General features: G+C 40.5%; 2 protein-coding genes across 2 annotated transcripts in view; one reads left to right on the top strand and one right to left on the bottom strand.

Moving 5' to 3' along the window:
* The first annotated feature begins 41,318 nt into the window (after nt 1-41,318).
* On the top strand, nt 41,319-122,459 carry RHOJ (ras homolog family member J). Its single transcript, XM_065872976.1, has 5 exons — nt 41,319-41,908; nt 102,342-102,400; nt 111,968-112,132; nt 114,063-114,158; nt 121,962-122,459. The coding sequence occupies exons 1-5, from the start codon at nt 41,665-41,667 to the stop codon at nt 122,106-122,108; spliced, it is 711 nt and encodes a 236-aa protein (XP_065729048.1). The 5' UTR covers nt 41,319-41,664; the 3' UTR covers nt 122,109-122,459.
* Nucleotides 122,460-143,835: 21,376 nt separating this feature from the next.
* GPHB5 (glycoprotein hormone subunit beta 5) overlaps nt 143,836-144,179 on the bottom strand; it is a 4,790-nt gene continuing 4,446 nt past the window's right edge. Inside the window, exon 2 of the mRNA XM_065872814.1 lies at nt 143,836-144,024. Within this exon, the coding sequence (XP_065728886.1) occupies nt 143,836-144,024 (189 nt within the window). The remainder of the gene's footprint in view (nt 144,025-144,179) is intronic.

Genomic DNA, 144,179 nt, shown 5'->3' with positions numbered 1-144,179 from the left:
CAATGGAAGCTATGTAAGCCAACCTAATTATTAATTCGCCCACAGGCTTTTCCAACATATGCTTAAATATCTTCTTCATTCTAGGATCTGATAGCCTAGTAGTGCAAAACAAGAAACCTTGCCTGTTTCATTGCCATGATAACCAATTGTCTTTTAACTTTGTGGTCGGGAGCCATTGGCCACTAGGTGGAGAAAGATACCCAGTGACCCCCTAGCCAAAGGCATGAACTGAATTTTTAGTTCCCCAGATTCACTGAGTGACTTCTCTAAATAGTAGGTTGGATTCAGTTATGAACAAAGGAAATCTCTATGAATGGTGACGCCAAGTATTCCATGCACTTGGGGGTCATTATTCTTTCCCCTGGAATCTATGCATTCACTTTCCAAGAATGAGTTCCCTGCCCTTCTCATCAAGATAACCCTCAGAATTTGAATTAATGAGTTATTGTTCTTCCTCTCAGCCTTTAGCCTTCCACACAGCACTGGTAATACAGTTCTTGCTACATGGGTGAAATAGAGGGGATTATGCCCCTGTGAGCCCTCTTCCAGGTCCTGTGCCATGCTCAGATACCACCCTTTCCCTCAAAACGCATAAAGGACCAACCACACCCTTCAGAAATATTTGAATTTTTACTGGGGACCTCAGAGGGACAAAAGATCTTCAGAATCTTAAGGAATAAAACTCTCAAGGGTGAAATTTGCGAACCATGACTGGCACACCCATAACTCACCCAAGATCTGTCTTGATCTGGAATCAGTAAATTTACCATTATGTTTGAATAACTTATGTGAATAATATTTTGTAGACAAATCTGTTGCTCTAGCCAAAAGATTTTTATTCAAGTAAATTTTAAAAATTAACTCTTATTAAATGCCTTTTTGCTATATTCTTTATCTTACAAACTTTTTAAATCACAGCATATTTTTTTTTACTTTTCTTTCTAATGTTTTCCTCTGAATACCCCTCTCCTATTTTTAATAAATTAATCACTTTCACAAAAGACCTTAAATACAGATTTTTAACTTCCTCTTCAATTAAAGTTATACATTTATTTTCTCATCCCTCATCTAAACATGTCCAAATATGTGAGTTATTTACTGGAAAATATTTCCCACTTTCCACCTAATCACTGTTTGCAGAGAGGAACAATAAAAAGTCAAAATTTTTTCATAGATAGGATTTTCTTCTTGTCCAAGAGTATTCTACCATCTGCCAATTTAAACCTTATACTATATAAATTTTAAAATGTACAAAGTAGATCCTAAGAGTTCTTATCACTCAACAAAAAAAATTTTTTGTATTTATATGAGATGATAGATCTTACCTCAATTTATTATGGTAATCATTTCAAAAGATATATGTCCAGTCATTATGCTTTACACTTTGAACTTATTAAAAAATGAGAAGACAAAAGTGGAATGGTGGATGGACAAAAGTAGTTAGAGAAGAAGATAATAAAGCTAAAAAGGAAACACAGTGAGAAAATGAAAGAAGTAAAGACTGAATGGAAAAACAACTAATGGGGTCCTGGGGTTGTATCTGAAGACCTTCTTATTGATTTTTATCCCAGACCCATCCCTTTCTAACCATAAGTCTTTTCAGATTTGATTCCTTACTCCTTCCATCTCCAGATTCACTGCTTTCCCTGATGTTTTAGATCTTGTAAAGATAGCGATTGACCTAAAGAAAAGCATTAATTGTATTTCAAGGAAAAACCTCTATAAGCAACTTAGTGATTAACTAACTACCCACTTATTACTTTTTATAATTAACTTAGTTGACCTGAAAATTGTGAGATCAAATCTTTTACTCTGCTAGATTATATCAGCCTTTAATAAAGCATGCCCCATGCATATGTGCAAACTCCACACACAAACAGGATCACAGAAGTCAGAGTGGAGACCTTGGGAAGAGCTAATCCCAGCCCTGTCATTCAAATGACAGGACATCGAATCCTGGGGAAGAAAAGCACCTTCCTCTGCATCTCCTAGTGCTGGTCGTTGGAATCAAACCTTAAGGCAGTGCTCCTCTTCCTATTCCAGTTCTCATTGTACATCACAATTTTCCTGAAATAAAGACGAGTTCAGCCTACACTTTGTCTGTTTGTTGCACTGATAAGAGAACAGCAGACACTCTCTAATTTCCACCAGCAGAAACAAACAGAATAGTGGTCTGTCTGTACAGCTCAGATTTCTCTAAATGCTGGAACTTATCACATGAGGGGCTAGGAGGGCCATGAGCCCAAGTCTCAAATTTAGACTTTTCACTTTATTTCACTTTATCTCCAATTAAGATTAAACATTCAGTTACAGAATGACACAAACAGAACTGAAAGACATTCCCCACACAACTTTAAACTTGGATCCCTTCCAGGCCACCCTGTAGGGCACCAGGATCACATGAATAATACAATCATGTTGCATGATACTATTTGGGTGTGCATGCATATGTTACCAACATTGATTTGTTAAATACAATTACGTAAACTGTGTATCTGCTTTTGTATTTCACTTCTTCATATACCAGAGGTTTCAAAAATGAAAGTGCTCTGACTTCTTTGGACATCTGAGAAGCTCTGCTGACAGGAATACCAGGTTGTATTGTAGGAAAATAGGGAATTCCTCCAAAACAGAGGCACCATTCACACTCACCCTCTGCTGGGCATTCTGTTTGAAGCCTTGTGATATCATACCATGTAACAACATATGCGATCCTCATAATACCCTCTGACGCAGCTACTATTTTAGCACCAGTTTACAGATGAGGAAAGTGAGGCTTAGGTTAAGCGCTCTGGCTCTGACAACCAGTAAGTATCAATAGTTGAGCCAGGACTAGAGAGAACCCAGTCCTGGCTGACACCAAAGCCATGTTCCTGCCCCTCTGGATCACTACCTCTCAAGGTTAATTTCCATGAAGCAACCTTAGTGATTCAGAAAAATCAGTGGAAGGTCTTCAGCCCCACTGAGTGACCTAGTAATCACATATTAAGCTCTTCCCCTCAGTCCATACTACCCTTATTAACATGGAGGAAGCGAGGCACTCCAACCTGTGCCAGAGACAGTCTGTGAGAGTCTGAGGGTGTACATCACATTCAAAGCTTAATGTTGGAGATGTGAGGACTAACTGCAGGGTGACTTACCTGTAATCCTGCATCCTTTCCCTGACCTCTGTTCCTAATGCATTTCTGACACTAGCCATTTTTTGATCCCTGTTTTACATGATAATCTATTGAATTGGTGAAGTTATGGTTCTTTCCTCAGTTTTTCTGCTCACTTCCAAATAATAACCAAATCCTGTTTCTGTTTCTTTCTCTATTAACCCCAAGAGACAATGTTTTTGTCCAGTCTGCTCTCAGCCTCCATGATATTCCAAACCACATCAAAGCGTAAAGTTATGTGAACTATTTGCCCAAGACTGGGACCACATAAAAGCAGAAAAATGGAAAATTTGTCCTCAGTGCCCCCCCCACTCCACTACTTGTTCCTTGTATAAGTCTCTTCTGCTCGGCTCTCCCCAGACCTCTTATGCCCACATACCACTCTAGATTCCTGTCATTAGGGAAGATCATGATATTACTAACTTTGGTGATGAGTGTTTGTGACTGACTGGTCACTGTTCCTTACCTTTGCAGAGGACCCCTGGAGGGAGCAATGCCCTTGGTAGAATTTCAGACACTGTGTACCTAGTAGGGAGATAGTTTTAGGAAGTATTCATTATAATATTTAAGTGGTTATTTGGTCACATAAAGCTGGGCCTTCTCGGAGCTAAGCGCCTCATCTCAAAGGATGGCCAAGTATGTGCCCCCTTCCCTGAGGTAGGTTGAGGCACCCTAGGGAAGAACAGACAGAGAACCAGACCCACCCAATGAAGACAGCTAGGCTTTAAGGACAAGCTCAGGCCAAGAAAGAGAACGCACTATCCAGGTGATTCATAGCAACAGAGAAAGGAGATGGTCAGGCAAGCTGTCAGCTTCAGGAACATAAGACAAATTGGCAGGAGCATGCAGACAGGCAAGTGGAACAATAAGGGGAGATTCACCCTGCAGCAGGTCACATTCTGAGATCCAAGCAAGAACGAGCCACGGGGAAAACTCGGAGCACCAGCCAGGTTGGGGAGCAGGGGCAGTGCTTGGCTCCTCGGCACACCGAATTGCCAGACCAAAACAGGTTCCTGGGTTTAAAGGGACCAAGACACCAGGCATGTATCTGAGACATCAATCTGGGTCAAAAAATAAGGCAAGAAAGTATATCTCTTAAGTATAAGTGGGAAGCCTGGGTCTCAGGGCAAAGCCACCCTAATCAGAATGGAGACACTGTTCAGAGCCAGACTTGGTGCTCTGACCCCTGGGCAGAGTCCTACAAGCTCCCTATTTGCAGTCAGAACGAAGACTTGGGTGCTGCTGGCCCAGCAGCCGAACGGATGGTGATCCCAGTTTGGAGGTCTAAGGGTTAGGTTGGCGTATAAGCCCACATAACACTTTATGCTAATGAGGAAAAGGCATCCTGTCCATGCAAAGGTAAACCTATCGACACACCTCTTGGCAAATGGACAGCATCTTTGTGTTCTTTATAAAAAGATGTCCCTCCCAGTTGGTTGCAGAGCTGTGTAGAGCACAGCCTAGCGTCTAGAACGCCAGCTAGATTCTAGCCTCCTCCATATTCCTCAATCAGCCACCCTTGGGCAGTAAACAACCTGTCCAACATACCCAGCTGACCTGGAAAGTACAATGGCTTAACAGTAGGATAAGATCTGTTCTGGAAAAGTCTAGAATCGAGGGCAAGGAAAGGGCTTTCCTTCTCTCCTCTAAGGAATGACCAAGCCTCGTCCACATACCCGACGGGAATAAAAACTGGAATCAAGAGGAGCATTCATCAGCAGCTGATAAAAAGACTTTTTTCCTCCCAGAAAGGATGTTTCAATATGAATTCAAGCTAAGAAATCTGAGAAACTCCAAAATAAATGCTTTGGCAAAAACATGTATTTCATGACTTTCTTTTCATAGACAAGTTATGTTCCTTCTTTGTTTTTTTCAGGCCTTCCTAGCAGAGTTTTTATTATCTATGACCAAGTGGAAGATAAGTTGGACAGATGCACCATTCAGGGGCCAAGATTTGCACAGCAATTTTTTTTCTAGAAGTAACATCTGGCCCTATGGCTCTCTTCCCCTTGGAGCTTCAGCGGCTGTGGACATGCCTGGCTGCTTGGTTTGCTTTGCAGCTGTAGAACTGCATCCCAAGTTGTTTCTGGCATAAGCTGCAGCTGGGCAACATCTGACTTCATCCTTCCACACTCTCCCCCTGTCCTTTTATGTAAAGCAGACCCAAAGGAGTTGGGGCAAGATTCCTGATGGTGTCAGAACTCTGGGCCTATGCCCTCGGTAGCCATTGGAAGTGAGACCCAGTGGTGCGGGCACGAGTATTCTGCACCGTGCTAAAGTTTAGGAAAGAGGTTAATCCCTTCAGTCAGGCAGGAGCTGGGGGAAAAAATGAGTTTCTGTTCACAGGGGAGATGAAATGAAAAATCTTCTTGGAGAGTGGGGACTTTCCTGTCAGTGAACCCAGAAGACAAAGAATAAAGAGGGGAGCCGATAAAGACACTTACGAAAGAAAGGAGGCCAACCGTCCCTAAGGGTTCTGGAAATACCTTTGAAGGATTCTGGTCTGATAATTCTTTGAAAACAATGTTTTCATTTTCCAAATGATAGTATTCACTAAAGAAACTATAGAAAAAGAAAGGAAAACATACATACCTAGAGAGAACCATATTTCTATCAACCAAACTCAACCCCTTTGGGGCATTTCCTTCCTACTTTATTTTCCCCTGTATGTAGCATCAGGTGGGAGAAGGGGATCTCCCTAGATTCACTCATACATGATGTATGTTTTTATATTCATGATATTAAATTATACGAATGTTGCCATGTTAAGATTCTTCTTAACAATTTTTAATGGCTACATAATCAAGCAGTTGTGTCAATTTTCTAAATTATTCTAACATAATTTAGGTTCAGAGGTCATTGAAAAGACATTTTCAAAGAGGAAACAAAATCAGTAAAAAAAAAAAAAAAGATTGGATTTAGGCAATGAGAAGGAAGAAAAAGTTGATGTAAACTGCAAGATTTAAATAGGCTGGGAAACTAGCAGGATGATGATACCAACAGCAGAAATATTGATGCTAGAACTTAGAGCTTGTCTAGTTCTTTGCCTCCCAAAGTGTGGTCCTTGAACCACCAGCATCACCTGGGAGTGTGTTAGCAGTGCAGAATCTCATCTTCTACCCCAGACCTACTGAATCGAACCTGCATTTTCCAAAGACCTTCAAGCAGTTCATTTGTGCATTAAAGATTGAGAATCATTGGTGTAGAACAATCCCTTCGCCTAACCAGAGAGGAAAAATCTGGCCACAGTCACACAGCTGTTAGCAGCAGACTTGGTTTCTGCTTCTTTCTATTAAAACAAAATTGATCCTATTCAATTAATAATAACAGATAATATTTATCAATGACTATGTGCCAGGAATTATTCTAATAGTTTTATATCTAATTCTTACAACAACACAACCCTATTAGTGTCCCTGTTTTATAAATAATTGAGTTTTAAGTAACTTACCCAAGGCCACATAGTAATTGGCAGAGCTGAGACAGAACCCTGACTCCATGACTTGTGCTCTCCTAACCACTGAACTGGATGGATGGATGGATGGATGGATGGATGGGTGGATGGACCCTTTTGCTATACTTTAGCCCAGCTTATCTGACATGTATCACGTTTGAGCATGTTAGAGACCTATACAAGGAACAGTATGCATAGCTATATGGATTTGAACCAAAGAAGTCTAGTTCCAAAACCCCCACCTGCTCTTAATCAATCACTATGCCAGCAGGACTGCAAAAGAGAATAGTACCTCCTGCTGGCTGAAAATCACTAGAGCCAATGTAAGGAGTTTTACATCTACAAGAAGTTGGCTATATGTTAGGTTCCCTCCTTATTAGATTTTCTATTATTTTCTATTTACCCATCATCAATTTCTTCCCCCAGTTTATTCGTTCACCTTAATCTTTATCATGCCCATTTGTTCTTAATTAGTTATTATTATTAATTATTATTATTATGCTCAGAAGAGCACGATCATCGGAACACTCTGCCGTCATAGATTTTGCAGTCTAGAATGCAAGACAGAGGTTAAATAATAATTACATAAATATATATTGATAACATATTATATATTATTTATATAAATATATATTTAACTTCAAGTAGTGCTATGAAGGAAAATTACAAGTACTGAGGGGGTGGTGGCCTCAGGAGTCAACCTTATCCAGGTCTTGGAGTCAACTTTATTCAAGAGTCAACCTTGGGCTTCCCTGACGGCGCAGTGGCTGAGAGTCCGCCTGCCGATGCAGGGGACGCGGGTTCGTGCTCCGGTCCGGGAAGATCCCACATGCCGCGGAGCGGCTGGGCCCGTAAGCCATGGCCGCTGAGCCTGCGCATCTGGAGCCCGTGCTCCGCAACGGGTGAGGCCACAACAGTGACAGGCCCGCGTACCACAAAAAAAAAAAGTCACCTTATTCAGATCTACCCACTCCCTGCAGTTTCACACATACGTTACCTACCTTCATCATTGTCTCTCCACCTAAACATCAAACTCATTCTGCAAATATTCATATTCTTTCAAATCACATAACTTCCCTAACTCCCCCTGTTAAATTCAGCCCCTGTATTACTTTCCTACTGCTGCTATAACTAATTATCACAAACTAAGTGGCTTAAAACAAAACAAATTTATTATCTTAAAATTCTGGAGGTAAGAAGTTCAAAATGGATCTCACTGGTGGCTTAATGGCTAAAATCAAGCTGTTGGCAGGACTGCATTCCTTTTAGAGGCTCTGGGGGGATTTCCTTGCCTTTCCCAGTTTTTAGATGCTACCTCCTTCTAGCCAGCAACTGCATAACCCTGACCTCTACTTCTGTTGTCACATCTCCTTCTCTGACTGTGATTCTTCTGCCTCCCTCTTTCACTTATAGGGACCCCTATACTTACATTGAGCCCACCTGGATAATCCTGGATGATCTCTCTAACTCAAGATGCATAGCTTAATCACGTCTGCAAAGTCCCCTTTGCCATGTGTAATAACTCAAGTTCAGGGGATTGGGAGGTGGACATGTGCTACCACAGCAGGTTCATGCTATCTCCCTCACCCTGTTTCTAGGCTCTGTCTGCACCTAATCTCTTCATCCTATTACCACTGTCTCCTTCTCATTCTTTCCCCTCGTAATACAACCACGTAATGATTCCAGTAACACACTAGCCAAACAGGAAGAAGGAAGCATAATGGGTCAACCCCTGAGCCACACTTTTCCACTGGAGCATAGCCTTTATTCTTTTTTTTTTCAGACAAAGCTTTTGTCTTGGACTTGACTTTCTAAAAACCAAAACAGCACATTTCCTGGTTCAGAATGTGCCTACAAAACAATAGAAAGACTGTCATTTTTTCCAGGTAACTTTTATAACGGAAAAAGTTACCCTGAAACAGTTCCATTATATTGGTACAGACACTGGGAAGGTCAATTAGTATATAACAAAAGGAACTTCAATTCCAAAACTCTATCCCAAAAGCAATTAGGGATGAGCGCAAAGATGCACAATCATTTATGATGATGCAGAGGAGAAAACCACCTAAATAGTCAAGATTACAGGATTTAATTATTGTACGTTTGCACAGTGGTTCACTATGTAGCCTTTTAAGTAATATTTTGATACATATTAAGTGACATGGAAATAGAGTAGTGATATCAATTTTCAGAACAGTACAACATGGTTAGTTAATATATATGATTATGTTCAGTTATATAACTAAGATAACTACAGGGCTTTTTAAAAAGTTCTTTTGTCTCTATCTATAGTTTTCTAATTGTTCCACTATAACTTTGATTACTAAGCAATAAAAAAGCAGAGTTTTTGCAAGTAGGGCTTACTGATGAAAACATACAAATATTTAGTCATTAAAAATAATAGCAATGGGGTTTCCCTCGTGGCACAGTGGTTAAGAATCTGCCTGCCAATGCAGGGGACCAGGGTGCAAGCCCTGGTCCAGGAAGATCCCATATGCCACAGAGCAACTAAGCCCGTGCACCACAACTACTGAGCCTGCGCTCTAGAGCCCACAAGCCACAACTACTGAAGCCCACACCCCTAGATCCCATGCTCCTCAACAAGAGAAGCCAAGACAATGAGAAGCCCGTGCACCCCAGCGAAGAGTAGCCCCCGCGCACCGCAACTAGAGAAAGCCCACGTGCAGCAACGAAGACCCAACGCAGCCAAAAGTAAATAAATAAAAATAAGTAAATTAATTTTAAAAAAATAATAGCAATAATAACCGAATACATTTAGTTATTTTCAGTTTGCAAAGCATATTCTCATGTAAATCCATAAAATGATTTGGACACTGGCCAGGGATATTTATATTCAAAACAATCAGTGAGAATCCACATAGCCATAAATAGCAGATACAAGATCACTTTTACTGTCTACCCCTCTCGCCATTGCCGACTATGCCCTGTCACACAGAGAACTTCTGCCTTTCTTTCAATGTGCCATACTTACTGTCACCACAGGACCTGTACACTGGCTGTCCCCTCTGCCTGAAATACTCTTCCCACAGATCTTCACACAGCTGGCTCTTTCTTATCATTTAAGACTCAGCTCAAATGTCACCTCCTCCACAAAGAAGTCTTCCCTCATTATGTCATCTAAAATATTTCCCCCCTACCTCTTCTCCCAGTCAGTTTTCTTCATGGCACATATCTGAAATTAGTTTATCCTTTAAGATGTTTGCTTGCTTATATTTTGCTTTTCCCTCCAACCCCATCCTTTACTTCCCCTAAAAGGTAAAGCACATGAAAACAAGGCTATTTTTTGCTCTGTTCACTAATTCCTATGAGAGAACATGCCTCATACACAGGAGGTACACAATATATTTTTGTTAAATAAGATAATTACCAGTCTAGGTTAATTTTGAAGAAATTGTACCTATTGGATTACAGAATGTGGGCTACAGGACAGTTTTCTTTTTCTTTGCAGCATTCAGTTCCTTACCATGATTTGGGGGGGGGGGGGGCTTCTTTTTCTTTCTTTTTTAAATAGAATTATCATTTACATACAGATCTTAAGTGTACAATTTGATGAATTTTGACAATTATATATAAGCTCACGTAACCCCAACCAAGATATAGAGCTTTTTAATCACCCGAGCAAGTTTATTTTGCCCCTTCTAGTCATCTCCACAGAGGCAATAATTATTCTGATTTCTATCACTATAGATTGGTTCTCCCTGTTCTTGAACTTCATATAAAAGAAATAATATAGTACTGTGCTCTTTTTTGGCTAGCTGCTTTCACTCATTATACCTCTAAGATTTGCCAATATTGTTGCATTTAGCAATAATTTATTCATTCTCAAAACTATGCAGTATTCCATTGTGTGAAAATTTTTTGATTTTATTTTCCTATTCTTCTATTTATGGACACGTGGCTTAGTCCCATTTTGAGGGTATTATAAATAAAGCTGGTATGAACATTCTTGTACAAGTCTTTTTAACATACATTTTCATTTTTCTTGGCTAAATACCCAGGAATAGGATTACTGGGTTATAAAGTAATTATATATTTAATGTTATAAAAAACTGTCAAACTGTTTCTCCAAAATAGTTGTGCTGTTTTACATTCCCGCTAGCAAAGCATGGAAGTTCCAGTTGCCCCACATCCTCACCAGCATTTGGTGTTGTCAGTCGTTTTAATTTGGGACATTCTGGTAGGTGTAACATGACATCACACTATGGTTCTAAATTGTATTCTCCTGATGACAAATGATGTTGAGTACTTTTCATGTGTTTCTCGTCCATTTTTATATCTTCTGAATAAAATGCTAATTTAACTATTTTGTCCCTTTTCTTTTTATTTATTTATTTATTTATTTTTGCAGCATGCGGGCCTCTCACGGCTGTGGCCTCTCCCACTGCGGAGGACAGGCTCCGGACGCGCAGGCCCAGCGGCCATGGCTCACGGGCCCAGCCGCTCAGCAGCATGCGGGATCCTCCCGGACCGGGACACAAACCCCTGTCCCCTGCATTGGCAGGCGGACCCCCAACCACTGAGCCACCAGGGAAGCCCTTGTCAATTTTCTTATGTGGATGGTGTGGGTTTTGATTTATTAGTTACAGCAGGTCTTGTTTATATTCTGGTTGTGAATTCTTTGTCAGATACATGGATTACAGACATTGTCTCCCAGTCTGTGACTTATCTGTTGATTTTCTTAATGATGCCTTTAGATGAACTGAGGTTTTTAATTGAAGTCCAATTTATCATATTTTTCTTCTATAACTAATGCTTTTCGTATCCTGCTAAGAAATCTGTGTGGGCTTCCGGGAAGATGGCGGAAGAGTAAGACGCGGAAAACACCTTCCTCCCCACAGATATACCAGAAATACATCTACACGTGGAACAACTCCTACAGAACACCTACTGAACACTGGCAGAAGACCTCAGACTTCCCAAACGGCAACAAACCCCCAACGTACCTGGGTAGGGCAAAAGAGAAAAGAAGAAAAAACAGAGACAAAAGGATAGGGACGGGACCTGCGCCAGTGGGAGGCAGCTGTGAAGAAGGAAAAGTTTCCACACACTAGGAAGCCCCTTCGCGGGCGGAGACTGCGGGTGGCAGAGGGGGAAAGCTTCGGAGCTGCGAAGAAGAGCACAGCAACAGGGGTGAGGAGGGCAAAGCGGAGAGATTCCCAGAGGATCAGGGCCTCCCGGCACTCACCAGCCCAAGAGGCTTGTCTGCTCACCCGCCGGGCCGGGTGGGGGCTGGGAGTTGAGGCTCGGGGTTCGGTCGGAGCGCCGGGAGACAACTGGGGTTGGTGGCGTGAACACAGCCTACAGGGGGTTTGTGCGCCACGGCTAGCCGGGAGGGAGTCCAGGGAAAAGTCTGGACCTGCCGAAGAGGCAGGAGACTTTTTCTTACCTCTTTGTTTCCTGGTGCGCGAGGGGAGGGGATTAAGAGCGCTGCTTAAAGGAGCTCCAGAGACGAGCGCGGACCCCAGAGAAGGGGATGAGATGCTAAGGCTGCTGCTGCCGCCACCAAGAAGCCTGTGAGCGAACACACGTCACTATCCACACCCGCCTTCCGGGGAGCCTGTGCAGCCCGCCACTGCCAGGATCCCGGGATCCAGGGTCAACTCCTCCGGTCGAACGCACGGCACGCCTCAGGCTGGAGCAACGTCACGCCGGCCTCAGCCACCGCAGGCCCGCCCCGCACTCCATGCCCCTCCCTCCCCCCCGGCCTGAGTGAGCCAGAGCCCCCGAATCAGCGGCTCCTTTAACCCCGTCCTGTCTGAACGAAGAACAGATGCCCTCCGGCAATCTACACGCAGAGGCGGGGCCAAATCCAAAGCTGAGCCCCTGGGAGCTGTGAGAACAAAGAAGAGAGAGGGAAATCTCTCCCAGTAGCCTCAGAAGCAGCAGATTAAAGCTCCACAATCAACTTGATGTACCCTGCATCTGTGGAATACCTGAACAGAAAACGAATCATCCCAAATTAAGGAAGTGGACTTTGAGAGCAAGATTTATGATTTTTTCCCCTTTTCCTCTTTTCGTGAGTGTGTATGTGTATGCTTCTGTGTGAGATTTTGTCTGTATAGCTTTGCTTCCACCATTTGTCCTAGGGTTCTATCCGTCCGTTTTTTTTAATATATATATAATTTTTTCTTTTTTCTCTTAATAATTATTTTTTTATTTTAATAACTTTATTATATTCTATCTTAATTTATTTTATTGTACTTTATCTCCTTTCTGTTTTCCTTACTTCCCTCCTTCCTTCCTCCCTCCCTTCCTCCCTCCTTTCTTTCTTTCTTTCTCTCTTTCTACTTCTACTAATTCGTTCTTTCTACCTACTTTTTCTCCCTTTTATTCTGAGCCATGTGGATGAAACGCTCTTCGTGCAGCAGCCAGGAGTCAGTGCTGTGCCTCTAAGGTGGGAGAGCCAAATTCAGGACACTGGTCCACAAGAGACCTCCCAGCTCCACATAATATCAAACGGCGAAAATCTCCCAGAGATCTCCATCTCAACACCAGCACCCAGCTTCGCTCAGCGTCCAGCAAGCTACAGTGCTGGACACCCTATGCCAAACAGCTAGCAAGACAGGAACACAACCCCACCCATTAGCAGAGAGGCTGCCTAAAATCATAATAAGTCCACAGACACCCCAAAACACACCACCAGACGTGGACCTGCCCACCAGAAAGACAAGATCCAGCCTCATCCACCAGAACACAGGCACTAGTCCCCTCCACCAGGAAGCCTAAACAACCCACTGAACCAACCTTAGCCACTGGGGACAGACACCAAAAACAACGGGAACTACGAACCTGCAGCCTGCAAAAAGGAGACCCCAAACACAGTAAGATAAGCAAAATGAGAAGACAGAAAAACGCACAGCAGATAAAGGAGCAAGATAAAAACCCACCAGACCTAACAAATGAAGAGGAAATAGGCAATCTACCTGAAAAAGAATTCAGAATAATGATAGTAAAGATGATCCAAAATCTTGGAAATAGACTAGACAAAATGCAAAAAACATTTAACAAGGACCTAGAAGAACTAAAGATGAAACAAACAATGATGAACAACACAATAAATGAAATTAAAAATACTCTAGATGGGATCAATAGCAGAATAACTGAGGCAGAAGAACGGATAAGTGACCTGGAAGATAAAATAGTGGAAATAACTACTGCAGAGCAGAATAAAGAAAAAAGAATGAAAAGAACTGAGGACAGTCTCAGAGACCTCTGGCACAACATCAAATGCACCAACATTCGAATTATAGGGGTTCCAGAAGAAGAAGAGAGAAAGAAAAGGACTGAGAAAATATTTGAAGAGCTTATAGTTGAAAACTTCCCTAATATAGGAAAGGAAATATATAATCAAGTTCAGGAAGCACAGAGAGTCCCGTACAGGATAAATCCAAGTAGAAATACGCCAAGACACATATTAATCAAACTGTCAAAAATTATATACAAAGAAAACATATTAAAAGCAGCAAGGGACAAATAACACACAAGGGAATCCCCATAAGGCTAACAGCTGATCTTTCAGCAGACACTCTGCAACCCAGAAGGGACTGGCAGGACATATTTAAAGTGATGAAGGAGAAAAACCTGCAACCAAGATTACTCTACCAAGCAAGGATCTCATTCAGATTTGATGGAGAAATTAAAACCTTTACAGACAAGCAAAAGCTGAGAGAGTTCAGCACCACCAAACCAGCTTTACAACAAATGCTAAAGGAACTTCTCTAGGCAAGAAACACAAGAGAAGGAAAAGACCTACAATAACGAACCCAAAACAATTAAGAAAATGGGAATAGGAACATACATATCAATAATTACCTAAAGGTAAATAGATTAAATGCTCCCACCAAAAGACACAGACTGGCTGAATGGATACAAAAACAAGACCCATATATATGCTGTTTACAAGAGACCCACTTCAGACCTAGGGACACATACAGACTGAAAGTGAGGGGATGGAAAAAGATATTCCATGCAAATGGAAACCAAAAGAAAGCTGGAGTAGCAATTCTCATATCAGACAAAACAGACTTTAAAATAAAGACTATTACAAGAGACAAAGAAGGACACTATATAATGATCAAGGGATCGATCCAAGAAGAAGATATAACAATTGTAAATATTTATGCACCCAACATAGGAGCACCTCAATACATAAGGCAAATACTAACAGCCATAAAAGGGGAAATCAACAGTAACACATTCATAGTAGCGGATTTTAACACCCCATTTTCACCAATGGACAGATCATCCAAAATGAAAATTAATAAGGAAACAAGCTTTAAATGATACATTAAACAAGATGGACTTAATTGATATTTATAGGACATTCCATCCATAAACAACAGAATATACATTTTTCTCAAGTGCTCATGGAACATTCTCCAGGATACATCATATCTTGGGTCACAAATGAAGCCTTGGTAAATTTAAGAAAACTGAAATTGTATCAAGTATCTTTTCCGACCACAACGCTATGAGACTAGATATCAATTACAGGAAAAGATCTGTAAAAAATACAAACACATGGAGGCTAAACAATACACTACTTAATAACGGAGTGATCACTGAAGAAATCAAAGAGGAAAAAAAAAAATACCTACAAAAAAAAAAATACCTAGAAACAAATGACAATGGAGACACTACGACCCAAAACCTATGGGATGCAGCAAAAGCAGTTCTAAGGGGGAAGTTTATAGCAATACAATCCTACCTTAAGAAACAGGAAACATCTCGAATAAACAACCTAACCTTGCACCTAAAGCAATTAGAGAAAGAAGAACAAAAAACCCCCAAAGTTAGCAGAAGGAAAGAAATCATAAAAATCAGATCAGAAATAAATGAAAAAGAAATGAAGGAAATGATAGCAAAGATCAATAAAACTAAAAGCTGGTTCTTTGAGAAGAAAAACAAAATTGATAAACCATTACCTGGACTCATCGAAAAAAAAGGGAGAAGACTCAAATCAATAGAATTAGAAATGAAAAAGGAGAGGTAACAACTGACACGGCAGAAATACAAAATATCATGAGAGATTACTACAAGCAACTATACGCCAATAAAATGGACAACCTGGAAGAAATGGACAAATTCTTAGAAATGCACAACCTGCCAAGACTGAATCAGGAAGAAATAGAAAATATGAATAGAACAATCACAAGCACTGAAATTGAAACTGTGATTAAAAATCTTCCAACAAACAAAAGCCCAGGACCAGATGGCTTCACAGGCGAATTCTATCAAACATTTAGAGAAGAGCTAACACCTATCCTCCTCAAACTCTTCCAAAATATAGCAGAGGGAGGAACACTCCCAAACTCATTCTATGAGGCCACCATCACCCTGATACCAAAACCAGAAGGATGTCACAAAGAAAGAAAACTACAGGCCAATATCACTGATGAACATAGATGCAAAAATCCTCAACAAAATACAAGCAAACAAAATCCAACAGCACATTAAACGGATCATACACCATGATCAAGTGGGGTTTATTCCAGGAATGCAAGGATTCTTCAATATACGCAAATCAATCAACGTGATACGCCATACTAATAAATTGTAGGAGAAAAACCATATGATCATCTCAATAGATGCAGAGAAAGCTTTCAACAAAATTCAACACCCATTTATGAAAAAAACCTTGCAGAAAGTAGGCATAGAGGGAACTTTCCTCAACATAATAAAGGCCATATATGACAAACCCACAGCCAACATCGCCCTCAATGGTGAAAAATTGAAACCATTTCCACTAAGATCAGGAACAAGACAAGGTTGCCCACTCTCACCACTCTTATTCAGCATAGTTTTGGAAGTTTTAGCCACAACAATCAGAGAAGAAAAGGAAATAAAAGGAATCCAAACCGGAAAAGAAGAAGTAAACCTGTCACTGTTTGCAGATGACATGATACTATACATAGAGAATCCTAAAGATGCTGCCAGAAAACTAGTAGAGCTAATCAATGAATTTGGTAAAGTAGCAGGATACAAAATTAATGCACAGAAATCTCTGGCATTCCTATACACTAATGCTGAAATATCTGAAAGTGAAATCAAGAAAACACTCCCATTTACCATTGCAACAAAAAGAATAAAATATCTAGGAATAAACCTACCTAAGGAGACCAAAGACCTGTATGCAGAAAATTATAAGACACTGATGAAAGAAATTAAAGATGATACAAATAGATGGACAGATATACCATGTTCTTGGATTGGAAGAATCAACATTGTGAAAATGACTCTACTACCCAAAGCAATCTACAGATTCAATGCAATCCGTATCAAACTACCACTGACATTTTTCACAGATCTAGAACAAAAACTTTCACAATTTGTATGGAAACACAAAAGACCCCGAATAGCCAAAGCAATCTTGAGAACGAAAAATGGAGCTGGAGGAATCAGGCTCCCTGACTTCAGACTATACTACAAAGCTACAGTAATCAAGACAGTATGGTACTGGCACAACAACAGAAACTTAGATCAATGGAACAGTATAGAAAGCCCAGATATAAACCCACGCACATATGGTCACCTTATCTTTAATAAAGGAGGCAGGAATGTACAGTGGAGAAAGGACAGCCTCTTCAATAAGTGGTGCTGGGAAAACTGGACAGGTACATGTAAAAGTATTAGATTAGATAACTCCCTAACACCATACACAAATATAAGCTCAAAATGGATTAACAACCTAAATGTAAGGCCAGAAACTATCAAACTCTTAGAGGAAAACATAGGCAGAACACTCTATGACATAAATCACAGCAAGATCCTTTTTGACCCACCTCCTAGAGAAATGGAAATAAAAACAAAAATAAACAAATGGCACCTAATGAAAGTTAAAAGCTTTTGCACAGCAAAGGAAACCATAAACAATACCAAAAGACAACCCTCAGAATGGGAGAAAATATTTGCAAATGAAGCAACTGACAAAGGATTAATCTCCAAAATTTACAAGCAGCTCATGCAGCTCAATATCAAAAAAACAAACAGCCCAATCCAAAAATGGGCAGGAAACCTAAATAGACATTTCTCCAAAGAAGATATGCAGACTGCCAACAAACACATGAAAGAATGCTCAACATCATTAATCATTAGAGAAATGCTCAAATCAAAACTACAATGAGATATGATCTCACACCTTTCAGAATGGCCATCATCAAAAAATCTAGAAACAATAAATGCTGGAGAGGGTGTGGAGAAAAGGGAACTCTCTTGCACTGCTAATGGGAATATAAATTGATACAGCCACTGTGGAGAACAGTATGGAGGTTCCTTAAAAAACTACAAATAAAACTACCATATGACCCAGCAATCCCACTACTGGGCATATACCCTGAGAAAACCATAATTCAAAAAGAGTCACGTACCAAAATGTTCATTGCAGCTCTATTTACAATAGCCTGGAGATGGAATCAACCCAAGTGTCCATCATCGGATGAATGGATTAAGAAGATGTGGCACATATATACAATGGAATATTACTCAGCCATAAAAAGAAACGAAATTGAGCTATTTGTAATGAGGTGGATAGACCTAGAGTCTGTCATACAGAGTGAAGTAAGTCAGAAAGAGAAAGACAAATACCGTATGCTAACACATATATATGGAATTTAAGGGAAAAAATGTCATGAAGAACCTAGGGGTAAGACAGGAATAAAGACACAGACCTACTAGAGAATGGACTTGAGGATATGGGGAGGGGGAAGGGTAAGCTGTGACAAAGCGAGAGAGAGGCATGGACATATATACACTACCAAACGTAAGGTAGATAGCTAGTGGGAAGCAGCCGCATAGCACAGGGAGATCAGCTCGGTGCTTTGTGACCACCTGGAGGGGTGGCATAGGGAGGGTGGGAGGGAGGGAGATGCAAGAGGGAAGAGATATGGGAACATATGTATATGTATAACTGATTCACTTTGTTATAAAGCAGAAACTAACACACCATTGTAAAGCAATTATACTCGAATAAAGATGTAAAATAAATAAATAAATAAAATAGTAATCTGTGTGTCCCAAAGTCAGAAGATATTCTCCAATTTTGAATCAATTTTGTGTATTATATACATATATATGTATATATATATATTTTTTTTTTTTTTTTTTTTTTTTTTTTTTTGCGGTACACAGGCCTCTCATTGTTGTGGCCTCTCCTGTTGCGGCGCACAGGCTCCGGACGCGCAGGCCCAGCGGCCATGGCTCACGGGCACAGCCGCTCTGCGGCATGTGGGATCGTCCCGAACCGGGGAACGAACCCATGTCCCCTGCATCGGCAGGCGGACTCTCAACCACTGCGCCACCAGGGAAGCCCTCGTGTATGGTATATTGTCGAGATTGGTACTCATCTTTCTCATACAGTTATCTTACTCTTCTAGCACCATTTGTTGAAAAACCATCATTTTATCTATCGAATTGCTATGGTGTCTTTGTTGAAAATCAGTTGACTGGAAAAAAGTGAATCTATTTCCAAACTACTGTGTTCCGTAGATCTATTTTTATATCCTTAGTTTAACATCATGCTATCCTGATTACTGTATCTGTATAGTTAATCTTGGAATCAGGTAATGTAATTTCTCTAATTTTGTTCTTTATTTTTTAAGGACTATTTATAATTTCTACCTCTTACACAAGTTTTACAAGTTGTATCTTTCAAGGAATTTGTCCTTTTCAGTTAGGTTATTGAATACCTTGACACAGAGTTGTTCATAATATTCTCCTAATACTTTCAATGTCTGAGATCTGTAGTTATGTCTAAATTTCACTCCCGCTAATAATAATTTGTAAGGTATTTTGTTTCTCGTTTTAACCTTCATCAGTTTTGCTAGGAGTACATCAATCTTATTAATCCTCTAAGATTCAGTTTGGACTTTGTTGTTTCTCTCTATTGTTTGGCTGTTTTTCCTGGTTACTTTAAAGATTTTCTCTTTGTCTTAACTGGTTTTTAGCAGTTTGACTCAGATTTTCTAGGTCTGGTTTTCTTTGGAGTTTGTTAATCCTCATGGATCCATGAACTAATGATTTTCATCATATGTGGAAAATTCTTGGCCCCGTTTTCTCTCTCCTCTCCTCTTGTATTCCAAATGCGTCATTACTGTGAACTGCTTCATATTATCCTACAGGTCACTCTTCTGAAACGGTTTTGAATCTTTCCACTTCATTTGGGTAATTTTTATTTGAATGGTATTAAGTGCACTGATCTTTTTTTTGGCAATGTCCAATCTAGTGTGAGCCCATTCAGTTTTTTTTTTTTTTAGTTCAGAAATTAACTGAAATTTGATAACTTGGTTTGATAACATTTGGTTTTTATTCAGAGTTTCTAGTTCTCTCTAAAATGCCCTATCTCTTCATACATTATACCCATTCTGTCCCATAAATTATTTTAATATATTTATAATGGTGTTTTAATGTCTTTGCCTGCTAACTTTAACAATTGGGTCATCTAGACTACAGCTTTAGTTTATATTCATCTGTAATTGTCCCCAACCCCTACTGCTGTTTTGGCTTCTGCGTTTTGGGGCATCAGTATTGGGGAACAATTTTCCATGGGTCTGTAATACTTCCTCACATCTTACAAGCAGATGCACTGACTGTCTTCCCAACTAATAGTACTCAGACCATCTTTTCAAGGATGTTTGTATAGCAAACAGCCTTGGAAGATAGAGATAGCTTCTCTACTTGGACCAAACAGAAGGTTTGGTTACAGCCCATTATAAAATATTTGGGTTCCCTCTAAGCTCAGTGTTATTTTCCTGGAACAGAACCCGTTGCATGTTCAGGCACCATCTGCCCTCTTTGTATCATCCTGTGGGAATTGGGGCCTGGGGAACCAATGCAAATATGTTGCTTCCTTGGCTACTGCTCTTGCTGCAAGTAAGAAACTACCCCCTTCATCTCTGATCCATGAGTTCTGTGTCTTCTACCAGCATCCATGGAACTGTGGCAGGCTAATTTGTTAGCTTGCAAGTACAGTAAAATTTCAGACCCTCACAGTCTTTGACAAACAGTACTTAAGCTAGGAAGGGTTTGGAGACTGCAATTACAGATACTTTTTTATTCATCTTTACATTTAACTCTGGTAGAACCCTGGAATCCACTCCCACAAGAATATGTGAAGCAGTAAGATTTCTCTCTTTTTCAGCTCCTCATCCACTGCAGCTTACTCAAAAGTAATCAAGGACACTGGGAAAGGGAGAATTTGGGGATCAAGCAATTTGCTTTTGTCTCTAGTGGTCTTCCAGTCCATCCCACCTGCCCATGTAGTCATCTAAGGCTTGATAGATTTCCCCTCATCCCTACAAGATTTCTCCATCTATGGCAGGTTTGCAACACGGTCTGCCCAAACCTAGATTGGTGACTTGATCCAAGGTATAGAAGCTGCCACACTTCTCTGTTCATCCATAAAGAGCCCCTTCCTTTCTTTTTTCTCTTTTTCTTTCTTCCTCTCTTTCTCTTTCTTTCTTTCCTCCCTTCCTTCCTTCCTTCCTTCCTTCCTTCCTTCCTTCCTTCCTTCTTTCTTTCTTTCTTTCTTTCTTTCTTTCTTTCTTTCTTTCTTTCTTTCTTTCTTTCTTTCTACTTTTTCTCCCTTTTATTCTGAGCCATGTGGATGAAAGGCTCTTGGTGCTACAGCCAGGAGTCAGTGCTGTGCCTCTAAGGTGGGAGAACCAACTTCAGGACACTGGTCCACAAGAGACCTCCCAGCTCCACATAATATCAAACGGCGAAAATCTCCCAGAGATCTCCATCTCAACACCAGCACCCAGCTTCGCTCAGCGTCCAGCAAGCTACAGTGCTGGACACCCTATGCCAAACAGCTAGCAAGACAGGAACATAACTCCACCCATTAGCAGAGAGGCTGCCTAAAATCATAATAAGTCCACAGACACCCCAAAATACACCACCAGACGTGGACCTGCCCACCAGAAAGACAAGATCCAGCCTCATCCACCAGAACACAGGCACTAGTCCCCTCCACCAGGAAGCCTAAACAACCCACTGAACCAACCTTAGCCACTGGGGACAGACACCAAAAACAACGGGAACTACGAACCTGCAGCCTGCAAAAAGGAGACCCCAAACACAGTAAGATAAGCAAAATGAGAAGACAGAAAAACGCACAGCAGATAAAGGAGCAAGATAAAAACCCACCAGACCTAACAAATGAAGAGGAAATAGGCAGTCTACCTGAAAAAGAATTCAGAATAATGATAGTAAAGATGATCCAAAATCTTGGAAATAGAATAGAGAAAATGCAAGAAAGATTTAACAAGGACCTAGAAGAACTAAAGAGGAAACAAGCAACGATGAACAACACAATAAATGAAATTAAAAATACTCTAGGTGGGATCAATAGCAGAATTACTGAGGCAGAAGCTACAGTATTATTCAGTTTCTTTGCTATAGGACCTTAGCCTTTACCCTAACTAATATACCCTCTGTGACTTAGTTTTAAATAATGTTTGAGGTCAGTTTGAGATTGGTTGATATTCTTTCCATGAAGGGAAAATAATGGAAACACTATAAAATGATTAGGGTCTTTCAATACCCCCCACAGGAAAAGTGTCTTGTTGCAGTCGAACACTGTAAGAGTCTAAAATCATGTCGGGCAAGAAAATTTCTTATTAATTTGTTATAAAGTTCAATGTACTCAAGGCCACAAAAAATTTTCTGTAGTTTTGATTTAGTTGAAAGGTATTCTAAGAGCACTCAAAGCATTCAACCTACTATTGGTCTAGGATTAGTCTTTCTTGTCAGCAATGTATATTTTTGAAGTGTCCAGTCTTAGTACTTGACCAAATGAGGTGAGGTTCCTGTTTCAATATGGATAGTAAATATTTTTTAATTTATTAATAGTGTATAAGACAATTGATTGTTACCAGATTTGTTACACTACTAAAGAGCATGAGATATACTTTTCTTTCTATTTTCTGATCCATTCCATTACCTTGGGGGTCAATCATGGAGACAATATGATTGAATGGAATACATTTTCTATAATTATGTTTAACTCAGTGGAGCTCATTTGAGGGCTAAGCAGCCAGAAATACAGGACAAAGAAGCCAATTTTTATGGGAGAGGATTAAGCACAAACGTCTTATTTGAATATTCATGCTTAAAGGGAATTCTCTCTGAAATCTCTGTCATTTAGAGCAGTCCTTATACAGCAGGAATTTTGGTAAACTTGTTGTAATCTCTGAGCAGATGTGGAACAAGAGAAAATGTGGCCTAATATTATGAGAGTATGAAAACTCACAGAACTGTTCTATTTTATGTTTGTCTGCCAACATTCATACTGGATGACTCATTAGAAATTTATAAAATAAAAATATGCATAAAGCCTTACACAAGTATGTTAGTTTTCATGTTTTTATGGCTGTTACAGAATTTGTGTTAAAACTGATGATAATAGGTCTAAGAGGATAACCATTTAACTCAAGAATAAAATAAAAACAAGCTTTGTTGCACATTTCTTCAAAAATATATGAATAGATTCTTGATGTTTTAAGACCTGTTTTGGCATTCGAAGACTGGTAAGTGTTGGGAGTAAGAGACAAGGAAAAAAGACAATACCCAATTCCAGGATACTAAGAATACTAAAATCTTTATGAAAGGGGAAGATAAGGCCATGGTAATTTATGTAAAATAATGTGGATGCATAATGAATAATAATCAGAGAGCCTCTCTTTAGACTTTTGTTGTGAGGGAAAGTAGGGTAGGGGTGGTACAAAGACCAGATGTTTTCTTCTGTCTTCTAGAATGGGCTGGAACCGCATCAGGAATGTGATCTGGTGCCGCCACCCTGCCAGCTTAACCCCATGGTGTGACTGAGAGATTTAGACAAATGCTTCTTAGAAGCTGAACAAATTAATACTGGTCCCGTGCCAGGTTCAGTTAACTTGCTTCTAGATTCCTAGTGCGTTTTCTTCCTAGGGATCTGGCAATTAACAAACCAGGTTTTGAGTTGTAGATGTAGCTTTTAGGGGAAAAGCTTTATGCTAAAATTTAACTCTTTCAGATTACTTAATATTATAAAGGGAAAATTACAACTTTATTCTGAAGAGTCTGGCAAGTACCACTTTAACCAAGTGACCAAACTTAGCATCACCAATAATCAAGTAAACTGGCATCATTTGCCTCCTGATGTGGTGCACTGGGCATAATACACCCCTAACTGCAAAAATGAACTTATCTACAGAACAGAAATAGAGTTACAGATGTAGAAAGCAAACTTATGGTTAGCAGGGGGATATATATCAGATATACACATATATATATATATATATATATACACACACACACACATATACGTATTTATGTGTGTGTGTGTATATATATGATACACACACATATACATATATGTATATATATATGTGTGTGTGCATATATATATATATATATATATATCTGATTCACTTTGCTGTACACCTGAAACTAACATATTGTAAATCAACGACACTCCAATAAAATATTTTTTTAAATATAACTGTAACTTATATAGCATTCCTACCAAAAGTGCATAACCTGAATCTGATCCTGAGAAAACATCAGCTAAACCTAAAGTGAGGAGCATTTTATAAAACATCGATCTATTTTCTTCAAAAATTACATCTTGAAATACAAATAAAGGCTGAGGAACTGTCCAAACTAAAGGAGATTTAAAGAGACATGATGACTAAATGAAATGTATGATCTTAGGTTGGATCCTCTACTGGAGGGGGTGTGGGAATGGGGGACAGATTACTATGAAGAAACTTGCATATAGATTGCAAATTATAAAATGGTATTATAAAGATGCTATTATTTCCTGAATTTAAGCACTGTACTATAGCTATACATGAGAATGAGCTTATTTTTAGGAAATACATATTTAAGTATTTAGGAGTAAAGGAATATGACGTCTGCAACATATTCTCAAAAAGGTCTGGGAAATACTACGTGTATAATATAGAGGAAGAAGGCATGACAAAGCAAACGTGGCAAAATGCTAATAATTGGTGAATCTGAATTTCGAATGCATGGGAGTGCTTTATAATATTCTTTCAATTCTTCTTTAAAGTTATTCTAAATTTTAAAATGTCCAAACTATCTTAAAACATGAGGTTATTAAGATGTGAAAGATAAGAAAAGTTATTGTTTTCAATACCCACTATCTTGGTTAATAATACTGGGGAGTTCTAGAACTAAAAAAAAAAAAAAATGTTTATCTCTTAGCAAACTAAGAATACAGATCATTAGGGCTACTCATTAAACGGACAGTTTTAACTGTTCATGGACATGTTCAAAATGGATATTTTTCAGAGTGTTTATCTTTTTTTTAAGATTTTTTTGATGTGGACCATTTTTAAAGCCTTTATTGAATTTGTTACAATATTACTTCTCTTTTATGTTTTGGTTTTTTAGCTGCAAGGCATGTGGGATCTTAGCTCCCGGACCAGGGATCAAACCCACACCCTTTGCATAGGAAGGCGAAGTTTTAACCACTGGACCACCAGGGGAGTTCTCAGAGTGTTTTTCTTTCACAGTAGTTTCATTGGAAACATCTGAGGAGTGAGATTGTTTCGAGTGGATATTATTAACCACCTAACATCCAGAAAGATAAACTTTGAATAGCAGGAGTCTGTACTATATATGGCGCACAGCAAATCCAAAGATCCATGGCTCTTCTACAAATTCACTCAGCAACACTGGGCCCCCATTTCGTGTCAGGTACTGCATTGTTTGTGGGCTGACTCAAAGCACAACCATGGTTTCCAATAAGCTGCCAGTTTCCAGATAGATCTCTTCAAGCCCAGAACTCTCTCCTGAGCTGTAATTCAACATGGGTCACAGCCTACTGGATATCTTCACTTGGATGTCTGACAGGCATCTTAGCCTCTGCCTGCCAAGCTGCATTCCAAATCTGTGTATCCTTCAGTCTTTCTCTGTTTCAATAAATGTGGAATCCTTCTCGTTGATTCAGGGAGAAACATGGGAGTCACCTCTGCGTCTTCCATTTCATCACCACCCATAGCCCATTCGTTATCAAGTCCTCTTGATTCTATCTCTAAATATATCTTCATCTACTTTTTTCATCTCCATCTAAGAAAGGCAAATAGTTCAGTGATTAAGATCATGAACTATGGAGTCAGATTATTTGGATTGAGATCCAAGTTCCAATCTCTTAGCTGTGTGTCCTTAGACAAATTACTTTGCTTCATTGTGCCTCAGTTCCTTCATCTGTAAAACTGGGACCAATAACAGTATCTATTTCATAGGATCATTATAGTAAGTACTCAATAGATGCTAAATATTATTGTCTACCTTGCCACCACTCTAGTCCAAGTAACCATCAACTCTCAGTTTCTTATTGATCTCTGTAATTCCACATTTGTACCTCTCTAACCAATATAACTAGAGGATCTTTATTTAAAACACTGATAAAACTATATCATTCCCCTGCTTAATGTGTTTCAGTGGCTTCCCACTGCCCTTGAATACAATCCAAACGTTTTTCCAAAGGCTACATGTCCCTGCATGACCTAGACTAGTGTTTCTCCAACTTTTGACAACTGAAGACCACATCATGGGCAGTCAGTTGACACAATGCTATGAATTTTAGGTTAAAAAAAAAGAGACAGAACTCATCCCAATATTAAATAATAAAAATATAATTTGAAAATAAGAATGATAATGATTACATGTAAGTGAGAAGTAGAATATTGTTTGCAATTTTTCATCAAGGCATCCAGCTCCACGCCAACTTACATCAGTTTCCATCCACATATGGGTGATTTATTTTCTTACACTTTATCTTTAATAAGCTGTAAAATCCTAAATCACAATTGTAGATATCGGGAATGGCAATTGAGGATGGGTCTGTCAGAGAGCTTATAACTGAATTAAGCAAAGAATCCAAAACTTATATGATGATTTTTCACCGAAGATCACTCTCAAAGCTCTGTCAGATGCTAAGTCAAGAAGCACATCACACAAGAGAGCAGAAAGTTTAGCGATTTGAACCAATTCCAGATCCACTCGGACAGCATCCAATTCTGACAGCATTTTTTCAGGTTCTACTATAACATTTAGATATGGTTTTCAAATATACCCTAATCATACATAATCTTTTTTTTTTTCTGGGGCCGGTGAAGAACACCATCGTGTCCTGGAGGAAAGAAATCGGACTCTCAGGAGTGGAGCCCTTTTCACTCTAGGTCAATCTTTGTAACAAATCCTGCCATTTTAGCTCCAACATTTAAAATCCTGATATGCCAGCTTTCAAATAATGGATCAGGCCGTTTGAGATTCTGATATCACTAAGATATACCACTTGAAACCATATTTCAGTGACAAAGCTGTCATTATCAGATCACCAAGAAGAAATATTTTTATCTCCTTCTTCATTGCAAAAATTTGTGAACACCTTTCCTCTCATCAACAATTCTCCCTCTATCCTCTATATCAGTTTTTTCCCTTTTATTAGGTCTTTCCCATCAGCATGAAAAACTATGCTGTTAATTCTTTCTTTAAAAGAAAAAGAACCTCCAATTTCTCTGATCCTTCTCTTAAACCTCTCCAGTCAGTTTTTTGTTCCCATCAACTCCACCAAAACCACTCTTGTCAAGATCACCAGTGACACTGACATTGCAAAATCCCACAGTCAGTAGTCAGTCCCCTTCTTACTTAAAAGTCAGCAGCCTCTATGAAATTTTCTTCTTTATATCTACCCAGCTGTGGTAAAACTTTTAAGTACATCATATATCTCTGTATTTTAGCCTGCAGATTAATGAAATCTGTGGCATCATTAAAAAAAAAAAAGAGTCAAGTATATACATTGTCATTGCTACATAAACTGAGTACCCCTGGGTACCCACCAAGTGGATGATAGAAATCATCTTATTGTAAAATATTCCAAGTAATAAATGAAGAAGAAATTATAGAATAAGAATGCCATTCTTTTGCAAGCTCTAAAGAATTAATAGATTTAGGTAATGAGCATGAATGACTGCTAAAATCACCACAAAAGAGAGAAGCAGACACCGTGTGCTTTATGAGGGAAAGACCTCACCACCATCTTAGTGGTGCCAAAGGGTAGCCCAGTAGCAGAGCAGATTCTGAGCATGCAGAGCTAGTCTTGCCAAAGGGGCAGTACTGAGTCTGAACAACTTCTGCATCCAGGTGTCAATCAACAAAAATATAGAAAACGGAGGAACACATTGAGCTACCATAGGACGCAATCAATAAATCAGGACTGTGGGAAACTCTACAGATCAAATGCCCTGGGGTTTTCCAACAGACAAATTATAGGGAAAAGAAAAAGAAGTAGGGGAAACCCATAAACTAAAAGAGACTTAAACGACTTCTTTTACGGCTGAGCTGTAGTATCCTTAGCATGCCCCCAATCAGGGATGAGCGATAAACTATTAGAAATATACACACAAGGAGGTGACGGCTATAGAAGCCAGGAGCCTGGTTACTCTCAGAGAAAAGGATAAGTTGGGATTGGAGCACATGAAAGGATTTCTGGGATGGCTGGCAAACTTCTATTTCTTGACCTGGAGAGTTTATAAGGAAGTCCATCTTATAAAAATAAATAACAACAATAGTAATATAATAAAGATACATTTATTTTATGCGGCTTTTTAAATCTGTTTTACTTTACAATAAAGCTTTTTCAGATTCTTTTGCAAAATGCAGAATAAATGTATAAAGCGAATCTAAAAAAAAAAGTCAGCAGCATTCAGCACTGTTGATTACTGCCTCCTCTGGGAAATACCTTCCTCACTTGTCTCCTGGATGCCACGTTTCCTTATGTTCCTCCTTGAGGCTCTCTCCTTGCTCTCCTCAGTCTCCTTTGCTCCTCTAACCTCGAGAGGTTTCTCCTTTCTCCAGGAAGGCAAATCTATCCCAAGCCCCATCTCTCCCCTGAAATCTAGGACCATACATGTCTCTGTCCAATAGACACACCGTCTCCAAAACTGAAATCTTGATCTTCCCTACCCCCACATCTCTACTCACTGTCCCAGCTAATGGAAGTTCCATCCTTCCAGTTGCTCAGGCCAGAATCTCCAGGGTTCATCCTTGATTCATCTTATTATCTTATAACCTACATACAATCCTTCAGATCACTACTGTACCCAGAATACGACCTCTTAGCTCCACTTCCTCTCTGGCCCAGGCCACTACCATATTTAACTTGAATTATTACAGCTGCTCTCCTTGCTTTAATCCTCCACCAGTTCCCAGTCTACGTTCCTCACAGAAGCTAGGGTGATCCTTTTAAAATATGCCCAGTCACATCACCCCTCTGTTCCAAGTCTTCAGTGGCTCCCTAACACATTCGGCCAAAATCTATACCATGACCTAAAAAACCCACAGCCTGGCACTCTGCTTCCTCCAACACTTTATCCCTCAGTCGTTCTGTTCCAGGCACACTGGAGCTCAGACATTCCAGGGATAACACCATTACGGCATTTGCACTGGCTGGTCCCTCTGACTAGAATGTAAGCTCCACAAAGGTGGCAGTGTTTTTTATCTGATTTGTTCACCACGATATCCCCAGTACCTGGTAGCTCCTCAATGGATATCTGTTGCAGAAATTAATAAATCCATGGTAAACTATACTTGCAGCCGTTTTCCCAAACCTATATATTTAAAATCATATAAACAATTGATTATTAAAAATGATTCTAAAACAGGCTTAAAAAGCAAATGAAATATGGCCTTCAGATTCAGACTTGGACTTGAACCCCTGCTCCATCATGTAATCTACCAGCTCTGCGACTTTGGTCCTGAGCCTCTGTTTCCACTTAAGAACAATGGAAACCGTGGCACCCACCTCTCTGATTATTAAAAGGATTCAATGTGATAAGTGTGCAAAATTTCTCAGCACAGTGCCTAACATATGATACTTGTTCATTAAATGTTAAAACCTCCCTTTTCTCCTTCCTCCTTGATTACAGGAAGAGTTACTTGCTCTCTCTACTGAAGGTTGAACAGGACTGGAAGAGGATTTTACTTTGCATGCCGATCAGTTTGTGGTAGATGCCTGGAGCACAGTGTTGAGAGGGACTTGGCCATCATGTCCAAACTCAGCTGGAACCAGCACACCGTGAGGACACCTATCCTGGCACTGGAGGAGAGAATGGTGGCATCTGAGCAGAATCTACCATCTGGGATTTTTTTTATATATATAAATTTATTTTATTTATTTATTTATTTATTTATTTTTGGCTGCGTTGGGTCTTCGTTGCTGCACGCGGGCTTTCTCTAGTTGCGGCGAGCGGGGGCTATTTTTTTTTTTTTTTTTTTTTCAGTACGCGGGCCTCTCACTGCTGTGGCCTCTCCCATTGCGGAGCACAGGCTCTGGAAACGCAGGCTCAGCGGCCATGGCTCACAGGCCCAGCTGCTCCACGGCATGTGGGATCCTCCCGGACTGGGGCACAAACCCACATCCCCTGCATCGGCAGGAGGACTCTCAACCACTGAGCCACCAGGGAAGCCCGGGGGCTACTTTTTGTCACGGTGCGTGGGTTTCTCATTGCGGTGGCTTCTCTTGTGGAGCACAGGCTCTAGGCATGGGGGCTTCAGTAGTTGTGCACATGGGCTCAGTAGTTGTGGCTCGCAGGCTCTAGAGCGCAGGCTCAGTAGTTGTGGCGCACGGGCTTCGTTGCTCCGCAGCATGTAGGATCTTCCTGGACCAGGGCTCGAACCCGTGTCCCCTACCTTGGCAGGCGGATTCTTAACCACTATGCCACAAGGGAAGTCCTACCATCTTGGATTTAATGGCTTACCCTACTGCCTCATAGAAGAACCCTCTGCTTCTCCAAATCCTCATTTGATTTTTCTAGCATAACTGTGAGAGGAGCTATGTCATACCAGTGTCAACTGTAGAATTATTTCTGAGGTTAAGGAAAGGCTTAAGGAAAGACAGTGGAAAAATCTATATTTCTACAAAGGCTTATCAAACCAATTGAGCTATCACTTCATTTTATGGAATCTGCTTCTTTCAGTATATTCAGGCCTGAATCTAAAACCACAGAAGGTTTAGCTAATCAGGCTTTACAAATCCCATCTCCTCAACCAGATTTTGAAAATTCACATTTACTCTAAGGGAGCTTTTCCCAATGACAGAAAGAGAATTTCAACATTTTTTAAAAAGATCTTCAGTCCAGAATAACTTAAGACTAAGCATTGCATTGATTCCAGTAGTTTAAGAAATACTAAGAATAACTGCAGTGAGACAGATGTTAACTGAATAAAAGAACTTTAGAAATGGATATAGTTATTCTCCTAGGACGCTGTTATTCATCCAGTTGACTTGGTCTGGTAACAGTATCTTATGTTTTCATGGCATAGAGAATGTGTTGGCTTAGTTTTTTTAAACAAGTTTATGTCCAAAATATATTTTGGAGAAAGGAAGTGAGTGGGCAAAATTGTAGTTAGTTCTTAAAAAAAAAAAAAGTGGTATCAAAGGCAGTCAACTTATCTGACAATAAGCTTTTGTATCCAAAGTCAGAGGAAATAAACATTTCCTATTATGTGCCAAATTTACCTACCAGGAAAAAGAAAACAAATATTTAACCAAACAGAAGATGGCTCCTATTAGATGGCACCTATTCTATATAGCACCAAGCAATAATGTTTCAGACTTACAGTTCCAATCTTAATTTGATTATGCAAGAGATGGCCATGAAAACAAACAGGAGAGAAGGATATTTAATAGGCATCCTTGATCCAGGTATGGTTGGGATCAGCTGCAGAGATGACACACTAAGAAATATAGTGCTTTATCATCACCTTCAGTAAGAATAAAGGCTTAGAGATAATGGTCTGAAGTACCAGAGTTCAGAAACTGATAGGCTACCCCACACGATCCCTGCAAACAGAGCAAATGAGGCATGGATTGTAGGGCACAGCACTAAACATTGCTGCATGTTACAGGCTCTTAAATAAAATGCCATAGATTATCATTGACGGGTGGAAACTGAATTCACTGTTTGTGACTCAGCATCCATTCTTAACATAACCAAGTGAAGAGTAAGGGTTCTATAGCCAGAGTGTTTGTGGGAATCCTGGCTCTGCCACTTCCCAGGGGTGTGAACTTAATCTCTCTGTGTCTTAGTGACTTCATCTGTAAAGTGAGAAGTTAATGGTACCCTTCTCATAGAGTTATGGTAAGAATTAGATATGTTAATATATGCTAACACATACAGCCATTATTATTATTGTCATCACTATTACAACTACCACCGGTAGCACTATTATTATTATTATTACTATTTTTTACACTTGCTTTCTTAACATCAATATCTAGAGTTTCCTCCCTCAGTCCCATTCTCCATTTTCAGCCCTGTGATTCCATGACACAAAGGGTGCAGCTTGATTGGCTTAAACCCATCAGCATCTCACTTAACCCAAGTCAGAGAGAAACCTAGCCCTTATGAGGAAATGCCAAGATATACACTCTCCTCCCTACCAGGCTGGGTGGCTGAAGAGGTGAAGCTTCCCTCCACTGTGGCTGTGGAGTAGCCCAGAGATGCCAGAGGCCCTTTTGTAGAGCCTGAGTATGGAGCCAACCCAGAAGTAGGAGACCAAGAGTGCATCCTAGTGGCAACATTAATTCCTGGATCAGGCAAACCCAGTTATAGCACATCCCAGTTACATGACTATAAACGTCTTTTAGCTTAAGCTAGTTGGGGTCCAACTGTGTTCCTTAGGTCTTTTATATATTCATAACTATATTCTAGAGATGTGATTATTTTTATTTAAAAGGCAAAAAGTCATTAGTTAATGACGATTTTCTTATAGTTTACACAGTAGGGGCGTAAGTGACTTATATCTAGTTCTTAACCATGTGTCTTTGTCTGTTTGGGCTGCTATAACAGAATACTAGACTGTTATAAACAATAGAAATTTATTTCTCATAGCTCTGGAGGCTAGGAAGTCCAAGACCAAGATTCTGGCAGATTTGGTGTTTGGTGGGAGCCCACTTCCTGGTCCATAGACAGCTGTCTTCTTGCTGTGTCCTTACATGGTACAAGAGGCAAGGGAGCCCTCTGGGGTCTCTTTTATAAGGGCACTAATCCCATTCATGAGGGCTTCATCCTCATGATCTAATCACTTCCCAAGACCATACCTTCAAACCCCATCATGTTGGAGATAAGATTTCAACATATGAACTTTGGGGGACACAAACATTCAGTCTATAGTACCATGTAAAAACAAAAGCATAAATCTGAAGAGAAAATCAACTCAAATTATAATCACATGTGTCCAGAATGCTCCTTCCAGCATTTCATAGCTTTGTTAAGCAAGCATAGGCTTATTAAGCAAGTCCTCTCTTCATGCATTGTCTCAAATACCACATGGTGAAGCATAGTTTACCCAAGACTTCCCCATCACTCTTTCAGGCACCAGCCAGGGCTCCTTCATGTGAAAATAATAGAAAATCATCCCAAGTTAATTTAAATCAAAATGAGAATGCATTGGCTCATTCAAAAGGGAAATCCAGGGCTGTGTAAAGAATAGCTGGATCCAAGGGCTCAAATTATATGATCCAGAATCTGTTTTTTCTCTCTTTCAGCTATGTTTTTCTGTAGTACAATGGTTAAAAATATAAGCTCTAGGGACTTCCCTGGTGGCGCAGTGGTTAAGAATTCACCTGCCAATGCAGGGGACACGGGTTTGAGACCCGGTCCGGGAAGATCCCACATGCCGCGGAGCAACTAAGCCCGTGCGCCACAACTACTGAGCCTGTGCTCTAGAGCCTGAGAGCCACAATTACTGAAGCCTGCACACCACAACTGCTGAAGCCCGTGCACCTAGAGCCCATGCTCCACAGCAAGAGAAGCCACAGCAATGAGAAGCCCGCACACCTCAACCAAGAGTAGCCCCCGCTCACCACAACTAGAGAAAGCCCGCGTGCAGCAACAAAGACCAATGCAGCCAAAAATAAATAAATAAATAAATAATTTTAAAAATATATATATATATAAGCTCTAGAAGCAAGCTGCCAGACCTAGAATCCTGGATCCACCACTTCTTAGCTGTTTGACACTAACAAATCACCTGATTTCACTTAGCCTCAGTTTTTTTAATGATAGAAATGGCAATAATAATAATGTTCACCTCATAGGTTTTAGGAGAGGATTAAGTGGTTAAAAGACATAAACTACTTTATCACCATTATTATTATCAGCATCAGGCAGGATCTTTACACCTGGTGGCAAAGATGGCCCCCACAGCAAGCTTATGTGATCCTTAGTGAGAGAAATTCCAGGGGAAAAGAGCACCTATCTCCAGAGAGCATTAGCTAAAGCCCCAGAGATAATTTTCATTTGCCACACCTGGATCATGTGCCCACTCCTGCATTAGAGGGTGGGGTCAGCCCCAGATGAACAACTTGGACTGAAGATAGAAAAGAGGCAGAAGGGAAATTGCAGTGCTATTACCAAAAGAGGAGAGAAATCTTAGATAGGCAAAAACAACAGATGTCCACTACAGAGCCAATTGCACCCTGATTATTAAAATAGTAAATAATAGTGGTTGCTGCTTCATATAGTGAACAATAGTAGTCATGAAAAGGACATGGCCTGTGAGTCATGCCATAAAGAAAATGCCTTTACTGTTTGGAAAGTTGGATTTAATAAACATAAAAAGTTCCTTCCAGATTCAATAAGATTGAGATTTGGAAAGATTCTGAGACATAATAAAAAATGAAATTCCAATAGAAACAAATCTTTGGGTACTTGGAATGTGCTATACATTAGAATTAGACATGAATGCTTCAGAGATGTGGGCATTTTTGAAGGGTCGTCTTTCTTTGATATGGAAAAATGAAATAAAAAAATCATATGTGAAATTTACAAGAACAAAACCATTTTAAGCATATTGTCAATTTTCCTGATATAAAGTCAGTAAAAATGATATTATTTTACCATACAAAATTAAAGTAAAAAGAAGTTACCTTTAGACTTCCAGAGTACACAAAGGAGATATGAATCTCACAAAATCGATTATAATTTGTTTAGTTTTCCAAAAAGTGAAGTAAAGTACAAAATAACTGACAAATATTACATGATCAAAAACAATAGACACAAATTAGGAACCACTATTTAACACTGCTGAAGTACCCACAGTGCCTTTAACAAGTCAGCACAATAAAGAGTGAATAGAAAAACAACGAAAAAAGAAAATTGCATTAAATTGTCTGGAATTCTCACTCCAAAAGAATTCTGCATCTTGACAATTCTTATTGTCAAGGCGCTGACTTTCTAGGGCATTCAACCTGAAAACCATGTGTCCTTCTGCATAATGACTTCACCCACCCTCTGCCTAGTGTTGCTGGGATTACAGCCGTGGAAGACTTTAATTCTCTTCCTTCCTCTGTCCTGGGGCTTTTTATAGATTTGTTTGAAGATGTTTTCTTTCCCCTAACTCTCTCCACTTATCCCACTGGGAGTCAGTTTCCAGATTTTTCCTCTCAGTCCCTATCATGCACAAACACTGAATCTGAGATTCAAGCTGTGATCTCACTTCAGCCTTGGTAGTCTTTATGTTTCTTTCTTCTGATGCATATGATTTCTAGATACAAGTCAATTAGCAAGTGGGTGTTCAAGAAATATAAACACACATTAAGTCTGCAGAGTAGAATTGCATTTCCCTCTGCATTTAGTGTTTCACAACAAGGAGTTGGCCAGTAACCTGCAGGCTCTCAGGAGGACTCATTTTTGTGTTTCATCCAGTCACAACAACCAAAATGCCTCCTTGCACATAACAGATATCCCCTGTTATTGTTGAGAGGCCCTTCAAGTTCTCAATCTATGTATTAATTTTTTTTAATACATCCTTATTGGAGTATAATTGCTTCACATGCTGTGTTAGTTTCTGTTGTACAACAAAGTAAATCAGCCATATGCATACATATATCCCTGTAACCCCTCCCTCTTGAGCCTCCCTCCCACCCTCACTATCCCACCCCCCTAGGTCATTTTTTATATGACAATAATGCATCCTAAGCAGAGGTCAAATTTTGAATTTTCTAGCAGAGGTGGAAGATTTACACCAATCTTTCTCACTCTCCCAATAGACCCTACATCAAAACCAAGCAACAGAAGGGTGATGGCCCCTAGCCCTCAGAAGTTCAGCCTGTGGTGGTAACCCTGTGATGCTTGTCCACCCAGACAATAACCAATCCAGTGACGTTAGGCTTCTTGGGCCCATATCACTAACCCATTGAAACAATCATCAAGGATCTTTGTTGACTAAATTGGCTATTTCCACCAGCTATTTACTGCTCCGTGACCTTGATGAAGGAACAACCCAGCACCACCTCAATCTCAAATTTCTCCACCTTCCAAAATACACCTCTCCATCTGGAAGATCAGGAATCCATGAAAATTTTCTTTCTAAACTGTCATCTTTCTCCAGATTTTCTGGATAGGGGGAACTTCAAAGTTCTCTAACCACTGGGTTTCTATGGTGAGAGACCCAATAAAAAAGTCAGATCACACATAGGACTCTTTCTGGAACAAGGCTTTGTTTTCAGAATTAAGGTATGCAATAGTGAAACACAGAAAAGAAACACACACACACACACACACACACACACACATCTTGACTGTTACTGATCAAATCAGCCTCTTCTGTCCTAAGACAGAAAGAAGTCCCCATCTGCCTTAGAGCTGCAAGTAATCTATTTCTATAAGAATTAAGAGATTTGGCAAAGGAAGAAAATGTCTTCAAGCAAGAAAAATGAAAGCCATTTCTGGAACTATAAAAAGATCACACCCAGAAAACGTGGCTGATATATGAATAGATGATATATGATATGATATGACAGGGGCGATAGCCAGAGGCTGAATGCAGGTGGCCTGACAGATAAAAAAAACACATATCCAGAAGTATCCCTGGTGGCAACAACTCACCGGCCTTGGCGGGGAGTGGTTCCAGTCCAGGCCAGTCCTAGGACAGCCTGTTAACTTTTAGCAGTGCCCCAAATAATCTTCAGGTTTAGTTCCAGTGGGAGATTTTGGTCAGAACCCCTAGAGCTACGCAGCCCTCCTGTCTCACACCATACCCTCTACCACCAGGGGCCTGACTTCCATGTTAGCTCCACAGAAGGCTTTCTCTGGGATGGGGGTGACTCGTGGCTGGGCTGGGCATCCCAGAATCATAGGAACCACAGCACATCCCACATTCCTAAGACTAGAGTCTTAACAGTCTCCCACATAGAGGTTAATCCAGAATCAGAGTATCTGACCCAACTGCATTATTTCCCTGAGTAACTTCTAGTTTCAAGCACAAAAGAAAAAAAAAAAAAGTAGACAAGGGAGAAAGTCTGGGCTCTTTTATTTAAAGTCAGCCTAAAACTGGAGTCCATCGGAAGAATCAGAATTTTATACAAAAACACTCTGCTGGCATTTGGGAAAATTCATGTGAAGCCAAAGCTCACAGGACAAGAGAGAGCCAAGGAATTAAGATCTCTTGGAAAAAGCAGGAAATATCGTCCAGCAAGATTTCACCATGTACTGGTAAGTTTGTGTAAACTTGGTGCTTGAGGTAAACCAAATAATTAATGACTACAAAACCACCACTCAATCGTTGACATGGTACAGACATCTGGTAAAGAACAGTTTAGCAAATGGTCTTCATACCACTTCTAAATTCATACCTATAAACTTTTGAAATTAAAGTATATTCTTGACCATCCTATCTGGACAAGTAGTCTCAATTCTATGGACTCACAGACCTATAAGAACAATGCTGCATTATCTTTACTTTTTTTTTTAAGATGCTGTTATTCTGATTCAGGTCAATTTTTTAATATTTAAAAAGATTTATTCTCACATGGACAATATGATCCATATAATCAGCAGGCTAATAAAATTCTAACTTTCTTGACCATTTTTACTAGAATGTCTCAAACATTTTTCCCTATAAACATTCAATTTGGCGGGGGATGGGGGTGGGGGTAACATAAATAGTGATGGAAGAGTTTATCTTGAGAAATATAGCCAACATTCTCAATGGCCATGATCCATCTTTGCATATAATCCAATATGTCAGATTGGATTTTGAGTGAGAGGTAAAAGACCCATAATTGGTTGCTTCAGGTCTCTTAAATGTCTTAAATTGCAATCCACAGAGCAATCGGCATGAACTGAAATATCTGTGTCTGCTGGTGCAAGGTTCAGCTTACATACAGATGTAGCAAAATTTCACCCAATCTGATATCTCCTTTTATTCCTAGGCCAAGTACTCAGTGGGCTGGGGCATATTTGCAATGTAGGAACACAGGCTGGGCAGTCATGTTTGAGAACTCCATCTTTGAATGGAGTATTTACTCCATGCCACATTTACTGGCTGATCTCAGGTACAAGGTCAAAGGCAGAACCTCCTCAAAATTCTACCAAAGGCATATCACCGCCTGTGCTCACAGTGGCCTTATTAATCTTCAGGATGGGGTTCTTGACACTGTCCATCACCCCTTCACCTGCACAGATTGTTTGGCTGCCGCTTTCACGCTTGAGCCAACAGCAATTTTATTATTACAAATTCCAGATGTTTCAGGTAGACTGAATGAAAATGAAATTGCATAAATCACACGCAGTCAGTGGTGCCTTCAAATGCTTCAGAACGGCACTAAACATAAACAGTTCAACTTTCGCACTTGTTACTTAACCTCAACGAAACTACCTCTGGTTGTCTAAACTATTTAGGCTGTTCACCAGTATTTAGTTCTCCCTTCCTGGCATGCGGTAGGATTATACTTCTGACCCTGTTGGGTAGTATGGGTATGTGACTTGCTTTAGCCAGTGAATTTGAACAGAAATGTCACCTCCAGAAGGAAGCTTTAAGAGCTAATGTGTAATGGAATATTACTCAGACATAAAAAGAATGAAATAATGCCATTTGTAGCAACATGGATGGACCTAGAGATTATCATACTAGTGAAATCAGAAAGGGAAAGAAAAATACCATATGACATCACTTATATGTGGAATCTTAAAAAAAAAAAGGAAAGAAAAAGAAGATATGAATGAACTTATTCACAAAACAGAAATAGACCCACAGACACAGAAAACAAACTTATAGCTACCAAAGGGGAAAGAGGCAAGGCAGGGATAAATTAGGAGACTGGGATTAACATCTACACACTACTATATATAAAATAGATAACCAACAAGGACCTACTGTATAGCACAGGGAACTATACTCAATTTTTGTAACAACCTATAAGGGAAAAGAATCCAATAAAGAATATATATATGTGTGTGTGTGTGTGTGTGTGTGTGTGTGTGTGTGTGTGAGAGAGAGAGAGAGAGAGAGAGAATCACTGTGCTGTACACCTGAAACTAACACAACATTGTAAATCAATTATACTTTAATAAATATATATAAATAAAATAAAAACAGGTTTTTATTATGAAAAAAAAAGAGCCATTGTCACTTACTACATTAATTTCTTCCTCTGCCACAGTAATCATCAATGTCCTCAATGTGGCTACTCCACCATCCTAGATCCCTAAATGAAGATGATAAAAATACATAATACAGATACAATGTGAGCAAGAAATAGGCATTATTTTATTTATTTTTACTGAAGTATAGTTGATTTACAATATATATTAGTTTCAGGTGTACAGCATAATGATTCCATATTTTTGCAGATTTTACTCCTTTGTAAGTTATTACAAGAAAATGGCTATGATTCCCGGTGCTATACAGTATATCTTTGTTGCTTATCTATTTTATATGTAGTAGTTTGTATCTGTTAATCCCTACCCCTAATTTGTCCCTCTCCTTTTCCCTCTCCCCTCTGGTAACCACGAGTTTGTTTTCTATATCTGTGAGTCAGTTTCTGCTTTACATATACATTTATCTGACTTTTTTTAAGATTCCACACATAAGTGATAACATAACAATATTTGACTTTCTTTGTCTGGCTTATTTCACTAAGCATAATATTCCCTAGGTCTATCCACATTGCTGCAAATGGCAGAATCTCATTTTTTATGGCTGAATAATATTCCATTGTATATGTATGTAACACATCTTCTTCTTAATCCAATTGTCTGTTAATGGACACTTGATTTGCTTCCATGTGTTGACGATTGTAAATAGTGCTGCTATGAACATTGGGGTGCATGTGTCCTTTTCAATTGTGTTTTCATTTTTTCCAGATATATACCCATGAGTAGAATCAATGGATCATGTGGTAACTCTATTTTTAGTTTTTTGAGGCACCTCCATACTATTTTCCATAGTGGCTGCACCAATTTACATTCCCACCAATGGTGTACAAGTGTTCCTTTTTCTCCACATCCTTATCAACATCTGTTATTTGTAGACTTTTTGATAGTAGCCATTCTGACAGGTGTGAGGTGATACCTCATTGAAATACATGTTATTTTAAATTATTGAGCATTGAGAGTTGTTACAGCAACATAATCTAGTAGATACACAACAACCTGACTGAAACACCATCCCTTTATAGGAAAGAAATATTGGGACACTAAACACTATGGCAAGTGTTACTATAATACAACACAGAAGAAATGTGAGGTTATATCTATTATATAGTAGCATACATATGTGGATATAGATATTATTGATAGCCACTCATTAAAACAGATTTCTCACGCACCCCCACACACACAAAAAAAACCCTCCTCACATCAAATGGGTAATCTGAATTCTTAAAACTGAGTGCTCAAAAATCTCAAAGAAACACATAATTCCCCCATCAAAAAAGTACTTGACCCATTTGTCAAGTTCACTTGCAGAGTTCCACTTCTTTTCTAAGACCGAGTACCTTAATCAAATGCAGAGCTTCAAAGAGGCTTCGTTTTGAGTGACCCTATAGACAAATAAATTATCTGCCAATGGCTCCTTTGTAATTGAAGAGGGCCAGGCTGACCAAGGGGAGAAGACTCAATCAAAACCGGAACTGTTCAAGCAAAAGCAACGTTTGGGGACCTGAAACAAACCAATACAGCCATCCCACACACTCTCATTTCCAAAAGTAAGGGTGAGCCAAGCACATGTGTGTTTATTCACTAATAAGAAGATGCAAACATCCCACATCTGATTGATTTCTTATGTGCTACAACCATAAAAATGTTTGGGTCTGGAATACACGTTTGAGCGTTGAGCTCAAATGTGGCAGCTTATTAACCCGATCACACATCTTATACCTACGATCTACAAGAACGTTTCCCTTTGTAACAGTGAAACTCTGGAAGGTTTTCTTCTTTACTGCCAGGACAAATTGCTTAGGGCTTCTCACTTAAGTATGTGAAGAACTGTCCAGTTTTAATCTGCAGAGCTTTTAACTGGTGACTCAGTGAGGGATGATGTCATATGTTATCCTACAACGGCTGGTGTGGTTCCCTCTGTTTCTGTGGCCGACAGTACTCCCCAGTTTCCATCCTTTCGTCAGCTTCTTCCCAGCCAGCCCACAGGCAAACAACCTCCCCAGCCGTGGATGAAACAGGAAGTCTGACAGCTTGAGTCTGCAGTGGGACCCCTAGTGTTTTCCCACTCCATGTCCTGGCAGCGTTCCCCAGAAGTACAAACACACACACACAGAGCTCCCATTGTTGCAGCCTTCTCCAGCCCACTGATCCTAATATGGAATGCAGCAGGAAACCCATGATTTCCTGACACTCGGCAAGCTGGAGGAAGCAAGGGGAAAACTCCATTAAAAAGCCCAGCTTTCCTCCATGTTAGATGTGAAGTGGAAAATGGGGAAGATTTAGCGAAATTCCACTGTCTTCAGCCAGGCTTGGTGAACAGGAGAGCAGAGTGAAACCCTCAGGCTGTTGAAATTTCTAGACTCCCAGGAAGCCCCTAGAATTGGGTGAAAAATGAGGATTCATAACTCAAACTGATGGGGGCAAGGGACAGATGCTTTTAATCATTCTCCCCAGTGTGTGTTACCTTTCTTGACCAGTATGGTAAGCAAGAGGGCACATGCCAGCCGCCTCGGACAATTCTGCATGATCCGAGTTCCCCAAAGTAAGACAGAGTGACCTCAAGCCTGCGGCTCGCTTCATGGGCTTTGGGAGAAGCAGGAGAAGCAACGGCAGCGGCACAGTCACAGCAGCTGGAGCCGTGAGAATGAACTGCCAGGAGGGAAATGACAGCAGCTGCGGCTGCGGTGGCCGCGAGGAGAAGAAGATGCTGAAGTGCGTGGTGGTAGGGGACGGCGCCGTGGGGAAGACCTGCCTGCTCATGAGCTACGCCAACGACGCCTTCCCCGAGGAGTACGTGCCCACTGTGTTTGACCACTATGCAGGTAAGAAAAGCAGAAAACCTACCCCTGCATACGAGGTGAAGGAGGCGGGAGACGACAGCCCAGCTTCAGAGGGGCCTGGCTTATCTCTAATGTCAGTGCTGGGTCTGGGCCTGCCAGGAGCCAGGTATCTGGGCATAGCAGACGACCAAGGTCTTTGCTGTTGTTAGGACAACTTGTATATCAATGTTATGGTAACACTTTTTTCCAGTTAAACCAAACGAATAACACTGGGGAAATACCCTGAACTGTCCTCTAAGCTTTGCGGCTAGGGATTTTACTTAACATTTGCCTGAAGATTCATCAACTTTCTTTAATGTGAACTTTTTAAAAGGTAGAGTAATTGCATCACAGTTCTTTAAAAAACAACAACGACACTAACCACACAACTGGTGAAAGAAGTGTTCTTGCCACTTCTCATATATTCACCACATGCCATTTATAAAGGAAATGCTGAGATTAGTAACATTAGAACATTCGTTTTTCTATAATAATTGGTGCTGTCCTAATGTACTTTCATTTTCCTGTGGAGGTAGATTGAAGGAAAAGTACTGAAAGATTTTAAATATCTCCTAGGCAATCTGTATCTTGAATTAAAAGAGAAATTTTTAATCAATATGTTTTAAAGGTAAAAATAAAAATAAAATTTTACTTATTTCAACATATGTCCCCAAAGCACGAAATATGGCATAAAATACTTTAAGATCTGACAGTTAAGATACTGTAGTCACAACTTAATTCTTTCAGGTATATTTTTTCGAGTGTTCTGAAGTTTTTTGTGTGATAGCTTATTTAAATTTTTCCATTTTGACTCTTATTTTTTCTCTTAATCTCCAAAACAAATTTTATTAAATTTCTTAAAAGCAAATTCATAAAATGCTTCAGGTTGACAATAGCCTAGATTTTATAACTTTTTGGAATACGATGATCCACTTGCTCACTATGAGATCAGCTTGAGTTACCAGAGATTTGAGATTTTGTGAGAGGAAAATTTCTCTTCTTCACTTTAGCTTTGGGTCCAGAGTAGCGAAGGGGAAATGGCCCACAGGAAACCTGTGGGAGCGTTGGCTTTGCTGTGAGGTCATTTGAAATCCTTTCTGTAGGAAGCAGCTTCTTTTCCACAGCTAAACAATCACCTACGTCTGCTCCTACTACTACACGTACATGATTTATGACACTATTACATAGCAGACAGGGAGAGAACCACAGTGAAAATAGTATCCACTTTCTAGCAGGTTTTTCTATATTTGTAGAAATTAAGAGCGAATTTGAACACTGGCTCTCTTAAGCTTTTCTGTGCCCAGAGAAGAACATTTTAATGAGAACAGAATGAAGAGAAGTACAGGTAGACTTTCATCCTGAGGGGGAAAAAAAAAGTAATTGTAAAATTAGGTCTGCAACTTAAGAAAATTATTGGGATCCTGACCTGTAAACATCTTAGCAAAAGTTATTTATTCTACACCCTCTTTCTGCCAGGATAGGGAACTGGCTGGTACCTAATTTCAAAAACTTTTAGATCAAAAATGGAACCCACAATCTACTAAAGGGAGAGGTTTCAAGTGCTTTTAAAAATTACATATCCCATCCCCAACTATTGGGTGAAGCAATTACAGTACAAACAAAGGCTGGACAACCGCTAGATTCCACTAAGATCAATTTGTTTTATGTTTCAGTTGTGTACATACTTGCTGTTATTTGAGCAACAAAGCATCTTAGATTTTGGCTATTCCTTGTTTTAGCTCTCAAGAAATCACAGCAACTGTACTCAAAGCAATACTTTGTACATAGTAGGCATTCCCAAACATTGTTACTTTGATTTATACTTTGTATTTTTTTTAAGTACACAGTCATCTCATGCATTTGTAGTTAGGTTGTAAGGGAAATGAAGGTGTAAGCCACATACATCTAGGAGCGCAATGAAGTGAACATTTCCATTTGTAGAGGGATCTTCTCCATCACGACGACCCTAACTCTTTTTACCACCACGCTCCTCATACATGAACTGATTGAACATAAACCCTTACACAGTCACATGAGAATCTACAGTCAATTGTAAAAGAACTCATGCTCTCTTCTCCACGTGGAGAAATATCCAGTATCCAGTCCCTGGTCCTACTGGCTCATTCTGAAATGACAACCTGCAAATAGTTTACTGAGTCTTTGGAAAATTGCAGTCAAAGAATTTAGAAAAGTTCAAGTCAAAGAGAGCCTATCCCTTGAAGAAGATTTTTCCCTAATAGCTACCCATCCTAGGAAGGTAAAGATATAATAGTAAGGACGGAAATACTTAAGATAGTGAGCTCAAGATAGTGAGCTCTGAAGCTGGACAGCCCAGTTCTAATACTGGCTCTGCCATTACTGTGTGGTCTTCAGCAAGTTGCTCAACTTCTCTGTGCCTCAGTTGTCATGAATTTTTTTAAGGGACAATAGAGGTATTAAGATCATGAGAGCAAAATAAATTAATACATGTAGTTCTTAGAACAGCACCTTACACATGACAAGTACTAGGTAATAGTAGCTATTGTGATTAAGAATAGGGTCTCTTACATACAGAATGAATAAACAACAAGGTCCTACTGTATAGCACAGGGAACTAAATTTGATATCCTGTGATAAACCATAATGGAAAATAATATAAAAAATAATATATAGAGATAGATATGTATAACTGAATCACTTTGCTATATAGCAGAAATTAACACAACATTGTAAATCAACTATACTTCAATTAAAAAAAGAATAGGGTCTCTACAGTGGCACACAGCTATGAAAGGGAATTAAAATGTAATTAAAATATAAAGGCTACAACAAGGAAAAATATAACTACAAGAGTATCTTTCAAACAGAGTAGGGTGTGATAGAGTGTGTGTATTGTCCTGATGATATAGTTATTGTGTTTACTGATAATTGATAAATATTTCTACATGGAGTAATAGTAGTGGGATATTCACTGGAGAGGAAATATTAGTTCTGCATGAGTGATTGTAGAAAAATCAACAACCAACTAGAAAAAAAAAGTTTTGAAGTTTTATAAACCTTGGTTATTTTCCCTCCCTCCTACCTATCAGGATCCAAACGTACATCTGCTCGATGCAGCTTTCCTTGACCCCACAAGGAGAATTCCTTGCTCCATCTCCAGCCCATCCCCAGAAATGTGTTAACATTGCTAGAACGCAACTTGCACCATTGTATAGCAATGTATTTGTCTCCTTATTTCCCCAGTCCCCACTGTACGATAAGCTCCTGAGGGGAAGGGTCATGTCTTGCCAAAACCAGTGTTCAATTCTCAGTCCTCGTCTTACTTGATCTCTTGGAGGCTTTTCTTACGGTTTATACTCTCCTTCCTGAAACACTTTCTTTGCTCCTGGGATGTCACATTCTCCTGGTTTTTATTCCCCTACTGGCAAGTCTCTCTCCATCTCCTCTGCTGCTTTCTCCATCTCTTTCCCTACCACTATACATTGGCATACTTCAGGGTTCAGTCTCTCAGTTCCCTTCTCTATTTATGCTCATGCTCTGGTTGACAGTATCTAGTCTCATGGCTTTAAATGTGATTTATACATTGATGACTCCAAAATGTGTATCTCTACCACAAAAAAAAAAAAAAAAAACTGACCCAGACTCATATATTCAACTGTCCATTTGGATATCTAATAGGCATCTCAAACTTAACCTGTCCAAAACAGAATTTTTTAATTGCCTCAGTCTACACCTCCCCTAGTGTTCCCCATAGAATTATATGACCACTGTCTTCCACCCAGTAGCTCAAAACAAAAACTTTGGTATTATCCTTAACTCCTTTCTTCCTTTGACAATACTTCCCATCCCTCTCCATCCAAACCACTAGTTATTATCCCTTCCTACTACCAATCAGGCCAACATTCAAAATACATCTCAAATCTGATCAGTTCTCACCACCTCCATTGTTTTCACTCTCATCCAAGCCACCACCATTTCTCATCCAAACTACTGTAATCACCTCCCAGCTCCCTGCTTCCAGTCGTATCCCGTACAGTTCAGTTCTTCACACTCGCGACAGAAGGACTATCCACAGCCCAAATCCATCAGTCAAATCCCTTCACCCTGAGGCACCATCATTTATCACAGTCTACAAGGTACTCCATGACTTAGTCCCCATTATCCCTCCAACCTCCTCTCCTAACTCTCTGCTCTGCAGTATTTCTGCTCTCAGCCATCTTCATATTCCTCAAACACACCAAACTCCTTCCTTCCTTGAAGATTTTGCATTTGCTTTTCCCCCAACCTTACCTTATCCCCCCCATCTTCCTCAGCATCAATTGATCACATTGTTTAATGCATTAACACACACATGCATACAGTCACTCTTTAATTTTTCTCCTGCTTCATCTTTCCTCATAAGGTTTAACACTACTTCACATTATATTTATTCGCTTACCATTTTTATCCTACACTGGGATGTAAACCCCATGAGGGCAAGGGCTTTGTCTTGTTCACTGCTCTATCTCCATCTTCTAAAACAGAACTCAACATCTAGTATGCTCTCAATAGATTGTTACTGAATTAATTAATTAATATGTTTGATGCATCTCTGTCCTTCCAGCGCATAGATAATTCCTGGTCCATTAAAACTTTGAGGAATAAATGAACAAGTTGTTGGTCCGACAGATGTCTCTTTAGGAATGAACATATAAAATATTTATTAAATGTATTATATTTTTCAACTAGTTTGCTTGTATTTTAAATAATCATTTTATCTCTACCAGGATCATAATACAGCATAGAATTTTCCTGACCCAACCAGCCAATGTCACATCTATTGAATAATATAAATATACAATGTATAAATTTCATTTGGAAACAGATGGGATGTACTCAAATTCCTCCATTTGCGTTATATTCAAAAGCTTAGCTAAATTTTGAGTGGCTCACTTGTTTATAGTTCTTCATAAAAACGCATGTTCCAGAGTAACCCCAAGTTCAACTATGGGCTAGGTCTAAAATTGGGGGCAGTAGAAGGAAGATAAAAACTGACACTTTTTACAAGTATGCCTGAGAAACATCTCCGGGCACTTCTTCCTACTCCCTTCCAGGGATGACTCAAGATGTCCCAACAACCTTTAGAGATTTCACAGCTTACCATGGAACAACCATCATGTCTTCTCCCATCCTGTCTTCATCTTATCTTTAGCTTTGAGTTTTGTGGCAGACATCTCACTGATAAAGTAGTATCAATTAATGTTTCACACGACATATGACATAAGGATAACACTTCCATTTCTAGTTTAGTTAGATTGCATGTTGAGGTAGGTAGTACCCATGGTTTGTCTGTTTATGTGCATGGCTGTGTAAAATAATCCCATTCAAGTTGAAGCCTTTGCATGACGTACCTCATTCACCATTACCATCATCCTCTGTATAAGAATTGGTCGTGGGCTTCCCTGGTGGCGCAGTGGTTGAGAGTCCACCTGCAGATGCAGGGGACACCAGTTCATGCCCCGGTCTGGGAAGATCCCACATGCCGCGGAGCGGCTAGGCCCATGAGCCATGGCCGCTGGACCTGCACATCCGGAGCCTGTGCTCCGCAACGGGAGAGGCCACAACAGTGAGAGGCCCGCGTAACACACACACACAAAAAAGAATTGGTCGTGTCTATGGCTCCTTTTTCTATGAAAACCACCTGTATTTAAAAACTTAGATAAGTCACTATTTGCAAACCCAGGCTGCCTATGCAGGAAATTAACACAATTTGTGGAAAGGGGGGAAAAAATCTAGTTGCTCTATCAGCTGAGTGAGATGTAAAAGGAGTTGTTTTCACAGAGAGCTGAAAGTCAATTCTAAACTTTTTCCACCTAATTAAATGATGATTAGTCCAATGTAGATTCCGTCATAACCCTAATGACCAGAGCAAGGGGGAAACTATGTCCAATCCACAAGGGAAAAAACAACATAAAATAATAGTGAATAAAAACAAAGCCCCAGGCTTATATAGTGTTATGACATAGTTCTGCCCATTTGGGAATATTTACTCAGGAGTTTCTCTTTTGTTCTTTCTAAAGACACCCGAGAGTCTCTGGAGAATGGATGAGATTCATTTTTGTAAGCCAAAAGAAAACCTAACACACCTCTCATGGGTCTATGAAATAAATCACCAGGTTTTTAACCTTAGGCAAAAATATAAAGGAAGTATGTGAAAGAGGAGAAATGAATGGGCCAGTTGACTTGCTCTGTTCCTTCTAAATGCCATGATGCTCAAAAACCCAATGCCTTGTAGGTATTCAACCCTCCAATATCTCTTTTTGAGGCAGTGTGATGCGCGTCTGATACTTGTTTTGGACTCTTGGAGGCCATATCAAAGGTGCAGTAACAGGAATTGTATAGACAGGTCCTTCCACAGTCTACTGTGATGCCTATGAGCGTGAGCACATTCAGAGGCTCCAGGGGTAGAAATTACGCTCAGAAAGCCAAAGCACACTGCGGAGAGGGAGACTGTGAGCTTCACCTCTTAGGAGGAAGAAAGAATAGAAGAGGGAAAAAGAAAATTAAGTATCTGTGACCAGAGCGACCCAAGAAAAATCATGCTCCCAGGATTAGAAACTACATCTGCAGCTCATAACCCTCCTGCATTCCAGCTTCATCTGGCAACAGACCAAGGCCTGTGACCGATTCAGGCTTCAGTGGACAGACTCCCTGTGACCAAGACTTTTAGTTCCACAAGGCCTGGCTCCTTTCACTGTCCAAGCTAGGAAATCCTTCATAAATTTTACTACCTAACTGCCCAACGATGTTGGGCTTCAGGTAAACAGTACTTTATTTCCAGGATAACGTTTTCAGAATCTGCCATCACTACCTCTTCTTTTGGGGCAAACAGCAAAGTTGGCTCAGAGATGGCTCAGTACATTGGACATCTTTGTTTTGGGATCTAGTCGGCCTGTTCTACAAAGGCAACATGAAGGTGGGCAACTAACATAAGGCAACTAACGTAAAGGACAGGTAGGAAAACTCAACAGAAATGATCTCCCTCACCAATCCTGAGCACAAAATCACAAGGATCGACAGAGGCCCTACCCTCTGTGTAAGGACACAGGTCCTGATAAGGCTGAAAATGTACTTTCCCATAAACAAAAACCCATGCCACCCCTTGGGTGTGTTAGCAGAATCCAAACAGTTAATTTTCCAGGTATAACTCAGTCAGGATTAATTCCACCGTGAATTCAAAAGGGAATTCACCCACTGTGAATCATAGAGTGGCCTGGGATCGTTCCTGAATACTCTGAAGTCCACCAGCTTTTTGGATATGCTTAATTTTCACAAGGCAAAAGGACCTGATTCATGTGTATTCATTTAGCATTTTGTAATGGTTCACAATACAGCTTTTATTTATGAAGTCCTTCATTTGCAGTCTCAGTGTGAATTTCATTACGGCCACATGTGATCCTACAAGCAGTGTGGTAGTATTTAATGACGAAACTCAAACACCACTAGAATATGTACTGACAACAATCACAGTAGCTATACAAAGTTCTTGCTATGAGCATATTTGAGATATTTTCATACATCGATTCATTGCCTCCTCACAATGACTATGAGGTGTTATTATTTTCCTAATTTTGACTGATGAGGAAACCAAGTTGCAAAGTTATTAACCAATTTGCCCAAGGTTAAATAACCTGTAATGGAGTAAGTAGAGGCCACAAAACAGTAAATAAATAATGTAAGCAGTGTGTAGGTTTATAGCTAATAAATTAATCAAAAAGCCACCGTTAGTTAGGGCAGGGGTCCCCAACCTCCGGGCCACGGACCAGTACCGGTCCGAGGCCTATTAGGAACCAGCCCACACAGCAAGAGCAGGAAAGCAAGCAAAGCTTCATCAGTACTTACAGCCGCACCCCACGGCTCATGTTACCGCCTGAGCTCTGCCTCCTGTCAGCATTATGGTGAGTTGTATAAGTATTTCATTATATATTACAACGTAATAATAATAGAAATAAAGTACACAATAAATGTAATGAGCATGAATCATCCTGAAAGCATCCCCCACCCTGGTCCGTGGAAAAATTGTCTTCCACGAAACCAGTCCCCAGTGCCAAAAAGGTTGGGGACCACTGAGTTAGGGTATGCTAACCTGCTATAACAAACAGGCCTAAACATGTAAGGGATTAACACCACGACAGGACGTTCCTTGCTAATTTATGTTCCTGAACATGTATTCAAGTCAGTGGGGCTGCTTTCCTCCATTTAGTCATTTAGGGACCCAGGTTCTTTGCATCTTGTGACACTGCCATCCCTTAAGATCTCATAGTTGTCCGCATCCAACCAGACTAATGAGAAAGAGTGTGGAGAAACCTGAATGGAAAGTTTTATGGGCCAGGCCTGGAAGTGACGGACATCATTTCCAGTCAAACTTCAGAGGAGATAACTTAGTCACGAGGCCACACCTTGGTCTAAGGGAAGCTGGGAAATAAAAGCACCTACATGCCCAGAAGAGGGAAGGACAGATTTTAATGGAAACTAACCATCTCTGTTTGTGTCAGACTCTGTAGTCACCAAATATCCCTACACACTTTTTCCCACATGTAAAACAAACTTTTTTCCCAAGAGGGACCACCCAGAGCCCCAGTCTTTCACTGAAACAGGTTAAAGTTCAGCCATGCAGGTGATGCCTGGTCCTTTCCACTTGATGGAGACATGGCTCCTTGTGGTCCAGTAGAAGACTCATTATCTCCTCCATATATACAATCACCCCTTAGACAATGATAGAACAGGGATGGGATAACCAAAATATCTAAACCCCCTTTCAGAAAAGTAAAGAATAGGAGAGACATAGCAATAACAGAATCCTGAGGGCAAATGTTAGAAAGACTTCCTGCCCTAGCAGTGGGGGAAGTTTCTTGAATTGACCCTTATGCTGTTCTCTGGGAGGAATTTCTTCGTCCATTATTCTCAACTTCCCCTGGCTTGGGTCTCTGGGGAGTTCTTCTTCCTCATCCATTTTCCTCCGTGACACACATCTGAATCAGGCCTCAGGGACTCTGCCTTTCTCAGGAGCTGCACAAATTTCATAGCCTTCTTCTGGCTTGTCCAGTCTCGAGACTCAAGTGTTGTTTTATAGTCAGAAGACTATTTAGTCCAAGCTTGGGGTTTCTTTGGAAATACAATTCTCTCAAAAATTTATTAGGCTTCTGGTAAGTTCCATGTACCAGTAGCCACATCCAAGGCCAAAGAATGTCTTTCCTATACATGCTTCTTAAAAATACTTTATTTGTCTGCTTCATCCAGCCAATGCCTTTTGCTCTCAAATTAACAATAGCTACGTAGAGGCTGTATGAAGCAAAAGACTTAAATGGGAAGGGGACACCCTGGCTCTTCTCTTTGACACAGAGCTGATTCCCTGTTTTAACAGAGAAATGGACATTTGTTGCTCAGATCCTTATTTAACTGTGTCTTCTTTGGGGAAATCCAAAAATAATCAATTTTCCAACTATTAATTAAGGACATTAATATTCGTGTTCTATCAATCTCTGCTTAAACACAACCAATTCAACTCTTTTCTTTCTTGTAACACCTAGTTAAACACAGTAACAATTAATATACTCTAATATTCTGACTTTTCCCAATCTTTTCTTTGAGCATAATAGACTCAGTAAGAACTAGGTTTACCTTCCAGGTTTCACAGACAATAGTTTTACAAATGTTTTGCCATGGTATAATGTGGATCTTCATCTTTCTAGTCTGTTCTGTTTTTTTACTACCTGCCACTTAACAGTTAAGCTAACAGCACACTTTTTTTGGCATTTTGTAATGATGGCACCATGCTAGATAAGTTAGGATGCTAGAACAAATAGCCTCAAATATATAATGATTCAAACTGTTAGAATTTTTTTTTTTTGCTCAGAGAACAGACTTGGGCAAGTGTTCAGGTCGGTGAGGTGATACTACTCCATGTAATCATCCAAGGATCTACTTTTTTCCATCTTGTGACTCTGCTGTTGGGTAGGACTTTGAGGGCTCTAGACAGGAGCACTAGACAGGAGAAGATGAGAGGATACGGAGGGCAAGGAGTAGTGGTCCGGGCCAGGTCCACAAGTGTCAGGCATGAGTTCTCTTCACATTTCTTTGGAGAGAAGTTAAACCCTAGGCCATACATTATTGTAAGAGAGGTTAGCTATATTCCCAAAGACAGCATGAACAGATTTTAAAGGACTCTTAGTAATCATCATCACACTCACTAAGTCAAACTTTCTTACATCAAATACAATAGACTCATAAACAATGTAAATTGCCCTACATACCATATTTAATTAGACATTTATTCAACTACAAATGATATACTTATATTTCCCAAATTTGCCTGGTCATCAGATAAACCTGCTTGTCAAAAATGCGGATTCTGTAAATTGGTGCAGCCACTATGGAAAACAGTATGGAGGTTCTTTAAAAAACTAAATATAGAGCTACCATATGATCCAGCAATCCCACTCATAGGCATATATCTGGAAAAGATGAAAACACTAATTCAAAAAGACACATACACTCCAATGTTTATAGCAGCACTATTTATGATAGCCAAAACATGGGAACCACCCAAACGCCGATCAACAGATGATTGGTTTAAAAATATGTAATATATATATATATAGAGAGAGAGAGAGAGAATGAGAGAGAGAATAGAATATTACTCAGCCATAAAAAAGAATGAAATATTGTCATTAGCAGCAAAATGGATGGACCTAGAGAATAACATACTAAATGAAGTAAGACAGACAAAGACAAATATTATATGATATCACTTATGTAGGGAATCTAAAATATGATACAAATGAATCTATACACAAAATAGGAATAGACTCACAGACATAGAAAACAAACATATGGTTACCAAAGGGGAAAGGCAGTGGGGGAGGGATAAATTAGAAGTATGGGATTAACAGACATATACTACTATACATAAAATACATAAGCAACAAGAATTTACTGTATAACACAGGGAATAATATTCAAGATCTTGTAATAACATATAATGGAAAATAATCTGAATATACATATATGTATAAAAAATCTGAATATATTATAATCTGTATAAATATCTGGGTATATTCCACGATATTTCGACTTTAAAAAGGAAAACTATACTTCAATTTAAAAAAGGAAAAAGTGCAGATTCTTTGGTCCACCCCAGAGCTTCTATACCAGACCCCCTAAGAGAAAAAGCTGTAAATATACATTTCAACAGGCATCCTAGGCATTTCTTATTAGGTGGACCTATGAAATGACCATTTTGCAGTTCAAAACCATTTGGATATCATAAGTTCATATAGTTCAATCTAATGTAATTTAGAAAGTTCAGAAAACCCTTCTTTATGCTATCAAGATGCCTAGAAATTAAGAAGAACAATTCTATAACCAACCATCAATCAGTAAAAAGCAAGTTAAAAATAGGTATGTGTATATATAATTCCTTGACCTGGTAGTTTCTAACAGGAGAAATTGTTTAAGACAGAAGAGGCCTTTAGAGCCTCTCAGAAACAGCTAGTAAATTCATAAATGAGAAACCAGAGTGCTTTTTAAAAAGATCTGTGCCCATGGCTGGGACATAGAGAGACCCTGGAAGAAAGGAAATCCACAAGTCTGAGAATCAGGAAATGTTGGGAGAAGGCTGGTGCCTTGGAGGGAAGGGAAAAGCCTCGGAGACTAAGAACAGGGAAGAACGGGAGTTGTAAAACAGAGTGGAAAGAAGATTAATTAGGCAAACTTGGGTGCACCAAGCACCAGCAGATGGGAGCAAAGCCTCAGGCATGATCGGCAAAGCTGCACAGCGTTAATCGCTGTTCACTGAGCCTGCTGCCAGCAAAACGATAATCAACATGACTGTGAGACCTTCGGAGGGGTCACTGAGGAAAACTTAGAAAACACCTACTCTCATGGGAAGAAATCAAGGAGTCTTAAAAAATAAGAAAGAGCCTGGGATCCTTGGGGTGGTTGTGGTACAGCTCTGTCCTGGATGCTGTTCTTGCTCTACCATATCCACCCAGCCCTATGATTGTGAAATGAACGTAAACATCTGTTTCCCCTCTGCAGATCTTTCTGTGCTTCTTCACACTTTGACCTTGACATTTGGAGAAAAGGAGGAAAAAAAAAACAAAAATGGAAAGTTGCCTAAAATTCTATTCTCAGAGTCCAAAAAAGCTTCTACTTAGGCTAGAATCTGGTTCCTGAAAGAGATAGGACATAAATTCTGGGAGAGGCAGAAATGTTGTAACTGGGATTTAGGCACCCTTATCTGGACAACCAATTGACCAGCACTCCCGCTAGTGGGGACCAGGCCTTTGGAGTCTCTCAAGCTGTTTTAATACAGATTAGTCAGTCAGGCCTCAGAATGTGATTCAATTTACCAACAAGAGAGAAACAATTCCCTGTGTGGTCTGAGCAGAATGTATCATAATGAAAAACTTGCTTCCTGGTCCTTTTGGAGTAATGTTTATAGTTTATTAATAAAATAGTAAGTAACTAATATTAATTAGCTAAGTATTTAATACGTACCAAGCCCTGTGTTACTTTGCTATCTTCTCTGAGCCTCATATTATCTCTGGTGGTAGGTATCTTCATTTAACAGGAGAGAAAATTGGAAGTCAGAGAAGTAACCAGTCCAATGTCACAGGACGAGGAAGTGACAGAATTGGGATTAAAATCTGTCAGCTCAAATGTTACCTCTTCAGGAGGCCAAACCAAACCACCCTGATTAAATTGACCACCCTTTCAAAACCTGTTTGTTTTCTCTATAGTTATTATCCGATCTGTTTATTCACTTGTCCACTGCTTGCCTCACTCTAGAATGTACAGTTCATGAAGGCAAGTTTCTTTCTGTTTCATTTATTCTTATGTCTCCAACGCCTGGAATTAGCCTACAACACAACAGACACCCAGAAATGTCTATTGAATGACTGAGTGAATGAATCACATCCAAGAGTCCCACAGTTTTAACCACTGCTCTACACTGAAGTTAGTACCCCATGTAAACAGTCAGGATAATTTTCTATGTTGAAATTTGATCCTCCAACATCCTAAAAGTATATGTCCTAAGCATCAGGAGCATACATTCAAAAATAGTGTATTGGCTTTGTTTAAAAGTTGTAAAACAATTTTATTCTTCTAGGAAAAAAAATTTCAAAAGCTTTTGCTTCCAGCCAAATTTCAAACTTCTGAGTTGAGTGATTTCACTACGTAAAAATTGTTTTCCTAATTATACTAAGGATCTGTTTTATCTGTTTTTTGGATGCTATATCCTAGAGGCAAAAAGAAAAATTTAATTCCCTAAAGTATGTACCGTATAACTTTTTTTTCAAGTAACTAGATTAATAATGAGGAAAACAATAAGTCAATAATCTCCTTAATGTATGCCAGGTGCAAACTTTCTAAAAATTGTGAATGAGGTTTGTAAAATGCAACCATTCATTTGCTAGAAAGCATACTAATTTTCAGCCAGTAAGAAATGTAGTGAACATATATATAAATAAGTGGGCACTTTACCCCTGTTATAAGAGGAGTTATTAGGAGAAAAGTGGCTGTGCTCCCTCTCCTCAAGCCTCCTCTCTGTTCATATTGGATAAGTTTGCACTGTGAGCCTTAAGAGCTTCTTTCCTCCACTAAAATGAATTTCATATGACATTTACAATAGTTCAGGCTGGTAAATAAGAGCTTTAAGAATTTTCAATAGTAAACATGTTTTTAACCAAACTTTTCACAAGAGACAGAGAGTGAATGTTAAATCTTAAGTGTCAATATTAGGCATAAACTTTGCTGTAGAGGTTGTACTCTGTTTATTTCGTTCACTTACCCTCCTGATAACTCTCCCCACCAAGTCCTTCCCTTTAGATAAACTGAACCTTTCAGGCTGTAGATAAAAGCCATTTCCTCTCAAGTTAGCAAAGATGGAGAAATCCTCGTTGTCATCCTCAGAATAATGGCTTTTAACCTATTTGAAAACTAAGGAAATTTTCATCCCTATCATCCTCAGACAATATACCCAGATCTTTCCAACTCCCTTCATAGATATTTGACCTATTCTTTCACCATTTTTAATGGGCAACTTCTCATGAATTCCTTTCAACTTTCATTTCAGATCTGTGGGCAGCACACAGTAAGTAGCTTTTGTAATTTTTTGGTAGTAATGGATATCTCGTCAACATGGTTAAGTGCAGTCCTAACAGGATGTAGAAATCTAGACTAAATAATCTTTTTGATCACCTCTGTCTTTGTTTTCTTTGTTTGTTTTTGTTTTTGTTTTTGTTTTTGCGGTACACAAGCCTCTCACTGCTGTGGCCTCTCCCGTTGCGGAGCACAGGCTCCGGATGCGCAGGCTCAGCGGCCATGGCTCACTGGCCCAGCCGCTCCGCGGCATGTGGGATCCTCCCGGACCGGGGCACTGACCCGCGTCCCCTGCATCGGCAGGCGGACTCTCAACCACTGCGCCACCAGGGAAGCCCTGTTTTTGTTTTATTTTTTTATTTGCTTGTTTTGTTTTTTTTTTTTTTTCTATTTTTTGGCCTCACTGCAAGGCATGCAGGATCTTAGTTCCCGAAATGGGGATTGAGCCGGCACCCCCTGCAGTGGAAGCGAGGTGTCTTTACCACTAGACCGCCAGGGAAGTCCCTATTTTTGTTTGTCTGGGGTTTTTTTCCTTGTTATTAGGGAAATAATGTGTCCTTCGGTTGACACATTCTTTGGTATTGTAGGAGACATTTTTGTCCCTGTGGACCATAGATCACTGTATTTTAGAGCACTGGATACTCTATCATTGTAACAGATATGTTACTCTTACTAGGATTTAGTATGTAGTATATTACAAATCATCCTGAGGCATTTTTAGGCTTCATTCACTTTCTACCAGTGAACACATTAAAAGCTTTTTTAGGGTAGTGTACATCAGACAAACATCCTATTTAACAACCTCAGCAATTACCACAGATTTAACTCCAGTTTCACAAAAGACATTCTGTCCCAGGGTAATCTAGATTTTTCTGGACACAGGAAGAAATCTTAAGCTCTGAGCTACAAACAAACCCTGAAGTACCTACAAGAGATCATGAGTTAATTTGGACCCTACCACATCATCAATTAATCTTACTTCACATTGTGTTTATTTATATATGTGGGTCCTCAAGTGATTTCCAAAATTTCTACTGATATCCAAGTGTGGGAATTTATGATGGTGGGGAAGGACTGAAAGGGGGTTGGGAATTAGATTAATAGATGCATAGCTTTCAATGCATCCACACAACATTTGGAAAAACACATTTTATTTGTGTTCAATGTCACAAGGAGCTGCTAAACCCATCATTGTTTTCTTATCTGATATCACTGCTTCAGCTTCCCTATCTTTTACCATGTCACCAACAGTTTAGAAGCCTGTTCCCGTGAAATGAGGAAGAGAAGTTCTATTCCACTGACAGAGACACTTAGCTCTACTTTTACAGCCAACATCTGGTTACTCCCACAAACCCTGAAAATCACTCAAAGCCTAGAGAAAAAGAGCACCAGGTGAAGCATTTTGAAGATGAGAAGGATCAACCCACAGAATGATCCATTTGTCCATTAAAAATTGTTAGCATTATTCTATTTCTTTGTAAATGGGCATCAACAACCTTTGAACAAAGTAACTGAAAATGGTGACTTTAGAGGACTTAATGCACATTTTATTTCTTTTCATGGTTCTTAAAAATCAATAATCGTCTATCGAAAGATATATGACATACTCAAAAAAGAGCCTCGTAGAGATTGTTTTTGTTCTTATTTAGTCTCTTCATAGTCTCCTACTTTTTCTTAAAAGACCCTAAACTTTCTTTGGTATGTGCATTAGAAGTTTTTCCTCCCCTTCTGAAGTACCTCCATCTGGTGACTTCTACAGGAAAGGGAATGTACATCTTCTAAGAGAAAGGCAGTGGTATATTAACTTGACAAGCAGCTCCTGATAAGCCAAACTTCATGCTAATACTATTTAAATTTTATCCTTTATTAAGGAAAAAATACTTAAGAAATATTTAAATGGTATATGTGATCATTATAGAAATTCAGTTATGGAAATTACACCCTGATGCAAAAGGAACGAGGAAGACCTGTGTATTTCTTCCTTGGTGAATTAATCGGTGATTCAGAAGGAATAATGCCAAGTCTACCCCTGAGCAATGTCTGAAATCTATGGAAAGAGAAAATAAAGTAAAATTTTTCTCTGTGATTCTTCAATGACAAGGTTCTTTCAGCCCCAAATCCTTGGTAATTTTTCCACTAGGGTCCATTAGGATCCTTTCTACAGTGATCTTGCTCTATTAATCTCCAAGTTTCTCCTTTTTTTTCTCATTTTAATATCAAGTCACAGAGACAAAAAGATTCTTGTATTCTAGGGATGAAGACTAGCACAGGAAACTCCTATTCCCTGGAATGCCTGACTAGGTAACTCCACCTCACTCCCCAAGAGAGGTGCTGTTTGCAAACAGGACCCGCCGGGAGTCCTGTTCCGTTAGATCAGAGTGGGCCCATAGCATGAGACAGCTGGATGATCTTAGCAAAGATCCAAAGGTTCTTGAATTATAGAAGATTGTGGTTTTAACTTGACTTCCCAAATGCCTTCTTCCTTTATACACATTATGGCTCAATGGCTAAAGCTGTAGAAATTCAAACAGCAGAACTAGAATTTTGTACTAAAGAATCTGGCATTATGCCCTATCTCTAAATATTTATATTGTTGTGCTTAGTCTCTTGAGGCAATGAGATCCCCAAAGCTTTCCTACTCCCCCTCCTCTGTTGTCTCTCAGCTGTGTGAATACCTCCCATAAAATAGCTGCTTTTCACTGTTTACAATAGCCAAGAAATGGAAGCAACCTATATGTCCATCGACAGATGAATGGATAAAGAAGATATGGTACAGGGCTTCCCTGGTGGCGCAGTGGTTGAGAGTCCGCCTGCCGATGCAGGGGACGCAGGTTCGTGCCCCAGTCCGGGAAGATCCCACATGCCGCGGAGTGGCTGGGCCCGTGAGCCATGGCCGCTGAGCCTGCGCGTCCGGAGCCTGTGCTCCACAATGGGAGAGGCCACAGCAGTGAGAGGCCCGCGTACCACAAAAAAAAAAAAAGATATGGAATAGTACTCAGCCATAAAAAAAGAATGAAATAATGCCATTTGCAGCAACATGGATGGACCTAGAGATTATCATATTAAGTGAAGTCACAGAGAGAAAGATACCAATGATATCACTTATATGTGGAATCTTAAAAAAAATGATACAAATGAATTTATTTACAAAGCAGAATTAGACTCACAGACACAGAAAACAAATTTATGGTTACCGAAGGGGAAAGAGGTGAGGCAGGGATAAATTAGGAGATTGGGATTAACATCTACACACTACTATATATAAAATAGATAAACAACAAGGTCCTGCTGTATGGCACAGGGAACCAGGGAACTATACTCCATATCTTGTAATAATCCAGAAGGGAAAAGAATCTGAAAAGAATATATATATATATATATATATATATATATATGAATCACTTTGCTGTACACCAGAAAGTAAAGCAACATTGTTAATCAAGTATACTTCAATTACAACTTTAATTTTTAAAATAGCTGCTTTTATCCCTTTCTGCCAGGCTGCTCCTCCCAGGGGGGCAAACCTCTATCCCCCTATCACACTTGGGCTTACAGTAAGTACCAGGTCATAAGCGGCGATTTTATTTCCAACACCAGAGAATGGTGATAAAGGACGTAACACCTTTTCCAGTGTCAGGAACACAAACTGATGCCCCAGGGATGAGAATTGCATTATATTATACATCTCTCATGGACATGCCTAAAGAAATCATCTTAAACTTCAAAATGAGGGATTTAGTCTAGACAGGTTCAAATATGACATTGTTGTACAACTTCCAAAGTAATTTTGGCATCTTCCCCTTCAGAGAATCTGAGATTATTTCACTGTGAATGAACCCACTTCATAAAGGGAGCAGCCTGACGTTGTGTTGGGTCCAAAGGTCAAGAGAACAAAGGCAAAGAAGTGCAACTACTTTAAAAGATGTTTTATTTCTTGCTCACCTCCCCTCTGTATATCTGGAGAACACAAAGGAGGTATGGAGAGGAAAAGGAAGGATGTAGACTGGTTCCTCCTGCTCTGAGCTCATCTATCATTGTTGAATGACAAGTGACAAGAATGAAGAAGAGTAGAACTTAGGGCTTGTGGGTAGAGGAGTGGACCTTAGGTTTGATTTTCACAGAATTCACAGCTAAAAGCCATTTGTGAAGATTCCATCTTGGTGGCACTTCCAGGTCTTATTCACGCTGTTGGGTATAGTGAAAAATAGGAAATTCTGGTGAGCCATCTGGACTATTGCTAGAGCAGGACCTATCAGTGTAAGGAAGAGATCCTATAGTCCTGTTGTCTCTAAGGCCCCACTGCATCTTCTCTGTGCAGAACTCCCAGCATTGACAGATGCTCTTCCTCAGTGTTACAGATCATCTCCAACCAAGTTCTGCATTTACGCATGACATTTTTAACAGCGGCCCTACTCTGCTATCATCCTAAGTGATCCACGGAAGGGCACAGAAAAGGGAGGGAAGGGCGGGGACATTCAGTGAGTTGCTTATTGCCCAAAAGCCTCATTCTATCACACCCAGATCAGTGTTCTCCTTGCAAGAAGGTCACTATCTGCAGAGTTTCATAAGAAAGTTGTGAGATATTCATAGAAGGTAACTTCCAAACCTATTTTATCAGCTCAGTGCTGGCAGCAATGGTTTCGATATAAGCATTCTAATCTTTAATTTCATGGACACCTCTGGAAGACTGAAACAAGTGCCATCCAATTCACTGTTGATCTTGACTGTGTGTGATTGAAAGAGATACAGAGAGACAGAGACAGAGAAGCCCCAACTCTCTTAGTAGAAAAAGAGAAAGAAAGATATATATTGATCTACTCCTCAGGTATGGCCCCTATGCAACTCTGCTTTTCCAGATTAGTGTTCAATCTCATCCCTACAAGATGACTTCAACATGCTTTATTTGTTTTTAAGAAAAAATGGTCTTATCCATAAAAGCCCTTTAAAAGTTTCTATAATCTCATTTCATAGTCCAATTTTTCTCTACCCTGAGAGTCTCTAAAAATACTTGTTAAGCAAATTATTACTCTCTCCAACTCTCTCCAAATTATAACTCTCTCCAACGTGTAATTTTACATTGAAACAAGGTATCTAAGAAGTAACCTGTCTTCTTGATAACACAATATTATAGAGGTCCCTAGGCAACTAATCTGTATTAGCCAAACATCCTCAACAAATTATAAATTATATAATGTACATGAAAGCATTTTGTGTGCTGGAAAACACTATCAAATGTTATTGTTGCTTATTAGTAACAAATCACTTTATTTATTAAACATTCCATGAGTGTAGAACGACATAAAATGTAATTAGACACAAAGTACAGCAAAAGCATGAAAAAGGAACACATCCTCTTTCCCCAGGTCTACATCTCTAAGAATGCAGTTAGCCCTTATTTGCTCCTTCACACATGCATAAGCCATATGGATGCATGAGTGCCAGAAATAGGACTCAGAACCAGAGGTCTCTGCTTTGCACCCTGTAACTCGTGCACACGGCCTGCTTGTTCCTTTTATGGATGGAAATGCCTCAGAACTGTTGGCATTATCTCAGCAGCAGGTGTGGGGAGGGGCTGGTCTCCATAGCCCAGATCACCCAGCTGCAGTACCAGAAGAACTGTTTCTAACCAAGCATGTAAATCCATTCTTATGACCTTAAAAAGACTCACAATAAGAACACTGGGATATTAAAACACTCTATTCTAAAGACATAATTGTAATTGCACTGTTTACTGTTGATAGTATACCTCAAACAATTTATTGCCTAGTGGAATATCAGGGCCTACTTCATATCAAATTCACAGAGTAGTTAATAAGCGCAATTAGTCCCTACTGGGACAGATCCAGAAGTTTGCTGTTTGGAAGATTTTGTTTGTATTTTTCCTGACTTCCCTAGCATTCTCTGACTTCTGAAGTTAATGCTCACCCTTATCCCACACCCCCAGGCTGGAGACCCCTCGATAACTCCCAGGCTTGTTCCTCAGCTCCTCAACCCCATCACGATTTTGGAAGTAACTGAGATCAATCTTCAAGGAAGAGCATTTTTCCCAATTGCATCCAACTATCACTTAACCTCTATCATTTATACAACTATCATTTATACATTTTTAAGGTATAGTTGGAGGTTGATGGAAGAGAAAAATTTATCCTTGGAGCAATATAAATTACCTCTAGCTTTCCAGGAGAGGGCTGTATTTGCCACCAAAGAAAAGAAGATAAATAATTAACTTGTAATAATCTCATCTCTATCCCCCCAAATATTGAAATCTTTTACTTCTCAAGCAATTTCATCTCTAAAATGTCTATTGAGAGTCTGTGAAGATCAATTTAATATTTTGATGTTTACTTCTATAAAAATAATAGCATTTCATTGGGACTTCTGACATGACCATTATTACATAAATCCAGTTTTCTCCTCTTCCTGAAACCATCCAAAAGAAAAACTGGAAAGCAAAAATACAAACTATATTTTCAGTAAAACTAGGACATAGATTCCAAAATATTTTGAAAAGGGCACCAAAAACAGCAGAATTCACAGAAGAAACAAAGGAAGGAAATAGAAGCTGAGGAGACAGAGCCCAGTCATGATGGGTCTCAAAAACTGCCAACAAAAATATAATTTTTGAAGGTAAGGGACATATCTGGAAGGGAAAAGAACTATATCCCATGTATATAAAGCAATGCGGAAAAGAGAATAATTTGAAGGTTTTAGAAGAGTGCATACATCTAATTCAGATCATAGAAGCTAAGGACCTCATGAAGAGTCATACAGATAAAGCCACGTACAAGAGAGGTTTATTCCAAGTACTTAAGAGTAGCTCAAGATTAGAAAATTTATTAATAAAATTTATCATATTAATAGGTCTAAGGAGAAAAGTAGTATTATCACCTTCATGGAGATTGAAAAAGCATTATAAAATTTAATAATGAAAATTTGATTTAAATAACAACAATAAAATAGGGAATTGATGATATGATAGCCTCCAAAGATGACCACGCTCATTTTCCCTTCCTCCATAAATATGTCACTCTTCCATCAAGAGGTGGAGTTTATTCCTCAACCCTTGAATCTTAACTGGTCCTATGAGTATCTTGACCAAGAGAGTGAAGAAAAATTGATTTTCTGGTATACCAGAGCCCAGGATTTCCTTCCTCTTAGAGCTTAGCTGTCAATGCTATGAAGCTAAGCTATATGGAAAGACCACAATGAGAGGAACTAAGGTACTCTGGTCCATAGGCCCGGCTGAGCTCCCAGACAAATCAACACCAACTGCCACCAACTGTGAATGAGTCATTTTGGAAGCTTCAACCTAGTCAAGCCCCCAGACAACTGCAGCCCAAAATGACATATTATTAAGCAGAAAAACTGCCCAGCCAAGCCCAGTCAACCCATAGAAACATGAGATAATGAAATAAGTATTGTTTTAAGTCACTAAATTTTGGTATAGCTGTTTATGCAACAATAGACAACTTAAACACATGGGTATTTTGTTTATAAAAATCTGTCTTAGTCAAAAAGCCAGGGTAATGCTTAATGGGAAAAAGCTATAAATATTTCCAACAAAGTCAGGAATGAAGCAAGGGTTCCCATACTAACATTATTACTTAACATTTTATAGAAAGTACAAGATGATGCACTTGGATAAGAGAAAAGTATTAGAGGTATTTTTTTAAACTTACTCTCTCCCCTCCATTCATTCTACACTCTTTGCTGTTCCTTGAAAGGAAGTTTCCCCTTTAGAGATTTTGCTCTTGCTGTTCCCACTGCCTGGCACTTCCGTTCCCAAAAGCCATATGACTGGCTTGCTCACTTCCTTCAGGAATCCACTCAAATGTCACTTTATCAACAAGGCCTTCCCCAGTCACACTATATAATAATGAACTACTCTCCACTTACCCTGCTTTATTTTTCTGTAGCCTTTGTCACCACCTAATATATTGCATGCATATATACATGCACTCACATACTACATTTCTTTATCATCTAGCTATTAAGGTGATAGGCCGTATCTCTGGCATTTAGAAGAATGCTTGGCACTCAGTAAACATCTTCTGAGTGAACAAATGTATGTTTACAAGGATACAGTGCCTTCACTTTCTAGTTTTTCTTTAATATGTTGGTTCTTCCTTAATTCCAACAATTATTTGTATCCATCTCTTTCTTTTCCCTCAGATTTTACGGGTCCTTTATAGAAAATATTAAATTATACTTATGCATAAGCACAGAAAAACTGACCAGCTCCATAATTCAGTGAATCCAACTATCTTGCTGTGTAATATTAACAGCTAGTCAAATAAATCAAAATTACTTTCTTTATAACATGCTGTGCTTGAACTATTATTTTTCCTGGTTATGTGGGCAAAGAACTAGTCACGCTTTTGAAAAATTCCATCTTAAAATTATGTTGTATAGCCATGTTAGGAATGGACATACTCACACGTAGAGTAATCAAGAAGATGTGCTTTGGACCAAGCAGCCCTAAATTAGACACTCAGCTGTGTCATTCAGTGGTAGTTTGATCCTCAACAAGTCACTTAAACTCTCTAAACCAGTTTCTTCATTTGTAAAATGAGGATATAAAAAGATATATTTCACCTAGGAAATATGAGGATTAAGTGAACCAATGTATCAATATATGTAACAATGTTTAGTAAATGTCAGTGGCTTTTCTATTGTTGTTTTTGTTCATGTGTGAGAGATACCTGACCCAGCTTCTTTGTCCTTATGTAACACCTGACCTCAGAGACTGTATTTTCCCTATTGTTAGTTTCCAACACCCAGGGAAAAGTAAACAACACAAAAGCCCATAGAGTAATCCAACATAGATTAATGTTGGTTGGTTTGGTTCATAAGACACTGAAATGAGCTGAGGAGTTATGGAGTACACATATATGAAGATCTCTTCATAAAGAGAACAGACAATCATGGTACTTGTGTGTTTAGGACACTAACATGTCTGAGACAGTTATGAAATGACTTACTGGGGTCCCTTCTAGACCCACATTTTATTTTTCGTGGTAACGCCTCCCCACACTGTGGGTTTTGTCAAATCATTTTCAACTAGAGAATCATTAGTGCCACCCTCAAGTAAATTCTTGCATTCTTGTGTATTCAGGCATACTTTCTTCCTTTCTGACACTTGAAAAGATTACTTTTCACAAGTCCTGTTGAATTTAAATTCAGGGTAGGAAAAGCTGTCTTCCTTCCCCAAAACTACACTTTGCTGATACAATAACTCAAGGAGGATTTGAACAACAGCACTAGGGAGAAATGTATGTTGGGGTGCCTGGGAAGTAGGCAATAGGAAAAAAAAAACACAATTTATTTCTTAGAGCCACTTCACTAAAGGAACTTTGCCAGAATATGGAGACTACAGCTGATGCAGAGTTGCCCCTGCAGGGAGCTCTTCACTGCACAGTCTATATTCAAACACAGTAAACCATAGTTGGATTAACATTAAGTCAGATTATCACGTTTCTCGTACAACATTGAGAGGCAATAATAGATAAAACATGATTCCTATAAATATAACAATTATATAAACACCTATATTTCTCAATTAGTGAGTCTGAACCATTTGGTTAAGTGATTAAACAGTTAACATCTTGACCCATTTTCACAGTGGAGTTTACTCCCAACCCCAGCTGAAGGATGGGGAAACAGTGAAATTCTCAGACCTGTCATCTGTTAGGAAAGACATATTTTCATGCGTTTTCTTAACTCTTCAAAAGCTGAGGCCAGTAGCCAAAGAATAGGTGAACCATTCAAAGTTGAGGAAAATGTGAAGATCCTGAAAAGTGGCATATAAAAAAGCAATGGGAAAGTTACCAGGGAATAAAAAAAAATAGGGTGCTTTGTATTCTTATACAGCAGTCAAGAGCATGGCTTTTGAGCTAGTACAGAGTGAAATATGAAATAAGAAATTTCTGGCCTAACTCTTAATTTCCTCACTTGTAGAGGAGTTAAATACCTATCTCATGGATGTGTTGTAAGGAATAAATAAACTGAAATACATAAAGCATCTCACAAGTGTTCAATGCATGAAAATATCATTATATATTGTTGTGATAATTTAAAAGTAGCATCATTACTGAAAAAGTATGTATCTGTATCTGACCTCTTATACAGCTCTAAGCAATTTTACCTTCTCTAGAACTCTACAGACTGGGAGGGAGATATTCTCAAAGGATTTATTTTTCTTGCCTCATTGTTCTGGCGAGGACTTCCAACACTCTGTTGAATAAAAGTGGTGAGAGTGTCTTAGTCCTGATCTTAGGGGAAAAGCTTTCAGCTCTTCATCACTGAGTATTATGTTCACCAAGGGCTTGTCATATATGGCCTTTATTATGTTGAGTTACATTCCCACTATACCCATTTTTTGAGAGCTTTTATCATGAATGGATGTTGAATCTTTTCAAATGCTTTTGCTGCATCTATTGAGATGATCATATGATTTTTATACTTCATTTTGTTAATGTGGTGTATCACATTGATTTGCAGGTATTGAACCATCCTTGCATCTCTGGGATAAATCCCACCTGATTATGGTGTATGATCCTTTTTATGGATTGTTGAATTCAGTTTGTTAATATTTTGGTGAGGAGTTTTGCATGTATGTTCTTCAGAGATATTCCTGTAATTTTCTTTTCTTGTGTTGTCCTTGTCTGGTTTTGGTATCAGGATAATGTTACCCTAATCAAATGAGTTTGGAAGTGTTCCCTCCTCTTCTATTTTTTGGAAGAGATAACTTTTCTTTGTTTAACCACACTTTCTCTTATAAGCCCCAAACCAGCATTCCCAACCATTTGCTAAACATATCCATGGAAGAATGATGATATGTTAAAGAAATCAGTTCCCTTCCTTTTGATTTTAGAATATCTAAAAACCAGTAAACTCAGACACATTGTGCTCCCAAAATACTATTATGTTTCCTGCCAAATTCATTCTGTCCGATCTAAATCTCCTGGGGTTTCTATATTAATATGAAAGTATTCACCACTTTGGTAACTATCTCTTTACTAATATACTAAACTAAGTTCTTAGGCTGCTTCTTTTGTGATTCTAAATTGTCAAAAGTCATATCAAAACTATTACTAGTTCCAGAATGTGATGTATTCCACAAGAAAACTGTCTTGGACTCTTTTAAAAACATCGATAACATAGCAAGGGGGAGAAAAAGATGAACAGACCCCTCTAGATTAAATGCGAAGTTTTAATCTGATTGGATCCTGATTTTGTACCAAAAAAAAAGCTATTGAAGATATTCGTGGACAATTAAGGAAACTGTAATATGGAATAATTCAGATTATATTAGGAAATAATGTCGATATTCTTGGGTATAATAACAATATTGTGGTTCTGTAGAAGAATGTCCTTTTTTAGGAAATGCTGCTAAAGTAGTTATGGGTCAAATGTCACCATGTCTGCAATTCACTTTCAAATGGTTCAGAGGGAAAAAATTATGTACATAAGAGACAAAGCATATGTGGCAAAATGATAACATTGTTAAATCTAGGTGGAGGGTAGAAGGTGTTCACATCATCCTTTCAACTTTTTAGTATGTTTCAAATTTTTTGAAATAAAAAATTGAGAAAAAATCCTCTTTAAAGGAAGATTTTTTTAAAAAATGATAATTGTGCCCTATGCTACAACACACACTTTTTCAAACTGAGATGGTCATTTGGTTTTAGAAATAAGTAAGCCTTTTGTTAGAATTGATGGCAGTGCTTGTCTCTGATTATTAACTTTGGAACTGTGCTGAAATCAGAAGGTTAAATTCTCTAATCCTAATTTAGAACCTACCAAAAGACTTGAGGTTAGAATTATTTTCTCCCAGAGAGGAAATATCAAAATGCAAATGGATGACTTTCCTTAATAAATACTTTTTTTCACTTGGATAAATATTTCCCCAAGAGAAAAATGTGCATATGGGACACATGGAAGAAATTCTCCTTTGTAAATACATTTCTTCATTTTTTCAATGTTCTAAAAGCTAAACACAGCACTCACAAGGAATTTAAACTGTTTCTGCGTTTTTCTACAGATCTATAGATCAAACCTCCCCTTCTACATCCTTTGTTCTTACTCTGACTCCAGAAAGCCATACATGCAAACACACACACACACACACACACACACACACACACACACACACACATGAGTGGGAAACTATTTCAATAGACTTAGAGTAGACAAAAGAGGGTGTTTCGTGAGATGTACTTTGCCTATAGAGATTAAGAGAAAATATGAGCAAGAGAAAAAAATCAGAGTTTCTCTATTACTAAACAGCTCAGCACTAGCAGGAAACAAGATGACATAACCTAGAAAGCACGATCTGACAAAACACTGACCAGCTCAGTTTAATCTCGTGAGAAAAAAAAATTTAAACTTAAAAAGAATAATTTTCTTTTGTTTCCCAAGTACTCCACACAACAGTTGGAACAGTTTTAATGTCAGATCAATATCGGTCTCCGGAAAAATTTAATTTTAAGCATTAAAACACATCTTCTCTTGAGAGTCATTATTATTTCTTAAATCCTCCTCATTTCCCTCTTAGGCCAATAGCACGAGAGGGTGCATAACATGGCATTCTGTTAGCTACTCGTCAAAAACTCCAATTACGCACCTGTTAATCTTCAGTTTAATTATGCCTCCAAGGGGTAATTTCTTGTTCCATTTTCCAAAGGGTATCTAAATGTGGTAGAAACAAGAAATATAACTGAGAAATGCTGATGAAAATGTAGGTATACATTTTGTAAGTTCGATTTTATTGCGAATTTCTACTGTATTTGAAGGTTAGACCGCATTAATTGACGTGTATCATTGGATGATCTCCATCACTCCTGTTCTTGTTATCACAGCACACTGAGATCAAGGGATTTTTCACATGCTTCTTATTCTTTAGGAAGTACAACTTAGGTGTGAAAGGAATTTTCCTTGCCACTTCAGCCTGGCTGTTCTCCCACCCTGCTCTGTCCTGCTGGTCCTGCAGCAGCCAAGAATTGGCAAGCTTCAGACCATATTCAACTCATTTCAGATTTATTCTAACGCATTCACCTCTTGGCCTTGGTTTCCACCAGCAGTAGATCGTGGCCTAACATGGCAAATCTTTCATGTAGAGAAAAAATTTTCCTTGGTAACTCAGAAGTGAGAGATGAGGTGGGGGGGGAGTTGTAGATTTCAGGTGTATTTAGAACACTGTCAAATCCATCTTAGAAATGTTATTAAATGTAACTCCAATATGTTGCTTGCTTGTTTCTTTGTTTCCCTCAGGCACGGGAAAAAAATACAGTTCAGGCCAGACCACTTTTAGGAAGCTGTGGAAATTGTTAAAGAAATAGTCATCATCAGCATAGTATAAAATTAACTTTTCAAAAATCAGGGTCAGGGAAAGTCTTGAGCTGTGTGCTTTTAGTTACGCTTAGGAATATAATACAGTCGGCATAGAATTCATGGGACACTGCTCACGCTTCAGGAACTGTGATGAAGACTTTGATGTATATCAGTACATTTTCATGGTGATCCTGGGAGGTATCTGTGATTTCTCCATTTCTGGAGATGAGGACGATGCAACACAATTAAGAAACGTGCCCCTGGTCACATCACACATAAGCAAGCAGCAGAGTTGCTACTTCATTCCATACTCATAACCATAAATCCACATCACCTTGTCACACCGTAGGCTGGGTGCTAGGCAAATCAGGAGCCTAAATTCAGCCCATGATCTTTCTAGGTGCTTACATACTGACGAGCATAATTTATTCAAATGAATAGCAAATCATTTAAAAGTGGAAATAAAAATGAGAATTCTTCAACAAAGGTGACCCATGTTACCAGAAAAACTTGGGGGTAGTAGCCTCATAGACTTTCCGTGGTTCCCATGTCATTCTAAGAACATTAGAATCAGCAAGTCCAAGTACTGATACTTTCATTGACTCTTTGGGGAAATTTAAATGGCTTCAAGTTGTTTCTGAAAGTTGCTTTGAGTAGAACTATAAATTTTGTTGTCAGAACCTGACCTGACCAACCCTCTGCACTTGCCAAGGGCTTCTTCTCTATTTCAGGGGTTAAGAGAGTCAGCTCAGAGTGCCTTGGCTGTAATTTTGTGATGGTCACTGCCATTTACCTGCAGGACAGGGAAACATGAAAGCAGACTTCTCTCAAGATGAGCAGAGGAGGGGAAAGAGAGGTTTCTTTAATAAGTGTGTATGATATTTTCTGGAATTAAGGACAGTGAAAAGGGGAGACTATCAAGCAAGTCAACTCTATGCTAAAAGACCAGAGATGAAATTCTGAACAACTGAAATAGAAACCTTTGTGTCTACCTGAATCTCTCCAGTCCTCAGGAGCAATGTCTCTGACTTGCATTTCCTTTATAAAGAGTCACAGAATTTTATATTTTATTCTGTATGGTAAATACTCTGTAAATATGTTAGAATGATAAGATGAATAATTTATAATATTGAAAATAGGGCCTTTGAGAGCTGAGGGCCTAAAGGAGTTGCGTTTGGTTAATAGGAAGAAGCAAAGGCTGGGAGGTGACTCATGGTTAAACAAAAATATAAAAAGTTTTAATAATAAGAGTATGTGTATGAAATCTTGCCAATTGTGACAACATGGATAGACCTTGAAGGCATTATGCTAAGTGAAATAAGTCAGAGAGAGGAAGGCAAATATCATATGGTCTCACTTATATGTGGAATCTAAAAATAACCAAATTCATAGATACAGAAAACAGATTGATGGTTGTGGGGGACTAAGGGTTGGGGGGTGAAGGAAGTCAAAAGGTACAAACTTCCAGCTATAAAATGAATAAGTCCTGGGGATGTTACGTATGCATAGCGACTCTAGTTAACTATAATGTTTTGCATATTTGAAAGTTGCTAGAAGACTCGATATTAAAAGCCCTCATCCTAAGAAAAAAAAAGTTACATACATACATACATAGTTTTTTGTAACTATGTATGGTGACAGACGTTAACTAGACTTGTTGTGGTGATCACTTCACAATATATACAAATATCTAATCATTATGTTGCACACCTGAAACTAACATAATGTATGTCAATTGTACATAAATATTTAAATAAATAAAAACCAATAGAGTCCCTTTAAAAAAAAAAAGGAAAAGAGTATGTGAGTACACCTTCTGGAATAGTCTAAGCATAGTTGTGTTTAAAAGGAAGAAACTAAAAATCCCTTTCTTTTCTTTTTTACAAATTTATTTATTTTATTTGTTTTTAGCAGCACAGGGTCTTCATTGCTGCGCGCAGGCTTTTTCTAGTTGTGGCGAGCAGGGGCTACTCTTTGTTTTGGTGCGTGGGCTTCTCACCGTGGTGCACGGGCTCTAGGTGCGCAGGCTTCAGTAGTTGCGGGACACAGGCTCAGTAGTTGTGGCTCGCGGGCTCTAGAGCACAGGCTCAGTAGTTGTGGCTCACAGGCTTTGTTGCTCCGTGGCATGTGGGATCTCCCCAGACCAGGGATCGAACCCCTGTCCCATGCATTGGCAGGCGGATTCTTAACCGCTGCGCCACCAGCGAAGTCCCCAAATCCCATTCTTCTCTAAGGTATATATTTATTATTGTCATCCAAACCATTAAGTACTTTTTGGCATGAAATATTACCACATTAGTGGCTATGTGGAGCAATTTGGACAGAAATCTTACCCTTTCCTTTAGGAATTATAGCTTAATTCCTGCAAAGCCTGTTACAGCAACAATATAAAAAATACTTGTTTGGTTGATTGATCTCAGAGGCGGAAAAAAAATGATATGGATAAAGATGCAGAGGGGTCCAGGCAGCAGAAGAGAAATAGTGAGTAAATAGAAAGATACTGGAATATTTACATTGAGTATGTGGCAGAAGCAGTGAGGGAGAGAATAGATGATCCATGCCCAGCACAAGCTGTCAAGAAAATCAATCAAGCCCACAAACTATAGGACCATCTTATAATCATCGTGTTATTAAGTTTCACAGTGGATACTCCATAAACACCTACTGACTTTATAGAACAAGTAAAAACGTAATGAAATCAAGTTGTGTCAGGATTTTCTGCCTTGTAATAGATTATTCAAGGGAAATTATTCAATTCATTTAATGTAACTAAGACATTTGTAACCAGAATCCACTGTTTTCATTTTCTCATTTCTGATAATGGTTCCATGATATGAAAATTCTATTTTGCTAAGAATGTGTTCAACAGCAGACTAAGTATCTCAAGATTTTGATTTCAAATTCAATGATTTCAATTTCAAATCCATGGCCAGTCCTCTCCCAATATTTCACTTGCTTTCTTCCCAGAGCACTTGTGAGAAATAATGACTAATATAAAGTATAGATATCAAAGACATTGCTCAGGAAAGTTCCTTTGAAGTTATTATCAGTTCTAGAGTGTCTCACAAAACTCTTCTCAGAGATAAGTTGAGCACAGCGGGGGAGGATGGGGGGCACTATACATGTGTTTGTTCCATGGTCCTTGGAGATACACATTTTTTTAACGTGGATTTGAAGCAGTGAGTCAAAAATGCAATGCCATCCTAGTAGTATTAATCATCTATCCTCTAAGCTTTCTGGGAAAGCAAAGACCAAAAAATTTTGCTTCCTCCCTAGTCTTTGATACAGCCATAAATATACAAGAGAAAGAAGGAAAGAAGAGATTTCTAATCCCATCAATGACTTGCCAGCTCTCTTTTTCTTTTTTTTTTTTCTTGCCTTTTTTCCCCCATGCATGGATCACATTTTCCTGTTTCTTTGCATGTCTCATAATATTTGATTAAAAACAGGCCATTTTATATTCTTTTCCATTATGGTTTATCACAGGATGTTGAATATAGTTCCCCGTGCTATACATTAGGACCTTGTTGTTTATCCATTCTAAATGTAATAGTTTACATTTACCAACCCCAAACTCCCAGTCCATCCCTCTCCCTCCCCACTCCCTTGAAAAAAAACTGGACATTTTAGGTGACATATTATAGCAACTGTAGGTACTGATTTCCCTCCCCCACTCTGGGGCTTGTTATTTTTGTTGTCTGTTTTGTGACTTGGGTGGATTATTTTAGGGCAGTCTATTTCCCCTTCTGTGGGCAGCCTCTGACGTCACTCCGCTGAGGTCAGTGCATTGGCATGTGTATGATCATCCTTGGATGAGAATGGATTTTGCAGGGCTTTCTTTTCCTGATTTCTCTATTAGCTGACTACCTCTGTTGATACCCCAAGTTGCTGCTAGCCGCCACTCACTGATGGCTGATTGCACTATTGTTTTTGATAACACCTTGGTACCTAAATTTTTCCACAGCCTGATCCAATAAATTTGGTCCTCTTTGCAGGGGTTGTCTTTGGGGAGACTCTTTAAGGTTTGTTTCAACCCTCTAGTTCTCTCCTTAATTGTCTCTTTCTCTGGTTCGCCCTGTTAAACTTCTAGGTTGTCTACTCTATAGCTTGTTTCCCACACGGAGCTACCAGCCTCCTCTTAATTGCTCACAACCAAGATCCCAATTGTTTTCCACAACAACGTCAGGCATGAACTTCCCCATTCTCTGTTCAAATAAAGTCAGTTACCTTAAGCAGAGTAGTGCTCTTTGCTCTTTAATATTCCAATCCCTCCAAGCAAAGTTTCTGTGCTTTTGCACTGGAATTGCAGCCAAGACGGAGGCCCACTTCTCCCAGAGTGATACCCCTGGCCTATGAGTGAAGCTCTGAGTGGGGACAGTAGACCCTCATCTTCTCGATTTGTTCCTCCTGGTCTGGAGTCTTTGCCCTGTAAGTGAGCTTGGGCAGAAGAATTTAAGATTCAATATTCTCAGCCTACTGTCCCTGGATAAGAGTTTCTTTTCTGAGTGGGAGATGTGGCAGAAAAGGAGACAGGTTCTCTTGGCTATGTGTGTCTGGAACAGTGCTTCTGCAAGATGGAACTACAGGCTGGGGATGAGAAGTGCTGGTGGCCTGCCCCTCCCAGAGTGAAACCACATCCCTAGATGGGGAACAAGGTGGAAAGAGAGCCCTGCCTGTTCAGCTGCACATGCCTAGATAGTTTTATGTTTTAAACAAATGCTTGTTCCCCCTGTCTCTGGGCACACATTCAGAAGAATGACTTGCCAGTAGGTTTTGGTGACTTCAAGGGAAGATTTAGGATTTATTGACATGATGGAAAGAAAGTACAAGCCAAAGACACTCACATTAACTACCGTTATGTGCTTTCTGCAGCTTTGCAGATGACAGGGACATCGATATCCAGTTAACTTTGCAGAGCAGTTAGTTATGCTGTTGACAGCTGAAGAGGAAAAGTGCAGGCTGGAAACACTGTGGGGGGAAGGGGGATGTAGGGGAGTACATCCAACAATGGCAAGTGGAAAATTCCTTTGAAGTTCTATGTTTTATCTTTAATCTCCTTATGAATTTGGTGTTCATAATATATCCTTCTTTGTTTTAATGTGAAAACGAAGTGTTGTTATTTGGTTGTTTTGGGGGAGTTGATGTTGCGGAAAGAAGCTCCCCTTTTCTCTTTGTGCCTCATTAACTCAAACACAGTTTGGGAAGGCTGGTCTTATGGAAAGGCACATATTAGCAATCCCAATAAGTTCCTTTGCCATAATTCTCCTTAAATAAGCCAGTCCCCACTCCCATTTTATGAGAAAAAGACATAAGCTCTTATCCAAACTAAACGCAACTATCCACAGACCTATGTAAGCAGTTATGTCGTACAGTTATACAAAGGAGATAACTCAGAGACGTAAAATGAAATAACCACAATTATTTGCTACATGCAGTATTTTTATATAAATGAAACACTCTAACAAACAGTTCAAAAATAAAGGTTCATTTTCTATTGAGTTTTACAGTTCAAATCGATAGAGGGTATATACTGTGTCGACCCCATCACGAAATACAAGGAACCCACCAGATTCCAGGGGGCATGGGAATGTATATTGTGGGCATCAAGATATTCAAAACGATAGGGTGGCCAAATGGAGAACTATAGTACTTGTACCTTCTATTATTTATTTATTTATTTAAACAAAAAACAAATTAAAGAAAAACTCCCAAGGGAAAAAAGTGATAACATATACCTTCAGGCTCTCTCAACTCCCAATCTGAATAAGCCCCTCCAAAAGCCAAGGAAAGAAAAGTATTTCTCCCCTGTTATGTCTCGAGGTAACCCAGATGGTATCATTAACTGTTCTCTCAATTGGACTGATCCACCAATGAGCACCAAGGCTAGATCCTCCTATCCCCCTGCCCTGCACAATGAGACGCTGGCTTGAAACTTGGTATTTCTGAAGCGCCAGCAAAGGATTTGACCCAATGACCCACATTATATTTTGCCTAAAAGGTAAGGATAGCCTGAGGAGTAGTGCCATGAAACAGCCCCTCAATTGAGGAAGGCTTAACTCATGGCTCCTTTAAACATGATGTAGGGAACACGTTAACTACTCTGGAGAGCTGATCTTTTGAATTAGGCTGTGAGAGCCATACACTCTTCCCCGAGACAAACGGCCGTCATTTCCATAGTTGCGCAAAGGGCACTATCTCTGATGTGATGCTAAAAGAGCAGCATCATGACCAGCACCTTTTACAGGTGAACTCCTACAACTGACTATCAATTGAGTAACAGCACCTATTCCTACTCAGAACATGTATTAATACAATATCCATTTCCGAAACAGATACTTCTATTAATTTCTCTTCCTCAGTCTCATCCTCTCTAAGATGGGGATGGTAGAGCTCTGATTTCATCGGTTTGGGGGGAGGTATATGTGCAGTGGATGTGCTCATAAGAAGTGCTTGGCAGTTTGTACATTGCAAGAAGGCAATAAATTTGAGCTATGATTGCTATTGTTGTTGTTTGTGAAAACATTAGGGACGTTATCAAACCAAAGTAATGCCTGATTGAGAACGATCAGCTTTGGAAATTAATAATGGCTTCTTTATTTGGAACAGCTGCCAAACCTCAAGTAATATAATATTAGTGAGATAGGTAGATATACATTATCTTTAATCCTTCCAATTCCACAAAGGTATTAAGATCCCAATTTCAAAAACAAGGAAACTGAAACTCAAATATATTCATTTGCCCAAGGTTTTACAGCTAGTCGTCATATAACTAGCTAGTTTGTTATTGCTAGTATTCGTTTGTTACAGCTAGTGTTAGTTTGTAGAGCTAGCTAGTTAACAACTAAACTGTAGTAGTTTGTTTGTAACTGCTATAGCAAACTCCAACAATTCGTTGGCTATTCACAAAAGCGTATTTCCAGCTCACTGAAATCCAAAATCAGTGTTTCTAATCTGCAGGCATTTCTCTTTCATGTGCAGATTCAGAGATCCAGAGATCCAGATTCTTTCCTTTCTGAGCAGCATTGCTCCTCTTTTATGGCCGAGGTCATTCAGTCACACATACAGCAAAGGAGACTGAGAAATGTAGTCTACTTATGTGTTCAGAAAAAAAAAAAAAACAGATTTGGTGAGCAGTTAGGAAGTCTCTGCTACAAGCTTTGAAGTCAACAAAACTTAGTTTGAATCCTGGCTCCACAACTGACTAACTATATGATCAGGAACAAGTTACTTAAACTCTCTGAGCTTCTTCATTTGTAAAATGAGGATTACAACATCTTCATGTGGTTGGTTGTGAGGATAAGTAAGAAAATAATAATAACAAACATCCAACATTCCTTAAGTGCCAGGTCACATCCTCATTATCTCATATAATTTTCACAATCCACCTATAAAGTAGAAAGTATTATTACCATCTCTGTTTTACAGACTGAGGTTGGAGTAGATGAGGTACAAAAATCACCAATGATTGTTCGTGTCCCCTTGTATCCACATCCTGTACAATGTGATTTTGCAGCAACTGTCATCAAAAGACGGATCCCTACCCATGAATCTGGTCTGGCCTTGTGACTCGCTTCAGCCAACAGAATGTGGCAAAAGTGACACTGCCAATTGTCAGCCTAGACTACTAGCTATTTTGGACCCCCTGCAACAACAACAGCAATTAAAACAAAATCTGCCCAAGATCATAAAACTACATAGAAATTAATTGTCAACAAATAAAGGAGTTCTCAGGTAAGCAAAGCCTTAGCTCTGATGTCATTATACTTGTCTCTGATTGAGACCACTCACACATGGGCATGTGTGTACACAAAAGCAGCAGCGTTTATTGAGAACAGCATGAGTCTTGGAGTCAGACATGAATTTAAATACAGTGCCCAGGGTTTACTGGCTGTGTGATCCTTTCTGCATGTCAGGGTCCTTAACTGCAAAATGGATGTGTCTACTTCATGGGCATTGTGACTCATCCATCCTTCACCCCTCTGCACATTGGCTGCGGAAACAGCTGGACCAAATTCTATCTCTCACGGTATTCTATCTCTCACGGATCCGTATACAGGAGCTTACACCATGCCTTTTTTTTTTTAACTAAATTTATTTATTTTATTTATTTATTTTTGGCTGCGTTGGGTCTTCGTTGCTGCGCGCGGGCTTTCTCTAGTTGCGGTGAGCAGGGGCTACTCTTCATTGCGGTGCGCGGGCTTCTCATCACGGTGGCTTCTCTTGTTGCAGAGCATAAGCTCTAGGTGCGTGGGCTTCAGTAGTTGTAGCACACGGGCTCAGTAGTTGTGGCTCACGGACCCTAGAGCACAGGCTCAGTAGTTGTGGTGCACGGGCTTCATTGCACCGTGGCATGTGGGATCTTCCCGGACCAGGGCTTGAACCCACGTCCCCTGCATTGGCAGGTGGATTCTTAACCACTGCGCCACCAGGGAAGCCGCACCGTGCATTTTGTATAATAACATGTTCTTTGCCTTCACTTAGTTTTTCCTTCATTAATTTTCTTTTCACCCTGATTGCTTCACTTTATGAAAATCTTATATTTGTTTTGGCAAGCCCCTTTAAACCCTTTCTGGAAAAGCATAATATTGAACACACAAAGAACAAAATTGAATAATTTATCAATTATTGATAAATAGTGGATCCAGTACAATGTAATATCAAGTCACTGAATAACTAAAAAACCAAACATTTCCTCATCACCTCAATCACATCTATGGAAATATTAAATCCAAAGTGCTTCCATCTAGTTCCACAGAACTCTGTGTGCATCAAGGTACTAAACCAAACTAAACCCTTTCAGGGCTGGTGCTTCTGAACATTACTTAGCCTTACCTCCGAGTTATCACAGTATAAACCCAACAAGGGAAAAATGTTCAAGATTATTTTGCTTCATTGAAAAGAAAGGCAAAAGACCCAATTAGCTACATTAGTACACAGCGTATATTATTTAGAAAAAGATGTATTTTTTAAACTATGCAAATCTGACCTCAGTGTAAACCAATGTATAAATCTGGGACTATGATCTCTTCATGGGTAAATGCTTACAAACTGACGGGTCTGGAAAACTTCTAATATCCCTATCTACCGAGACTTCCCTGGCAGTCCAGTGGTTAAGGCACCACGCTTCCACTGCAGGGGGTGCAGGTTCGATCCCTGGTCAGGGAACTAAGATCCCACATGCCGCACAGTGTGGCAAAAAAAATTAATTAATTAAAAATTTTAAAATCCATACCTACTTATGGCAGGGACCCCATAGGAGACGTTCACAGTCACACACAGTAGCTCAGACCTTCAGAAACATAAAAGAAGGGGACAGCTAGAGCCCCGGCTTTGAATTCCAAGAGACTGGATCCTAATCCTGGCTTTGTCACCTATTAACTGTGTAGCTATAAGATGATTACTATAAGATGATTTTTTACCTTTTCATAAACGCAAAGGAGACCCCGTAGTGCAGGGATTCTGACGTTTCAAAGACCCAGTTTAGGAGTGTCTTATGCTTCCCTCCCCAACCCCTAGCTTTCTCCTGGCAACTACCCAGGGGACTGGGCCAGCATCCAGGGAAGGGCCCAACCCCAAGTCTGTTTTCCATCACCTTCTCAAGTACTCACTTCCCCCTCCTCCCTTCTCCTCCTCTTCTTACTTCTCACCACTCATCTCTAGTCCCCGCCTTTCCCCTCTGTCTTCAAAATATTTCTCTTTCAGTCTCTCCTCTTCCATTTCATGTGTAAGCTAAAAGCACAACATACAATGAAGAATCAAAACAGTCCTGAGTGTTTAAGAAAATTGGGCTTGATAATAAGCCAGTGACACCAAGAGCCTGGGAAGTTTCCAGAAGCTATCTTCAGAATCTCTACAGAAACTACATAGTGGGTAAAGCCTGGGCTTTGAAATCAGACAAATTTACATTCTACTCCCAGCTCTGAGTCTTACAACTAGTGTGTTCTTGGAAAAATCATATAAGAGACTCCATTTTCCTTAACTGTTAAAGAGAAATTGAATGAGATAATTCACATAAAGCACTTAGCACAGTTGTCTACATGGCAGGTATGCAGGGAATGTTAGCTATTATTAATCCTGTTATCACCCTCCCCCTATTTCTTGTACTTAGCTTTTCTTTGATGACTAGGATTCAAGATACATTTTTAACCTTTTTTTTTCTGTAACAGTATGTGGGGTAAGAAAACTTCCTTCTGTTTTTTATATACATTTATAAGAATTCAGCTTTATTATATGCTCTCATAGGCTAGCCTAGAAACCTAAACAATGAGGGGAGGTGGGGAGGGAGGTTGGATTCCAAGTTGCTAATTCAGCTTGACAAACCAGATCGCAGTCTGTTTTCAGGTTTATAAGAGAAGACCTTAGAGTCAGTCCTTGGTGGAAATTGACTCATTAATTCCTTTTAACTATTCCCTGGGTTCCTACCCAGCTCCATGTCACAGGTCTGGAGACAGAATTGGAAGGGGATGCAGAACAAGGGTGGAATCGGAAAGAAGTGGAACTAACTCATCAGGGAGCATCCTAAGAGACATAAGGATCTTGGGCCTTATTGTTAGATGAAGTGAAGAATGGAGTAACCAGATCAAAGACTAAGCAGAAGTTTGTAATTGTGTTGAAATAATACACTGAGGCTTTCTCAGTAGACACGCTCAGTATGTATTGGCTCCGCAGACCCTCAACAAGTCTCCTGAGCCGTGGACTTGGAAGGGTACATCCTATAACCAGTACACAGTTCTAGAGCAGCATCTCTAGTGGCTCTTACCAGCTCACCAAATGTATCTGAATTTTCCAAAGCATGAAATTTGATATAAAAACCTATGCTGTCTCTACCCTCTTTTCATCACTCTTCTGTTTCTACTTCCCTCTTGCTGGTAGGCCTAGAACCTAGTATAGTCTAGTCAGTTGGTGAAAAAATTAGAGAAAAAAATCAAGAAGGGAAGAAATGATGAAAATTTTCATTGCTTTTTGTCTGGGAGGAAACTATATAAACTTCTATTGGCAAATGCAAACTATCTTTTTTCCCATATAAAAGTGAATTGTCTCCTTCTCACATTTGAATATGTCCTTGGGTTAAATCATCACAGAGGTCACTGCTAAATCTTTCTTTTGTCTCTCCTCACCTATGTGTTATATCTGAAATGAGATAGATTTCCTATGTAAAGTATGCTTGTAGCCCCGAGTAAGTATCACATAAAAAATTATGATGTAGATCACTGATTATATATGTTTATCTTTTGATTAGTATACTGAAACATGTGAACATACTTCCTTTCATGATACAGTGATTCTACAAATTTGAATATGGGCAAAATTTTAATAATTTATGTCAAAGTAAGTGTGATTAAATTGAGTGGAATATTCGTAAAGCTAAAAAAAATAATAAAATATATCAGTTTGGGAACTCATTGACTTACATGCCTTAAATCTGAGTCAGATTTCCCCTGATACTAGTATTGAAGAAAAAGGATTTTCTCCCTCCCAACCAACCCAATTTATTATTTATTTCTGCTTTTTTCCATTTAAGCTTCCTTTGCCATTGTAAGGTAATCAGAAGAAGTTCCATATTTTGCTATTTCAAGTCGATGTCAGAATCAGAAAAATGATGAGAGTTTGGCCTCCTAGATAATGGTCTTTTCTTCTGCAGTTACATAAACTCAATACTGATTTCCATTTCCTAACACTGCTCTCTTTCCTCTATTTACCATTCATTCATTTGACAAATGTTTACTGTCATGCTGGAGCTACAGTGAACAAGGCAGACACAGTCCTTATGTCATTGCAAGTTACAGAGGTAGTCCTGGCTTCAGATGAAGCTTTATCCATGACTAACACAACATCTTTCAGCCCTGCTTTCTCAGGAATGGCTCCATTCTCAAAGAGATTTCTTTTCACAGCTCCAAAAAATGGCTACAGCAGCTACCTCCTTATCCTTTCACTTTCAGTCGAAAAGAGGGTCCATTCCCCTATACCTCAAGTAAAGAACCTGGAATTGAGCCTTGTTGGTCCCAGTTGGTCTGACTTGGGTCATGGGCCAACTCCCAACCAATCAATGTGATCAGGGATATGGGATATGTGATGGGCTTACAGTAATCACAGCTCACTCTTAGAACTAGTCAGAGCCCACTGCTCTGATGCTGAGAACCTCACAGCACTTGCAGGAAACAGAGGAAGGTATGAAACGGATGCCGGAAGGAACGAGGTGCACCCACTATACTCCCAGTCCTTGCAGAGTTAATAGCCTCTGTGGGATGGGCAAGATGATGGGAACTCACCAATTCAGTGTATGCATGAATCATTTCTGTTACATGAGGACTAACAAGTGTTTAGTCCTGGAAGTCTTCCCATAGCAACAGGATGCAGGCTGATTGTTCCGTTAAAAACGAACACTAAGCAGCAGCCATATGCTCAGAACTGCTGGCCTCTGGCGGTGATCCAGAGGTGAAACATTTCGTGTCCAATTAGCCTACACTTTGATTCATGCAGTGCCTAAGAATTTACCTTCATTTAAGAGTCCAAGGTTTCAGATAAATCTGACAAGAGCTGGTGTAAGTTAAAGTGTTTACAAGGGTGTTAGTTTCCTCAGTGAATCATGATTTAATTTTCGTATGTGGAGCTGGTTAGAGAAAACTGCAAATAGTTGGCTCCATTCAAATCTCACATTAGTAAAAATATTCCTTCTCCACCTTGTTTACAACCTTAAGTATCGGATTTAATTCTAATCTCACGTTACATCCCATCGTTAATCTAATGCTCTATGGCAGTGGTTCTTAATCTTAGCCACACAGTGGAAGCACTTGGGGGGGCTTTAGAATATATCTATGCCTAAGTCTCAGTCCCAGAAATTCTGTTATCTTTGGTCCAGGGTGTGGTCAAGGTTAAGAACCACGGCTCTAAGTAAAATCTTGTTAGGGATGATTATGTGTCTCCCAGGAAACCTGCCCAATTTGCACATGCAACTAATTTAGATGCTAGAGCCAATCAGTTAAGAAACAGTTGAAGTTGATTTAGGATTAAATCAAATTCAGAAATAGGGAGAAATGTTCCCTAGATCAACAGCAAAGCTCCTATCTGTGCCTGTTTTTGCCCCCCATCACCATACACACATCTCCACCTCTCTACTGCCACCCCCTGGTCTAAGCCACCATCATCTTCCTGGGCCACGGCAACAGCCTCCCAGTTCTCTCTCACCTGCTGTCACAGAGCAGCCAGAGTGAGCTTCTTAAAATATAAATTAGAACATGTCACTTCCTTCCTCAAAAACCTTCAAAGGATTCCCACTGCTTACGCTAAAAAATATGCAAGCTCTCCAAGCCACTGTCTGCTCAGCCCCTCATTCATTACACAATGGCCACACTGACCTTTCATTTCCTCCACATCTCTCCAATCGCAGGGCCTCTGTGTGTGTTGTTCCCTCTGCCTAGAATGCTCTATACACATACATACGTACACACACACACACACACACACACACACCCCTGATCTTTTCCCACTATACACACATTCTTTGCCTGCTCACTTATTCCTATAGTCTCAGTTTATATGTCACTTCCTCAAAGAGGTTGTCCCTGACCCCTAATATAAAGTGACTCCCCTGTTTTATACTCTCTTAGTGCCTGATTTTATATCTTCCTAGGATGGGGTTACTTGTACAGTATCTGGCTCCCCCTCTAGACTCTAAGCTCCCTGAAGACCAGGGTGGTTCTGTTTTGCTCACCTATGTATGTCCCAGTACCAATCATTGCCCCAACCCATAGCAGATGCTCAATAAATATTCAGTGTAAATGAAGGAAGTGTGTTTTATTACACCATTTACTTACACTGAGGGATATTATAAAAAATAACTTCTAAAGGTAAGTATAGCCATATTTACCCAAGATGATGTTTAGAATCCTGTTCACTACATTATATTGTTATAAGTGTTCTCTTTATGAAGAGCCATAGGAGAGAGCTTTTTAGTTTCAGTTCTAGGAATAGTTATGTTTTTCTTGAGTAACCAGTTGGTGTTTTGCTACCATATTCCGAAAATCATACTATTTTGATTCTATAATGATTCTATTAATCATTAACCAGTTAGGCTTTCCTCTTTGCTTTGACTGATAAGAAGCTCAAAGCCATTTGTAACCCTCCCTAACACCCCCCCCCACCGCCAGCACCAGAAGAGACTCTAGATACGGATTTTGCATTCTAACCTTGCTACAGTTTAATCTAATCAGTCCTTCATTGCCCCTCAGCTCATTTTTAATTATAATGTATTTGTAAACCATCTTAAATACTCTCTGGAACTAAGCAAGACATAGTAAATAAATTAAATACTGAAAAATAACTTACTCAATGAAAAGAGAAAGAATATCTATGTGATGAGTTGTGTTTCAGGAGTTTCAATAAATGACACCTCTTTTCCCTGCTTGAGAGAGAGAAAAAGGAGTCAAATAGAAAAAGAGCGGAATGGGTTTAAGCACATAACCCAACACAAACAGTATTGGAAAACAAAGGCTTATGGAGGGAAGGAGGGAGGATGAGAGAGAGAGAGAGAGAAGAGAAACAGCGCTTTTACATCTGTGTCAGACAGATCTCAAACGGAAAGGGGAAGGGCTGAGCAGTGCCTACCTAGTTACCGTTCTCATATCTACCAGTCAGATCATTCTCTCCACTCCCCTGGGGGCAGTCAAGCCAAGAGTATTAATACTAAGTGATGCCTTCACATGGAAACATTAAGCCAAGGGAAAGGTTCCCCCTTCTCCCCAAACATTATTGACTTTATAACATTTATTTCAGCTAGTATTTTATAACATAAAGTTACTGTATCAGTTTCCTATTGCTGCTGTAACAAATTACTGAAAGCTTACCATCTTATTTCTGACCTCCAGAAGTGTATCTCATTAAACTTACTGGGTTGGCCAAAAAGTTCGTTCGGATTTTCCTGTAAGATGCCACAAAAACCCGAATGAACTTTCTGGCCAACCCAATACAATCAAGGTTTCAGCAGAGCTGCATTCCTGCAGGCTACAGGGGGAAATCCATTCCTTGCCTTTTCCAGCCTCTAGAGGTCGCCTTCATTTCTTGGCTCAGGGTTCTCTTTGCATCACTCCAACCTCTGCTTCCATCCTGACATCACTGACTCTTCTGCCTCTCTCTATCCCTTGTAAGGATCCTTGTGATTATATCAAGCCCACCAGGTAATCCAGGATAATCTCCCCAACTCAAAATCCTGAACTTAATCAAATCTGCAAAGTCCCTTTGGCTATATAAGGTAACATATTCACAGATTTGGGGGGTTATGAGGTGGGCATCTTTGGGGGACCATTATTCTGCCTACAGTTGTTACACTAAATAGATATCTGTGGATGTCCCAAGGTATGAATTTGGGATATGCTTAAAACCATATTAAAGAACTGTCTCCAGTGTCCGGTACCATCCATTCAAACCAATCCATGTATTCCAACAGTTCAGTCCAAAGACAAGATATAAAATGCTTTTTCACCCTGGAAAAGTAGTTCAGGGATATATGCCTAAGCTGATTTTAAGCCTAAAATAAAAATCACTCCTTCCCAATTAATAGCTCTCTAGCATGCAGCTGTGATGAAAGAGGCTATTTTGTTATTCCTCCAGCCTGGACTTCACCATTCCCAAACTCTCTCTGCCCTTTCCACCCCCTACTCCTAGCATCTCCTAACCTTCCTTCATTCCTCCACTCCCAAAGTGCAACAGCGTCATAAAGATGGGATAAGAAGCATCTCTTATGAACAGGAATGTAAAGGTGAGATAATATTTAACAGAGAAATTAGGAAATTCTCCATAATTGTTCAAGAAGGATTTGCCTGGATGTTTAGACAATCTTTCTAGCCCTGCTTCTAGCTCTAGGTTATATATATAGTTTATTTCTCTTGCCTTTCCTTATTCTTTTACACTTATACTTACTCATAAGCCCGCAAAGGTCAATGCCTCTATAATTCTCAAGGTGAAAGCCCTTTAGAACCCAAGGCAGTATCACGCTAAGGGGCATTCAACAGATGCGTATTTGTTAATAGATGCATGTTTTTCAAGAGTGCCATCATTCGCCTGTGAGTGCCAATTCCTAATTCCTTCATATGCCAGAAATACACTCACCTGAATACTTCAAAAGCACGTAGGTTACAGATAATATTTTTTTTTTTTTTTTCTTTTTTGCGGTATGCGGGCCTCTCACTGCCGTGGCCTCTCCCGCTGCGGAGCACAGGCTCCGGACGCGCAGGCCCAGCGGCCACGGCTCACGGACGCAGCCGCTCCGCGGCATGTGGGATCCCCCCGGACCAGGGCACGAACCCGTGTCCCCTGCATCGGCAGGCGGACTCCCAACCACTGCGCCACCAGGGAAGCCCAGATAATATTTTTAATCATTTTCTTTCACTGCTGTAGGCTACTGCCCCCTTCTTGCCTATCTCTGCTTTCCTCCAGGCATTTCTAGTTTTAAGCAAGTCAGCACTTATTTGGAAGGCTATTCCCTTCTCACCCTTCTTGAGATCATATACAAAAACAGCTAGTTACAAATGCCATACCTCACAGAGAGCCAGAAGACCTGATCCTTGGACAAAATCTGAAAGAGAAAACTTTTTGCTGACAGTTGAGGGGTCAGCCAATGTGATGGGTTTTTTTTAACTGTTTGAATTTATCTCAGGAGGTATGATTAATGTTCATTTACTCTCATTAATTCTATATTTTTTAAAAATCTGTAATGTAGTCAACAGGTGTGCTTTTCTATTTTCTCTCCTCCTCGTAACTGGGAGTCACATTTGGGAGCAGAGTCTACAGCTCTAGCACCATCCACCACAGTGCTCCTGGGAAAGCATGGAGTTGAGGTGATGATAGAACAAGTCCCTGGCAGAGATCAGGGTCAAGGGTTTCGGCTGCTCCCCCCAGACTATGAAATTAAGAACTTCAAAGGCTGCCTTTTGTCACACAAGCCTGGATCAGTATTGTCTCAACTGTCCGTGCTGGAGACTAGCCAAACACCCGATTACTGTCTAGCTTGGAGCGTGCCCAAGCCATGGGTTCAAGAGCTTTCCTTGTTTCCTAGAATTGATCAGTTTCAATTCAACAATTGCCTCTGTTAGCCACACCAGAAAGTATCACCAGGACCTCCTGCTGTGATTTCCTGAGTGCTAGGAAAGCTACAGTCTCACATAAACTCCCCTCCTGCATACCAGATGCTCCTGAGGTCCTATTAGAGATTTATCAGCCTGATGCCATCCTCTCTAAAATGTACACCCTCTTGTTGGGGGCGGGGCAGATTTGAAGCTATCCATTTATTCAACAAATACCCATTTATTGAACATCCATTATTTTTTAATTAATTTTTATTAGAGTATAGTTGCTTTACAATGTTGTGTTGGTTCCTGCTGTACAGCAAAGTGAATCAGCTATACATATAACATATATCCTGTCTTTTTTGGATTTCCCTTCCCACTTAGGTCACCACAGAGCATTAAGTAAAGTTCCCTGTGCTATACAGTAGGTTCTCATTAGTTATCTATTTTATACATAGTAGTGTATATATGTCAATGCCAATCTCCCAATTCATCCCATCTCCCACCTCCCACCTTGGTAACCATAAATTTGTTCTCTACATCTGTGTCTCTATTTCTGCTTTGCAAATAAGATCATCTGTATCGTTTTTCTAGGTTCCACATATAAGTGATATTATAGGATATTTGTTTTTCTATTTCTGACTTATTTCACTCTGTGTGACAGTCTCTAGGTCCATCCACGTCTCTGCAAATGCCACAATCAAGACACTATGCTGGGTCCTAGAAGTTTGTCTTTGCCTGTAAGGAGTTCACAGTCTACTCAGTTATTAAGTGTTTGTAGAACCTCAGTGTGCTGGGGAGAGGGGTGGGGGAGAAAAGAGGATACATTTTGATAAAGAAGAGGAAAGAAGGATACCAATTCCTAGGCCAGGGAGGAGGAAGTGGGGTGAGGGGAGCTCACCCAGAGAAGACAAATTTGCCTGATTTCACCAGCTGCCCGTTAAGCCGTGTCCACACAGGCCCTACAGTGGACAGACAGACAGCGATAGTAGCTACTTCCGCAGGTCCAGAAACACACTTGTGTAAATTAGGTCACAGAACTTCAAACAGACACTCAGAAATCCCCACATAGAAGAAAGCACATTGGTTTGGTCTGGTTTTTTGGAGTGTAATTGCTCTACAATGTTGTGTTAGTTTCTGCTGTACAATGAAGTGAATCGGCTGTACGTATACATGTATCCCCTCAGTCTTAGACCTCCCTCCCACCCCCACCCCCCACATCTCACCCATCTAGGTCGTCACAGAGCACAGAGCTGAGCTCCCTGTTTTTTTATTATACTCCAAGCTTCTGAGTATAATCTACTGAAGTATTGAAATAAATGACTGAGAAAATAAGCCCATTTCGTGGTCCCATTTGCCCCAATCGTTTGCCTCCCTCCCTTTCCTCATGCTCTCACTCTTTGAGGTCAGTTTCCCCTCAGTGATGATCCAGGGGAGTGAGACAAAATTTTCCAAGCCTCAAGATTACTTGTTTCTAATTGCATCTTTTGACGGTCCTCTTTTTTGGCTGCAGTCCCTTCCATGCCTCAAATCCCCACCGAGGAAACTGGCAGCCCCGTCAGGTTTCCCGCATGGTAGACACTTTGGGCTCTTAGCAGGACCGATAAGGTGACTATGCCCCACCCCCTTAATTTCTGAAGCCCAGTGAGGGGGCAGGTGAGAGTGACTACTCCAGCTGCGGACCAGATCCAGCTTCCTTTCTGCATTGCCTTTGTGGGGTACACTTGCATGCATATATATATATATATATAAATACACACACACACACACACACACACACACACACACACACACCATTAAGGGGAGAATAAGAGCCTTGTCACTTGAAGTGAGGCCTGCAGAGCAGTAGCAAGGGCACCAGCTAGAAGCTCATTAGAAATGTAAATTCTCAGGCCTCACCAGATCGACTGAATCCGAATTTGCACATTAACAAGAGCCATCATTACCAGCCAACCCCACCTCCCCATCCTCCACCGAACATCCTCACGATTCACGTGCACTTCTTGATGACAGCAGGGGATAAAAACGGCTCCTGCGCTTCTCTCTCCCCATCTCACACTCAGATGAAGGGCCACCTGCTCCGTGTGCTATCTTTTCTATCTCCCTTTTGGAGCTATATTTCTTGACTTCACCAAGGATGCCTCCTGCATCATTAATAGAGGGATGCTTTGGGTCATTGGTGACCAAGTCATTTGCAAATCAGTACCTTTATTTATCAACCTCATGCTTTTATAGCTCATGCCCTGTGTCCCTCACCTGCCACACTATACGCCAACTGGCACTGGTATCAGTTCTCACCTAACAAACTCTGTCACGAAAAATATCCTTTTATTTATTATCCACTTGTTGAATCATCACGATAGGCCAATTATGCTATACACTTGTCCTCTAGCTGAGAGCTTGTAAATCAGACTGTACAGTCCTAATGTAGAGCCCTTGTATTAGTCAGGGTTCTCCAGAGAAACAGAACAAATAGGACGTGAATATATAGAGAAAAAGATTTATCATAAGGGATTGGCTCAGGTGAGTACAGAGACTGGGAGTTCCATATCTGCAGTGTGGACCAGTAGGCTTAAGACCCAGGAGAGCCAGTGGAGTCCAAAGGCACTCTGTTGGAGAATTCCCTATGACTCAGGAGAGGGTGGGTCTTTTCATTCTATACGGGCCTTCAAATGATTAGATGAGGCCCACCCACATTATGGAGGACAATCTGCTTTACTGATTAAAATGTTAATCTTATCCAAAAACAACCCCCACACAGAATAATATTTGACTAAATATCTAGGCATTCCATGGTCCAGCCAAGTTGACACATAAAATCAGTCATCACGGCCCTTATTAGAAATTCATAATGGGAGGAGAGGAGAGGCACAAGCATCACAAGGTAGGGACAGCAGAGCCACAGCAAAGGTAAGAGACATGAGTTGGTGTGGCCTTCCTGACCATGCCAACACTTTGGTCTTCAGCAACATCCTTGGTCTACCTTTGTCCCGTTATCAGTGCCATCATGGAAGACAGGACTCAGTAGCATGTCATTCCATCCAGAAAAGAACAGGCCAGACAGAAGTGACAAGAGTTTCTTTATCAGCCCTCTCTCCACCCAGTCCTAGGCACCCCTGACAGCTAGCCACTCAAGAACTGAGCCCAGGCCCATACGCCCTTCCTGACACAGCCAGCTCAAATCAGGAGCTTAATAATCCTTCAGAATAGGTGTGGGTTTTCCCAACGGAGAGTCAAAGGTCAAGACCGAGGGAAGGACAGAGAAGCCACAAGTCAGAGAGCTCTCTGGGTGACCAGGTCGGTTTATGGCAACCCTGGAGATATCCGAGCTAGGCCCAAACCGCCTAGGTATCTAGACTGAACCAGCTCCTGGACCTGCGTTGGGGTGGGATCCACACTGGGCTTCTGAAGACTGATGCCAATTAGAATAACCCACTCCCTTCCCAAGTCCTCTTTCCTTCCTCTCCATCTTATTTATCACTCCCACCCCCATTTTTCTCCCCAGCAAATTTGACTTCTTTTTCTCCTCTTTGATATGGTAATTTCTCTGTAGTTAGTGGCAAAGCCTCCCCAGCTCCACTGCCCTACCAGGTCTTGCATGCCTAACTTCACATTCTCTAGACCACAGTGCTAGTGGCCTGTGGTATTCACACACCCCCACAATGCAGTCCTGATCCTGTGTCCACACAGCTTCCACGGGCACAACCTCCTTTTGCTTTTGACCAGTTAGTGATGACTCAGAAGGACCATCATCTTCTCTCTATCCACTTTCTACCCTTGAGCCTTTCACCTTGTGGTCTAGCAGAGTCTGCATTTCCATCTACCTATGGTGTCCTTGACAACGTGGTTATTTAAACTGCTGACTGTCTGTGGGTTCCAGGAGAAAGAATGGTGCTACTATCCTAAGAGTCTGGCAAACAACCCCTTGACTTATAAAACAAATACCTGAATTATAAACGTGTCAGGGACACAAGAACAGATATTATAAATGTTTATTATCCTTCCCTTCCCCCTTTTGCTGAAGAGAGAAAGTGCCTTTGGCTACTCAGATTTCCTCTCCTCCAAAGCCCAAAGGAGAGCGCCAATCAAGACTTGGCTTTCTTGTGTGGCAGAAAGAGACCAAGATATTTACAGAAGGTGTGCTGGTGATGAACGGAGAGAAGGGGCAAAACTTCAAGGCTGTGGTAGGTTGAGAAAAGTACTGAGAAAAAGATGATTTTAAGAGGCAGTGCTATGGTTTATAATTTGAATCCTCCTTTGGTATCTATATCTTTCACTTAAGGTTAGAATGGTTTATAAGGACTTTGGGCTGTTAGTGTTGTGTGTCCTTGAATGTGAAACCACATGAGACCATATACCACATGGTTTCCCACTTATTTGTTACATTTTTTAAATACTTGAAAATGCACAGAAACTCTACTAAATTAATGGTACCTCACCTGAAATCTGACAGAAAAGCAAAAATATGAATAAGAATTCAAAGCCTCACATTGCTAATCCACTGACCCAGTTGACCTCAGGTGCCAAGCTTTTCATGAGCCTCTTTCTAGCTTTGGGTGACAATGCACACCACAGGTTCTGATGGTAGCTGACATTTGGGGCATCCCTTTACTGGCTATGAACATCTCCTTGATGGGACTGACTAGCCATGAACTTTACATTGCTAACAAGCATCCCCAAAATTATACTTTTCTTTTTAGATGGTTTGAAGAAAAACAATTGGGGAAAAACATGTGAAGAAGGACATAAAAGTGGTAGATGTTACCCTACGCAAATTCTGAGGAAATACTTAATAAAGTTATACAAGATGGTCTCTTAGATATTCATTGCAGAAAAGAGCCAAGAACTGTTTATCTCAAATTGTTACACATCCTCCTTTGATCATAATTAACCAGCAACTATTAATATTTCTTGACAGTTCTTAAGAACTAGAAAATAAATATGTTACCTGTAAAGAACCCCATATTAGACTAAGATAAATGAAATAAATAAAGGGAGAAAACCACAAGTACATAAAATTCTAGGATCCTGAATAACAAAGAGGCAAATGAGTAAATATAATCCAGGACAACAACCATACACTAAAGTAGAAAACAGAGAAAAACCACTTAATGTTCTCCAAATAATCTTGTAATACTTTGGAGAAGAAGTTATTGAGAGCAGAAACACACTGCTCTAAATATTCACTTGACTGACTGGTTTATTTCACTCTGCCTAGACAGTGTTCTATATTTAGAACCAATTTACTGCTGTTGTCTTTACAGCTCATATATTTCTTTTGGTTTGCAACAAATACATTTGGCAGATTCCAACATCCTCAAATGCACAGTATTTTCTTGGTACCTACGAAATGCAAATATAGGTAGAGCATTAGTGGTTCATCATAATTCTCTGAAAATGATGAGCTGCTCTGTAATACACAGTTCATAAACCTCCACTGCGGTAGACCTATTCATCACATGTTCCTCCTCATAAAAATATAAGCTTGGTCCTACAACCTAAAGAAAATCTGGATAAGCCTAAAACAAAATTAGAGAGTCAGCCAAGAAGAAATGGTAGAACTTCCTTGATGGGAGACAATTTAGATGACGCTGACTCCAATCTACATATAACAGTAATAAGAACAACAAAATAAACACAATTTTTAAGCACCCAAATATCTTTTTTTTTCTGATTTACATGTTCATGGTAATCAAGTATGGAAAAAATAAAAAGTGTTTCCTATAAATATTTTTACCTATTCAATATAGAATTTTATCTCCTACTCCCTAGGCATTATATCCTAAATATTTTACCTCACTGTTCTTTCAATGTTTCCATTGTAAGGTTGTTCCATAGCTGATAAGGGCCAATCCCCAACTGCTGAACATTTAGGTTGTTTCCAACTGTTACTATTATAAACCATTGGTGATATATAGTCTCTTATACGTGTATATTCTTGCCCACTTGTATGATTTTGCCTGAGGATACACTGCAGAAACAGGATTGCCGAGTCAGAGGGAGACCCCTGGTTAGACTTTTGATCTGTACTGCCAAACGACTTGACAGAAAAATTGAATCAATTTACATACCCTCCAGCAGCATATACATGCCACCTCTTTATGTATTCACCAGCTCTGGGTGTCATTCTCTTCATCTTTGCCAATTTGACAAGCCAAAGATTGCATCTTGTTTAATTTGATTTTTTTTACTCCAATATTCATTGGCCCTTTATTTACTTGTAAATTTTCTATACTCTTTATATATTTTCTTTTGTTTTAATTATTATTCTTGTTAATCAGAAAGCACCCTTATGCATAAAAAATAATAAACTTCTTGACCATTTTTCACAATATATGTGAACATGTGACTTTTTTAGTCAATATATCAATCATTTTCTTTATGGTTTTTTTTCATTTGCATTTATATTTTCAGAGTCTTTTTTATTTCCAAACAGTAACCAACTATCTAAATGCCATATATTGACTACTTCATCTTTCCCCATTGCCACTTACCATGTACTAAATCCTTACATATGTAGCATAGGTTCAGTGGCTGAGATTCCTGTTCTGGATCATTGATTCTTGTGCTGATGCTTTAATAACTTTATAATACATGCTAACATACATTAGCACAATTATCCTGTCATTCTTTTTTAATTATTAGCTATTCTCCCCAACTAAATTTTGAATATAACTGCTATAATCACTCTGTCATGTTCCCAATTCAAAAATTCTATTGGAATTACTATAAACATATTAAATTGAGAAGATCTAACATCTACGATACAGAGCTTCCCACCCTAAACCATGAGCTGTTTCCCCATTTTTCTTCTTTTATGTTTCTCAGCAAGTAATGGGAAGACCCTTTTTCATAAAGGTCTTCCCATTACTAGACACTTTATAGTTTGTGTTGTCCTTGTGAAAAGGATATTTTCTAAGTAGTTACAGCTGGTACCTGATAGAACTTTTATGAGCCTAATAATTCATTGAATACTCTTCACAGGAACACACTATTACACTTTTTTTTTTTTTTTTTTTTTGCGGTACGTGGGCCTCTCACTGTTGTGGCCTCTCCCGTTGCGGAGCACAGGCTCCGGATGCGCAGGCTCAGTGGCCATGGCTCACGGGCCCAGCTGCTCCGCGGCATGTGGGATCTTCCCAGACTGGGGCACGAACCCGTGTCCCCTGCATCGGCAGGCAGACTCTCAACCACTGTGCTACCAGGGAAGCCCCCACACTATTCCACTTTTATCATCACCTAGGTGTTTGAATTTCCTTAGTGACTATTTCTAGACAAGGAGGGGAAAGGACTGCTGCTACACACAGACCATCTTGTGCCTGTATTGTGTGTCAGATAGGATCAGATAATATCTGTGTAGCATTTTATAAATTTTAACTTTTTTTCCCTTATATTACCTCATCTGTTATTCACAAAACCATCTAAAGTGGACAGGATGCTCTAGAGTAATCGAGCTTATTATTATTCTCATCTTAAAGATGAGAAAACTGAAATTCAGATCTGAATCACTCACTTGAGAGTCTGATAAAAATGCAGACTTCTGGGCCCCACCCCAGACCTACTTCCTTGGAATCTAGGGGTGAGATATGAAACCAGGGACTCTGTGTTTTTTAAATTAGCTTCCCCAACTTAAAACTAGCTTCCCCAACCTAAATGCCCATCGACAGACGAATGGATACAGAAGTTGTGGTACATACATACAATGGAATATTACTCAGCCATAAAAAGGAACGAAATTGGGTCATTTGTAGAGACGAGGATGGGTCTAGAGACTGTCATACAGAGTGAAGTAAGTCAGAAAGAGAAAAACAAATATCATATATTAACGCATATATATGGAACCTAGAAAAATGGTACAGATGAACCAGTTTGCAGGGCAGAAATAGAGGCACAGATGTAGAGAACAAACGTATGGACACCAAGGGGGGAAAGCGGCGGGGGGTGGGGGTGGGATGAATTGGGAGATTGGGATTGACATGTATACAGTGATGTGTATAAAATGGATAACTAATAAGAACCTGCTGTATAAAAAAATAAATAAAATTCTAAAATTAAAAAAAAAAACTAGCTTCCCCTGGTGACTCCCATGAAACATCGATTTCACCAAGTCAAGGTCAAGGCTGAAAATAAAAGTTTCTGCCTCTAAATTAGGTATTGATTCCACCATACCTCCATTGTAAGGTTGGCAGCTTAATTATTATGAGTTTCTAGTAATGTATGAATGTCACTGAAGGAGCTGGCTTTTTTTTTTTTTTAAGTATCTCTTTATACAGAGGATCATGCAAAAAGCACACCCTGGTTTGCAGACCACACACCTCAACGTGCAGGCTTCACTTATAATTCAGTCACTGCTTCCCAAAGTCCTAATCAAAAGACAGCTCCCCTGTACTCTGTAGCTCATGCCGGGGAGCCAGGCTACTATGGCTTATATGGCCACAGTGAACCTCAGGACACCTTGCCAGTGGTCCTGCCCCACTGATGGAGTCTGGAAGCCCTGTAGCTGGTGAAAGTTGCCTGGAAAAGTGGCAGTGTACCCTAAACACTGATCCCACCCAGGGGAGCCACATTTCCATGGCATCCCCTCGTAAAAGGCAGGCCAGCTTTAGCGTAGGACACCACTGCTGATGAACTCATCCTACCACTACTACTACCACCCAGAAAAGCTCATGGTGACCCTTTGGGAAAGGCCAAAGACTCATCTGGAGAAAATATATGCCTCAGAGAAAACCTCCGCTTTAGTTGGAATTTAATTCACTTTTCCGTCACTCAACCAATATTTATGGAGCCACATGCCAGGCCCGTGCTAGATCTTGGTACATGAAGATAAACAGCACACAGCACTTTAAGGCCCAATGGGCAAGTAAGCATGGAAAGACACTTAAGGTAGTTGGAGGACATCAAGGAGGCGTTACAAAAGTGAGTTTTCCAGGTTATGGAAGTTTTCCAGGCTGACAGGTGTGGGGAAAGCATTCCAGAATTTCTTTTCCAGATTTTCAGAGGGAACAACTTGAGCAAAGGCATTGTGAGTATAACAGACTGCAAGGGCTTCCCTGGTGGCGCAGTGGTTGAGAGTCTGCCTGCAGATGCAGGGGACTCGGGTTCGTGCCCCAGTCCGGGAAGATCCCACATGCCGCGGAGCAGCTGGGCCCGTGAGCCATGGCTGCTGAGCCTGCGCATCCGGAGCCCGCGCTCTGCAACGGGAGAGGCCACAGCAGTGAGCGGCCCATGTAACACAAAAAAAAAAAAAAGAAAAAGAAACAAAAACAGATTGCAAGAAGTTTGGATTGTGGGAGGGTAAAATAATAGGAGAGATCTGGAAAGGTAAACCAGAGGCCAGGTTACAAGGACATTGTACACTCTTGGAAAGTATTTGAATTTTATCTCGGAGATGATTGAGAGCCACAGCTATGTTAAGCCTGAGAAATGAATGAGCCTGGAGAAATGAATGTTGATTAGGAGACTTTTGCAATTGACAAGGTTGGGGGTTGCATGAGGACAGTTACACAGATGGTAAAGATGAGTCCGAGTATCTAGAGATACTTAGCAGGTAGAATTGGCAGGATGTAGAGACCAAATGAATGTTGGGGAAGGAAGGGTGAGGCCAAGCAAGACTCTAAAATCCCAGGATGTGAATGTCATGGAATCGTGGCTCTGTCTTTGGTTTGGCCTCATCCCCAGCCAGTTCCAAAGGTCCTGGAACTGCACAATCTCCTCCCCCTTCCTCTTGCCTTTCACCCCCCTTCCTTTTCCTCCTCCCTCTCCTCCCTCATCAAACAAGTACTGACAAGGGTAGACCTTTCCTGAACACCCCCCCCATACCCAACTTCATTCCAGCAAGCTCTGTTCCCAGAAGTACTATTAAGAAGCCATTTGCTCCCTGATGTCACCTTGTATTCGTGTTAGCTTTCTTGTACACAATTTTTATAGTCATGATCTTCTTTTCTCCTCAAACTTCCAGTAAGAACTGAGAACATAGGGAAGCTATAACTTGCTCAGTATCCCAGAGTTTGTTCACAGTGAGTTCAGGCCTCCAGCCAGTCCTTCTGCCTTAAAATCTGGGGTGGTTACACTACAGACTAAACAAACAACTACAAACTAAATCCCCTGTTGCAATAGCCATACCTAAAGGAGAAAAGAAACATGACCAGGGATGGAGATGCATGGCAGAGGTACGCTCCCCTGTTCAAAAGGAACTCTTGTTACTGTAGGAGGAATATACACACCTAACGAAAGAAAACCCTCAGCTCAGTGTCCTAATGGATTCTCGGGGAGACTGTTTGGTTTTCCCCTCAGTCTTTATTCTGTGGAAACAGGACCTCACACCAGTACCTCAAATAAGAGACTTGCCTGAACAACTTTTATTTCACACACACACAGGCTGATGCTTAGGAAACAAGAGGCATTCTCTGCAAAGAAAGGAAATGAGCTGGCTGAGGGGGGCCAGTGTAGATGGATGAGGTTTTCAAGCCGCCTTAACAGGAACACGTTAAGTTGGAAGGATGAAACCCCACCAGGAAGGAATTCACCACCATTCATATTTATGAAAGTGTATTATCTATTTCTAGTTTCATTCTGTTTTCTAGCTTATTTTAATTTGAGGGAAATGTCATCCCAGATGCCTCTGAGTTGCTTCCTTATAAAATGAACATGCACGTTTGTGAGGCTTAACCCACGTCACAACACACACAAGCAGCTCCTAAGAGCGGACCCTGGTGCTAGGTGAGTCACAGTCCCAGATGGGATCTTCTAGAAAGGAGGAGGAGCTGGGGATGAGAGTCAGTTCAGAGAGGGAAAAGGTCAGCGAACACTGCTGAAGATAGTCAGCAAGCATGACGAGGGTCAGAATTGAGATTTTTCATTTAAACTCTCCTTTTTTTGCAGCACCCCAGACATAGACAAACTGTAGTGGTGATTACCCTTGACTCTGGAATAGCTAATAAAGAGTTTTTATACCCCTTTAGGGTAAAGACAATGTGTCTATCTTCCAGGTGAGGGGGAAACCTACTGACCTACCCAACATCTCACCAAATGAGTAGATAGCTAAGTATGGACTTGAATTCGGACGTGAAGAAAAATTATCTGGAACTTGGATATAAGGCTGAGAACATGCAACTGTCCATGCTAAGGCAGTGTTCAACACCCTTCCCCCAAGGCTTAGTAATCTAGGGTAACTTGCCTTTGTCTGATTCTGCTATTAACTGAAAGCTTAGATTCTCTGAAGTTACATGTTAACTTGTAAATCTTGTTGGGTCAAGATGCAAATAATTCCTGTTTAGTAGAAAGGAGAACACCAAAGCTTATCTTTTCCATAGGACAACAACCAGTTTTCCATTGAACTTAGCCATCTTATTCTAACATTTTGCTTTTGAAGTACCTATAAATGCCCAGTTCTTCAAAATGCTCTTTGAACAAGATTTATCATCTTACTGATTCTCTCATTAATGAGTTAATAAATCTTTGACATAACATCATTCTATATTTGCATGGGGCCATGTTTTTAACTTAATTAAAATTGTATTTCTTGCTATGTCTATAAATCTAGTGTTTCTTCCTCCAAAATAGTGCCTAGGATGGTACTAAAGGTACTATTAGTACCTTTAGTACCATCCTAATACATTTAGGATGAGACATAGTCAGGTGTGCCTCATCCTACCTGACAAATACAGTACATTTGACATGAGTGATGCAGACAGCTGGCTATGTGCTGGGAACGGAGGGGCACTGGGCATTTCCACCATGCCAGTTCTCGGGATTCATCAGATATTCATCACATCGGCTCCAAAAGATTGCTCTTGGCGGATGAGATGACCAACAAGGCAGGGGCTGTGAACCAGGTTCCTAGTGCTGCTAATGGCTGGACTTAACGGTCTGAGCTGGCTTACAGGGAATGACCAACACTTCCTCATCCAGGTTTGCAAATGACATGCAGTTTTATGAGGTGACTGAAATGCTGAGAGGGGGTGGGGCGGGGGCAGGCTCACGTCCTGCCGGAACACTTTCTCTCTGGGTGAAAGCAACTGACTCTCAGGAGAGCAAACCCACGACTTCTACTTCATTAGCACCTCACTCCAACTCATAAAATTAACCATCCAATCTGCACCAAGAACAAACACAAGGAAGCCAAGAGCTAAATGGATTTGGAGAGGAAGGCTTTCGGTTTACATACTTAACAAGCCGCTGACAACTTTTCACGCTTTATTGAGAGAACCCTCTGAGCCATTAGCAGGTCATTTGACCCACTCTCTTTAAAACCTCTCTAAGCTCAAAACAAAACACTCTAACAGCTTGGAGAATAGAAGGTGATCTGGGATTTTAGCCTGACCACTGTCTGCGGGGCAAGTTTGCTGGCTGCAGGTACTTCCCAGCAGTTAGCGTCTTGCCAGGATGCTTCAAGCTGAAGCTCTGCACATTTCGAAGGACCTCCTTCTGCCTGAGTTGCCCCTGGGGCTTCATTTCTGTTCTGTGGATTCAGCAACGACTACGTATGCCAAGAACTGTGCTGTGTACTGTGTGGGGTATGGGGTATGGACATTGTGTCCTCAAGGGCCTACCTGTCCATTCAGAGACACAAGACATTGATCTAAATAGCTACCATTTAGCGTAGAAAGTGACCGGTAATTCACAAATATTATAAATTTGTTGTGCCATTTCACGTGCACTGGGTATACAGGGGAGAGCAAGACAGACTGTCCCTGGTCTTAGAAGAAGTGCAATAAGCATTTGTTGAAGGAGGGGAAATAACAACTTCTCAGCACCTACTGTGGGCCAGGCTGTGGGCCAGGCATTTTCTCATTTAACGTTCTCCTCACAAGTATTCTCTTTGATGGGTGACGTTCCCCCCATTTTTAACAAATAGGGAAAGTGGGGCTCAGAGGTGTTAGGTGACTTTCCCAAGGTCATACATACAGTGAATAGCAAAGATGGGATTCAAACGCAGAACCATCTGACTTAAAATATCCCGCTCTCTCAACGTCTCTACATTTCCTATGATCATTTTTAGAGCAAACCTTCCTTCTATGCTGACCTAATTCATTTCCAAACTGAGAAGCCTCAAAGAGCCCAGGTTGGCAAGCGATAAGGCATCCATTGCTAGCCCAAGATAAGGACTCACAAAGCCATTTGCATATTCCACAATATGTGAGTGATGCTTGGATCTGTCTCTGGCTGTCTGTCCCTTGATGTTCTCAGTCATCAACTGTGTGATCCATTTATCTTCCTTCTGATAAAATGGGAGAATCAAAGGGCAGAGAAGAGAGAATAAAAGTGATTTCCAAAGATGGGGGCATGAGGGCGCTGCCCTGTTCCCTCAGGATTCCTCCAGCAGGGCTGGTCCAACAGAGTAGGCAGCAAAGCTGAAAGCTGACCTGGCTTCCACCCCAAAAACCTCATCCTCCCTCCTCTCACCATTTTGCCTTAACGCAAGTAAATTTAGTTCCTTCTCTTTCGCTTTCTTTGGGAACAAGAATAATTCAGGACTTTCATAGTTTAACAAAGCCTTCAGAATAAAGGCTGTATTAGTGAGTCGGGTTGGGCCTAAGCCTACATGCCCCATCTCCCCCAGTGCACCCTGGGTAATTCTTGGCCATCCTCGGGACGCAGCTCGGACATGTCCTCCAGAAAGCCTTCTCTGACCACACTCCAGCAGGGCGCGTGTGCACGTGCAGTGATGCCCCTTCTGCATGCTCCCCCACCCATCCGCACTGCCACCAGCAAAGTGCTCACTGCACTGCCTTGTACCCTCCTCTCCACGCTCCGTGACAGGACGAGCTGTATCTGGCCTTTACGCTCCCAACACTGAGGGCAGTCCCGGAACCCAAGAAACTCTTGAGGAAGGGAAGGACAGAAATAAGGGAAGGCTGGGCTCAGACTCTCAGCCCGACGGCCACCTTTCCCGGGCTGGCACTCGCCTCAGGCCTGGAACAATTCTCTGCAGTCAGAGCTGCCAAGGGAGAAAAGGGCGAGGCCTGAGGAAAAGCAGGCTGGAAGGAATGTTTGTTCTCTGAGAAAACTCAAACAAGAGCTTCAGGGCTCCAGTGACAAAGGTCAGAGCCATCGCTTTGGAAATTCTGCAGCGCCCAGTGGGGCCGTGAGGGTGAGTCAGCTTCTAGTACTCGCTCCACAGATGGCCCTGCGCCTCTAAGTCGGGAGACCATCCAAGGGGGTCTCCGGAACTGCTGCCCCTAACCTGTAAGTACTGGGCTCACTAGAGGCAGGAAATTCCATGTTGTAATGGCTGGCTTTCTTCCCCTCATTCCTGATCCATGTCTAGGTGGTGAATTAGCCATTAAAGAAACAATTTAGGCAGACTTCAGGAACATCTGACTGGGTTCCAAGTGTGCAGGAAGAGGAAATTATAACAGGGCGAAGAGATCGGGGCTGCGCCATCTCACCTTCATTTCCATTGCTAGCCTGGCTTATGAAAGGAAGGAAAAATGTTTAGACGCCCCTCTTCGGTGTTGTCACTAGCGTTGGATGGAGCCGGGTTCACCCCTTAAAAACACATGTAAAAGCTCATCTGTGCAGCTGCTGCCATGTTATCAAGCTGAACACACGTTGATCTGAGTAGATTAGAAAACTTGTTCCCAGTGTCTGGGAAGGCAGTGCTTTTAAACAAGTGCTTTTCAAAGAAAGAGCCATTAAGAAGCACTTGCATACATGTAGGCCCTGAACCTGAAAACAAATAAAAGTCAGATCAGTACCAAAGCTCCGAGCAGTAGACTAGAGGATTTGGCTGGCATGTTTTAGAGATATGGTTATAAAAGGTTGCTATTCCATGTATCTTTCGTTTCCTGCACAGCTAATGGTGGGAAATCAGACATCATTTTTATGTTGGACTTGCACATTTGTATTGAAATATGGTCGACTCACAATAACGTGTTAGTTTTAGGGGAACAGTGTAGTGATTCAGTTATTTTTTCTGATTATATTTCATTATAGGTTATTATAAGATAGTGAATGTGAATCCCTGCATTTGTACATTTTTTAATCAACTAGGAAAAATCACATTCTCCTTCATATTTTACTTTCTTTTTCCAAAAAGAGATTAAATTTCTGTGGAAATTTAAATCTGCTCTTTCCATTCACCAGGAGAATCATATTACTCTTGCCTTCGATTTGTTCAATCTCAGTTTAGTTTCAAGTTGAGCCTTTATTTCATTTCCAGCCATGTAAAGAGCAGCTGGTATCCCTCTATTACCTCCCACTTTTGGACGTCGTTGCTTGGCAAGGCAATAAGCCTGCTGAGTAAATCAAACTCTCTACTTTGCACTCTATATATGCCCTTCAGTTATGTGAGATGAAACCCATATACCACACCTCCTTCTGCAACTAAGGTTCAAACTGTAATGAATCAGTTGAGCTAAAGCACAGAGATATTTAATAAAAACACTTTTTGAAATAAATGTTAAGCCCTTCGCATTTCATTATTAGCTTTGCCTTATAGACTATAACATAGGCAGGTGGGTTAATATCTTTTGTTTTCAGGGTCTTTGAATATTTTGATGACAAATAAAAGCCGAGAGATTTCTAACAGAAAGGTTGTTTACACGAGTCTATATCCCGAAAGGCGGCTCAAACCAAATGAAAGAAGAAAATAAACTAACCAAGAAAGAGTCCAGCATCCTTTCCCTTCAGGAGCTTGACATTACAGGGCCTAATCAGGATCAATGAACAGCCGGCCTAGTGGCACCAATAGTATTCACCTCGGTTGAGACATTTGGACTTGGCTCAGCCCATCTGCTCTCACTGCAGCCCAAGGTTGCCTTTCATTTGGCAAGCATGCTGTCAACTTGGTTTCGAATATACACGGGTGAGGCATATGCTTGTCCTTGCTGCCCAAGGAGATGCTGGCATAGAGAAACGTGAAGACTCCTGATTGAAGCTTGCATTTACAGACTCTCCTCTTTTCTCTTCTCCCCTAGTTACTGTGACAGTGGGAGGCAAGCAACACTTGCTCGGACTGTATGACACCGCAGGACAGGTACATTTTTCTTACCTTGATTCATTAAGAGTTTTTTTTTGGGGGGGGGCGGGGCAGGAAGAATGATCCATTTGGCCAGGCATATGGGAACTCACGGTACAGATATTACCTCCTCTGATCACTTGGGGCAAATTTATTGTCTACCTAAATGACAACCAAAATATTTTGAATATCTTAAAATTTTCAATTACAGAAAACTAAATCATTGTAGGATTCAAGGTGTTGACAGGCAAATAACCATTCATTTATTGATTGACGACCACTAACCAAAATACCATATTTGGCCAAGAGTTCCAATTTCTTCCTACCCATACCAATTCCAGATCCAGGATTACTGAGTCAATTTCATAAATTTTAGTTTCACCCATTATTTTTTTTCATGTTATATTCTTTGCCTGCTCTTTATTTGAATTGCCTAACAAGCTGTGGAAAGGTACAAAAAGAGATAGGAGATGGGGATCAAGGAGTAGGAAGAAGATGGATTAAGTGTTAGAAGGAAGAAAATCCAGGATCCTGGATGTTTTCCCAAAGTGAGGGTCAACCCCTGAATAACTGGGGTTAACTCTAAATTCTCCAAGATTCCTGAAATATGCTCATTCTGTCAGAAATATTTCTTCAAGTTGGAGAACCTGGCCAGACAATAATGTTAAGGCAATGGACCAGAACCCTCAGTTAGCACATGCTCTGCTTGGCTGAAATTGCTGCTTTATCTTTTTTTTCCTTGCATCCCACGCTCCACTACAAAAAAGTTTCTAATGTTACAAGTTCATGGGCTAGAGGGGAAGCGGTTAAGCAACTGATGGTTATGGCCCAATTTCTTTGACAGAACTTTTGGTACCATACATCCTGGGTCATTTATTTAGGTCAAAATCAGCAGGTTGTTCAGTCTGTCCAAATTCATACATCTTAAGTCCTTTGGAGCGAACATTAGACCATGCTTATTCCCACTGTGACTTTCCTGGTAACTGTTCTTTGTAGTTATGCATTTGTCTAGATTTTTTTCACAATTATCTGGAGATATGTCTTTTTGCTCAATTTGATACCTCTATACTAAAAAAAAAAATCATAATAAATAAAATTCTCTTTAGGATTTCTGTGTGCATTTGCAAGAACCACTGTATCAATGCCTGTGGAACAAGAAAGTCAGATGTTGGGCAGGCCCAGGCAGTGGAGAACTTGGAAAATCTAGCACCAGACTCAAGGCTCTTAAAAGCCTCCAGTTTCCCCTCGCTGGCTGATGGGTGTTTTAGCTCTCAGGAACTGGAGAATAGAGGAGACCTCTCACATCAATACCGAGACACACGACTAGAAAAGGATGCCCACAGATGCCCAGATTGGAAAGGTGATTTGGCTCCTTTGAGCTAAGGTACAGGGCTTCAGTGCCGCTCATGCTTGACTGCCCCTCCACCAGAAATCGTTCCAGCAATAGAGGGAGACTGCTCTTCAGGCTGGAGTTGCCTACCCTCATTCAATCACACAGTCATTGGGGTGTCCCCATCCATCAGGGACTCACAGCCTGAAAAAAGAGCTTATACCCTTTTCCTCCATAATCATATTTTATTAATATAATCCAGTTTGAAAAATTCAATACAGCAAGGATTATTGCCTGATTCTGAAATCTCTTTCTGTTTCCCTTGCCTTCTAAAACTGCTCTCTGTGCCCCTCGTGCCCACGCAGTTCTCCCCAGTTCTACAGCAATCCACCGCAATTGTTTGCTTCTGTGCGTTAATTGCCCCCAGAACAGCCTCCCTGGCCTCTATTTAATTTTGAATCCAATAAAACTGCATAAAAGCAGTTTAATTATTCTTTCCCACTGCTCTGTCCTTAGAAAAATTTAATAATACTAGTATAGGAGTTGAGACTCTAAGGCAGAGGAAAAAATATCTTTAAACTCCAAATTGACCCAAACCTCTGACACAGAAGAAAGTGATGAGCACCGATAGAATATAACAACAAATGGTTTATAGATATTTCTTCAATTTAACTTTCACTTTAATGCTTTCCACCAGCTACTCTGAAAGCCCAGAGGTGGACAAGGTTCATAGGGGAGCGTAAAGCACGGGGAAAAGAAATCAGAACACATCTTAAAGCTCCTTATAGGACTAAAATTCTATGATTAGGACCCTTAAAAATGACCTTGAGAATGCCTAAAAGAACCGGAATAATTAAGCAAAACAACTTGAGGCTAGACCTAAGGGAGACCTCTCAGCAGTAAAGGACTGTTGGGTATTGGGATGCATTCCACTGAAGGATGACGCATATGAATAATTCATTTTGTGGAACAGTGGTTCTCAAGCTTAAGCAGGGATCAGAATCACCTGTAGGGCTTGTTAAAACCCAGTCACTGGGCCCCACCTGCAGTGTTGCTGATTCTACACGCCTGGGATGGTGCCTAAGTATTAATACTTACATTTCTGACAGGTTTCCCAGTGATGCTGTTGCTGGTCTGTATACCATACTTTGAGAACCACGGTTCTAGAACCTTACCACTCAGAGTCTGGTCCACCAACCAGCAGCATTGCCAGGGACCTTATTAGAAATGCAGAATCTCAGGCTCTGTCCCCAGCCTACTGAATCTGAAGATGCAGTTGAAGAAGATCTCCAGGTGATTCGTATGCACATTAAAATTTAAGAATCATGACCCTCAGAGTCTTTGGTGGTTGAAACATTGTTCCTAATGTTAGGAGGATGGGGTGGAAAATAACCATTACCCAAGTTGATTCCCATGGTTCTACAACTCTACCAATAAGTCTCAGTGACAAATTTAATTTAGAAGCATTGTCCCAACATTTCCATTGCCAGCCTCAAGGAGGATGATCTAGCCTCCTCAGTTATATTCGAACAAATGTTGCTGAGGTCACATGGCTAAGGAAGATGTATACTAATTCAAAATTACTCATCTGGTCAGAATTACTAACAAGGAAGAGCAGCGACCTCAAAACCAATTGATTAATCCCTGAGCCACAAAAAAAGAAATAAGTCTCTGAATCTGGCTATAGGGTTCCATCTTGCTGTGAATAATTAGATTTTCTCGCATGAACAAATCAAGGAGCAGTGCCCCTCATCTTTGTCCTGAGCTAACTGTGGCTCAGAGTTAACAAAAACAACTTCAAGAAGCACATGTGTTCGGAAAGATAAACTGATAGGAGCTCGTTATTTCTACCCTCAAAGCCAGCCCTGGACAAAATCACTCGACCTGGTTCCCTCCACTTCGCCACACCTGGTCACCTCAGGCATCACTGCAGCCCCGCCAGCCTCGCCTGACACACGCTTGCAGCACTGCACGAGCCAGCCAAGCATCTGCTGAAGGCAGGTTATAATGAAGTTCACGTGCAAACACGGCCAGCACGTGGCAGCTGCTATTAAGCATTAGCTCTCTCCCCAGGCCCCTGAAACAAACTGATACTTGGACTTTGAGTGGAGTCTTTTGAAGACAAAGAGCCTTCAGAACTCCGCTTCATCTGTTGGGTAGAATTCCAAACAGTCGGTTAGGCAATGAAGTGAGGGGTTTTTGTACAGGGTGACTCGGCATGGTACCCACTCAGCTCACAGTGGGGAGGCAATAAGGCCTGGTCTGTAAACCAGATCTATTTAGGTCCTGCCAACCCAGCCTGTGTGACTCTTGCCCCTCCTAAGTGCATTACAGAGAGTCTCTCTGAAAGGGATTTCTAGAGCTCAGATCTTTGGCTTGACTACAGAGAGTCTGAGAGCCGACTTTTAAATGATGTGATTGCAGGCCAGTTTCTTTAGAGTGTGTCACGAGGGAGAGCAGGAAGCTGGGGTGGGGATACTGCCGCAAGCCTGGGTACTGGCCAGCTAAGGAATGCCAGAGTGGGAGAGGGGCGTTTCCCAGGTCACGGCCTTGAACCAGGCATCCTCCCACCCCTCAGCCGACCACCTAGACTGGAACCACTCCCGGTACTAAGACACCTTGTCTCTTTCTCTCGTGGGCCCTGGCCTCCAGGAGCAATGTGGGTAAAACCCTGCTGTGATTGTGGCCTCTCAGGCCAAACTCCAGGATGGACGTATCTCAAAAGCAACATTTGCAAAAGTGGCAGTTAGCAGCGGTACCAGGGAGGAATGAGAATCTCCTGGTGTCAGGAGCCTGGCTTCTCAGCAGGATAAACCCCTGAGCTCTCTGCACACAAGCACTGCTGGATCAGGGGCCGTCTGCTGGCGGCCAAGCACAGAATGGTGTCTGTCACTGAGGACCACAGCAGCCCAGCTGTCACTGGTGACCATGAAAATTGGGAAGCAGGAAGGCCATCAGCTGTACCCCTCACTCAGCCAGGGCTGCACACCACACGTCTTCACCTGTCCTGGATTCTGAAACCCTTCTCCTCCCCTTCTCCCTGCCCCCTGCCCCCGCAAGGGCTGAAGAGAGAGACATAAGGACCAGGCAGGGAGGCCAAGTACACCTGGGGTTCATTAATGGCAACCTGGAAGGACAGGAGCCTTCCTCTTTGCTATCGGCTGACCCAATAGGCCATCTGGATTTGAACCCAGAGAATATGTCTCCCTAGCCCATGTTCTTAAACACTCTGCCGCACTCCTGCCCTACGTGTGCTGTGTCCACATCTTCCAAACCAAGCCTGACAGATATGAGTGTACTTATGGGAGAATATGAGAGTGAGAATGTGTTTAAAATCTGGGGTAAATACCATTAAACCAACAGGGCTTGGAAGCAGAATTCCATTTCCAATTTAACATAGGTATGGGGGTGAGGAGCGGGGGAGGGGATGCTCAGTACAACGCTCCTAGCCTCTCCAAGTGTGGTCCCCGGACCAGCAGTATCAGCACCACCTGGAAACCTGTTACAAACGCAGATTCTCAGACTTCATCCCAGGCCCGCTGCTGAATAAGAATGTGCGTTTGAACAGGATCCCCAGGCGATTTAAATGTGCGTAAAGCTTGAGAAGGGCTGGTCTGATGGCTTCACTTGCTCACCACTGTGCCATCATGATGCGGCTGTTCCAGGCATATTTCGAGCCCAAGGTGTTCGGCCCGTCTGAGGCTGAGGCGGTCCCTGAACTTTTCTTGTTTGATAATCACCCACAGTTACCCCAGAACACCAGATTGCCTTAAGACAAAACACTCTCCTGCCTTTGGAGTGAAGTTGGGTGGAAAGCACTCAAAAGCCTACTTTGGGCTTCCCTGGTGGCGCAGTGGTTGAGAGTCCGCCTGCCGATGCAGGGGACACGGGTTCGTGCCCCAGTCCGGGAAGATCCCACATGCCGCGGAGCGGCTGGGCCTGTGAGCCATGGCCACTGGGCCTGCAGGTCCGGAGCCTGTGCTCCGCAACGGGAGAGGCCACGACAGTGAGAGGCCCGCGTACCGCAAAAAAAAAAAAAAAAAAAAAAAAAGCCTACCTTGCCCAAATCCCACCCTTCCCTCCACCCCCATACCCTGCCCAGCCTGTTTGTCTACTTTAGCCCTTGAAGCCCCCTTTGAGTCACTCTTATAGTCTTCCATTCTCAGTTTCAACATTGGAACGGGCCTTAAATACAAAATAAACCACCGACCCAATCCTCAGAGCCCCTTTATATCATCTCAACATGTGCGCATCCAACCAAGACCCAAAACGTGCCCCATTGCAAAAAAAAAAAAAAAAAAAAAATCACCCGAGTTATCAGCTGGTACAAATTCAAGTCCCCCAAACTCCCAGCACCCAGGCCTCAGTCTGAGGGGACACTTACTTTTATTAATCCTGAACCCACTGCCGTGTGTCATAGCTGCAGCCAGTGGCAAACGGGGGCTGAAACGAGCCCGACCAGCCTAGGTGTGAGCCTTCTTTAGAGGTACGTTTGCTCTGTAGTCCTGATTAAATCATTCAGTGTCTAGACTTGAGCTATGACAGTCACCTGGAGGGCTTGTTAGGACACAGGTGGAGCAACCCCTCCCCCAGAGCCTCAGCTTCAGGAAGGCTGGGTGGCACCGGGGAATGTGCACCCCTAGCAAGCTCGCAGGTGATGCCCATGCTGCGAGTCGGGACCCTACTTTGGGAGCCACTGCACTAACTTAACTCTAAGACCTCTTCTAGCCTTGAAATTGTATTTTCCCAATTCAGTCAAATAACTATTCTACATTATTCTATTATCAGAGAGCTTACTAAAAGCAAGAGAAACTTCACCTGTCTCATTTTCACATAAATCGAATTGTTTCCCATATTTTCATTTTTTTCCCCCACTAGCTTTTCCCCAATTCTTTTCACCTTATATAGTTCATATAGCATCCTGACTGCTGTATGCTAGACATTCAGTAGGCAATTAATAAATCTTTTTAAATGGAATTATACAGCAGGACTAAGGTTTCCACAGAAGAGAGATCCAGAATACAGAGCAGGATAAAGCCCAATGAAGGACACAGTCAGAAGTCACTCAGCTGGACCTACCAGGAGGGTAAATTATCGAAAAACCAAATTCTTTTCACCTTCCCACCTACAGTTAATCCAGCAACCAGGGGTCTGCCTAACTTTTCCATAATGTGAGCAGAATTCCTTTGAGAGCTTCTAGGTAAAGAATCAAGTAAACATGATCCTTTCAGACTACCAGTTATTTGCTTATCTAGTTGTGACCCAACTTACCTAGTTCTGACATTTCTCTCATTTGTGCTTTTTTAAGCGTTGAGGTTTTAAATATACAGTGTCTGCTGCCATCTGGTGGTAATTTCTGGTAGATGCAGGCCTAGAGATATGCCTCTCTATAGCTCTGTAGAAATAGATACTATACCCACCCCATGGTCTCTAACATTTCTTTTCCTAGATCCTTGGGTAAAGTATGAACCCATATTAAGATTCCTGGATAAATGAATTTTCAAGAAAATGCTTAACCTGTCCCTTAAAATTCCGGGCTGAAGCAAATCGTGTGGTCACAATTAAGAGCTAGAGCTGGATTCAGGCTAAATACCCCCATCCTGGTGCTTAATAGCTCTGTAACATTGGTCCAGTGCTGAATTTCTCTAAACCTTAACTTCCTCTTCTATGAAACTCAGATGTTGACGGTACCATCTTTTCAGTGCTAGTGTGAGGATTCAACTAGATAATGCATGTAAGAGCTTGAAAGAGTGCCTGGCCCTTAGTAATAAGCCCCTGATACATCCTCTGTTGACATTGAAGATGATGTAAATCAGTTGTTCTCAACTCCATGCCAACCTCAGACCAATGAAATCAGAATACCCAGATACCCAAGCCCACTCTCCAGAGATTCTGATTTCACTGGTCCCAGAGTAGGGAAGGTAGAGGCAGGTAGTTGGTTAGCAGGGCATTAGGATGTTTCTAAAGCTCCCCGGATGATTCTAATGAAAACTACTGCAGTAAATGATAGACAGAAAAACCATGTGTTCATCTGCAGGTCACTGCAGACCGGGTGTCATCAAAATCGGTCAACAGCATTTATGGAATATTTGCTATGGACAGAGTACAAGTGGGGCATGCGAAAAAAACAACACGGCTCCTACTCCAGTTATAACAATGCAGATGAGAGGATGAAGTGGCAGGGAGCAGGTGGTATCATGAACAGCTGTAGATTATGGGCTGGGAAGGAGAGCTCTTGGCTTGTGGGCTTCACAGCTACTGTGAGAGAGAAAGTCCCAGAGAGAAAGGAGAGAGGCAGAGAGACTGTGGGACAGATTTGGCTTTCAGGGCTAGCTGTGGAAAGAGGAAGAGTCACTGACAAGAGACAAGCTGTCCCCTCCCACACTCCCACCCCCGCCACGCAGGCTCACACACACACACACACACACACACACACACACACACATAGCCATGGGCACAACTTGGCTGAGATGCAATCATAGGCCTGGCCCAATCAGTTTTTAAGCAATGTACTCAACCACAGTGACTGACTGTTTTGTGTGTTCTTTTAGTTCACTTTTTAGGATTTTAGGATTTTTCAGCATCCTTGCCAGCTTGCATTGAAATTGCTTAGATTTTGTTAGTATTAAAAGCAGTAATAGTGCCAGCCATGCATACTGGGTCCCTGTGTGCTGGGCACCTTGAGTAAATGATAGATAAATGCACAGCTACCAGCCAGAGATGACCACCTTTGACATTCCAAGGGGCTTCCTCGCCTTGGAAGGGGCATACGTGTACGTGGCTGTGTGCACCCCCTTTTTATAGACATTATTAGGGTCAACAGATAGTGAGGTCAATATTTTTAAATATCCATGACCTATTAAGTTGAAAAAGACAAGTGTCACAACAATATGAGCTATATAATCGATTTCTTTTTTAAATAAACATGTGTATGTTATATACGTAAATAAATATTAAAAGTTCAGAAGGATACTGTTACATAGCTGCTTCCTCTGGGAAGAGAGGAAAAACTCTTAGAGATCAAGTGCAGGATGGGAACAAAGTTTTACTTCTACCCTATGTACTTCTGTAATGTTTGAATTTTTGCAAAGAGCATATATAAATTTTGTAACTTTTTTAAGTGTTAGGAAGAGTACTAAGGACAGACCCTAATAAATGAATTGATATGTTGCCCATGTCTATGTACACATGTATAAGTGTGAACATATAGATTTGATTGCACCTATGTATGTATAATGTGTGCCTGTATGTAGTGTGTATATGTATATAAATTACACATAGTGTGTATGAACATTTTGTCATATTATGGTATGCGAGAACATGTGTGTATACATAGTATATACATGTAAAGTATACACACACATAAAGTTACTTTGGGCTTATGTGTTACCAAATTCTATGAAAATAGATTAAACCTTCTAATGAAATAGCAGATTTTACCTTGGAACCTCCTAAAACATTTTACATACAATAAAAGGTGCTTGCTGACATTTTCCCAAAGTTGAGATGATCCAATGTTTTTCTTTGTCTCTGTCACCTCCCACTAAAACAGCATATACATAAACATCTTATGCAAACAGGAGCTCTTCAACTAGAGCATATTCTGGTCTGAAAAGTCTTTGGGGAAAAGTCATTAATCTGGCATTTTATTTATTAGGTCACAGTATGGCTTTTAGGTAGATTTAGAAACAAATCCCCAAATTCTTAGCTCTAAACCCTCAGACAATATATTTATTCAAATATCGTGGTGTATGATTTGGCAACAACTCTGCTTTGCATTCGAGTTAGCTTATTCTAAATTAAATTTCAATGCAATTTTTTCAATTATATAAGGAGAGAATTTCTGTGCCTTGGCCAATGGCCCACTAATTTAAATCCATATTCAATACAACACAATTCCCAAGGGACAGAATTGCAGTAATTCTTACTGAGTTATACACATTAAATGGATGAACTTCACGGTATGTAAATTACCTCACTAAAGCTATTTTAAAAACTTTTTTTAGGTTTTTTTTTTTTTTAGTTCATCTTAAACAGAGGCAATTCATAATCTTTATACAGAACAAACAGGTGTTTTTCCGGATTGATGGCTCCTTTACTTCTTGTAATATAGGGAACCACCAGATTCCAGGGTCAGGGAAGGAATGGGGTCGAAGGGCACAGCGGTGGAATCTTTCCCGAGGCACTCCCTGGAACCACGTGGCCACACCTCACCCCGGCTGTACAAAAGCACAAACTCTTTGCTCTTCCTGCAGGAGGATTACAACCAGCTGAGGCCGCTCTCCTACCCCAACACGGATGTGTTTTTGATCTGCTTCTCCGTCGTAAATCCTGCCTCTTATCACAACGTCCAAGAGGAGTGGGTCCCGGAGCTGAAGGACTGCATGCCTCACGTGCCTTACGTCCTCATAGGGACCCAGGTTCGAAGGCGGGCATGGCAGGGAGGGTCGGTCGGTGGAGGGTTTGTGAAAAAGAAAAGAACCTTTCGCAACTCCTGAACATCCTGTTCTATCAAACACTATGGAAGAGTGTCTCAGATACATTAATCCTATGAACAGCCTTTATTAAGAACCGAATGATTATTTAGCCCATGGTTGAAAAGACAGTAAAGCTATTTAATATGAAAAAGGAAGCTTTGTTAAGGCCTTTAAAAATTAATCTCTCCGCTTTTTTCTTTTAAATAACAAAGTAATTTTTTAAATAGACAACCTTCTCCAGTCCTGAGCCAGAGGAATGAGGTGCAGATGTCAATTACACTTATTATCTAATATTTTTTATATCTAAAATCCATTATTGTTTGAAAGTCACGAAATAGGTGTGAATGTCAAAATGACCGCAGCAATCAGAACTGGCTCATTATGACAAAAACTCTTCAGGAACAGCCCTTGAAAAGGAAGACAGAAATTCATTGCTCTCTATTCCCTTTAAGCCCCCGATCTCTCAGATCTTAAAAAAACATTAAAACAGATATATGCCAGATAAAGCTGTGATTGTAAAAGCCTTTAAAGTGTTTTGAAAGCTAATAAAGTTCCATAGTTTGAATCTCCAGCAGTTGCACAAATGCATTAAAGATTGTTCCAGCTTTTTATAGTTTTAAATAGATTTTGTTCTTTGCTATGTTAAAACCCAAATTACTATCCCAAAGACATATGGAAATGTAATGATAGCAAAGAGCTTTATTATCCGTTTCATATGCTGCTGCTTTCTATTTCTCATTTTACATTGTGCTTCACAAAGAGAAATTTTTAGAAAAGTAAAAGAAAGGAAAACATTTCCTAGAGAGTGTATGGACAGATAACTAATACATCCATAAATCAGAATACGATGAATGCTTCTGCTCTGAAAGATAATTATTAGTTTGTTTAATTGAAATCTTTTGCCTTAACTCCAGATGATAATGTTTGACCATTTGGCGGGAAAATATGTGATGGGACATGTCAACATCTTTGTATGATTTGAATCCTTTTTATAACTGGTGGGCACTAAGTTGAAAAACTAAGGCCAAAAAAAAAAAAATGCCCACACACACAAATTAGTAACGCTGAGACACGTGGTTACGGGACCCTAATATATGAATATATTATTTTTCCTTTAAAACACAAGCCTTTATGTGCCCACATTTACACCCATGTACGTATGCATGGGTTCACACACACAGTGAGATTTTAAAGCAACTTAAATATTTAATTAAATTATCAACCCTAACCCAAACATAGATGCTATTTTCGAAGTAGTTCTGCCTTTGAAAAGATTAATGCTTATTCCTTGAGCAAGCCCTTTTTAGGACTTGCCTTCAGAGCCTGCAGCACATTTGTTAGAATACCCTCACAGGTGGCAAATCTTCATCCCTTTGAGGGTGAAGATTTGGTTTAGAAACTGTCCCCCTGCCAAAAAAAAAAAAAATATATATATATATATATATATATATATATATATATATATATATATATTCAGAGCCAGGAAATAAACTATTAGATAATGAGTAGTATAACCAGGGATCAAATGAGGCATCACCGTACAGTAGTAGGACCCATTGATTATTTTGTATATCCTATAAGTGGGACCTAGAAATAAACAGGAAATTTCAAAAACATTTGAAACAGCTACAGAATCATTCGAATCAGCTCCCAGGGTAATAGCTTTGAAGGGGAAACTATAAGGAAAGCCTGGTGTATACATTTACAGAGAACTCACTCTAAGTTTTAGACATAATATGGCCATGTGTATGTGCTTCCTTAAAGAAAATTCATAGGTGTCAAGGGGAAAGACATCTCTATTATGTGACAGTTTTAAACATCTGGTGAGGCCTGAAAAAATAAATAAGTGTATCACATGTGTGTTTTTTGCCAGATTGATCTCCGAGATGACCCTAAAACCTTGGCCCGTTTGCTGTATATGAAAGAGAAACCTCTCACTTATGAGCATGGTGTGAAGCTTGCAAAAGCGGTACCGATTTGAATTTCATTTTAAATGGATGCTGAGAGAAGAGTTTGCGTATGCTTTGGAATGGAAGAACGACATCGGCTTTTGCTTTAAAATACAATGTGTTCAGAGTCATCTCTCTGCTTTATACTCTCCCCTCTATTCTAGTCAGGCTGCAAGGGACCATTTGGTTAGCATTCTTGTCAGCCAGCACTGTCTGTTTTTCATTAAGAAATTTGGTGAATTTGAACAGCTGAAGCACTTATCATCTGATTTAGCAACCTCTAAAATTATCCATTTGCCATATTAAGTATGAATAATGGGAATCATTAGATACATATTTGTAAATTTCATTGCTTACTATCCGTGTGACTCATTTAAATGACTTCATAAAAGGCATTTTGTGATTTTCCCGGGAGAGACTTCGATTTGCATCTGGCAGGGTTATATTTGTTCAGTAGTTCTCACCCTATAATGAACAGCCACTTAGAGAGGCTGGATTATGTCACAAACAGCATCTTAAAAGAGTAACACAGACCAAAAGGTAACTAGTTGGAGAATCCAAGCGGCTATTCGACAGGTAATAGCTACTTGCTCACAGGTGGAACCATTTCCACAGACCTTTCTTCATTCCTAAGAGCTTCACAGTGATTTTGTTGGGCAAATGATTCAGACCAAGTCTTTGTCTCCCATTTACCACCAAGATGTGTACAAAGGCAGACACTAAAATGCACATAAGAGGATGAGGTACCATATGCAAGAGGAGGTTTATAAATCATATTTCCATAACCTCCTCATTGATTTACTCACAAACCCATCAAGCCCTGCCAGAGGTTTCAGAAATTTCTCTTTTACTTTCTCAAGTAACTAACCCTGCAAATGTATGCCCTGGGGCAGAGTTAGGGGTCCCTCTTTTAAATAGGTCAAGAATAACATTAACTACTGATTCTTTGTGAATAAAAATGCATGCATTTCTCTTGTTAAAACTTTCTTATAGGCAACAAAATTAAGTGATACACTCGAATAGAAATGGGTTAAAGTTATGTTTTATGGATGCAATATATGAGAACATTTTACAAATACTTGATAAAGTTAACGCTTCCTACTTCTATGGATAGTAATGTCAGAACCAGCAGTGTGAGCCATCCATTGCGTTCTCACTAAGCACTTTACAAGCTCTGTCTGTTTCAGTTTCATGCTCACCCTCTTAGGCACATAGTCCTGGTCTCCTCTTACAGGTGAGGGAACAGAATCTTAGGGAGATGAACACGTTTGATTCATACAGCTGATAATAACACAGTAAAACAACTCTAAGCCAGCTCTGTGGATGTCATCCCCATGCACCTGACCTTGTGTAAACTCTCCTCCATCCATTTGTTTTTCCTCCTATAAGATGGGCATACATCTATACATTCTTCTACCTTTTCTTCACACATCCAGCTTCCATTCTCTCCCTAAATATATAGCTCCATTCCATAAATGATTGTATGTGATTCCCAACTAGGCATTTTTCACAACAAGGAGGTCCCGGAGGCCTCCTTTTTGCAGGAGCTTGTTTTCTGTGTCTCTTGCTTCTGGCCTCTCTCTCACCACCATCCTGTCAGTGTCCTAGATTGACTTCTCATTTGGGAAGTCGTTTCTTCCCTCTGAGAAGTTGTTCCAAAGCCTCCCATCTCATTTCATATTTATTTTAGGAACAATGGCTGAGTTCACCACTTCGTTGCCTTTTGCCAGTTTCTCCTAGCAACTGCTCTCAGATACTGAGAAAATCATGTTTAGCTTACAAAATCCAATTTAGAAGAAAACCAAGCAAGAGTTTAACTTGTTTCATCACAATTCATGGAATTATAGAGCTGCTTTAAGTTTCTCTGCTCCCTGACTTTCCTGTCAAGTAGTTTATAATAACAGCTAACATTTATGGCGTGTTTGCAGTGGGCTGGCTTTCATGCCAAGCGCTTTACACGCTTTGTCTTAATTAATCCTCACAGCAACCCCCTGAGGTGTATATATTATTACCTCCACTTTCCTAGAGGAAACTGAGGCTCAGAGAGGCTAAAGTCACACCGCTTGAAAGTGGCAGAGCCAGGATATGAAACTGTGCTTTAACCACCATGCTCTTCTGCTTCCCTCCTACAATCTGAAAAGAAACCCTTAGGTAGGGGCTTCTTTGTTTATAGACTGAAGCCCCGTATTTTTATGTGTATGTTCTCCCCATAGCTTAAAGGCTTTGCAAGTTCAGATTTTTTATATCTTTTTGTTCAGTAGTTTTCAATTTCCAAAACATTTTGTATCTATCATCTCTTTTTGGTCTCAAAGGACATTTTATTTATAAAGGACATTTTCATATTGTACATATTTCCAGCTCTTTACACTCCAAAGTCAACTACATTTACGTAAATGTTTTATACCAATTTATAATAAATATTCATTGTTATCCCTTTACTTGTTTTATCCTCCCTCTTCTCTTCATTATTGTATTTTTTAATCTTCAGCCTACTTTCCCCATGCTCTTCTCATTTGTGTATGTCCATACTGCCGCTGGACTTATTTGGCAATAACTGATACCTAATATGTGTCACTTTAGCTCTAAGATGATACTTTTGTGCATTCTCTTTCCCAATTCCATTGGATACAACCTAAACATGATTTTCTAAGCTCAGACTTCCTAAGGTATTTCTTGATAAAACACCTGACCATCTTTCCTTTTTTTGGTCTTTGGCCTCTTTTGGGCCTCTCCTGCCATCTTCTTCACCCTGTGCCTTTTTAATTTATTTATTTATTTTTGTGCGGTACGCGGTCCTCTCACTGTTGTGGCCTCTCCCGTTGCGGAGCACAGGCTCCGGATGCGCAGGCTCAGCGGCCATGGCTCACGGGCCCAGCCGCTCCGCGGCATGTGAGATCTTCCCGGACCGGGGCACGAACCCGTGTCCCCTGCATCGGCAGGCGGACTCTCAACCACTGCGCCACCAGGGAAGCCCACCCTGTGCCTTTTTTATTGCTGTTCCCACTCTTTGTCTTAGCACCTGTTTCCCCCTGGATTTTTAACTTGCACCAAAAAGCAGCAAAACTGCCGCAAAAATCCTGTCATCCATGCTCATGGAGTCTTTAGTACCCTCCCCCTGACCGCAAGAGTCACCACTACCTTCCTTGTTTTGTGTGCCGGCCATTTCCTCTTTCTCCCATGGTCATTAGAAATCAGCCACTTCACCGCTGGGGTCTGGGCTACAGAGGTGAGAGACAGATAGCCCCTGCCCTCAAGAGACCCACAGGCCAGAAGATGAGAGAGACAGACAAACAAAAGTATACCAACTGAACAAATACAACAGAAAGGTGTGCAAAGGGCTGAGGTAACAGAGAGGAGAGAGTGATGGACACATTCAGGGGAGGAGGGCTCAGAGACGATTTCTTGGTGTAGTTGAGAACTGAGCCAGGTTTACAGGATAGGAACAGGTTTGTCACGTGGACAAAGTTAGGGGACTGGGGAGACGAAATTCCAGATAGGGAGACCAATACATGCAAGTAATGGGCCAAATTTCACCCACAAATGTTTTGATCAACACACACAGGTATTTTTGATGTGATTTAGTGGTCAACATTGAACAATTTGGAAACTTTATGTAAATGTACACATTTCTAGCTTCTTTAAAAAAAAATCAGTACATCCAGCAGCACTATCCAGCATTTCCTCATCAACTGCAACTTTTCAACAGTCTTTTAAACAACGTATATACCCTTCAGTAAGCCACAGTCCCCACCACTCCATAATAACCTACACTCAAGCAGTGCACTCACATTATCCACCCTTGGATTGGCGAATTCTGCCAGTTCTTGAAAAACACATCAGCAGCAAATGCACGCAGCCTGGAAACCCTTCTCCTCTTTCAGCAATTTGGTCATAATGTTGATTTGTTGAGATGGAAATTCTCTCACAAGCTATTTGGCTCCTTTTCCTTTGCCTGGCTCTCAAGTTGCCCTCTCGCTGCGTGTACGCTTCCTAGTTCTTAAATAAGAAATAAGGAACTTCTCTGCTACTAGCCATTCCTTAAGATACAAGCCCACTCTATTCATCCTACTGACATGTCTTCTCTCCATTTACAGGAACTGCCTTACTTTTCCTTCTCTGCTTCTCTCACTACCGTCACTCAGCCCATAACAGCATCTCCATTTGTTCGTTAGTTTTGCTCTTTCAAACATATTTCTTTACACTTGCTAGAGAGAGCACAACAGAATGGTTAAGACTCTGGCTCAAGAGACAGACAAATTCAAATCTCTGCCATTTTCTTAGTTGTGAGGACTTAGAGAGTTTACCTAACCTCTCTGGACATCAGTTATCCGAGCTGCAAAGGAGAATGGTGACAGACTTACCTCCTGATTGAATGAGCCAATGTACCGTGAGAGCTAGCTCAGCAAGCTAGAGTTGTTGAAACTGTGTCCATTCAGACACGTCTGCAGCTGGGAAGACCTCTCCACCTTTACTCTTTCCAGTTATACCTTATCTTGTTCTAGAACGTGTCCCACCTCCGTGAGGACCATCTGGAAGAAATACTAGGTTTTCTTCCACTTGATTGGTCATTGTGAATTCGTTTGCCTGTTTTCTAATTTCTTCTTGTCGGACTCAAAATGTTCTCTACACCTCTGAAAAATTTCCCAGCATTTGAGACAATAAGTTTTAGCTATTATAAAGTTAGCAGGGAAGTGTTCTCTCAGTTTACATTTCTCAATCTGCAGTTTGTTCTTGAAAACATATCATTTTGGTAAAGCATGTCCCAGACTGCTAGCATGTGTATTTAAACAAAGATCTGTGAATCCTGAGCGCATACAGACGTGTTCTAAATATTTGACTGTGTAGACCACTTTGCTCCAAAAGGCAGATGAAGTTGCTGCTGTAAGAGAGGCTGTATTTCCTTGGGATGGTTTTCCATTTTGCATCTTTGAGGCCACACATTTTTTCTTCAGCAGTCCCTATAACATGGCTGTGCCTTTTCCCTGAACCTGAATAAATTCTCCTCTCTGACCCTCAGAGCCCTTGCACCATGGTTAACAATATTCACCTCACAACTGGGTTCTGGTTCTCACACATATTTCCCAAATCACACCCAAAATCTGTTTGCTACTTTTCCTGGAACTATCAGTACAAAATAATGTTATATTAACCCAGTTACACAATAATGCCTTGCTCCGCTGTTTCATTATCTTCAGAAATGTCTGAATTGGGAAAGACAAGTTTGGACTCCTCCTGCACCATCAAAAGACAAACTCTGACACGCGGTCAGCAGCACTGTGGGGTGGAGGGAGAGGGCGGGGGAGGGGGAGGCCGAGGTGGGGTGGGGGAGTGAGGGGGTGGGGAGAGGGGACAGGAGGAGGAGAGAGTGTGCTCGCCCATCTTGCAGGACCAGACAGTCCAGCACTCCACGTGTGAGCCCAGATCAGCCCAGCTCTCCTGTAATTTCCAGAATCAACTGAGGCTTGTGATCATTAGTGGGGAGGTATTCCAGATAGAACAGCCCCACAGTGCTTTCTGTGTATTTTTTCAAGATGACTGACAAGAGCCAGCACATTACAAGCACTCATTCAGTTGACACATTCACTAGATTAGTGTGCTTTTCACATGTGTTCGTATTGAATACTGAACACAATCCCAAAATGTAACAGATGACATTTCAGAACATTATTAGGAAAAATTTCTCTATCCTTTATCCCTCTCTTGCATTCAATTGTTTTTAATTATATAAAAAAGCCATATTCTAATCCAGACCATGGTCAAAACGAAACCATAAAATAAGTTATCAATATCTAACATCTTTTCTTTGAGTATTTTCCTTTGGCTCATACAGTAACCATTAACCATACAGGAAAAAAGCAAGTGCCTAATATCTGGATGCCACCAGAAGAGTTTTACCTCATGCTTAGCTTTCTTATCTGTGGACTTTCAAACAAGAGGGCAGCTTCATTTCATTAACTGTCAGCTTGACCAGCTTCTTGCAGTGTTGAGTGACGAGCGTCACAGTTTCCATCATGGAACTAGGAAAAGAACACACATCAAGTGACACAGATTCTAGGTCTAGATCATTTACTTTCTAGTTGGATGTCCTTAAACAATACATTTCACCTTCTGGGGCTGTTCCCACTCTATTCTTTTTTTTTTTTTTTTTTTTTTTTTTTTTTTTTTTGCGGTACGCGGGCCTCTCACTGTTGTGGCCCCTCCCGTTGCGGAGCACAGGCTCCGGACGCGCAGGCTCAGCGGCCATGGCTCACGGGCCCAGCCACTCCGCGGCATGTGGGATCTTCCCGGACCGGGACACGAACCCACGTCCCCTGCATCGGCAGGCGGACTCTCAACCACTGCGCCACCAGGGAAGCCCCCCACTCTATTCTAAGCTAAGTCACCAGTCCCTTTAATCCACACATTGCAAACTGGCTGGTTGCTGCCAAAGACATCCCACATCAGCATCTTGCTTGACCCACAGAGTGTTTTTCAATTGGTAAATATTAGCTAAAATCCAAATGTCCAAGTCCTCTTGAAAAATACAGAGCTGGCAATGATGAACCAACGTTCCTGCCTGGCAACAGTTGCCTAAGCCGAGTAGACTACAGCTCTGGAGGGGGTGTTTACTTCACAGGCCACCACAGACTCTACCTCTCCCTGTTGTCTGGCACCAGCCCTGCTTTACTCAGTTACATAAGCTACTGGCCCTAATCGGCATGTGATTTTGTTACCCTGTTTTAGTCATTTATCTGTTGTTGGTTTCCAGGAGCTCACCATCCAGCCATCCTCTTCTGAATACACTTTAATTTTTCAAAGTTATTCTTATAATATAAAGCATATAATAGAAGCATTTCTCCAGATATCCTTAATATTAAAAGGTCCACATCAAACTGTTAGCTCATATTGAACTTGGGAGCAATTAAAACCCCGGGTCTCCCTCACATGAATTATCTCATGAAGTTGATTGCCAACTTCTGGTCTGCTCTACCCTGCAATATTTTTAATGAGAATCTATGGCTCTGGCCTGAATTTTTATATTTCTCATAGGGATCTTGTGATTATCAAATACATCACAATATGAAATCATCAAAAGCTTTGAAACAAAGCCCTAAGCAAGCACAAAATATTTCCTCATTTAAATACACATAGACTGTATACTGATAAGGAGGGTGTCTGTGTCAGTAAATGCATTTTATGATTTTTATTTTTAGTGTTTTGGAGTTTAACTGCTTAAAAATATGCCTTTTAATGTATCTTAAAACTGAATAATATGACCAATCAGATATTACTTTGCCGAGAGATACCTTTTGTCAGAAGAGCATTTTAATCAAGAATGACCTATAAAACCGTATCACCCACTCTCTATGTGCTTTATTAACTAAGTTGACACCTTGCCCTACTATATACAGAAGGGAATATGTTTCACTCGCACCAGATTTACATGTTCTGCATACAAATGAGGTACTAAAAACAACATCATGTACCCTGTTGTTCACAATATGTATTTAAACCATATCACTGGTTTGAATCCTCTCAATTTTTATATTATTTATATTCTTATATTTAGGAATAAATGGTTATGGATCACTTTCAGAATTTGCTGCTTATTGAAAGCACTCCACAATCATTTATTATTAATATCAGAAAGCAAAAAATATAAAAATACCAAAAATCAGGAGAGCACATGCAAATTGAAATGCTGAAGAAAAAGACGTGATCCAAACCATCCCCCAGGCTGTTTGTGAGACAAGCAGCAGCAGCATTGGCTGCGCGGAGGGCAGACACCACTGTGCTTTCCTCTCTTCTTCTCCTCTCATGCCTTTCTCTCTTTTGTGTTTAAGATTGGAGCACAGTGCTACTTGGAATGCTCGGCCCTGACTCAGAAAGGTCTCAAAGCCGTTTTTGATGAAGCGATCCTCACCATTTTCCATCCCAAGAAAAAGAAGAAACACTGCTCCAAGTGTCACAGCTGCTGTTTAATTATCTGAGGTAGCTTGAGACCCACCTCCACCCCATCTAAGGGTAAGAATGGCAGCCAACCTCTGAGACCCAGCTCAAGCCAAAAGGAGGGCATGACCAGAGAGGAAGTCTCTGACACCGAGGCTTGCTCCCCCGCCCTGTGAACCCTCCCAAACACGGCACACTATCAGCTAACTGCCACATCCTCCCTACCAGCCAGAAGCATCCACGTTGCACACTCTACGAGAATGCTGAGCCCGGATTCCAGCCAGTGCCACTGCTGACCACGTAGGAAACAAAGTCAAAGGCCATCTTGCATTTTTTCATCGCCTCCTCCAAGAACATGAAGCTGATAGGAAATCATCACAGGAAAAACAAAAAAAAGAACTCGGTTCCTGTATTGGTAGCCTTACTTGATGTCTTTTACAAAACATGGGAATACAATACTAACCTTTTTTTTTTCCTGAATCTGCTGTTCTACTATGTGTCTTACATTCATTTGTATTATTTTAAGAAATTTACTAATTTACCAGTTTACTCAGGCCTTATAAATCCACACCAAATTAGCCTAAAGACAAAGGGTTTTATATCCATTCCTATTTCAGCATGTTTCTACCAAAGCTATTAAAACCAACACGTACCTCTGAATGCCTGACTGTAAGGAGATACAAGAAAATGCTGAAACTTTTGGAAATATATGGAGCCATAATTTTTGAAACTGATTGAAAGAAAACACCATCTGAATTATTGCAGGTCCACATTTTTTGCCTAAGATTCACCCCAGATATGCTTACGTTGATAGGTAGCCTTATTTTTTTCCACATTATATTGTGATGGAAAATTGCAAATGAACTGTGTTTAAGAGAGTAGTATTTCTGCTTTTCAGTCAAACTGATTGGGGAGAGAATGTGGCAGACCTATATTTTAAAAGATTCTTTATTCAGCAAAGTGAACTTTCCTGCTCCCTCCCTTCCCCATTGCATGCCCCTCTCCTTTCTCGATTTCACACTCTCTCCCACACCCAATAATAACTTTATTCCAAAGAAGGATCTGGCCATGGGGCATGAAAAAGTTAAGTGTTTAAAAGTCCCCAAAGCTTAAGCAAAGTGCCTCAATTTTCCCTCTCACTTCAACTGAAAGTGCTTCTCTGTTTGCCCATGGGAGCTCCCATTCTTTTTAAACGATATTTTCCAAGTACAACTGGTACTAAAATATTGTCCCTCCCTATTTCCTGTACTCATTGTCCCAAATGTGTATTTCAGGGCTAGATCCATGGGTACCAAGCTCTGGATCCCCTGCTTCCAAAATGGTATGCTCCATGGAACAGGGACTTTGGCCTTGGGGAAGTGACCCTTCCAAACATCCAGGGATTCTTGTATCGCAGAGTGAGTTATTTCCTAGCTTTTAATTAGAGACTGTGAAGGCTTCTAATTAGTCTTATTTGCTTACAGTTACTCTGGAAACACCCAGGTAGGCACTTTATTTTTTATTTCAATTGCATAAGCAGAGTGCCTCTTTGCAGCATGAAATTATACAAATTTTTGTTTAAGAATTTCCAGATTCACACTCCTGTTGGAAAAAATCCAGTTTTTCCAGTTCCTTCTGCTCCTGGAGGAAGCACATTAAAAAAGAAGTGTACGGTGTGGGTCTTTTCTGTTAAGACCTTCCATGAAACCTTCTCAGTTTTGGGGGTTTTGTTTGTTTGTTTAGAATTTTTGAAGTGTGCTTTCCCTACTACATTTCAAGTTTTATTTCCCTTCTCCCCTATCTAGTTGCTAAACATTTTCTTGAACACACACACACACCACAACCTAAAAGAAAACGGGAGTTTTGTAAGTCAAAGCTTGACATTTAGAGAAAACAATGACTTTCTCTCTTTGTAAATGGAAATCTACCATGTATAAACTATAACTCTGCAGAGGTTATGAATTCATCCTTTACAAACAATAATGAGCATTTAGCCCTATAATAAATGAAGTGCCGTTAGCTGGTTTTGTTACGTTATTGTGTGGTCGCGTCTTGCTGAAGAGCCACTCCTCACATCTCATTGATGTGGATGAAAAATTTAGAGCAGTATGCTTGTTCCACCAAGGAGAATTTTCCAGATGTGTGCACTCAACAGGCGAACGGTTCCCCAGGCCATCACCTCCCTGATGGGCCACAGAGATTAACTTGTTCATGGTGGGAGATCTCTCTCTCACCTGGAACCAGAACCTGGAGAGAGACTGTTAGTGTCTGTGTGGTACACAGGCTCTTAGCAGTCTTATGAGCTAATTGTTGAATAAAATAATGAAGAACAAAGCAACCTAAATGTGTTAATGTCATTCCACCAAATTAATCATGTATTCCCTGTTTCATGGCGATTGGTAGTTCATTTCACTTTAAAAAAAAATGTTTTCTGCCATAAGATTGAATAAAACTATATTCTGAAACCAAAGATAAAAAGACATAGAAATCTCAACAAGGATCCTCTAAAGGTCTACACTATCTTCCAAAGTCAAGAAGGGGCGGCTGATCTCCATTGGAGGGTAGAGTCTTAACTTTTCAGAGACAGAAGAAGCTATCGTCCAATCCCTTCATTGTACAGATGAGAAAACTCAAGCCCAGATGAGTTAAAAGAGATGTGTTGCAACAAAGCTGGGACAGATCTCAACCTTTCTGCTTCCCATCCTTCAACGCCATACTATAATCTATTCATTATCAGCATATTAAATTGGAGTTTTGTAGGTGTATTACCCGAGTTATATCTGTTTATCCTATAGATCCTAGCCACATTTCAAACACATGGCATGGGCCACTATAATAACATATTCCATCAAACTAGTAATAACCTAGAAACAAGAATCTGATCTACATGCTAATATGCCTAGAATCCGGAATATACAATGTAATGTAATCTCAATCTAATGGCTTAATCAAGTAGCTAGTTTGACAGATTTTTTTTTTCAGTCAGATGGTGGGTTGTTTGGTAGAATTAATAGACTCCTTTGGAAACACAAAAGGACTAAGACACAAGTCAGAGCCATGTTAACAGGAGAATTCTGGGCTGCTTTCTGCCAAGTAAATTTATATTCAAAGAGCAATTACTGAATGCAGTAACTACATCCACCCTAAACCAGGCAGCACTAAACTGGGAAATCAAAAACTGAGTCATACACATATGAGAGGATGAGAGATTTGGTCCTGAGACTATAATAATAATATGTTTGATCATGACATGCAAAGAACCATTTGAAAGATTTCCGGTCTATAAGAGAGGTACCAGATGAAGTGGCTGTAACCGTACACAACTTTCATAGAACACCAATAAGGAAATAATATTCAAATGGTAGTAAAGAGGCAGTCACAACCACATTCACAATTTTAGGAGAAAATTTTAAAAAGTTAACCCAGAATTTGAAGCCAACAAAAATATCATCATTAGGAGTGTTGGTTCCTATGAGCAATAACCGCGCAAAGTAGAGAGTCTTCAAGAAGAAATATTTGACTTGAGGTCAGCCTTTAAAGAAACAGTACTGCATTCAGAAAGGCAAACTCATCCATAAGGCCGAAGTGGAAGATTAAAAATCAAGGTTTAACTTTAAAGGAATGTTTGACACCATGCTGGAGATAATTAACCATTTATGTCTTCATTTTTAAATCTACCCCTATGTTTAGAAGCCAGATTGCAAAATGTGCATTCTCTTCAACAGAGAGAACCACAGGTCGTCAGCTATTCTCGTGAGTCATTGAGTAGGCTGCCCAAGTACAAATAAGGAAACTCAAGAAAACATTTTCATTTCAAGGACCATTAGAAACAGAAAAAAAAAGAGAGAGAGAGAGAGAGAGAAGGTCAGGGAAACCGAATTTCTTGCAAAGAAAGTTAGGTACTTTTAAACAGGAAACATTAAGAGAATGGAGAAAAAAGCTATAACCAAATACAAGGCAAAAACACATAGCTGACAATTCTCCCAGGGAATTGCTAACCTCTGACTGATCTCTAGAGGCATAGGGAAGAAAGCAGGATCATTCACATGAAGAGCATTCCACGTTTCTGGGTATCTAAGCAGAGTCAGCCAACAGAGTTAATCGTGTGATAATCCTAGATAATTCCACCTCGTGATTCATTAAAAATGGATAGGGGCTTCCCTGGTGGCACAGTGGTTGAGAGTCCGCCCGCCGATGCAGGGGACACGGGTTCATGCCCCGGTCCAGGAAGATCCCACATGCCGCAGTGCGGCTGGGCCCGTGAGCCATGGCCGCTGAGCCTGCGCGTCCGGAGACTGTGCTCCGCAACGGGAGAGGCCACAGCAGTGAAAGGCCCGCGTACCGCAAAAAAAAAAAAAAAAAAAAAAGGATGAAATGCTGGACAGTGCTCTTTGGGTCTTAAATAGCAGTGCAGGTCATCCCCTTCACACCTTCTCTGCCAATATGGAGCAGGCAGTCAAGGGAAACTTACTGAGAAATATGAGTGAATAAATTATTTTGCAAGTTTCCTTGAGAATGAACGTGATTTAAAACCTGCAAAGGATGACTGTGGAATATCTGGAAAGAGAGTTACTTGTACGAAGGATATTTATTTATCTTGGCAGAATATCTCTAATTGCATTGAAAATGCACAACAGATTGCCTTCCTAAAATTAAAACATTCCTAAACTGCAAAACAAACTAAAATGTACAACAGCAATAACGGAGTACCAAAATATGAGATAGAGCAACAATTCATGGTGTTTCCATGGTCAACAAAAGCTCCAAGCTCTACACAGAGGCACATCAGGCATTAGAGGCTCAGCCCTGCTCTTTGGAGGTCTCTTGGGGTTAGGACAGGAATGAGCCGAGGAGGGTTTGGCTCATCTGTGAATTCGGAGGATGCAAGTTCAGTAACAGTTCTTGGCTTTTAACTTCTACTACAGGAAATTAGAGGAAAAGCTGCATGATTAGTCTTGGTCACAATCTATGTTTTTTTTTCTCCTTAGGGAATATTATGTTAAAATCCAGAGTCATTTTGTGCATGTTTTAAACATGTTCTACCCTGGTAATTTCATTTTATTCTGAGTTCTGCAGTGACTCAGAAACTTCATGATACTGTAGCTGGTGTGATTTTGTTGTATTTTCAGTCATGTCCTCCAAGCCTCCCAGTATATGCAGTTATCTTAGATGAACAGGACCTGATCAGTGTTTCAGGGGATGTGATGCCTGGGGCAATCTGAGGACAGAGCTGAGTCTCACCTAGAAGCCATAGTAGCACACTTCACCTCCCAGAGACCCTGAACAAGGCAGTCTTTTGAGTTTATGTTAATTCTTTGGAGAAAAAATAGAAACTCTTTCATAGCAGGGTGGTATGTTGGGGGTAGCTTTGTAAATATGCACCTAAAAGTATCACCACCTGCTGTTTTTTAAATCAATTTTTGTAAGCAATCAGATTTTTTTCTCATAGAGGGGCTGTGGGCAGAAAGCTAATGAATTCTACATTCTCCTCATCACCTGGTTTAAGTTGCTTTTTACTCTGAGTACACAGTAATTGCTGTTTAAGTACATCTCAGCAGAATTTTATCCCAATGGAAATGGTCCACCCTCCTCCCCATGTAATCTCTACAGAGGAAATGATAGACAAGGGGAGAATGGCTGACCTGCTCATGGACTGCCTTTCTTACAATCTGCTTCTTATGTGTTCTGTGTATACTTTTCATAATTAACGGAATATTATTTCATGTACCCTAACCTTGTGGTTTATCTTGTGCCATGTTCTTTTAGTTCATTAAACAGTCTTTTTTTTCCTACTGTCATTTCTGGGTTATCTGAGGGTGTCCCTACCAGCCACTCAAGAAAACTGCCTTCCCCAGGCCTCTGTTAGAATGGGAAATTTGTTACTCAAAGTGTAGTCTGTTGTGACAGCCTGGAAGGGTGGGATGGGGAGAGTGGGAGGGAGGGAGACGCAAGAGGGAAGACATATGGGAACGTATGTATATGTATAGCTGATTCACTTTGTTATAAAGCAGAAACTAACACACCATTGTAAAGCAATTATACCCCAATAATGATGTTTAAAAAAAAAAAAAAAAGTGTAGTCTGGGAACTAATAGGATGGGCAATACCCAAAAGATGGTTAGGACTATAGAATCTCAGCCCCAGGCCAGACCTACTGAATCTGAAGCTGTATTTTAATAAGACCCCCCAGGTGATTTATGTGCACATTAAAATTTGAGAATACTGGCCTATGAGACAACAAAAAGTTTATCATCAGTCTTTACACCCAAATATGTAGCTGCCAAGATGACAAAATCACCAGCTTCGCCTGTCCCTCTGATGCTACCTTTTGGGTGTTCCTAAGGCTAATATTTGAGCTGTTCACATTTACTGGATGAATAAACAGGCTTTCAGGAGTCCTTTCTTTTACTTGTCATGTGCTTCCCAGCTGCAGAAACAGCATATTTTGGAATCAAAAGCAGAAAAGCAGCATCTGGTTTGAAAGATCTGATAAATCTAAAGTACTTCTTTTCTGAAAGTCTTTCTGGTGTTTCTAAGGGAGAGGAAAAATACCCTCCAAAATTATTTTCCATGAAGAAATAAGAAAGAGACCAGTGTCCTTGTCCCCAGACTGAGGCACTGCAGCCCCCGCCTCTGCAGGAGATCCTCCAAAACTAGTAGCCTCCAATCATCCAGTCACCTAACACTGATAATTCAGGCGATCTGCAAAAGAAGCTTGTGCCCTTCGTCACAATATTAAACTCCTACCTAGCCCACAAGTCGGAGAAGATGAAAGAGGGAGGCTGGATGTGAGCTGATGGGGTTGTCGCCTGAACGACTGCCCAAAAACTACAGATTCCCCAACCAGGGATAGAACCCACACCCCCTGCAGTTGCAGCACAGAGTCTTAACAACTGGACCAGCAGGGAATTCCCCCGATTTACAATTTCATAGGATAGTAGGGGCCGTGTGGCTGACAGGGTCTTAGTGCTCCAGCCAGGTGTCAGGCCTGTGCCTCTGAGGTGGGAGAGCCGAGTTCAGGATATTGGTCCGCCAGAGACCTCCCGGCTCCATGTAATATCAAACGGCAAAAGCTCTTCCAGAGATCTCCATCTCAACGCTAAGATCAAGCTCCACTCAACAACCAGCAAGCTACAGTGCTGGACACCCAATGCCAATCAACTAGCAAGACAGGAACACAACCCCACCCATTAACAGAGAGGCTGCCTAAAATCATAATAATCATAATAAGGTCACAGACACCCCAAAACACATGACCAGATGTGGTCCTGCCCACCAGAAAGACAAGATCCAACCTCATCCACCAGAACACAGGCACCAGTCCCCTCTACCGGGAGGCATACACAACCCACTGAACCAAGCTTAGCCACTGGGGGAAGACACCAAAAACAACGGGAACTACAAACCTGCAGCCTGTGAAACAGAGACCCAAAACACAGTAACTTAAGCAAAATGAGAAGACAGAGAAACACACAGCAGCTAAAGGAGCAAGGTAAAAACCCAGAAGACCGAACAAATGAAGAGGAAAAAGGCAGTCTACCTGAAAAAGAATTCAGAGTAATGATAGTAAAGACGATCCAAAATCTTGGAAATAGAATGGAGAAAATACAAGAAACGCTTAACAAGGACATAGAAGAACTAAAGAGCAAACAAACAATGATGAACAACACAATAAATGAAATTTAAAACTCTCTAAAAGGAATCAGTAGCAGAATAACTGAGGCACAAGAATGGAGAAGTAACCTGGAAGACAACACAGTGGAGATAACTACTGCAGAGCAGAATAAAGAAAAAAGATTGAAAAGCATTGAGGTCAGTCTCAGAGACCTCTGGGACAACATTAAATGCACCAATATTCGAATTATAGGGGTCCCAGAAGAAGAAGAGAAAAAGAAAGGGACTGAGAAAACACTGAAGAGATTATAGTTGAAAACTTCCCTAATATAGGAAAGAAAACAGTCAATCAAGTCCAGGAAGTGCAGAGAGTCCCATGCAGGATAAATCCAAGGAGAACCACACCAAGACACATATCAATCAAACTATCAAAAATTAAATACAAAGAAAAAATATTAAAAGCAGCAAGGGAAAAACAACAAATAGCATACAACAGAATCCCAATAAGGTAAACAGCTGATCTTTCAGCAGAAACTCTGCAAGCCAGAAGGGAGTGGCAAGGCATATTTAAAGTGATAAAAGGGGAAAAACTACAACCAAGACTACTCTACCCAGCAAGGATCTCATTCAGATTCCACAGAGAAATTAAAACCTTTACACACAAGCAAAAGCTAAGAGAATTCAGCACCACCAAACCAGCTTTACAACAAATACTAAAGGAACTTCTCTAGGCAGGAAACACAAAAGAAGGAAAAGACCTACAATAACGAACCCAAAACAATTAAGAAAATGGTAATAGGAACATACATATCGATAATCACCTTAAATGTAAATGGATTACATGCTCCAACCAAAAGACATATGCTGGCTGAATGGATATAAGAACAAGACACGTGGGCTTCCCTTGTGGCTCAGTGGTTAAGAATCCACGTACCAATGCAGGAGATGTGGGTTCAAGCCCTGGTCCGAGAATATCCCACATGTTGCGGAGCAACTGGTCCGAGAATATCCCACATGTTGCGGAGCAACTAAGCCCATGTGCCACAACTACTGAGACCATGTGCTACAACTACTGAAGCCCATGTGCCTAGAGCCCATGCTCTGCAAAAAGAGAAGCCACTGCAATGAGAAGCCTGCATACCACAACGAAGAGTAGCTGCCACTCACAGCAACAAAGACACAATGCAACCAAAAATTAATTAATTTTTAAAATAAAAGAAGACTCGCATGTATGCGGTCTACAAGAGACCCAGTTCAGACCTAGGGACACATACAGACTGAAAGTGAGGGGATGGAAAAAGATATTCCATGCAAATGGAAATCAAAAGAAAGCTGGAGTAACAATTCTCATATCAGACAAAATAGACTTTAAAACAAAGACTCTTACAATAGACAAAGAAGGACACTATATAATGATCAAGGGATCAATCCAAGAAGATATAACAACTGTAAATATTTACGCACCTAACAAAGAAGCACCTCCATACATAAGGCAAATGCTAACAGCCATAAAAGGGGAAATCGACAGTAACACAATCATAGTAGGGGACCTTAACACCCCACTTTCACCAATGGACAGATCATCCAAAATGAAAATAAATAAGGAAACACAAACTTTAAATGATACATTAAACAAGATGGACTTAATTCATATTTATAGGACATTCCATCCAAAAACAACAGAATACACTTTCCTCTCAAATGCTCATGGAATACTCTCCAGGATAGATCATATCTTGGGTCACAAATCAAGCCTTGGTAAATTTAAGAAAATTGAAATCATATCAAGTATCTTTTCCGACCACAATGCTATGAGACTAGATATCAATTACAGGAAAAAACCTGTAAAAAACACAAACACATGGAGGCTAAACAACACACTACTTAATAACGAAGAGATCACTGAAGAAATCAGAGGAAATAAAAAGAAACCTAGAAACAAATGACAATGAAACACAACTACCCAAAACCTATGGGATGCAGCAAAAGCAGTTCTAAGAGGGAAGTTTAGAGCAATACAATCCTACCTCAAGAAACAAGAAACACCTCAAATAAACAACCTAACCTTACACCTAAAGCAATTAGAGAAAGAAGAACTAAAAACCCCAAAGTTAACAGAAGGAAAGAAATCATATAGATCAGATCAGAAATAAATGAAGGAAATGATAGCAAGATTCAATAAAATGAAAAGCTGGCTCTTTGAGAAGATAAACAAAATTGATAAACCATTAGCCGGACTCATCAAGAAAAAAGGGAGAAGACTCAAATCAATAGAATTAGAAATGAAAAAGGAGAAGTAACAAATGACACTGCAGAAATACAAAGGATCATGAGAGATTACTACAAGCAACTATATGCCAATAAAATGGACAACCTGGAAGAAATGGACACAGTCTTAGAAAAGCACAACCTTCCAAGACTGAACCTGGAAGATATAGAAAATATAAACAGACCAATCACAAGCACTGACATTGAGACTGTGATTAAAAATCTTCCAACAAACAGAAGCCCAGAACCAGATGGCTTCACAGGCAAATTCTATCAAACATTTACAGAAGAGATAACACCTATCCTTCTCAAACTCTTCCAAAATATAGCACAGGGAGGAACACTCCCAAACTCATTCTATGAGGCCACCATCACCCTGATACCAAAACCAGAAGGATGTCACAAAGAAAGAAAACTACAGGCCAATATCACTGATGAACATAGATGCAAAAATCCTCAACAAAATACGAGCAAACAGAATCTGACAGCACATTAAAAGGATCACACACTATGATCAAGTGGGGTTTATTCCAGGAATGCAGGGATTCTTCAATATATGCAAATCAATCAATGTGATAAACCATATTAACAAATTGAAGGAGAAAAACCATATGATCATCTCAATAGATGCTGAAAAAGCTTTTGACAAAATCCAACACCGATTTATGGTAAAAACCCTCCAGAAAGTAGGCATAGAGGGAACTTACCTCAACATAATATAGGCCATATATGACAAACCTACAGTCAACATTGTTCTCAATGGTGAAAAACTGAAACCATTTCTTCTAAGATCAGGAACAAGACAAGGTTGTCCACTCTTACCACTATTATTCAACACTGTTTTGGAAGTTTTAGCAACAGCAATCAGAGAAGAAAAAGAAATAAAAGGAATCCAAATTGGAAAAGAAGAAGTAAAGCTGTCACTGTTTGCAGATGACATGATACTATACATAGAGAATCCTAAAGATTCTACCAGAAAACTACTAGAGCTAATCAATGAATTTGGTAAAGTAGCAGGACACAAATTAATGCACAGAAATCTCTTGCATTCCTATACACTAATGATGAAAAATCTGAAAGTGAAATTAAGGAAACACTCCCATTTACCACTGCAACAAAAAGAATAAAATACCTAGGAATAAACTTACCTACAGAGACAAAAACCTGTATGCAGAAAACTGTAAGACACTGATGAAAGAAATTAAATAGGATACAAACAGATGGAAAGATATACCATGTTCTTGAATTGGAAGAATCAACATTGTGAAAATGACTCTACTACCCAAAGCAATCTACAGATTCAATGCAATCCCTATCAAACTACCAATGGCATTTTTCACAGAACTAGAACAAAAATTTTCACAATTTGTATGGAAACACAAAAGACCCCAAACAGCAAAAGCAACCATGAGAAAGAAAAACGTAGCTGGAGGAATCAGCCTCCTGGGCTTCAGAATATACTACAAAGCTACAGTAATCAAGACAGTATGGTACTGGCACAAAAACAGAAATATAGATCAATGGAACAGGCTAGAAAGCCCAGAGATAAACCCACACACATACTGTCACCTTATTTTTGATAAAGGAGGCAAGAACATACAATGGAGAAAAGACAGGTTCTTCAATAAGTGGTGCTGGGAAAACTGGACAGCTACATGTAAAAGAATGAAATTAGAACACTTCCTAACACCATACACAAAAATAAACTCAAAATAGATTAAAGACCTAAATGTAAGGCCAGACACTATAAAACTCTTAGACAAAAACATAGAACACTCTATGATATAAATCACACCAAGGTCCTTTTTGACCCACCTCGTAGAGAAATGGAAATAAAAACAAAAATTAAAAAATGGGACCTAGGGGCTTCCCTGGTGGCACAGTGGTTGAGAGTCCGCCTGCCGATGCAGGGGACGCGGGTTCGTGCCCCGGTCTGGGAAGATCCCACATGCCCCGCGGAGCGGCTGGGCCCGTGAGCCATGGCCGCTGAGCCTGCGCGTCCGGAGCTTGTGCTCCGCAGCGGGGGAGGCCACAGCAGTGAGAGGCCCGCATAACGCAACAAAAAAAAAAAAAAAAAAAAAAAAAAAAAAAAAAAAGGGACCTAATGAAACTTAAAAGCTTTTGCACAGCAAAGAAAAACATAAACAAGATTGAAAGACAACCCTCAGAATGGGAGAAAATATTTGCAAATGAAGCAACTGACAAAGGATTAATCTCCAAAATTTACAAGCAGCTCAGGCAGCTCAATATGAAAAAGCAAACAACCCAATCCAAAAATGGGCAGAAGACCTAAATAGACATTTCTCCAAAGAAGATATACGGATTGCCAACAAACACATGAAACGATGTTAACATCACTAATCATTAGAGAAATGCAAATCAAAACTACAATGAGGTATCACCTCACACCAGTCAGAATGGCCATCATCAAGAAACATATAAACAATAAATGCTGGAGAGGGTGTGGAGAAAAGGGAACCCTCTTGCACTGTTGGTGGGAATATAAATTGATACAGCCACTATGGAGAAGAGTATGGAGGTTCCTTAAAAAACTAAAAATATAACTACCATACAACCCAGCAATCCCACTACTGGGCATATATCCTGAGAAAACCATAATTCAAAAAGGGTCATGTACCAAAATGTTCATTGCAGCTCTATTTACAATAGCCCAGAGATGGAAACAACCTAAGTGTCCATCATCGGATGAATGGATAAAGAAGATGTGGCACATATATACAATGGAATATTATTCATCTATAAAAAGAAACGAAATTGAGCTATTTGTAATGAGGTGGATAGACCTAGAGTCTGTCATACAGAGTGAAGTAAGTCAGAAAGAGAAAGACAAATACCGTATGCTAACACATATATATGGAATTTAAGGGGAAAAAAATGTCATGAAGAACCTAGGGGTAAGACAGGAATAAAGACACAGACCTACCACAGAATGGACTTGAGGATATGGGGATGGGAAAGGGTAAGCTGTGACAAAGCGAGAGAGAGGCATGGACATATATACACTACCAAATGTAAGGTAGATAGCTAGTGGGAAGCAGCCGCATAGCACAGGGAGATCAGCTCGGTGCTTTGTGACTGCCTGGAGGGGTGAGATAGGGAGAGTGGGAGGGAGGGAGACGCAAGAGGGAAGAGATATGGAACATGTGTATATGTATGGCTGATTCGCTTTGTTATGGAGCAGAAACTAACACACCATTGTAAAGCAATTATACTCCAATAAGGATTTTTTTTTAAATGGCCAAGAAATAAAACTCTAAGTGTAAAAAAAAAACCAAAAAAACATCATGTACCACGATGTTCATTGCAGCTCTATTTACAATAGCCAGGACATGGAAGCAACCTAAATGTCCATTGACAGATGAATGGATAAAGAATATGTGGCACCTATATACAATGGAATATTACTCAACTATAAAAAGAAATGAAATTGAGTTATTTGTAGTGAGGCGGATGGACCTAGAGTCTGTCATACAGAGTGAAGTAAGTCAGAAAGAGAAAAATAAATACTGTATGCTAACACATATATATGGAATCTAAAAGAAAAAAAAATGGTTCTGAAGAACCTAGGGGCAGGATAGGAATAAAGACCCAGATGTAGAGAATGGACTTGAGGACATGGGGAGGGGGAAGGGTAAGCTGTGATGAAGTGAAAGCATGGCATGGACTTATATATACTACTAAATGTAAAATAGATAGCTAGTGGGAAACAGCTGCATAGCTCAGGGAAATCAGCTCGGTGCTTTGTGACCACCTACATGGGTGGGATAGGGAGGGTGGGAGGGAGACACAAGAGGGAGGAGATATAGGGATGTATGTATATGTATAGCTGATTCACTTTGTTACACAGCAGAAACTAATACAACATTGTAAAGCAATTAAACTACAATCAAGATGTTAAAAAATAAATTAAAATTTTAAAAAGAAGAAAGATTTATATCATGTAATGTAAACTTATAAAATGAAGATAAAACACATTTCTGAGGCATAAAATTTTTAGTAAAGCTTTGTTGTTCATTGCTTAAGACAATATTCTAGATAGTGCTCTAGAGGCCAGAGTAAGGATTGACTATAGCTTGTCCTCTACAAAGGGCATCTCCCAGATTTATATCTTTATTGCCCTAAGCACAGACCAGAGTTTTTATCACTTAACGTATATTTTACTAAACATTACAGGGGACCATGCTTTGTTCACCCCACCCATACCCCACCTTGTGTACAAGAGCCCTTTAAAGATTGAAAAGTGTACACATACACACACACACACACACACACACACACACGCTTAAGCCTATTATCTTATTCAAATTCCATTGTTGCTGCAGAAGTTCTGAAGGAAATCATACCTACCTTCGAACAAAGAAAGAAAGAGCACAAGGATTACCACTTCTTTTGTACCTACAAATGGCTACTAATTTTTTAGCTAGGGTATCAGTGATTCCGTCCCAGAATAAGAACCTGATGTCATTGTGCAGGTACCATCACTAAGGGACCACTTCCTCTGAGAAGGACAACCTTCTGCCCCCTAAAGCTCTGACTCTGGTCCTGTCAGTCGGCTGTTCCTTCACGCTTGAGGCTGCAGGAAAACACTTGGGTCCCAAGATATCCTTAAATTGGGTACAGCTTTTAAAGTGGGACAGCTTTTACATCTGGGAGCAGCTTGGCTACCCAAAGTGGCTAGCATTCTTGGAAGAATTTAGTCAAATCCAAAAACAAAGTCTTACCAAAAATGATTTTCATTATTGCAAATGTACCGTTTACTTCTTGGTCATAACCACCAGTGCAAGGTGCCAAAAAGTGCTTCTTACCCCAGGGACTGCACGTCCGTCCTCCTGGAGCCCTGCACCTCCACCCATTCACTCCCTTCCCCAGGCTGCAAAATAAAGCCTATTTTTTCTTCTTCATAAGAAACTAATAGGACAGGAAAACTGCCATCAACAATCGATCTCTCTTTAAGAATCCATTTACTTATCATTTTTAAATGTTTGATTCCCAGTCCCTTTATTGCAACAGTAAAACAAAATCCCAGTCCAAGAAATCAGAAAGCCCTCTACTGAATTAAGCACACTGAAATAATCAAGTGCCGAAGAAGAGAAGCCCCCTGATCAGAGCCCACTTACTTCTACTCCACTGACCTGCAACTTGCAGCGTAGAGACAGGCATGGGGGAAATTATGGTACATTAGCTCCTTTTGGTTTGTCCAGAAGGTGGCTCAGATTTTGTTCATGCTGAAATTTGGCACCAGTTTCAACTGGACTTTCTCATTAACTAGTGCTTATGTTTCAATGGGGAGATTTTCAGCATTAGCTTCCTAAGCTTTACCTAACAGGAGCCAAAAGCTGAGCAAAATCTTCCTCTTAAAAAGACAACATATTTTTAAATGCCGGATGTCTTAATTCCACTCAGTAAAATTGGTCCCCCCAAATATGCCAAGAGGATAATGGAAGATGGAGGCTCAGAACAGCCTAGAAGCTTAGATCACCTTCCTTTGAGGATGCACCTCTCCATATCTTGATAATCTCTGCATGAGCAACAGAGACCAAGAAAGTGTGATCTGTTCATGCATTTCCTGTGGAAAGAAGTTGGAAACTCAGAGGATTAAATTTCTATTTTAAGTGCATAATTCTGCATGTGTACTTCAGAGAGATAATGACTAATAATAATTCATCAATATCCTTTATTGTGTATATAGAGAGTTTAAGTGAATAAATGCTCTTTCAAGTGATTTTAAGTTGTATAATATTATTTGTGACTCAGGGATATTTATATTTATCCCTTGCTGGTAATCATATCTTCAGCATCACCAAAAAAAAAAAAAATTACCATTCTCGTCTTGGTAATATTGATATTCTTTGTTGAAGCAAAATGTTTTTTCTCTTTTGGGGAAGGTTGTGTGTGTGTGTGTGTGTGTGTGTGTGTGTGTGTGTATTTGATTGATTGTTTGTTTGTTTGGGAGAGGTTGTATTTGGGGTTTGAATGACTTTCCAGAAGCCCCAATGGCCCACACTCAAGGTCAAAGCATATAATTGATCTTGTGTATCAGGAAGCTTTTTTTTTAAAACTCAATTATTCAATATGCTAAAGAAAGACAGCCAGAGGAACTTAGAGCCAAAAATAAAGCCAAAGAGCTTAGGAACTGTTTGCTCTTCTCCTGCTAATGAGGACCTAGAGACTCGGATAGTCCCTCTAAATTCCTAAATATTGGAACAAGTCTCTGTTTACACTATTGGTTACAGTGCTGTGCACCTGCTCCTCTTTTTCTCATCCTTTCCCTATTTCTTCTTCCTGTTGTTAGACATCACCTCCTCAGAGGTCTTTAGCACTCCCTTCAGATACTCCAGGATCACAACAACCAACCACTGAGCCTTTTAGAGCTCCCTGTACACAATTCCCAGCAACCCTGTTCATTAAAACAAAATGAGATCAGGCTTCCCTGGTGGCGCAGTGGTTGAGAGTCCGCCTGCCGATGCAGGGGACACGGGTTCGTGCCCCGGTCCGGGAGGATCCCACATGCCGCGGAGCGGCTGGGCCCGTGGGCCATGGCCGCTGAGCCTGAGCGTCCGGAGCCTGTGCTCCGCAACGGGAGAGGCCACAATGGTGAGGGGCCCGTTTACCGCAAAAAAAAAAAAAAAAAAAAAAAATGAGATCATTGTAAAAGAGTTGCCAGAAGATTCATCTTGCCAATAAGGACCGAATTCTTCTAATGCAGCAAACTGTTTCTCTAGTAGAAATTTTCAACAGAAAATAAAATTCTCAGAATTTGCTAAAGAATCCTTTTAAAGTTACTTCTTAATAATTTGCTTTAATATTTTGAAGAAAACAAAACCCAAAGAAGGATAAGGTCCATATTATTTTTAAGATAATGTCTCCTGGCTTGGAGCACAACTACCGAGCCTGTGCTCTAGCGCCCACGAGCCACAACTACTGAAGCCTGCACGCTCTAGGGCCTGTGCTCCGCAACAAGTGAAGCCACCACAATGAGAAGCACGCGCACCACAACGAAGAGTAGCCTCCGCTCGCCACAACTAGAGAAAGCCTGTGCATAGCAGTGAAGACCCAATGCAGCCAAAACTAAATAAAATAAATAAATTTATTTTTTAAAAAAAGAAAAAATGTCTCCTGAATGAAAAAAACAATCAGTCCTCTTGGAAAACCTGATGAAATGCAATTTGTTCTCATCAATGCGACATTATTTTCGATTAGATATACAGTTTATTTACTATCTGAAAAATGCTTTTTAGTATACTTAAAACCTAATTAATTTGAACAGTTCTTTGAGTCACTTCAGCAGAATTTGGCGCTTTTCTGGTGGCTCATTCATTTCCTAATCAGTGGAAGAAGGAAAGCATGAATTCAATCAGTGGAACTAATAGGCCCAGAGGTAGAATGAGCAGTGAGCACTTACATTCTCCATTGAAAAACGCTCTTACGAAAAAAAAGCTAGGAAATCCTCCTTCTCTTTACCTTTTGTTAATTGCAAAATAAACACATTTCCAAGAGTAAGGAGTTGCTGAGAGTTGGTTTTATCTAGAGCTCCCCCAATAGGCACTGGACCACCATCCCTCTGCCAGTGTCCACATTGCCTGGGAGATGAGTTGAGGGCATACAGCCTTCATCTCCGCAGCAGTCTCTTTGAATTTCCCTTTGAGGCTCTGCTCCTTTTCTCCCTCAGTCTCTCCTGTTATAAGCTTTGGTTTGAGCTGTAGCAAAGCACTATCTTGCTAGAGGTTATAAAGGAAACCAGAGAAAAATTACAATCTCCATAAAACAACCCGAGCTTGCACTGAGTTTCCTCCAGAAGAGACTGCACACATGCTTATCATGGTGAGAGACTGTCCAACGTCAGTAAACTCAAAGACTTCTCCAGGCAGGAACAACTTGGAAGGAACACTCCAAAAAGCCATCATGCTCCAATGGAAAGAATTTAGTTCTGGCTCAGAGAAACCTGGCATGTGCTGCCAATCAGCTGTCTGATCTTGGGCAGGTTACTTGACCTCTCTGAGCTTTGGTTTCATCGTCTGTAAAATGGTGACGGTAAAATGGCAATTACAATGCCTGTGAGCATGGTTGACACAGAATTACAAAGAATTAATATAAAGGGTCCTGCTTATAGTAAGAAATCCATAAATGGTAGCAATATTTATATCTTACTTCCCAAACACAGTGCCTTGCACAAAACTATAATTCATAAATATTCGTGGAAGTGAGGGAGGGAGAAAAAAGAGAATGGCAGAGGAGAAGACTGGAAGAGGGAAGAGAGAGATCTGAAAAAGATTCAAGTTTATCAGTGACAGACATTTCCCCCTTTTCATTAATAATGTTTCTGATTGTAATAAATACTTACTGTAGAAGTTGTCTTAGCCAGCACCACAGATCCTGCAGATTACAGCCCTCCGGTTGCTTTTGCAGCTTTTCTGCCTGTTACGGCAACTACGTTCACCTTGCCTCTGACAGCTACATGGTACCACCAGGTCTCTGCTATTCCAGACCCCTCTCACCTCTGCTGATACCAGGAAGCCCGGTCCATGGCAGTTCCTCCTACCATCAACCCAGTCGACAAAGGACAGCCACTATTGAGCTTTTCTGTGATGCAGAAGTCCTTCACCTGTGCATTCCTCATGGCTTTAGAGAGGGGAATATCCAATGAACTCTCCAGGTGAAGATAACAAGCCCCCTTCTCTGAGCCTTTAGTCGTCAAATACTCTGCCAGGACAGTCTGGCGTCTTCTCTTCGTTCATGTAAGCCACCATTTCCTCCAAGCTTTAGGGAGCCATCCCAACAGCAAACTGGAACGAGATCCAGCTTCCCTTATGAAGATGCTAAATCCTGAGTCATGAGAGAATGCCCCAATAAACTCTTCTTATCTGGGCTTATATTCTGCCACCCTCCCCCTCATCCCATCTGACACCCTTAAGATCCGTTCCCAAGCGCATTCCCCGGATCCATGTCTGCATTAGTCAAGTCCTGAGTTTCCTTCAATGGAAAATCTCATTCCTCCCGCCACAGGGAAAGTCATTCCCCAGCCGGGTCATCCTGAGACTTGACCCTAACTATCCATGTAGAATAAATGAGGGGTTGCAGATGGTATTTGAGGAGGGCAAGTTATCATCGTGTAAAGCAGCCTCCTCAGATGGGGCCTCAGCCTGGTCTCCAGGCACTGGAGGCTGGCCTCCTCTAGGAAGAAGGGGCCGGCCCCTTCAGCAAGGGAACCTCAAGCTCAATCTAGGGGTTGTCCCCATTGCAGGTCTCTGTGTCCCGCTCCCTCCCTATGAGGACGTTAAGTATAGGAGACTGCCAGGGTGATGGATTCAGCCTTTTTGATGATTCACCTGCTCTTCCAATTAGGTCTGAGGCCTGAATTTCTGCACAGTCTGCCCTCCAGCTTCAGGAGAAGAGACTCTTCAAGCGAGGCTTTCATTTGAAGCCTCATTGCCCTTTCACTCAGGGCAATCAAAGCCCTGAGTGCTTTGATTGCACTCAACAACCAATTAATCCAGTCCTGATAATTACCATTGTTCCCACATCTCTCAAATGTTGTCAATATTGTATTAGTCAGCACATACCTTTCCACGTGTATCCCATCCCAATTCATCACAGAGGAGTCTTACTGAGTAACCGTGATGCTGCAGGATTTATGGCTCTCGTGGCCAACACGACTGCCTATGGTATTCCTGCTAAGCTTCCCATAAGATACCTGTGGGTGATTTTATCCATTGGCCCCCTTAGATCCACTCTTCTCCTACCTGCTTCCCAGGCTGCCAACGTTTATGAGCTGAACCAATGGGCTCCCTTACTCTCTGCCTTCCCATTTGCTTCGGCAGAAGATCAGGGCGTGGGAGCCGAGTGAGGCTGAAGTATTTGCTCACTTCCCTCCTTCCCAGGCCTCACACTGGTAATGGCTGCATCCTCCTACGAAAAGCCACAGCCCCTGTCAGGCATTCCTCTCCTACAGTTGTCTTTGGGGCCTGATCATCACTTCTTCCTGGTCCTTCGGCCTAGGTTACCCATTGCTTCAAACAAGTGTTTAGGAGTGTTTCACCACCCCCTTGTGGGTTTCCTTAACTCTGTCTTCACATTTGTAAATAGTCTCTTCATTGAATTCTCCTCAATATGCAACCACAGTATATCATTTGTTTCCCACCAGGAACCTTAAGGATGCTACAGTCATCTTTTCTCAAATTCTGGCAAGCCCATCCTGCTTCTGCTTTTTTCCCTAAATTTCTTTAAGAAGCAGCTTTTTCTCCCAGAAACTCCTGAGGGAAGTTCTTAGGGGTGGGTTGAAAACACCTGAGTGGTGCCATCCAGTATTACCCTTAATCCCCATTCTCCACCCCAGCAGAGACCCCAAGGCACTCAAGTACTTTTCATGTTAGAGCGGCTCTCTTGCCTGCCAACAGATCTGCACTGAAGGTTGGGATGGATTTTGCTCTTGTCCTTTGTTCCTGGTCGTCCACCTCAGCATCCCAGTCCTGGACCATCAATCCTAACATTTGCTTTACTGTTTTCATGGGGACTCATTGATTCCTCATTCAAGGAGGACCCCTGGTTCCTAGTGACGAAATGCCAGGGATGTGAATACAGATTGAGCCACCTTTGGGACTCATGGTACCCAGTCATCTGTCGGTGTCCCTTACTAAATATGACATCCTAAATTAATGTGCAAGTAAAAATAACCTCGCAGTTCATTTTAAGTGTGTTTGTTGTTATTCCAAGGGTCTTAAAGATGAAAAAGACTTTTTTGAAAGTTTTCATGAATTCAAAAGACAGAGGACATGGTTTATTGGCATTAATACAGATTTTCCTGGCATAATGTGAAAAAGCAACAAGGTTCATTTCAACCCCAAAAATGTCAGAATTAAAGACACCCGTGTAACATTAGAGTTTTTTTTTTTTTTTTTTTAAAGTCACAGAGAATCAGCTGCTGTAAGATTTTAGCGAGGGCAAGAGCTAGACAATCACAGACTTTTTCCTCTGAGTCAGCAGTACACTTTTACCCCTACAAACATGTAAAACTTTTGAGTTTAAAAAATTACAATTTAAATTTAAAATATGCCCAGTTGGAAAGAATAATTGTGATTGATGATTTGGGGCATGGCTTTGGGAGAGCATCACATGAATCTAAAAACATGAGTTTAGTTTCGTGAGGTTTTTTTTTTTTTAAGTGTATATGATAGCTCTGATTTCATTTTTTTTTCTGAGTTTTTTTATTCACAAAGGGGTCTCTTTATAAGGATCTTAAAGGGACCTTGGGAATTTTGCTTGGGAAAAGAATCACCCAAATCCAGACACCTTTCAGTTTGAGCCTCTATCGTCCTCCCTTTTTTAATCTGAGCAGTCTCTATTTCTTGTGTCGGTAATTGCTCAGTTAAAAGGAAAAGAAAGTATTTTCTCTAAGGGAGCTTGCAACTGGATTTTCTTGGAGGCCATGAGGACTAGAACATTGGTTTTATTAATTTCTGGCGCTTCAATCATAAATCCAGTTGGAGACCCGTCATTACATAAGACATGAGAATTTAACGTCTTTCTAGGCCCGTTTCCCAATTATGCCCAATGCATTTAAAACATTGGCTTATTAAAAATCCAAATTGGAGGAGGGTTGTGATATATGAATTATGTTCTGAGATTCAAGGTAAAGAAAAATTAATTTGCAGTGTGTGGACCAGAGAAATTATTTTAGCGAAGGCACAAATGTCGTTTTGCATTTTTAGCATAAGTGTGCTGCCTCGGCCTTGCGCCCGAGGGTGGGTCAGGGAGACAGGTAACCTCCTCCACAAGTAGGGTCGAAATTAAACAGTCCTTGAGTGCAGGGGGTATAGCTGCTTGTGCTGCCCGTGCAGATGGGTCCGTGAGGCCGCAGGCCGCCAGCTGTGTTCTGAGGGTCGCCTAGCTTCAGATGGTCTCACACTCCGTGGTGGCAGTGGAGCAGGCCCCACAGTCACAGCGGACAGCCACGGGGTAGGTGTAGAAGGGGTCGACTCCCGGGGCACAGTTGGGCAGCTTGACCGTCACCTGTTTGGTCTCGTTGTAAGTACAGACTCGATGATGGGCTTCAATGTAGGGGGGTTCCAGAATGGGCTTCTGTCCCCACAGGTAGAAAACAGAAAACCCATTAGAACATAGCATCGTGCTTCATTTTCTTGACCATTTATCACTCTCAGAGACTAGCTTGTTATTCGTTTCTTTACTTGTTAATATGTTTCCTCCCAGTAGAAAGCAAATTCCTGAAAGCAGGA

The sequence above is a fragment of the Phocoena phocoena genome, chromosome 2, assembly GCF_963924675.1.
Source record: "Phocoena phocoena chromosome 2, mPhoPho1.1, whole genome shotgun sequence".
Lineage (NCBI taxonomy): Eukaryota > Metazoa > Chordata > Mammalia > Artiodactyla > Phocoenidae > Phocoena > Phocoena phocoena.
Note: the sequence above shows the minus strand (reverse complement) of the source record. Positions and strands in the feature narration are given on the sequence as shown.

Bases quoted from the DNA above. Each gene is read 5' to 3' on its own strand.
- RHOJ (XM_065872976.1), top strand. From the start codon at position 41,665: ATGGGCTTTGGGAGAAGCAGGAGAAGCAACGGCAGCGGCACAGTCACA. The intron at 41,909-102,341 runs GTAAGAAAAGCA...CTTCTCCCCTAG, and splicing joins TGTGTTTGACCACTATGCAG to TTACTGTGACAGTGGGAGGC. The intron at 112,133-114,062 runs GTTCGAAGGCGG...GTTTTTTGCCAG, and splicing joins ACGTCCTCATAGGGACCCAG to ATTGATCTCCGAGATGACCC.